This window comes from Thermobia domestica, chromosome 6, assembly GCF_964235325.1.
Source record: "Thermobia domestica chromosome 6, izTheDome1.hap1.1, whole genome shotgun sequence".
NCBI classification, from domain to species: Eukaryota; Metazoa; Arthropoda; class Insecta; order Zygentoma; family Lepismatidae; genus Thermobia; species Thermobia domestica.
The window spans coordinates 115163851-115308029 of record NC_137459.1 but is presented as its reverse complement, the minus strand read 5'-3'; the positions used below and the strand labels follow the sequence as shown (position 1 = coordinate 115308029).

At 37.4% G+C, this 144179-nt stretch overlaps 2 protein-coding genes across 3 annotated transcripts; one reads left to right on the top strand and one right to left on the bottom strand.

Annotated features, from left to right (window-relative positions):
* Positions 1-31752: 31752 nt before the first annotated feature.
* On the top strand, positions 31753-127583 carry LOC145688156 (uncharacterized). 2 transcript variants are annotated; one of them, XM_081761978.1, is made up of 11 exons: positions 31753-31878; positions 45923-47759; positions 63144-63283; positions 70141-70408; positions 75726-75881; positions 81808-81939; positions 88539-88658; positions 91003-91218; positions 99070-99215; positions 109212-109384; positions 121419-127583. In XM_081761978.1, exons 2-11 carry the CDS (start codon positions 45960-45962, stop codon positions 125129-125131), a joined length of 6864 nt encoding a protein of 2287 aa, XP_081618104.1. In that variant the 5' UTR covers positions 31753-31878; positions 45923-45959; the 3' UTR covers positions 125132-127583. The 2 variants fall into 2 exon arrangements, with proteins under 2 accessions (XP_081618104.1, XP_081618105.1); XM_081761979.1 differs by lacking the exon at positions 31753-31878 and adding an exon at positions 31935-32157.
* On the bottom strand, positions 42578-43036 carry LOC145687280 (protein GVQW3-like). The gene has a single exon (XM_081760753.1). It carries the CDS (start codon positions 43034-43036, stop codon positions 42578-42580), a length of 459 nt encoding a protein of 152 aa, XP_081616879.1.
* Positions 127584-144179: the final 16596 nt, after the last annotated feature.

The following is a 144179-nucleotide window of genomic DNA, read 5'->3' as shown; positions in this document are numbered from 1 at the left end:
ACGTAATAAATTAAACATTTACATACTTTTAAACAGGGATGTAATGGAGGGTATACGCGGATATACAGCGTATACACACCTCTAATTTTGGGAAACTATCGTATAACCATCTAAAATTTAGGAAGTGCGCGGGTATACGCTACATTCGATCCATGGTACACTCACTTCATTGCAGAAAACAACAACTGCTTTTCACGTATTGTATTTCAAAGCAAAAAATCTTGTCGTCAGGTGTTGCCACGAATGATGACTAAATTCTTTTAAAATGATTGCGTTTTCGGGATGTGGGAATCGAGTTTTCCGAGAACCCCTCCTATAATGGAAAACAGCACTCTGAACCTGCAATGTTTTTTCCTCAAGATGTCACATGCTATGTCAATACTTTCTGAAATCTGACCTCTAGTATTATAATAAAGTAAAACCAAGGTGTTTCCAAATGTTTTTATTGGACACTCTCTTGTTTCTAAAGATCAGTGGGAGATAAAGTTAAGCAGTGAATAGAGTGAGGAGTAGGGCCTATATTCCTGTGGTGACATTGAAATTGTTCTGTTTTGACATAGCGGTGACCACACTTTTCACCCCTTTTTGATCAAAATTCAAAGTTGACCAATTTTATACAATTTCAGCGAGGTAATACAGGATGGAACCAGTTGTTTTCTAAGCACGGAAGGAGATTCCGAAAAAATGTGATCTTTACTTCAGTTCAAGGGTTAAGAGGAAATTAATGTGCCAAGAAATCGTTGATCTCCAAAAATAACAAAAAAAAAAAAAAAAAAACGTGACATACGTCGATCTAGTTTGAAGCATTCACCATCGTTAACAATATCATCAACTACGACAGCGAACCTCGGATTAGTACTGCTCATTTGTAGCCGCAATTGTCATCAAAAAGGAAGGAGCGATTGATTTCGACACTCAGCAGCTAGTATTATTAGTAGTAGTTTTTCCGCAAACTACTGGGTAAAAAAGGAGGGGTAATATAAAAAAAAAATCTTTATTGTTTCGTTTTCGTTCAGAAAAAAAATATATTTGAAGAAAAATTATTAATAGAAGAGAGCAGAAAACAAAAGCCAGGAAAGATTTGTAGCGTATGAGCATATCACAGCAGTACAACCGTCACTTCGAAAATATTTGCTTAGTAGTGTAAGTTGATGAATTAAGAGTTGCTTCTTAATTTGTAAGATGTCAAAGAAGGTGTTAGAAGATTGGTTAAAAACGAAAAGAGACAATAGCTGTGTAAATTCCGTTGACGAAAATCTAAAAGCAAAGACATCGAGAATAGCGAAGAAAAATCCAAAGAACATGTTAATTTGGCAAAAGACTAAGTACTTTTATTTATTTATTTCACATTATAAAGGCTGTTATGGCATATCCAGCTTGATGACGAAGATATCAGGGGGATAACGTCCTTCGTTAAAGGCATTGGAAATGAGAATACTTGGGGCCTATAATTTAGGTACCATTCCGACATATTGTCTAGTGTGAATGAAGAAAAATTTATCTTAGGATAACTGATCTGCTAAGGTTTTTTCACACCTTCTTGACCTATTATTATTATTATTATTATTATTATTATTATTATTATTATTATTATTATTATTATTATTATTATTATTATTATTATTATTATTATTATTGGAATTTACATCTGTGTGAACGGCCCTAGGTTTAAATTTCGCAAGAAACAACTGTTCGAGTAATTCTAATTTTTTTTAAATAATCGGTAGCCATCCATCCTCACTGGTTTTTCCAAGCTTTTCTTTGACAGGTTAAGTGAATGCTGGAATAGTACATCAGCTTATAAGTCCAGGTAGTGTCTGACAGTGCACTCAAGCTTTAATAATTTAACGAGCAGTGATGAAACACCTTTCAATATCTGAGAAATTGTCTGATCACGGAAATTGATATCTACCTAGAGGTTAGGATGGGCACGAGTCGAGCTAAAACTCGACTCGACTCGAAACTCGAAGCGAATTCGAGTCGAGTCAAAGGTAATTTTCTCGGGTCGCGTTCCGAGCCGAGTCATCGTTTTGAGATCGAGTTTCGAGTCGAGTCGAGTTTGAAAAATAGCTCTCTCGTTTAGCTCGTTTTAACTTGTTTTGAAATCGTCTAATCCTGATTAGACTGGAAAGCGAAAGCTATGAGAAATGTATACAGTAATGTGGAATATTTTTACTGTTGCTCACGAGGTGAGACACTGCCCGCATCTCGCCTCGTTTCGATTAACAAGACGACAATGGATTTTTGTAACGAGATAGCCTCAAATGTCGTGAGTACTAACATAAGTATATACTGTAGTTCTCACCACCAAGACAGACCTGCACGGTGAAAGTTTTGAGCCAAAGAAGAAGCCCAACCCGTGTAAAGATGTTAACCGGCTTAGCTCGGTTCAACTGAGCGAACAGCTTGAGCCGGCTTGGTTGAGATGAGGCACCAACTCGGCTCAGGTGAGTCATCGTCTCGAGCCGGCTCGGTTGGAGTGAACCATCAGCTCGGTTTGTTTCGGCTCGTGTCGGTTTGGGGGGTGAACTGTTGGATCGGTTCGATAGTGAATGAGCTGTGAGCCGAGCCGCTCGAGCCGTTGAAAACCCTAAACCCGGACCAAGCAGTTTTGAACATGTATGGCCGGCGTCCTCTAACTTTTAATGATTTTTGGTTCGAGTCCGGATACTTGCTCCTCCGGAACTCAAGCCCAGAACCTCATAAACGATGTCCTTGCCTCCTAGACTTCACGACTACAGAGGTCAGCAGTCGACTGGTTTTTAGTATTTAGATACAAACCACCTATCTTTCATGTTTATACACGGTGGTATTGTTATAATAATAATAATAATAATGATCATTTGTAATAATTATATTGTCTATGTAGGATACTTGAAGAAAGTACTTGAAATTACACACAGTATTTGGCTCGACTCGACTCGAAACTCGAATCAAATGCGAGTCGAGTTGGATGAAAATTTTCGAGCCGAGTTTTCGAGTTTAGCTCAAAGATGTCTGTTTCGAGTCGAGTCGAGTTTCAATGAAAACTCGCTCGTGCCCATCCCTACCTAGAGGAGTAAGACTTGCGTATTTTCATATTTGCTTACTCGGTTTTAATAATAAAAAGGAACTAGCTTTAAAAATCAAATTTGAATTTGTAAAGTGAAAAAGCTCCCATTTTTTAGTTTACAATTTTTATTTCTTTTAGAAAAGACTTTTAGGAGGAGAACATTTTTTGTCTTTATCTACAATGTAGTTTTTCTTTTTTCCCAGGCTGTGTATTTATTTTATTTACTTAACAATGACCACATACCACACAGAGGCCATTTTATACTGAATATCTAATAACAATAACAATGGAAAGGATTTGGGAAGGCAAAAAAAAGAAATCTCTAAGTTTTACGTCCCACGTTTGTGCCGGCTAGGAGGAGACAGTGATTATGAGAAATGAATGAAAATTGTGGAATGAAGAAACTGGAATGAAACGGAGAACCTGGAAAAAACTACATACATGGTGTTTGTCTTTCTCAAAGTTCACTTAGCGCAAGGTGAGATCTAACCAAGAACCCCATGAACCAGAGGTGAACGTTCTACCACTTAGCCACCGCGGCCCCAGGATTTGGGAAGGTATCGGCCAGCCTGTTTAGTAGGTACTATCCCGGCATTTGCCTGAAGGACTAAGGGAAACCCTGGAAAACCCCAGTCAGGATGATCGACAGCGGGAATCGAACCAGCTACCTCCCGAATGCGAAGCCAAACTCTACCAGTTGAGCTACTTCGCTCCGTAAGATTGTTGTTTGTGATTTTTTTCTTTTTGAATTGCTGCTGACGGGAAACCTAAGCCTGGAATCGAAAGAAATTATTGAACTAAAGTTTTAGATGGGAATACCGATACTAACAGATTCTAACTTGGAACCAGGACTTAATTCAGCCATAAATTTTCGTCGATTTAGAAGTACAACTACTTCTACAGCCTGACCTGCTTAATGCAGAGAGCCAAATAAGGCCTTAAATTAATCTAAAACACAGAAGGTAATATTTTACTTACAAGGGAACCTTCCGAAAATGATAGTTGCAGTGAAAGACATGGCCTATGCCAATTGAAAGAGCTGTAACAAAGATGAGCGTTCCCAAAAAATTAGCTGCCCATAGCAATAGGTTCAAGAAATATAAGGGGTGGAAGTTCAGGAATCAGCAAGGTTGGACAAGGGAAAAAAGTGCAAATTCCGCAAAAAAAAAAAAAAAAAAAGGGGGGGGCACGGCAAAATACAATGCTGACAAGTGATGTATAGAAAGTGACTTGCCACAATAGGGAACAAATGAAGGCCACCAGTAGGGTTAACAGTGTTGCCAACTGCAATGAAAAGTACATGTTTTGCAAAGAGCACTATATGAAGTGAGTGCAATATTCAGTGTCATGTAGAACATAAGATATGACGTGTATAATCAGTGGTACAATCTAAGAAAAGAGAACAGAAAAAAAACAGAAGTACGAAAAATACGGAAAAGACGAAGTTGGCCATAATGCGCCACATTTGATCACGAGCTGTGCATATTAGAATGAACAAAACAAGAAAGCACCGACTCTGCAGGAAACCGACGTACCTGGAATCGAAAAGAAAAACGAGTTCCAAAGTTGGCAGCACTGGCCATGAACATCCAGACAAGTCTAATATAGTTAGGCCACTCGCTTCACAAAAAGAAAATTCCGGCAACAGGCATTACTCGGAATGCATCAATGCTAGAGTGATTGAGCCAATGTCAAGTCGGGGAACATGAAATGGTTGGGTTGAGCCAACAACCGATACTAGAAGTAAACATTATGTCATGGTTGGGTCGTATGTGGGAATATACAGGGTGTCCCACCAAACTTTGTGACCTGAAAGATTTGAGAAACGAACAAAAATGTGACGGATCCAGTTGTGCAAAAATGTACCAATTTCAGGGGGTGATAAAAGCCTGTGAGAAGCAAGTGCCCCCAGGATCCCCATCATAGGGCAACAGGATCCCCATTATAGGCCCCCAGGAGCCAACTTCAAACTTTCTAATGGCAACAGAGACCGACTGGTACCTCTCTCGATAGATCATGGAATGTGCAACAACACATATAGGAAACATTTGCTATATGAAGCATGTTTTTCAAAATGGCTGCCACAAATATATGTTGTGTCTTAACATGGTATCGAACATTGTGATCTCAAATTGCTGCGAAGCGAAAAGAGATGTTGCAAATCCAATTGCACAGGAATGTACTTATGTCGAGGGCCAAGAAAACTTTGTAAGAAGCAAGTCCCCCTTTGCCCCCATCATAAGGGGTCAATTGCAAATGGGAACAGGGGGCGGATGATATTTCTCTGGATAGATACAACACCGCCTATAAGAAACATTTGCTATATGAAGCACGGGTTTCAAAATGGCCGCCAAAATGCACGTTGTTCTTGTCACCGAGCAGATATTTTTGGCGGCCATTTTGAAATCCCATATAGTAAATATTTCTGATGTGCGTTGTTGCATATTCCATGATTTATCGAAAGAAATATAACTCGACCGATGGTGTTATTTTAAATTTTGAAGTTGGCCCCTGGGACCCTATGATGGGGGACCTTGGTTCACTTGCGTCTCACAGAAGTTTGTCGCCCGCTGACATGGGTACATTCTTGCACAACTGGATGTGTCACATTTTTTTCGCTTTAAAACTATTTCAGCTCGGTGGGACACTCTGGATATATCATATAGGCGGTGATAGTACTGCAGACAGCAACACACAGCAGATCAAGCGTTTGATTATGTTTGCTTTCTACAGGTGTTGATATGTGATAGAAAGACCACCAAAGGTTCCGACACCTCTAGAGTACTCTTTCGAGACATTCACAGGCGATCATTGTATCATGTGTGACGGATTGGCAGTATTCCGATGTGCTCACTGCAAATGTATCTTCAATTTGGACCATTGTCTCATCGAACAATTGCACGTACAATGTGGACGAGCATGTACAAATGATGCGAAGGCTAATGCCTGTTGCCGGAATTTTCTTTTTGTGAAGCGAGTGGCCTAACTGCATTAGACTTGTCTGGATGTTCATGGCCAGTGCTGCCAACTTTGGAACTCGTTTTTCTTTTCGATTCCAGGTACGTCGGTTTCTTGCATAGTTGGTGCTTTCTTGTTTTGTTCATTCTAATATGCACAGCTCGTGATCAAATGTGGCGCATTATGGCCAACTTCGTCTTTTCCGTATTTTTCGTACTTCTGTTTTTTTTCTGTTCTCTTTTCTTAGATTGTACAACTGATTATACACGTCATATCTTATGTTCTACATGACACTGAATATTGCACTCACTTCATATAGTGCTCTTTGCAAAACATGTACTTTTCATTGCAGTTGGCAACACTGTTAACCCTACTGGTGGCCTTCATTTGTTCCCTATTGTGGCAAGTCTCTTTCTATACATCACTTGTTAGCATTGTATTTTGCCGTGCCCCCCCTTTTTTTTTTGCGGAATTTGCACTTTTTTCCCTTGTCCAAACTTGCTGTTTCCCGAACTTCCACCCCTTATATTTATTGAACCTATTGCTATGGGCAGCTAATGTTTTGGGAATGCTCATCTCTGTTAGAGCTCTTTCAATTGGCACAGGCCACATCTTTCACTGCAACTATCATTTTCGGAAGGTTCCCTTGTTAGTTTCTGGTTGATATATTAAGTGGTTCGGTAACTATTATCCAAAATGCAACTCTCCATCAAATGTTTTCTTCTTGTTACCTCAGACACAAATCCAGGTTGTGCGGGGGCGCGGTGGCTCAGTGGTAGAGCGTTCACCTCTGGTGCTTGGGGTCCCGGGTTCGATCCCCAAGTGAACTTTGTGGTGGACAAACACCGTGCTCGTGGGTTTTCTCGGGGTTCTCCCGTTTCCTCCCACTTTCTTCATTCCACCATTTCACTCATCTCTCATAATCACCGTCTCCTTTAGCCTAACCGGCATAACCGTGGGACGTAAAACTTAAAGATTTCAAATCCAGGTTGTTATGCAACCGATACGCGCAGAAAGCCAGTGTGAGTTGCCTATAAACAAGGATAGTCCATAACTTTGAAGATATAACAATCTGATAACTATACGGACCGATTTTTCATTAGTATTAAATGAATTAATACTGATTGGTAGGGTAACCATAAAACTTTACAGAATAAGCATAACATAACATAAAAAGCGTTACAGAATATTTCACTCATGCTTTTTGCACCTTATTTCTAGTTGTGGCAGTTACTTATGTGTATGCAAGTTTGGTATCTTTAAGAACATTTTAAAGCATAATGTTCCAAAATAAAGCATAAAGCATAATGCTTTATTCCTTCATTTGAAAACTGTGTTCTCAATTACTTTCTGCAAAAGAAACGTTTGTTTAAAATGGTTTTGTAAAAAGAATGCTCCAAAGATAGAAACCACCAGTAGACACGATAACAAGCAAAGATAGATATCTACGGAAATCGATCGGAGCAGGATGCATACCATGTATATCCTTTCGACACCTTGCCGGATGTGCTTAATGGGATTGAGATTGGAGCTGTTCGGGGATCGTGCAAGTAGCTCCACATTTATGAAGTGCTTATCAAATCAGTCAGAGAAAATTTGGAAGCAATACGCTACAGAATAATTATCTTGCCCTATGGGTATAGGGCGCCTTCAGGATGCTGGAGGCGAACAAATGTGTGAACATGACTGCCAGCAGCAGGCCTCTTAGCATGACATTGAAAAGATATATAGACAGTTTGGTTTATGCAATAGAAAATTATGCTTTGAAGCACAGAAAAAATATAAATGTATCTTAAGAAAAGGCCACACTTCATCCCAATGGGCAACTGGAAACAAGTTTAAAAAAAAGAATTAATATAGAAAAAAGAAATAGTTAACTCTTATTTATATGATTACGATGGCAAATGCTAACATTTTTTTGCATGTCGTTATTAATACATATTTTTGAATAAAACGTTAATTCAATTAATGCACGCAAAAATGTAAATTATTTCTCTTTCATATCTTTCTAATGAAAAAAAAAGAATACATAACTTATTTCCCTGTAATGAAATATTTGAATCTAATTAAAACATTGAATTATTTGATCAACATGTTTCCTTCTGAAATAAATAATGTAGCCTAACAATATTTCATTCATTATAACTGTGAAAATTTTATATACACTTCTAAAAATTGTTATACAACAAAAATTTCAAGACATTTTCAGTTCATAAATAATTTCCGGAATTTTCACCATTTTCCTGCTTTCCACGACTCTTCCAAGGCGTTTCCACGACACACTTTTATTTCCAGGTTTTCCAGGACGCGTTGGAACCCTGCATATTATTATGTACAGCAATATTGGAAGTCATTGGGATATGTTGGTGAATATCAACACACCTCTATGCCTAGCCAATAATGTTGCATACACTGTTGAGAAAAATGCTAACACAGCTTGCGTTATAAGAAACTGGAACATGGTAAGGATCCTCAGCTAAGTTTCACTGGGGAAGAATAAGCACATACGAATCAAAGAGAAAATGAGTGGGCATGGGAGGATAGGGAAAATAATTTTTAAAAAAAATATAGTGAGGATTAGTTACTAGACCCTCAGAAAAAAATGCTAATTGTACATGGTACATGTTCATATACTAGTATCAAATATTTACCTAGGATTAATTATAAAATTATTTAAAAATTTGTATCTTTAGTTACAGATGTTGTAATTTACGTGATACTAGCCGGTACGAGTTACCTGCGCTCCGGTTTGGTATAAGCATCAGGGACTACACAAAAAAAGGGTATACAGTAAATTGGACTATAATACTTTGTAAAAAATGTTTTAAAAAATCTTAAATGGAACTTTGTCAAAAAGCATACATGAGACGTACTGTGTCAACAAATAACACATGTAACATAGTCCTCCAACAAAAGAGAGGACACAAATTAAGTGCTTGCTTTGAAAAAAGTTTAGATACGCTGGTGTTGCACGTTGTATAAAAGTATCGAACAATTGAAATAAACCTAAGTAAATTTGTTGTTTTCAATGAGTACATCTTGTGACCAGATTTTGTCAAAAGCTGAAGTAATTAATTTAATGTGTACGCTGGAACAAAAATAGCAAAGATTATGGCAAAACAAACTATATTAGAATTACATTATAATCAACTCTTCTTGTGTCTCAAAAATAGTTTTTGTTTACCTTTTCTAGTTGGCAGTGATAAGGAAACTACTGCTACGAGCGGAAAGGGCAAGAACAACCCTTGAAAATGACATACATTCTAATAATATTAACGATACCTTTATTTTCTTTGTATTATCTAGAGACATATGCTTCAGATAGTGAAGTTCACAGACAGAAATCTACGGGTTTTGTAATACTTGTTATTTCAGAAGCATAAAACAAAAAATGGAAGAATTACCTTCACGAGAATCGCAAATCCTTCCTGTGACTCGACAACAGACGGTTTGCATGAACGTTTTTCTCTTCCAGCAATTCTTCCTCGAGGTGGACACACAACCGGTAATAAAAAGATTTTCATCAGGTCAACAGTTCCTGTCAAAGAAATTATTAACAATAAACTACTGGTGTATAATTCCTAAATACAGTGCAATATCACACGAAATCATGTCATATTGTTATTAAAGAATGATGTATTTGAGTAAAATCTAAATGCTCTCTTTCAAAGAAAATTCAGACTGATCGCATAAGCGCAAGAAGTAGAATTAAATAGAATAAGTACCCGTGGCACTTTTTTTTTTTTTTTAAAAAAAAAGACTAAATTTCTAAAGTAGCTGTCGATAGAAATTACCAATACGCATGACACATTGCTTTCCACAGCAATTCTGAAGCTATTATTCTAGAAAGGAAATAGATTTTGTTTAAAGAAAATAAACGAAAATTTACTTTATAGTTTGTGGACAAAGTTTATTCGATTGTTGGTGAAACAATTAAAGTGGAAGTTTGCAGCGAGTTAATGAAAATAGCAGCCATTTAAATCTTACACTGTACTTTACAAGATTTAGCAAGCAATAAGGAAGCACAATAAAGAAATATAGTACCGCTCGAATATTTTCCTACAGACCCTAGTTACAACAGTTGGTAATAATTAACTGTATACATATTTCACGTGTCAAATATTAAAACGTAAGTGAAAAAGACATCAAATGGCATTACGTGGATTGCTCTACAGGTGCTTGTCAAAATGCAATTATAACACGTTTTCTTCCTCAATAACTACGAGTGGCAAATGTTTGGTTTCTGGGAGAGACTTTGCAGACATCCTGTGTAATAACGTATGACTTTGTTTGGACTGAAGTAACATCGACAATTACCTTTGTTTATTTTCTTGATTTAACAGCGTGGGCTATTTTGACAGCAACGACTTTAGCCTATGAGATGTCGGAGTGTACACATATTTAACGAAGGAAAAATTAAGAATCCGGCAGTGCATTCGCACTATTAAACTTGTGATTAAGAAAACTCAGGTAAAAGGCAAGTAGGTTACAAGTAGCTATTATAAGTCACAGAATTTGTGTTACACCGAGAAGCAACATACACAACCTTGATTTAGAATAAGAATATTAAAACTTATAATGTTTCAACCACGTAACATGTTCGCTAGTTGGTTCTAAGAGGAAAAGAAAAAAGTCGACTACTGTGATTACATATACAAAAAAAAAACTACATGTAAACCATATATTCTTCCATCCTCATCCAGAGGGTTCATCTTCACTTTGTATACACGACTCCAAAAGTGCATTACCATCTGAATTCTCCTTTTCCTGCACTGCCGTGTCGTGACAAAACGCTGTAACTTTGGCGAAGAAGTTTTGCGAAAATGAGCCTTAAAGTTTTCATCCGAAAATGTGATCTGCAATAGCAGGCAATAGCAGGCAGTGCAGTGCAATAGCAGGCAACCCAAAAAATTCGGCGGTTGGGTTGGTTGCAAATTCAAAAGGCGTTGGACTAAACCTCAATTTTGTCACAAATATATCAGTGTGGCAAACTGCAAATAAGAGAATAAAACAAATTGTTAAGAATGACAATTTTATTATTGTGACGGAGTTGGATAACATCAAAAGTTACAAAATGACTTACTTAAGCAGTTCAAACAAGATGAATGGTAAGAAAGAAATATAAGAGGAAAGCATTTCTCTCTTCACCCTCAACACCAAAAAAAAAAAAACAAACTCATAAAAAGAAAAAGTTATATAATATAAAGGTTTCATATAAAAGCCTAACAGCAAAAAAAATAAATAGCTAAACGAAACGAAAAAGAGACAAAAACAGAATAGGGGACACCACTGGCGTAGCAGACTTGCGGCCCTCCCATGCAACATAAAGAAATGGGACCCTAGTTGTAAACCCCATTTTTATAATAATAATCACAACAATAATAATAATAATAATAATAATAATAATAATAATAATAATTATTATTATTATTATTATTATTATTATTATTAGTATTATTATTATTATTAGAAAGACGTTTCCTTTTCAAAATCTCTGACTCTGCCTAAGAGCATGGATGCATATAGCGATCATGTGTGCATGTTTTGTCAATGAGCGGTCTCAAAGGCCAAAAGGGGTGGAAATCTCCGAGAGAGAGAAATAAATAACTTTCTTATGGTAAATTCTAGTTCAAAGTTCGAAGCACTTGCTTTTGCACGTGACTTTTTCTTTCTTTTTTCAGGGAACAGAAAAGTTCTGGCGCCTAAGAAATTATACCTTATAATATTACAAATTTGCAAGTGGATGTATTTACATTGCAATTTGTGGTAATAAAGATATTATGATTAGAAAACAATATTGTAAAAAGTAAGTTAAATTTCTTCATCCATCGCAAGTCTTAGGGGTCCCTTATACCTCGCCGCCTCACGAATATCGATATCGAAAATTTAGAATGATATATGCATTCCATATATTCGCGATATCGAATGTTGATATATGATAATATAGATATCGACGATAGCGATGTATCGACATATCACAGGCCCAAGTCCGACAAGTGATGCTTGAAATATACTGGAATCAACAATCAAATTCTAAATAAGTTCTCCATTTCCGTATTCAATGTTGAGGGGGAAGGGTGTGAACCCGAATAGAAATTTTAAGAAAAACAAATGTTAAAAAGTAGGTTTTCCGTCTCCCCTTGAATACAAAAATTTAACAGAAAACTATTACTGTAATTTACCTTTTACTTCTGTTTCTGATGGTTATCACAAATCAGCGAGAGCACACATACTTTACATAGTATACCAATATACTCTATAACTTTTCACAACCAAGCAAGCCGGAAGATGAATTTCCTGTGATATTAAAGTGGAATGTTCTACAAAATAGTCATAATTCATTGGCCATATTTCTATCAGTACTTTGGAACGGACTAAGAGCTACAAGACTAAGAGAACGAGAAATTAGAGATTTCATTCCTTTTTTCTCTCAGACTAAAAAGACTTCTGCATTTTCCTGAGGTTTTCATTTTCTTAATATAAGTCCCCTATCCTGGGCTAATTCTGGCTACCGCCGTTTCGAGGTGATCGGTAAACGAAAGAGTAAAGTTTGTCGACTCTCAACTCTCGACAGTTTGTGAGAAGATATTTCACAGTTCATGTTGTTATTTCTTCGGTAGAAAAACACTTCTAGTTGACTCTACTCACTGTGAATTACTGAATTTATAAACATTTACAATTATTGAAAAATGAATAATTATTTTTAAACATAAAAAGTCATTACAGTTCAGTAGAATGCAGTAGTAGATGGAAGTGAATGAAAATATTGTTTATTTGTTGAGATGTGCAAACTGAATGTGAATAATAAGTGTTTCCCATTCTCTTGTCCAGAGGCGGATCTACGTTGGACTTCTGGAGGCTTGGTGGTTGATAATACTCCTACTTAGAGCTAGTTTTAAGAGCTCCAAACTCTGGAATGGGTTTCATTTATATATAAAATAAGAAATGTTTCCTTTCTGGGGGCAATCGCCATTATCGCCCCCTGGATCCGCCACTGCTCTTATGTAGCAGACTTTGAAAACATTTACTTCGTGTATGCTTCTGACGATGCTGATTAGGGATGGCCACATCTGGATAATATTTTATTCTGATATCGGATAGAAACTAATCCGGATTTGTAATATCCGGTTGACGGATAACAAACCGGATGTCGGATAACGGATAATATGTGGGTGAAGGATGATATCCGGATAACGGGTGACAGATAAGATCCGGATAACATAATCCCGATAACGTAACGTTACATCCGGATAACGTAACGTTACATCCGGAATGTTTTCTAGAAACTTCCAATTTTCTTGTTCTTGATGTGGGGCGCGGTGGCTCAATGGAAGACCGCTTACCCTGGTGCGTGGGGTCCTTATTGTTTCGATCCCCGGCAAGTAATTTTGCGATGGACAAGATCGTATCCGTAGGTTCTCTCAGGGTACTCCCGCTTCTTGCCACTTTTCATTGCAACAATTCTCCTATTATCATTGACTTGTTGTAATCATTGGGCGCGGTGGCTCAGTGGTAGAGCCCTTCTTCTCCTGCCTGGGTCCTTATTTTTTCGAACCCCAGCCAAGTAAGTTGTGTGGTGGACGGGATCATATTCGTGGGTTTTCTCAAGGTACTCCAGCTTCTTCCCGCTTTTCATTCCACCAATCCCTCTACTATCACTGACTTACCTTATTCATTGGGCACCGTGGCTAAGTGGTAGAGCGCTTCCTCTCGTGAATGGGGTCCTTATTGTTCCGTTCCCCAGCCAAGTAAGTTGTGTGGTGGACAGGATCGTATCCGTGGGTTGTTTCAGGGTACTCCCGCTTGTTCCCACATTTCATTCCAACAATTCCACTATTATCATTGACTTGTTTAAACGTTGGGCGAGGCGGTTCAGTGGTAAAGCGTATCCTCTGGTTCGTGGGGTCCCTATTGTTTCCATCCCCACCCACCTAAATTTGTAGTGGACAAGATCGTATCCGTGGTTTCTCTCAGTGTACTCCCGCTTCTTTCCACTTTTCATTTCACCAATTCCTCTATTATTACTGACTTGCTTTAATCATTGGGCGCGGTGGCTCAGTGGTAAAGTGCTTACCTATGGTGCGTGGGGTCCTTATTGGGTCCTTACCCGGGAAAGTAAGTTTGTGGTGGACAAGATCGTATTCTTGGGTTCTGTCAGGGTACTTCCTCTTCGCCCATAACTTCATTCCACCAATTCTTCTATTATCATTTACTTGCTTCAATCATTCGGCGCAGTGGCTCAGTGGTAGGGCGCGTTTTCTGGTTGGCCAAGTAAGATTGTGGTGGACAAGATCGTATCCATGGGTTTTCTCAGGGTACTCCTCCTTCTTCCCACTTTTGATTCCAGCAACTCCTCTATTATCATTGATTTGATTTAATCATTGGGCGCGGTGGCTCAGTGGTAAAGCGCTTCCTCTGGTGGGCCAAGTAAGATTGTGGTGGACAAGATCGTATCCGTGGTTTTTGTCAGGGTACTCCCGCTTCCTCCCACATTTCATTCCAGCAATTCTTCTATTATAATTGACTTGCTTCAATCGTTGGGCGCAGTGGCTGAGCGGTAGACCACTTCCCCTGGTGAGCTAATTAGGTTTGTGTTGGACAAAATAGAATCCGTGGGTTTACTCAGGGTACTCCCGTTTCTATCCACTATTCATTCCACCAATTCCTCTATTATCATTGAGTTTGTTTAGTCTTGGGCGCGGTGGCTCAGTGGCAGAGCGCTATCTCTGTTTGTCCAAGTAAGATTGTGGGGGACAAGATCGTATCCGTGGGTTTTGTCAGGGTACTCCCGCTTCCTCGCACATTTCATTCCACCAATTCTTCTACTATCATTAACTAGCTTCAATCATTGGGCACAGTGGCTGGGTGGTAGAGCGCTTCCTCTGGTGGGCCAAGTAAGTTTGTGGTGGACAAGATCGAATCCGTGGGTTTGCTCACGATACTCCCGCTTCTTCGCACTTTTCATTCCACCAATACCTCTATTATCATTGACTTGCTTCAAACATTGGGTGCGGTGGCTCAGTGGCAAAGCGCTTAGTCTGTTGGGCAAAGTAAGATTGTGGTGGACAAGATCGTATCTGTGAGTTTTGTCAGGGTACTCCCGCTTCCTCCCACATTTCATTCTACCAATACCTATATTATCATTGATATACTTTAATCATTGGCGCTTTGGTTCAGTGATAGAGCGCTTCCTCTGGTGGGCTGAGTAAGATTTTGGTAGACAAGATCGTATCTGTCGGTTTGCTCACGATACTCCCGCTTCTTCCCACTTTTCATTCCATCAATTCTTCTATCATCATTCACTTGCTGTAATCATTGGGCGCGGTGTCTCAGTGGTAGAGCGCCTCGTCTTGTGCGTGGGGTCCTTATTGTTTCGATCCTCAGCCAAGTAAGTTGTGTGGTGGACAGGATTCTTTCCGTGGGTTTTCTCAGGGTACTCTCGCTTCCTCTCACATTTCATTCCACCAATCACTCTATTGTCACTAACTCACTCTAATCATTGGGCACGGTGGCTCAGTGGTAGAGCGTTTTCTCTTGTGCGTGGGGTCTATATTGTTTCGATCCCCGGCCAAGTACGTTTGTGGTGGACAAGATCGTCTCCGTGGGATTTCATGATGGTACACCCGCTTCTTCTCACTTTTTATTCCACCAATTTCTCTATTATAATTGACGCTTTAATCTTTGGGCGCCGTAGCTCAGTGGTAGAGCCTTTACTGTGGAGCATGGGGTCCTTATTTTTTCGATTCTCTGCCTAGTAAGTTTGTGGTGGGCAAGGTCGCATCCGTCGGTTTTCTCAGGGTACTCCCATTTCCTCTCACATTAAATTCAACCAATTCCATCCATCCATACAGATATAAATGTTGTTCTATCTTGCGCAACCAGGTATTGAGATTGAGCCAATTCGGAAACTCATTTCTGGCGCTTTGAGACCAGGAACTGCTTTCGGACATTACGCTGTCCTCAAACGACTAGGATCTTTCTAATGTTACCATCCGCGTCCAACAACTCCGTGTTTAAAAGCGGAATAGAGAGGACCCGCGTCTAAAACTTCGGGACCCAGTTTCTTGAGGTTCAAGGGTAGGGATTGATTTCTGATACCACAATTGTGCTCAACGGATCAAAATATTTCAAATGCCGCCAACGCCGTCCAACAACTTTACATTTAATAGATGAATAGAAAGGACCCGAGGCCATAACGTCAGGACCCCATTCCTTGAGCTTCGTGACCTGGGCCTGATATCTGATATTACTACTGCACTCAGGGGCAGTGGTAATGTCAGAAATCATTAACCTAACTATATGGGCGAGTGGGTGTCCTCTCCGCTGGTCTAGTGGCTAGCACATGACCCTTTGATACCCCAGAGTTTTTCAATGAATGCATTTTTTTACTAATTATACTAATTTTCCTTTTAAAATGGTGCAATCGATACGTTTGTTTATTTAATACGTAGTCAGTGTTGAACAAAGTTCTCAGTTTTATGTCTGGCAATAATATCCGCTATTTTGTGTTTCTAGACCCAGTCATATTACTTTTAATAAATGCCAAATTACGATTTTTATCAACAAAGAGAAGCTGTTCTACTAAATCTGGTAATTAATAATAATAATAATAATAATAATAATAATAATAATAAAGCATCTGAATAATAAATATATTTTTTCACCCTTCTTTAAATTTTTTGTGGGCTTATCTGAATCTGGATATGTTGTTTTATAGTGTATAATCCAAAAAGGCTTCAAACAACAAACTGGCAAAAATGTTTGTGTAAAAGACACAAACGTCTTATCAAGTTGTTCTACAAAGAACTAAACAACTGGCCTTGTTTCGGTTTGCCTTTAAACACAATGTTACGATTTACAAGGCAGAGACAAAAGTAGAGAGCAACGTGATATTTCACCTAAGGGCAGCTTCGTTGCTAAACTGAAGACTAGCACTCTGTCAATATATTGCATAGCTATCAATAAGTCACACTCACAGGTTCTTTCCAAACGTTTTGTATAACAGCTTAATCAAACTACGTAGTCGTAGGTAAGGGATGAGACTCTGAAAGACTGATAAGTGTTGGAGCTCAGAGCCGTAGCTAGAAATTTCGTTGCCCGGGGCGAAGTGGAATTCGGCTTTTCCCGACACTCACCTTACCGAGCTTTGACTTTTCCTTTCTGTGCTTTTATTTTTAACATATAAGAGAAACACCTTTTTGTTGTTATGCTACGCTGATTTTTTTTACCAAGCCGCTTGGACAGACCATTGCAACAGCAAAAGCGATCGTTATGTATTCTTTAACAAATAAGAGCCGCTCTCAACAGGCTTATTTTAGATATGCTGCTAAACTTGACAAAACTACCTTGTAAACAAATCCATTTGGAGAATAATTATGAAAAAAGCGTGGAGTCGATTCTCCTACGTCAGGGGGACCATGTTACACATGGAATTGGTGGACACGAGTGGAAAGTTTGGAAAGGTCCGGGTACCCTCAGTGCAGTAGTAATGTCAGAAATCTGGCCCAGGCCACGAAACTCAAGGAATGGTGTCCTGACGTTATGGGTTCGGGTCTCTTTTACTCACCTATTAAACATGAAGTTGTTTAACGGCGTTGGCGGCATTTGAAAAGTTTTCATCCGTTGTGATTTCAGAAATCGATCCCTAGCCTTGAACCTCAAGAAACTGGGTCCCGAAGTTTCACGCACGGGTCCTTTCTATTCCCCTTTTACACATAGGGTTGTTGGACGCGGATGGTAACATTGGAGAGATCCCAGTCGTTTGAGGACAGGGTTTGAGGACAGTTCCTGGAATCAAAGCGCCAGAAATGAGTTTCCGAATTGGCTCAATCTCAATACCTTGTTGCGAAAGATAGAACAACATTTATTGCTGTATGAATGGTTTTATCTCGCGTAATAAAATACTGAGATTGAACCACAGCAAAGGTCTACATCACAACAAAAATTCTTGGAAAAGAATCTGTTTTCTACCGCAATGCTCAAGGGACCAAGACCTCTCCAATGATTAAAGCGTCAATGATAATAGAGACATTAGTGGAATGAAAAGTGGGAAGAAGCGAGAGCACCATGAGAAAACCTACGGATACGATCTTGTCCACCACAAACTTACTTGACCGGGAATTGAAACAATAAGGACCCCAAGAACCAGAGGAAGCGTTCCACCATTGAGCCAACGATCCCAATGATTAAAGCAAGTAAATGGTAATAGAGGAATTGGTGGAATGAAAAGTGGAAAGAAGCGGGAGTACCATGACAAAACCCACGGATACGGTCTCGTCCACCACAAACTTCCTTGGCCCACCAGAGGAAGCGCTCTACCATTGAGCCACCGCTCCCAATGATTAAAGCAAATAGGTGATAATAGAGGAATTGGTGGAATGAAAAGTGGAAAGAAGCGGGAGTTCCCTGAGAAAACCCACGGATACGATCTTGTCCACCACAAACTTACTTGGCCCACCAGAGTAAGCGCTTTACCACTGAGTCACCGCGACCAATGATTAAAGTAAGTCAATGTTAATAGAGAAATTGGTGGAATGAAATGTGGGATGAAGCGAAAGTCCTCTGGAAAAACCCACGGATACGATCTTGTCCACCACAAACTTACCTTGCCCACAAGAGAAAGCGTTCTCACACTGAACCATTGCGCCCAATGATTAAAGTAAGCCAATGATAACAGAAGTATTGGTGGAATGAAATGTGGAAAGAAGCGGGAGTACCCTGAAAAAGACCCACGGATACTATCTTGTCTATTTCAAAATTATTTATTCCATCAGAAAAAGAGCTCTACCACTGAGCCACTGCGCCCAATGGTTAAACACACTCAATGATAAAAGGGGAATTGGTGGAATGAAATGTGGGAGGAAGGGGGTGTACTCTGAGAAAAACCCACGGATACGACCTTGTCCAACACTAACTTACTAGCCCGAGGATCGAAAAATTAAGGACCCCACGCACCAGATGAAGCGCTCTACCACTGAGCTACTGCGCAAAATGATTGAAGAAAGTCAATGATAAAAGAGGAATATCTGGAATGAAAAGTGGGAAGAAGCGGGAGTACACTGAGAAAACCCACGGATACGATCTTGTCCACCACAAACTCACTTGGCCCACCAGTGGAAGCGCTCTACCACTGAGCCACTGCACCCAATGATTAAAGAAAGTAAATGATAAAAGAGGAATTGGTGGAATGAAAAGTGGGAAGAAGCATGAGTACTGCGAGAAAACCCACGGATACGATCTTGTCCACCACAAGCTTACTTGCCCCACCAGAGGATGCGCTGTACCACTGAGCCACTGCGCCCAATGAATGAAGCAAATCAATAATAATAGAAGAACTGGTGGAATGAAATGTTTGAGGAAGCGGGAGTACCCTGACAAAACCCACGGCTGCGATCTTGTCCACCACAAACTTACTTGTCCCACCGGAGGAAGCGCTCTACCACTGAGCCACTGGGCCCAATGATTGAAGCAAATCAATGATAATACAAGAATTGGTGGAATGAATGTGGGAGAAAGCGGAAGTACCCCGACAAAACCCACGGATACGATCTTGTCCACCACAAATTTATCAGGCAGGGGATCGAAACAGTAAAGCCCGTCTCTCACGGATCTGAACTAAGGCCTCAACCCAGGCTACAACTTAACAGTGTTGCTTAACTCAAACTTCCATACAATTTCTTTTATCCTGAGATGATGTAGGGGTCTCAGACGATCCTTAAAACTAAGTAGGTTTTACCTGCAGAGCCCCTCGTTGTCGCTGTATTAAAAGAAACTAAAAACGTGTTACGCAAATCGTAAATATTATTGTTTTTCTATTTCATGATATGAGTTTATCTGAAGAGGCTGTAATAGCCATAGCAGCGATATCTGCTCTGTTGCTGACACAAAATCCGCCCTCCCTCCCCCCAAAAAACAAGAGAGAGAGTAAAGAGGAGCTAGTGGACCAGGGAGTGAATTCTTCGCCGCAATAATGCATAGGGAAGCACCGTATTTTCAATGGTGCATAATGAACTACTTACAAATCCTCGTTCCTACAAAGAAAGAAAACTACAGAATGGATTATTCAGTTCCATACCCAATTGAAATTAGTAACTTGAAAATTCAGCAGCAAGATACGAACATGAGGGAGTCTGTATCAGCTGAAAAATTGTCTGTAGATCCTTGGATCCACCAGATTGTAAAACTGAAAATCAAATGGCTTGTCCAAATATGTAAATGAGGGCAGTTATCAGGCGCGGAAAGCTAAAACAAAGAAGGAAGATCAATTTTCTAATATAGGTACTGAGTGCATCCTCTAGGCTCAGTACCCACAAAAAATGCCCACATAGCCCATAAAGTAAACTTATACCCACCGGGAACCCATCTCATGCACTACACCTGGAATGTTTGTATTGTGCCAGCATTGTAGAACTGTTCCCTAAAATTTCAGAAAAGCCACATAACACTGATGACAATTAACTCTCATTGTTTCTGTTTTTGGCGCTGGTTTACTTTTAGCGCATCACATCTGAATTTTATGTTTAGAAGTGTAGGATTACTAGTCTAAAATTATTACAAGTGCTTTACAACGTATAAAATAAATGAGTTGATATGAAAGATGCCTATATAGAAACTATTTTCCACCGGCGATGAATTTCTGCACAGTTTACAGAAGTTGTATTTTGGTTACAAGTGGAACGCTACTAGTATGTGTTAACTGCCGTAAGGCTGGGTGCTATATGAAGGCGGAGGAGGCAAACATAAATTAATCATTTGCATAGCAAGAGAGTGAGAGAATACAACAAATTAATAAAATAAACAATTCTGCTCCCTAAATATATGTCGGCTACGCCCTTGTACACTATATATGAATATTATCAAAATATTCTCTCTTGCTAATTTTCACCATCCTCCTCTTCTTCACTTCTGTACCTGTGGGTATTTATTTATTCTCCCCTACCCCTTTGAGGAGTCCCAACACACAATAACATTGTGAAATCTCAAATCATGCATCTGAAAACAAGACATCTAAGCCTATAAAACAGCAAAATTTGTCTACTCACCATCTCCCTTCCAGAAAACTTTAGTTAATTAGCAATTTCCATTTCATAAAAAGAAATACTTTATTGCCTATATATGTTGGCCACGTAACAAAAAAGAAGAAAAAATAACTGTTACAACATCGTGGGATCCCCACTCCAATAACTTTTGAATTTGGTTTTGTCACTTATTTCTCTTTTAAAAAATGTTCACAGTTTATTATACACCACGACTATGTGGTAGAGTTCCTACTAGTAGAAAGAAATCACATGAAGGAAGTCTTTCCACATGAAAAGTTCCAGTCATTTCCATCTATCCTAGAATTCCCTCTCTTCCCATGAGAGAATGGCACAGATGCATTTTGATATCTGATGGCTTTAATTTGCATTGTCCATCACTTCATTTGATTTTAACTGCAGTGCTGCAAGGTGAGTAAGCACGTACTAATAATTTTCTAAAACAACTATGTCCACAGTAGAATGTTATAATGAGAGTTCTTGAAACTGATGTTTCATGATGTTGGCGCAATCATGCTATCACTTATGGAAAGGACAAAGTATTCTACTACTCTCGTTGTTAGTCCATTTCCGTACAGTTCAAAGATGATTTTATTTTTAAAAAAATAACCATGTAATAAATAGTTCATACTATCACTGAACGTATTTTCAAATGAACGAACTTAAAAAAAACTGTTCACTATCTTTGCTGCCTATTTACATAATTATGGATAACTTGTAAGATGTCTGTATGCACTTACTATGCACTTCAGTTTGCATCGCAGAATTGAGTTATTTATTAAATAGTAAAACACTAGCTCTTACTAAAGATACTCTGAAAAGCAATATCAGTTGGTGACTTCACTAACACCATTCTTGAAGACGAAAAACTCACCACCAAAAAGCAAACGACCAATTCACTCACACCTTTCTGTCTTGAAGTTAAAGCCGAACTGACTTTGTCACCCTTCAAATTCTTTGTACAGAGTTATGTAAAAAAAAAAAAACTACCACCCACTTGCTCTGCAGGAATTCAGAGGACTTCGTCTCACCCCTAGTACTTCTTGTGTGGCCTCTTGACCTGTCCACTGTGGGAACCATAAAACAGCCTTCGAAACGGAGTGACTGCCAACTAACGAATTCTGTTCGCTTCAAGCAAGCAGACTATTCTCTGCTTTTGCTATTTCACTCAGATGTTTCACCCTCTAGAAACCGTTTTTTGAGATTTTTCTTTCTATTTTTATTTAAAAAATAAAGTATGAAATTCATTCTCCCGGAAGGTACCGATGAAACATTGAATAAAATTAATTTCGCGCGTTTCCAAGAATATGCATTATAATGCATACTGATAATATATAATTAAATAATAAAATTTATAAAAAATACAATATGAAATAGTTAATTTAAATATTAATATGCAAATGAACCCAAGTCAATCTTGCCGGTTACAAATTCCCCCCTGGTAATTTGAATTTTTGCTCTTGCTCTAATTCAAATTTCCAGCAGAGAAGATTGACCTTCTATTAATTCTTAACAAGATTACATAATACAAACAGTGAAAATATTAAATCAATTAAAGTACATGCTTCATTAACTTGATACCTATCTATATATAAAAATTGATAGAAGTACAAAATGTGTATAAGATACCATAATATATAATTTAAACTAAGCAACTGTAATAGATACAGTTTTATATTTTCTACCTGAATTGAAACGTTTACAGCTTCTTAAAAAAATATAACTACTAATAGCTATACAGACAAAAGATGTGAGAACGCTTTCATCTTTATATATTTCAGTGTTGATGTCCTAGTACTTTCTTCTTCATTTTTCTTTATCTCTCTTTTGAAGGAGTTGGAACATTGGAAACAGTGCTTTAAACACTCCTGACTGAGGCATTGGTAGCACTGGCAGTACCCAATAAAGGCTCCTAACTCTTTTGACTTTTTTAGGAATACTAACTTCCATTGCCTTTTCACTTTCTCTTCTTCTTTTCCAAAAACCCTTTCTGATGAAGTTCGTATCCTAAGGTGTTTACTTTTAGTTTAGTAAACTTACAGTTTTGTTTAGCCTTAAGGTTAGACAACCAACTGCGAATAATTTTAACCCTTGGTCAATGTGCTGAAATACTTCTTAAACGTTTGACTCTCTAATAGATATCATCAACAAGCATTGACAACCTTCACGCACTTCCGATTCCAATGTGGTGTCAAGTGCACGGATGCATGAGGCAAGAATTTTGTAACAAATGGATTATCCTATATGTCAGCCATCGACTTTTTTATTGCCTGATTATTATACTTGATAGGAAATGGGTACATTTTTGCATGAATCGTGCTTGAGTCATTGACAACTATCAAATGTTCATAATTTCTAATGTATCCTGGGTTGATATCTAAAATTGTTTTGTGCTTTATCAGTAAATTCCTTAATTTATCTCTCTCTATAGAAGATAGGTCGGTGTAGCTTTCAACAAATTCGTTGATTTCTTGGGTATTAACTTTGGCCCATTCAATTGGCGGGTATACTTGATTGGCCAGCTCCAATGGAGAGGGATATGCCCCGTCGTCCAATTAGTCCTTACCAGGGTTGCCGAACTACTTGCCGTTTTACTATCCTCGATGTAGGCTACAAATATGGGAGCGGCATGACGTCTTTCCTGCGACGTAACTTCATAATCAAACACCCCTGACACCCCATTATTTACCCATAGCTCTGAACAATCTTCATCCCATTCAATGTTTCGGAGGACTAGATCCCTATATTCTACCGTCACGTCTCTGAATGAAATCTCTACATCGTGAGGATGTTTTAAATGTAATACTCCCTTATCATAATTTAGAGTTGCACGACTTTCCGCAAAGAAATTTGAGCCAACCAACAATGCACGATTTAGACCATCCACTATTATACCAACTGTATAAAAAGCTTTCTCATTAAGAATAATTTGCAACATTGTTTGACCTAAAATACTGGCTGCTTTCTTACCAAAAGCTGAAGTAACTCAGATATTGTTAGCTCTCAAGAATGGAGGAGGTGGAGAATAATTTCTAACTTTATTCCAAAGCTCTGATGATATGGCGGAAATACTCGCACCAGAATCGAGAAGGGCGCAGACCGACTGCGCGTATAAAATTGCTTCTACTTCTGGAAGGGCAATAATATTATTTTGGGGAATAGGATCATTACTAGTATCCAAAAGCCTATCAAAAATCCCATTTGCCTCTGAAAACATTTCCTTATTTATCTTTACTTCCTTCCCATTTCTAAAAAGTAATTTTACCGAATTCAAATTTTCACTAAAATGAGGTTTAGAAATAATTTCCATACATTTGACACAATTTCCTGTCTTTTCACTTTCATTTAATGCTAATGTTTTCACGGCGGTCTCATTATCACACTCAGTAATTTCCATACTAAGATTATGCACACAATTAGGATATTTATTCGTCGACTCAGTCAAAAGTAACTCACAAGATTCCAAATTATCGTCATCCTTCGTGTGTGCGAGGCGACCTCATTGTGGTGGGTAACGACCACCCCTTCCACTAGGTTCCTGCACACGATCTTGAGACGAATACTGTGGGCTATTACCATCGTAGGCCTCTAACAACTGAACTTGTTCCTCCCCCCTGAAGTCAGTCCTGTTGTTGTCGTTATAATTTCTTGCACCTCTCCGCTGTCCTCGTGTACCTCGAGAAGGTGCTTCATTCCGTGAATAGCTTCCTCTCCCACGTGACCTAGCTTGGTTTTCTGGCTGGTTGGCCTGACGTGGAGGGCTAGTCCGGTGGCTACGCTCACTTCCTCTCTCATATGGATTGTTATGGTTCCTATTACGCTTGTTAAATTTCCGTGGGCTTCTTAGCTTATGGTCAGGGGAGCTTTCAGAGTGTTCACACTCTACTTGCATCATGTTTACTCCCTTCCTCATGATTCCATAAGAATCTTTATCTCTCATGGTGTACTCCAGTTCAGAAACGACAGTTTTCGGTCTCGCTGAGACAATTGACCTAAAAAGACAGTTTTGGAAATGTCTGGGTAGGACTTTTAGCAGGGTCGATTCGTCCATCGGGGAATTCAAAATACTGTTGCGATGTAGTAACTCTAATAAGTACTGTGAAGGCATTTTGTTGCTCTTATAGTCATAGTGAGCTATTAGAATGTTTGCTCTCAAGTTAGCCAGACGTTCTTGGCTTAGATAAGTGTCACGGAAGTGACTCACAAAGCTCTCATATGAAGTTATTTTGTTGGAGGTCACTCGAAACTACTGAAGGGCACTGTTTCTCAAACATATTTCCACGAGGTTAAGCCTCAATTCCTCGGCTACCCCTGTCATCTCAAAATATATTTCCAAGACTATAAGAAAGTTGTGAGTCACTACCTCACTTTCATTTCCCGAATAGGTAGGCAAGGAAAGGTCTCTGTGTATGAACCGCATAGCCGCTGCAAGTTGCATCGTATTCTCGTGTCCAGTCGCACAACCGGACGATGTGGAGGGTTGCTGACTAACAGTAGGAGTCACTGTCTCACGATTATCTCTTGCGTTTGCTTGAGAAAGAACCTGCGAGTCGCACCCTGCAGACGGAGATGGCCCAGATGATCTTTCGTTACGCTGTGAGTCAGTGGAAATATTGGCCAATTTCTCAGCAACTATTTCAGCTGTCTCACGCTGAAGTGTTCCCTTCCACTGCGCCCAACTATTCTGGATCTTTTCGCAAGTGCGTTCCATCATCTCAGTGCACTCTGAACGTACCTCTTCAAGATGCGTTTCCTGCATAGTTTCTTCCCTAGCTCGCGTTATCTCTCTCAGATTCACCTTGACTCGTTCGACCTCATTCGTGATCCTTTCGACCGAAGTTCCTAACGTATTCACCCGACTACCAACATTCTGTAGCCCCTCTGACAACTGTTGTACTTCAGTGTTAATTTCCGAACATTGACTCTCTACATTGTTTTCTAGCTGCTCAAACCTCTGGCCTGTCTCACGGATCCGACGAGTCAACTCTTTTACTGTTCTTGCCATATTGTCTCCTACTGTCTCCCTCACACGGGCCATTTCCTCCACTAACATTCTACTATTTTCCTCTCTCAACTCACCTATCTGATGTGAAACATCCTGTCTCACCTGATACATGCTTCTATCTACATTCTCATTCGACTCCTTTCTCGCCTGTTCTAATCAGGAGCGCTCTTTCAGATTTTGCTTGGGGGGGACAAGACCTCTTGATATAAGTAAAATTTCGCGTTTTTCACTGATTTACTATATTCTATTGATAAAATCTATATTCATCTCAAACTCAGGGGGGGCAAATGCCCCTCCCTGCCCCCCTAAATGACGCCCCTGGTTCTAATCTCTGTTCTAATTTCAAAGTCTGTCTGGTGAGTTGTTCCCTAGTCTCTTTTATACCCTGTTCTAGTCTTTCGTTATTCGCTTGCATTTTGTTTTCTAACCTCAAGCTTGTCTCACAAGCTTCCTGTCTCGCCTGATCTAACTTTGCCTCCAAATTTTGGTTGCCCTGTCCTAATTTCTCTATCTTTTGAAAAAGAAGATCCACCCACGCTGGTCTACTATCTTCACCCTGACATTCTTTTCCTGCAATAAGATTTCCCTCAGCCTTACCGGTGCCCACCTCCAGTGGCGTGTTCCTTCCGCCTGGAGGGTTATCACTTTCAGCGCTCCGAACATCCGCGAGTGTGACATCTTTTTCTTCGTCACCTTCTAAGAGGTTTTCGCTTCGTTATGCCAGCCCTTTTAATGATAAATCATTTCGAATTTTCTTGTCTGTGATCGTGTTCTCACCATACGACAATCCTAACAAACGAACAAATTCATCTTAAAATTTCTATATAAGAAAAATATCTAACCCAAAACTCTAAATTTCACAAAATTAAATTTTTTCAAAAACATAGATTAACATATATTTCCATGCTCTATTCTTGGAAACTTACTGGGGAATACATACTCATACCGTGACAACTACAAGTGAAAATTTTGTGTTATTGTGTGCTGGTGTGGGCTCCTTATTGCATATAAGGCTAATGCAACAGTAGCCTGCCACGCTAGATGCTATGCCAAAGAATTTGCATTGTCCATCACTTCATTTGATTTTAACTGCAGTGCTGCAAGGTGAGTAAGCACGTACTAATAATTTTCTAAAACAACTATGTCCACAGTAGAATGTTATAATGAGAGTTCTTGAAACTGATGTTTCATGATGTTGGCGCAATCATGCTATCACTTATGGAAAGGACAAAGTATTCTACTACTCTCGTTGTTAGTCCATTTCCGTACAGTTCATAGATGATTTTATTTTTTAAAAAAATAACCATGTAATAAATAGTTCATACTATCACTGAACGTATTTTCAAATGAACGAACTTAAAAAAAAAACTGTTCACTATCTTTGCTGCCTATTTACATAATTATGGATAACTTGTAAGATGTCTGTATGCACTTACTATGCACTTCAGTTTGCATCGCAGAATTGAGTTATTTATTAAACAGTAAAACACTAGCTCTTACTAAAGATACTCTGAAAAGCAATATCAGTTGGTGACTTCACTAACACCATTCTTGAAGACGAAAAACTCACCACCAAAAAGCAAACGACCAATTCACTCACACCTTTCTGTCTTGAAGTTAAAGCCGAACTGACTTTGTCACCCTTCAAATTCTTTGTACAGAGTTATGCAAAAAAAAAAAAAAAACTAAAAAAAACTACCACCCACTTGCTCTGCAGGAATTCAGAGGACTTCGTCTCACCCCTAGTACTTCTTGTGTGGCCTCTTGACCTGTCCACTGTGGGAACCATAAAACAGCCTTCGAAACGGAGTGACTGCCAACTAACGAATTCTGTTCGCTTCAAGCAAGCAGACTATTCTCTGCTTTTGCTATTTCACTCAGATGTTTCACCCTCTAGAAACCGTTTTTTGAGATTTTTCTTTCTATTTTTATTTAAAAAAATAAAGTATGAAATTCATTCTCTCGGAATGTACCGATGAAACATTGAATACAATTAATTTCGCGCGTTTCCAAGAATATGCATGTATAATGCATACTGATAATATATAAATAAATATTAAAATTTTTAAAAAAATACAATATGAAATAGTTAATTTAAATATTAATATGCAAATGAACCCAAGTCAATCTTGCCGTTTACATATGAAACCATGATGAATGCTATTGAAACTCGTATCACTGTCAAAACCCACTCGTTTTCACTACCCTCGCTGATGCGGTTACCCACCTTCGCTGATGCGCATGTTCCCTTCAGACTCACCACCTCGCTAACTCTCGGACCCTACAGCTTCGCTGTGCTATGACTCAGTTAGATAGCATTCGTGCTCTTTAGTGGCGACCTAGCGCAGGTCGTTTTGTGCTTTTTGGGCTGTAGTTTTTATGCATGCATCCGGACGCTGTATTTATACGCAAATCGTAAAAGAATTATTATTTTTCAACAATTGCTTATGGTACCCCTTGAATTTTAACTATGCCATGTGGATATTTTCATGCCGCCCAGCACAAATCATTTAGAAAGCAATAAGAAGGTAATTAGTGAAAGAATTCTAATGTTTGAACAATTATTTCGAGTGGTGCGCCAAAAGTAAACGTGCACGCTTTTTTTTAACATGTTACATTTTTTGGTATACAAATTGCACAATTATCACCTATTTTTATTCTTTTAAAAGATGTAACTACATTTGTTCACAGTTGTAGTGTTCGGGCGGATAACTTCACTGCATACCTCCTCTAAGGTCTTTATTCTTGCATTTTTTAAATAATATAAATCATGCTACAAAAAATCATATTTTTCGTATGACTATTAATACTATTTGTGCTTCTCTTGTCCAGGCAGCTACAGCGAGAAATAAAGTTGAATGTCGTCAGGCGCTATCTTTTCTGGTTGGTAGTTGTATGCAAGTCCAGATGAAAATAGAAACTGCTTCTAATTCTTACAAGTCAGGATCCAAATAAGGACAGCAGAAAATTTCAACCTGAACTAGGGGCAAGTTACTTCTCACACGATCGTTAAGTAAGGTCGTGAATTTTAGATCGTGCATCGCAACCTTACTTCAGTCCCGTCTGAGACAGGCTTAAGCAAAAAAAATTATGAATTCATTATATATATCATTTGCGTTGTTTAATGAAAGTACACCTTCCCATGTTTCGTGACTAAGTAAATAACTGAAATGATTGATATTTTGATTACTGAATACCTTGTAACTTTGAAAGTTCTTACACTATATTTCTTAAACTTTTGAATTACAGAGAAGCGTTTATCACATATTTCAGCAATCTGAGCTTCATGATCAGAAAATCCGGTACTAATCACTTGCCCCCTTGAGCTCAAGTGGTCAGAGTTTAGAATTATCTGATCTAGTGCTGATATACTGGTTGGAGTTATCCTAGTAGGTTTATCAACTTCACTACCCGGTGTCCTATATATACAGATTATTACACTTTTTTCCACTGCGAGCTCCAAAATACAACATTCAAAATTTTTTTCATCGTTTATATGTTTAAACTTAGTGCATTCTTGAAATTCTAAATTATGTTTTACAAAAATGCTTGAATTTGTTTTCTTTTCTCGACAGAAACTACTTGCTAGCTTGAAATTTGGTAAATTTATAGTTGCTATATTGTTTTGTGCACACCAATGTTCGGTTATACAAATAATACCTACGGGCCTTATGCAGAGTCGTTTTGAAGTCAGATTAACAGCATACTACGGGGTTGACTAAAGGATGGCTATCAAACTTATATTCAGAGTCTCTTATTAGGACGTAGTATATAACGAAGTTAATCACATGGGACTAATTAATGTAGAGCAGAGGCTAATCTCTTATCCACGGTTTAACGTGCGACACAACATTTCGTATTTCATGTTTTTTTTTTTTTTTTATTTGTACAGACTACGCATGCGCACATCTACATTCCGTAGTTGCCACATTGATTTTTCTCACCCGGTGTATTGGAATTATATAAGTTAAACATACCCAAATCACCTTTTTAGTTGTACTCAAAGCAGAGTCTGAATACCAAAAAGTGTACCATCCTTAGTAAAGAGTTAGGATGCTACTAAGTAGACTGTGACTAAACATCGATTAACGATTAACGGGGATACTTCTAAATGGTACACCTTAGCCGTAAATCTCCATATGGCTGTACCATTAGAAGTGTCCCCCGCTGTACATTTTGATGAAAGATACGTAAGCCTACTCGCTGTGTTAAATTTACCCTTGAACTAAAAAAGAAGTGCCCTCATCCACATTCTTCTTACTTTGAGTTACTTCCCAAGGTATTGGCAACGCTGCTTGAGACCTACATTTATTACTCATATCACTGTTAATTACATCACAAATTTCATTACTTAACAATTCTGTTCCCCTTTTATTTAAATGCAAACCATGCCTTGCGAACATTTCTCTACCAAATTTACTTACATCTACCATTTCGACATTTCTGAAGTGTTTACACAAATATTGCAGCTTCACGTTAGTGACCTTAGTAGCTTGATTTACACATGATTCTTCCATAAGGTCATGCTGAGAGTATTCATTACAGTAACTTGTCCTTAACCTTGGACCCGGGTTTTAATACATTTATCCTGGTTTTAAGTCAACCGTATTACCGAACGAGCTAGGGCATCCCCAAGTTAATCTTATAGTATCGGTATATTTTACTTTATCACAGCACAGCCCTTTATGATAATGTTCATAAAAGATTTTAGCTAAAAGGAAATCTTACAAAAGTATGCAGATCCGTTTTGACATATGATTAGCGTCATACTAAGGTTTCACTACTGCTGGAAACATACTTTAGTCGAACTCTTTAGTATACCACTAATCACTCGTAAAAACTTCTCTGCATAAGGCTCTACCCGCCGTATTCAGAGTCGTTTTAGTGTATGATTAGTGTCGTACTAAAGGTTTAACTACTCCAGGAAAAATATGTTAGTCGAACTCTATAGTATGACACTAATCACACGTCATACGACTCTACATAAGGCCCTATAGGTTTTCAAGAGAGTCTCAATGGGCCTTATGCAGAGTAGTTCTGATTCGTGATTAGTGAAATAGTAACGTATGTTTCATGCAGTAGTCAAGCTTTTAGTATGACGTTAATCATACGTCAAAACGACTCTGAATAAGGCGAATGCAGTGTAGTTCTGCCGTGTGATTAGTGCCATACTAAAGATTGCGACTAACATATGTTTCCTGCAGTAGTTAGGATTTTAGCATGACGCTAATCATACGTCAAAACGACTCTGCATAAGGCACATAATATATTCCGCCCTTCATATGCACGTACATAAATATTGGAAAGTCGGCACCGTTGCTCCCAGTGTAGATATTTTGGAGGTCAATAGGAAATAACATTTGCGAAAGAATTATAATTTCCAACAAGTATTTCGAATAGTGTGCCTATACTTGACCTGCATATTCCGTTTTGTTCATCATAAGCATAGCAGTTAAATTGATTTTTACATGTTTGGCGATACGTTGTGCTGTGTAATTTTGCCCTAAGGCTGTCACGGAATAAGTAAATCCTGCATTCTGTATTTGTAATTTTTCGTTTTTATTTTATATAATAATGTTATATAAAATAAATACTAAAAATAAATTATATTTTATAAAATAATATATATTTGACTCGGAACTGTTTGAATCGACAAAACATGGCGGACCAAGTAACTTGGTAGTATTATGTTGTGAGCAACGATTTGATTGGTTTGTTGATATTTCAATCCCTTCTGCTGTGACCGTTAAAAGGCACGCGAAGTAATGGAGTCGTAGTGTGCAGTGTTATGTTAAAAGTCGTATAATGAAAGTTTGAAGCTTTATGAGGTATTGTTAGAAAATGAAGTGTTTGTTGTTACGATTTTAAACATTGACAGTTGTGGTTTGTGATGTAATATTTTATGTATGATACTAAAGTGTATATTTATTACTTGTTTCGTAGAGTGATGTGTTGCAGACTGTCCATGTGGTTAATAAGAAAAGAAACCGGAATAGGGAATACTTTCGAGTGGTGCATTTTTTTTATAGTACAGTTGCGCATATTTACATGTGATTTAAAAGTAACCATTAAGTTAATTTGTTCTAGTTTCTTGACAACATTTTGCAGTGAGTACTTGGCACGAATTTTTAAAGAAGACAGGATTGAAGTGATTTTGTTTTAACGTGATGTGAAATTGGCATAAAGTAAACGCCTATCCATATAAATATGTTGCTAATAGGATTAGCTCTTATCGACTTCCAGTGGTATTTGCTTTTAAGAGAATTTTCATGGAATGTGCTATACAAAAAACGTTATTAATATTACAGGGTATTCCTGTCTCTTATCAGGCACAAATCTTCCTAGGGAAACTCCAACCGAAAACGCATAATTTGTGTAATTTTTGAATCACGGAAGCGGTAGAGGTACAATTCTGTAACTGATTATTTAATTTTGTGTGAGTACCGTACGATAGGAGACGAATGAGATTAAGTAGTGTAAGCTGTCATTCAGGAAAACACGTCAAAACAATCAATTTATTGTGAACCCATAAATTATAAGCACAATATTAGGAATGTTATGTTTGATATGTGGTAATTCAAATGCTAAATAGTGCGTTACATATGTTGACATCTCCTCCTTTCAACGGGGTTCCATTGAGGGCGGCCGTTTGTGAAGATTCAAAGTGGACAAGAGTTTTGTTTTAGGTCGAGCAATATTGGTTACTGCATAATTCTCTTGCTGCCATTAGTTGGTTAGGATAAATTCTGCTTTTTGGAGGCCTGACATTTTTTTTTTTCTAAAAATTGATACTTTTTGGCTAAATATCGCCTAATTTTGGTTAGTTTGTTAGCTTCAGTTAGGTTAGATGTTTCACGGGAAGTATAACTTTGTACTTATATTCACGGTTAGTATAAATCGGCAACGGAACCTTTTTTATTTCTTTTTACCTAGTTTTGGCTTCCCCTCCCGGCAACAGTTTGTGTTCCTTCATGACACATACTGCATTTCTATTCTGTTCACTTCACAGTTTACTCACACATTAGTTACCCTTCCGTAACAACCTCTCGTTTCCGTGCAGTTTTACTATACGGATCCATAGTATAAGTGGTAGTAGTAATAGGAACGGGTTAGAAGTCCCGCAGGGGTTTGTTGGGTTCCGTTCTCGACAGAAAGTTGGCAAATTAAAGACTTCCTCAAATTTTTACGTACATTTTAAAATCTGTGGATCCGTACATTAAAACTGCTTCCTCGTTTCTCCTGTAAACCTTATTTTTCACCTAGTTTTGTCCCCCAGAATACATAATTAATCCAGTTGGTTGATTTGGAGTTTGATATTCCTTGTAACACCGAAGTTATACAAGACGTGCATTTACAGCTTACTTAGGGATCCAATCATGTCTTCCGCATCAAGGGCGTATATGCTTTTCTCGTACTGCTATTACTACAGACAAAAGGTTAAAGATCACATGCTGATAATTCCTAAATTTTACAGATAGATTTAGACATTTGAATATTAAGTGATTGTATGTTGGGAATATTAGCTTCAATAAATTAGATCGTATTCGTGCACGTTTACTATAGGTTTGCATAGAGGTATTTTCTATAGTATAGTGTAACTGGAGGAATATAAATTCAGCTTTTTAAGAAATTCCTTTCCTAATGCCACCACTATAACAGTATTTACTGGTTGTGTTTACATGAGAAGAGTAGTTATTGTCGGCAAGGTTCTAGAACACAAGTCCCCCTTCCCGTTTAGCCGTGATAAAGACAGAAAACAACGTGCCCTGCGGGGCTCTAACCCGCCTTCACTCGCTGACGCTCGCTCGGCAATACTGTATGAATTAAATATTAAAACTTTGGTACAGATAGGATCTAACCTAGCTACTAATCTATATAGGCGAGTAGCACATAGAGATAGGACACGAAAGATGCACTGACAGGTTTACGTAACTTTAACTCAGCTTCCGTACCTGCAGTTCAGTGTTCTAGTGTATGTACTGTGTATAGTTGTAATATTTTACATTGTACAAGTTCTGCTTTTAACAGACTTAAATCTGATTTAAACTACTCGCTGAGCAAAATAATACGTTTATTGAAGAAAGAAAAAAAAAAAACAATGTTTAGCAGAAGGGGTCCAGCTCCTTTCTCTAAACAAAATGTTATAATTTTGGTAATTTCTGTTCACATTCGGTTAGTTTAGGGTAGGGTTGGTTAGTTTAGTTTGTGTTATATTAGTGTAGGACTCTTGCATAATTTTCCAAAAAAATGATAGAATTTCGCTTATTTCTATTAATATTACGTTAGTTTAGGTTAGTTCAGGTTAGCTTAAGTTAGTTTATGGTAGGTTAGGGTAGATTTGATTACGTTATGTTACGTCTAAGTACTTGCATCACTCATTTCTCCTGTAAATTTTGTGTTTTTTCCGTGCTTCTGGACCCCTTGTACTAAACATACCCCCCCAAAAGAAAAAATCATACACATATATATTTACAATAAACTTATTGTTCAGCGAGTGGTTTAAATCAGATTTATATATATAGTTATTTTATGGAGATTGCATGTTGTAATGACGTTTACATCATGTTACGTTGTTTGTAGCATATTACTTCAAGTTCTAAAATTCTTTAGACGTAAAACTTTAGATTTGTTTTGGTTATGAAGTAAACCAAGTCCGGAAATGAAAGTATTAATGCAGGAATGTTACAGAAGTCAAGAGGTCAATTCCAACTGGTAGTTTACGTGAGTGCATAAGATTATTTCTTATAGAATGAGTTAACATAATTAAATATTAATATTGTACTTTCCCGAAAAACGTCGTAACTAGGCTGCGCATCTGAACGATGCCAGTAGAGCTTTAAAATGTTGATTCTCCTATCAAAACTGTTCAGTAATTTAATACCATGGTACTTTCTGAGGTAAGACTAACATTAATGTTTAATTATGCGTCAATTCACTTTTATATGCAATAATCGTAATCGCTTACCTAAGCTAAAAGTTGCAATTAACCTTATTTTCTTTTGTGACATCAATGGATTAATACTTAAATTTCGAGATCTGATTTACTTTACAACCACACAAAAATGAAAATTTATAATATAAAATCCATTATTTCACAACTAAAAGTAATGAGCTAGAAACAATTAAACATCATGTAAACGTCATTAGACTTACTATATGCAATCTCCATAAAATAACTATACACAGTATAAGTTTATACACTAGAAGACTGAATTCGTGTTCGGATAATTTATTCTTGTCACACTATTAATTAGTATTCTGATGTTTGAATCTAACAAACTCACTCACGCCATGGCCTATGGAACCCGGAAGTTGAATGCCACGCTCACAGAAGCTCTCCATTGACTTCTGTCCTTAGCCAACTGGACCCAATTTCTGCCTTGTACTCTTATTTCTGCGAGATCTATGTTGACATTGTCCTCCCATCTGCGCCTAGGTCTTCGTAATGGTCGTTTCTCGATTGGGTTTCCAGTTAAAACTTTAAATGCGTTCTTACTTTCTGTCATTCCGGCTACACGACCTTCTCACCTGAGCCTCCTAGACTTAATGACTCTAACAATGTTTAATAAACGATATAAATTACGCAGTTTCTCGTTATGAAGTTTCCGCCATTCCCGTTCCTCTTAGGTCTGAATATTCGTCTCAGGATTTTATTCAGATATTTTCAGTCTACGTTCTTCTTTCAGAGTAAGCGACCATGTTTCACCACCATACACCCCAATAGGCACGATTACCGTTTTATATATTTTAAATGTCAACTTTCCCGACAGAATTCACGACGACGAAAGATTTTGAACTGAATAACAACACCAATTCCCTGCTTTCAGTCAATATTTAATTTCCTTTTGGATATTGTTTTGGTCTATTAACATTGATACTAGATACTTAGAAGTATCTACTCCGTTGAAAGTATTATTTGATATTTTGACGCATCCATAATTTATAGTGTTCCCGATGGCAGAACATTCTTTGTCTTTCTGCGATGGGCTTTTATAAGTCAAAAATTTTGTGCAGAAGAAACACTTGTGATTGTTAAAAAATACGCGTTACGCGACGTTAAAAAAAAAAAAGGTTCAAACTATATTTATGCGAGTCGTCCGTGCATTTAAGACATCTACACATAGGCATTTTTTTATACTCTTCTGTTGGCATTTTTTTTTTTTTTTTTTTTTTTTTCCTCTGGCAAATTTTCTGTGATCACATCGCAGATCGCGGCATGTTCTGCTGTGGGGGTAGTGTTTTGATCCTGGCAAATTTCCATGTATTTAGTTTTCTCAGCATTTACTTCTAAACCCATGTCCCTGCAAGCGTTTAATAAGATCTCTGCATTTATCTCTATTGTTCTCCTATCATATTTACGTAATAAGCATACGCCTTAACCTGGTGAATACCAGTCAGCTCTAGACGTGGTTGCTATCTCTGATTTTCCTTATAGCGTATTCCAGAACGAAGTTAAATAATAATGGCGACAACGCATCTCCTTGTTTCAGGCCATTTTCGACGTGAAAGCTCGTGGACACAAATTTTCCTACCCGGACTTTACTTTGGAATTCATTTAAACATATCTTAATTAGTCTAATTAGCTTTCTCGGTATTCCAAGTTCTGTAAGAACGTTGTATAATGTATCCCTCCTAACCGAGTCGTACGCTTTTCTAAAATCAATAAATAGTTGATGTACCGGGGTATTTAATCCCCATTTCTTTTCGAGTATTTGTCGAATGGTTAATATCTGGCCGATAGTTATCGATTTCGTCTAAATCCGTACTGATAATCTCCAACAATTTCATCTATGTATGGGGTTAATCTTGCAAATAAAACGTTTGAAAGGATTTTATGGGATGTTGACAGAAGAGAAATGCCTCGATAATTATTACAATTAGTTCTGTCGCTTATCTTGTGAATTGGAACAATGATTGATTTTTTCCACTCTTGAGGCAATTCTTCTTTGTTTCAGATAAGAAGAATGAATTTGTGTATTTTGTTCTACAACTTTTCCCCTCCAGCTTAAATTAACTCACCCGGAATTTTGTCTACACCCGGAGATTTGTGTTCCTTTAATTTACTTATAGCGATTTCTGTTTCGATTCAGTTAGGCTCTGGAATTTGCAGTTCTGTTGTGTGCATTTCCTTTTCTCCAAGAACATTAGTTATTGGCTGCTTGTTAAATAAATCTTTCTCTTTATTCAAGATGCTGTCTGTATCAGTGAGGATTGTTTCGTGGTTTAGTATATAAGCGCGAGATTGATAAGACTTTCTTGAATTCGTTGAAGCCTTTATGTATACCCTGAATGTTTTTGTTTTTATTGATATCTTCAAGTTCATTAATTTTAGCTTTTAAAAATTCACGTTTCTTTGTTGTAAAAGTTTTGGGAGTTTGCCCTCTTTTTTAGTTATCTCGTTCGGATTTTGTACTCAACGCAGTTTTGCTTCTTTTCTCTTCTCTGCTGGTTTAGTGCATTTCTGGTCGAACCATGGTTTGTTCCTATGTATTTAAGATTCTAATGCTATCCCTAATTTCAACCCAAGTATCCTCAACACTAGTGCACTCCGAACCTTCTAAAACTGATTATTTGTTCGACAATTTAACCTGGTATCACCGAGAATCTATTCGACACTTCAATTTGGTATTACCCTCTCAAGTGACTCTTTTCTAATTTCTTTAAATTAAACCTCTCCGCTTTCAGATGTTGATTATTTTATTTTTTTATTTTTATTCAACAATAGTCTCGCTCTTTTATCGCTGCTACTAGGTAGTAATCAGTGTCTGTCAGCTCCTCTGAACGACCGAATATCAGTTACACTAGACTGTCTTCTTCTATCTACTAAAATGTGATCAATTTGATTATGTGTATTTCCGTCTGATGAAGTCCAAGTATAGTTATAAACATCGCGATGTAGGAATTATCTCTCTTACTCTTCGCGATAAGGTTTTTGGATATGGCATAGTTCACGAGCCTAACGCCGTAGTCATTACTTTCCTTATGTAGACTTTCATTCCCTATCATTGGTTTGAAAATATCATCTCGCCCTACCTCGCATTGAAATCCACTAATAGAGTTTTCATATAGTATCGCAGGACTTGATCTAATACCCGTTCTACTTCTTCGTAAAAACTGTCTTTTATATCATCATCCTTATTTTCTGTTGGGGTATGTACATTTAACAATAGTATCATACCACCGACCCTTAAGAATAATAAAATAATGTGTATCATTAACAAATTCAACCCGTTTAATTTCTGGTATTATTCGTTTGCGAAAAAAAAAAAAAAAACTGTTCCTAGTTAGTGAATTCTATTTCTTTCCCTTAAAAGAACGCAAAATTTCCGGACTTCACTTCTCCCTTTCCTTCCCATCTAACTTCCTGAACCTCCACTTGATACATCCTATATTCCTCTAGCTCACTCGTACGGATTTTAGTGCACCTGTGAAGACTTCATATTCCATATTCCAAATCTTTTTGTCCCTTTTACTTTGCTGGGGTTGTCTCAAGTTATGAGTCCTGGTCCGATCTTCTGTAAATGTTTCTGAACTTATTTCGCTGCTGGATGAGGTTTTTAGCCTCATGCCAAACTTCCAAGTTGGAGGACCACCCCTTGTCATCTGTTCGCAATTGTTCATCCAATATATTCGCAGCTAACCTCTATATCTCGATCCACATCCAGAGGACGCGCCATACTGTGAAGAGAGGAAACCTTTGTTTAAATCTATAGAGTTAATTACAAGAATAAGTGTCCTGCAATATTCTAGTACACAGCATGCCTATATTTATTACAATACAATGAAAGCACATTATCATTCAAAGGGACTGTCAGCATCCATCTTCCTATCACGTCTTGTCTTTAGGGGCAAACAAGTCAGTCACTTCTGTTTCATCCTCCTAGTGGTTGGTGAAAAATCGGATTTCAAGAAACGCACCATAGACTGAAACAGATAGTAATCCAGAGGGAGAAGGTCAGGACTATGCCGAGAGAGACAATTAGGTTTCTGCATTTTTTGTTGCGTTTTTCGAGCCGAGTGTGGTTTTGCGTTATCCTGTTGCATCAAGGCGCGATTTCGGTTCACCAATGGACGATATGTTTGCATATATCCAATCCCAACTGTTCGGAATAAAGGTCCATATTGGTGGTACGACCGTTAGGAACGAACTCGAAGTGGGTTACCCCATCATAGTTCCACCCCCACAGAGCTTGATTGTATGCTCGAAACAGCCGTTTGACCACCAGTTCTGGAAGTTGGCCTTTCCCAACTACTGTTTTTGCACATTTGGATTTAAAAAAAAAAGTAAAAAAAAAAAAAAAAAACTTTCGACACATTGAAAATCTATTTCAGTGACCGCATATCACGAGGATTTTACAGTAGGTGTCGGCACACGTGCACTCTCCTCTGCCCCTGAGCTGGGGTCAACTCATGTGTCACAATGCGACAACTCCTGACAGTTTTCTCGAGTTCAGTACTACAGTGAGTTGGTTTAATTGTCGTGTGCTGGTGAATGGATTTTCGTCAGTGGCGTGTTGTATGACCTCAGAATCTGTTACTCTGGGGCGGCCGGACTTAGGCTAATCTTAGACACTTTTACAACCTCCACGAAACCAACGGGTGGCTGTGTTGTGGTTCACTACTACTCCTTTCGAAAGACAAATGTTTTGGGTTGGTGTTGCAAAGTTATTTCCGAGTTCGAAACCATATAGTAGTTCGAGTTCGGGTCCGAGTTCATGTATCAAACCTTGAGGAATCATCGTCAATATTAAATTGCTTGCTTGCCATACTATTTCTTGGGCCAGTTTGACCCTATACTTACGATCGATCACGGCATATACACGCATGTGCTCTTTGGGTTGTGAAATATTCCAAGCCTTTTGACTTAGTCTCGTGTCAGGATATGATCTTTAATCCTTTGTTTTAATAATAGTACAAGAGAAGCTCTATCCTGGCTATATTGGTAGCGTAGCCGCCTTTGATGTGGGATGTCTTATGATCGGATCCCTAGGCAATTTGTTGGTCCATGTCTTGTATAACCATGATGCTGAACGAGACGCCGAATTCCAAATTATCCAACAAATTGTAGTAAGAGAAACAATTATAAGACAATCTTGATAGCTCAATCTGAACAGAACAAGACACCACCTTATATCACCACCACACACACACACACACATAGTGAAACGATCTGTTATAGAAATTTATATCTACCGCTTCGTTGATTCAGAAAACACATACATGTGTCTTCGCTCGGAAGGAAACATAGAGGCAGTTTTTTTCTTTTTGTTTTTTTCGTATCGTGTTCATTAGCATATAAATTACTACAAATTTTCTGTTTGTTTACAAATTGTTGTGAATGCTGCTGTTTTTATTTACGTCTTAGCAGATTGACTGCCACGGGGGTAAATTGGTTTCCTTAGCTTGGGGCCACGCCGCGAAATTTTAAAATTACCATTATTTCTGTGATTTTTGTTTACTTCTATATTGTAAACACATAATATAAAAAAATCCATGGACTACGATCACTTTGCAACTTTCTGAGGCCAAACGAATATTTGAATCCATATATCATGTACGAGGTGAGGTATTGATAAAGACCTCAAGGTCTGAAGCAGTTGTAGTGAAACCTGAAAACAGGTCTCGTAGCCTACCCAAGATATGTATATGAGACCAGATTTCGTGTCTCATGGCAGTGAGTAACTTGACAATTCTAAGCAGGCGAGAGACTGAACTAATTTTGGGTCGGTTTTCTTCGGCTGGGAAAAGAGGTGCAATGAGTGTTTTCCCAGCGTTGCACTACATTACCAATACCAGTATTTACCAGTGTTTGCAAAAACCGTGATTTCATTGAAAAAAAAAAAAAAAAAAACTTTTTTATTTTGGTTTAAACCAGGTTTTTTTCTTGGTTTTGCTCTATGTATTTATATCACACATGGACAGAAATAAGTTTATTTCGCCTTGGTGTTATTATGCAACAACCTGGTTATACTGGAATTAGTCACATAAGCTTAAAGCGGAATCCAAACCGCTTCTCGGCTTACATCCGGGAGAAATTGTCCTCCATTTGAACTCGAAACCGGAACTAATTGGCCACAAATGCGATACGTCTGCCAGCTCACTCACGAAGGATTCCTGATAAAAATACGTTGTACTGATCTTTACATACTTGTTAATATAGTTGTCAAGAGCAATTTCAAGACAAAAAGAAACAATTGCACACGTGAAACCATTATACAGATTCAAAGTACTGCAGAGTACAGAAGAACTAATTTAGTCCAAGTTAGTTCACTTAGATTTTTATTAGTCCAAGTTAAAGAAATACGACGACTTAATTTGCATATCAGTAAGAAAAGTGAATAAAGATACGAATTATTTGACTCCACTTTGGTTTTGACTCATTTGCACATAAACAGATACCAAAGATACTTCTGATTTCAATAAATGCGTCTCGTGGGGTTTATACCCCCTCCCAAAAAAGTATGGCATTTCGATGTACTTATCAATAGTAAAAATTATTAAAACGAAACAATATTTAGAATTTTCTTTGATTGTAATTGCATAACAGTAATAACAAACTATAAAAACTCTCAAAAGAAACATTCATAAACTTATTTTTTTGTTTAAAAAAACGTTGCTTTTGTAGAACAACCAATTTGAGTGATGAATGGGAAATTTACGTCTGAATATAATATGAATCATATACGGGATTGAAACGTGATAACCCACAAGTGTGTGTGTGTGTGTGTACAAGATTTTACGAACACTTACACTTTTACTGACATTTTTCGTTTTTTGGTTTAAACCACCTAGGTTTAAACCAGCCAACCCTGGTATTTACCAACAACGGTCGAAGGATTTCCTTGGTTTGCTTCATTAAAAGATATATATACACTTGGGGCATTCAGAAATTATTGGCACTACAATTAATTTGTTTTCACAGGAACCATTTATTGAACAAACGATTACAGTTTATTTTAGAGGTATTCCCCGGTAATGTCTATGCACCTTTGCCACGGTTCTGGAAGCTTCCTTATTTGTGCAGCAAACCATTCTTTGGGGGTATCTCTCTGCCACTGGCGGACAAATGTGTGAAGTTCATCATTTGTGTTGAACTTTTTACCTCTCATGCGCTCTTTCATTGTATCGAATAAAGCATAGTCGCTAGGAGCCAGATCCGGCGAATATGGAGGACGCGGCAATACACTAAACCCTAGTTCATGCACTGTGGCAGTTGTCTGGCGATTGTCATATTAGAGAAGAACGCCACGGCTCCATTTTCCTCGTCGGCGTTGTTGGATGCATCGGTGGAGTCTATGCAGTGAACTGCAGTAGCTCTCTCTGTCGATGGACGTATTGGGAGGGAGCCATTCCACCAGCAGTATCCCTTCCTGATCCCAGAAAACGGTCGCCATTTGTTTCCGCACGAATAATCCCATCTGTGCCTTCTTTGGACGAGGGTTTTCAGTATGCCTCCATTCCAAGGACTGGCGTTTCTTTTCTGGAGTCTCGTAGAGGAACCAAGTTTCGTCGACGGTGACCAGACGCTCAAAGAACTGTCAGATTTTCACTGTACTGTTGCATCAGCTGCTGGCAAATCTTCACACGCTTTTGTTTCTGTTCAACGGTGAGGTCATGAGGCACCCATTGTGCACACACTTTGTGCAGCTTCAAATCCTCATGATTAATAGTGTAGAGGGAACCCCGTGATAGACTTGTTTCTTTCTCTAGTTCATCAAACGTAATTCTCCTGTGCTCCATTATCAAATCGTTCATTCGCGCGGCATTGCTTGGTCTGCGTGCAGTTGCAGGACGCCCAGTGCTTTTGTATTTTGCAGCACTGTCTTTGCCTTCTTTGAATTTGGATACCCAACGAAACACAGATCTGCGACTTGGTGCTGTGTCCCCACATACGGCTAATAGTCTGTTGTGGATGTCTGGAGTATTCACTCCTTCCGTCCAGAGAAACCAGACTGTCCACTGTTGCCCATGTGTGTCTGCTTCCATGCTGTCTTTTCGCTGTTCACCAGCGTCCTGGCAAGTTGGAACTGCTGCTGCTACAATGTGCCACGTACGGAAAGAAACAAAACTATTTAGTGGGGTTTGATAGTACTATAGTCTATCTTAATGCATACATCAGCAAACATTTCCAACTGCTTCTTGGCACCAGTTATAGGGGGGAGTGCCAATCATTATTGAACGAACTAAATATATATAGCATTGCACGTGGAAATATTTCGAGCTCCGTCGGGACTATTTGCCAATTCCGGTTTTGATTCCTGATGGGAGCTTATGTTTTGGATCCCGCATTAAGTTGAAATTCCGTGTATTTATGTAGCCTTAGAGCTCAAAATCAACGTTATACTACTAGCAGTGTGAAATACTTGATATAGTTAGTACTAAAATTGTATATATATATATAGGAATATAAGACATTTGCAGCTTGTTTCTTCTGTGTTTCGCCCGTATGTAATTGGACATTAACTTTTTTCAATATGTAAGAGCTGAATATAATTTTATGCAGTGCAGCTTTTCATTATTTTGTACCTTTTAATTAGGTTTTTGGTAAAACTGTGGAGATGATAGGTGGGAAAAAGTAATAAAAAGAAAATATCAATGTTACAGTATACTAATGAGTATAAACTCACCATTGTTTGTGTTGTGTTTATAACCAATGTTTCTGGTGACTTGTTCTCTTTCACCACTTTCAGAATATTTCGGAAAGATGGGTTTTCAATTATATCATCATTACTAACATATGACAATATCAGCAGTTATTGACACTGTGTAAAGTACAAAAATCTAATAATTTACAATGTTGAATCCAGTAATTGACAGCCTTTTGTAATTTAAAAAAAAAATAAAATAAATAAATAAATAAAATAAAAAAGTGCCACAAAGCATGGACATAATATCTTGCAAACTATTAACAAAGAATTCTTACAATAATAAAATTTTAAAGAATCTCTTTGCCACAAAATATGATCTACAACAAGAAATCAGAACTCAAACTGTTATATTTTGAGTGCAGACTGCAAATTTGGTTTACATTTTTGGTAGTTATACTTAATACTGTTCAGTACTCGTGCTGGATTGCTGCCATTGAGCTTCAGGTGCCCAAAGAAGATAAATGTATTATCAACAGTGTCTGTATCATCTTTTACTGGCCAAGTAAATGTGTTTTTATACGTTTCCCTTAAGGACTTGACAACTGATTGGTGTTCATCGATTACAATAATGCGATCTACATAGAATTTCTCTTCATAACAAACACCATAATACTGTTCTCTTTCTAAACTTTTAGTAGGTGTTGGTCCACTTTTTAATGTCTCATTTTCTTCCTCTTCACTATGTGGTGAATCAATATGAGGACAAGAATAACAAGTAGCATTGTAGGTAATGCTGAAACTATCAGAATCGTGAATTTTATTTTATTATTATTTTGCTTGTTAATCACATTACTTTGTGTTGGAATGCAGGATATTTGTCTTTGCTTGACTTCTTTTTCTCCCTTTGTAGTTTGTGTTGCAGCTTTTCTCTTTTTTTTTTTCTCCTCCTCTCCCTCTAGTTTCCTATAGTACTATCTGCGTTCATCAGTCGTTACCACAGTTGGCACTTTCATTCCATGTTTCCTGCCCAATTTCATTTCTTTTGCCTCGTCTCTGGCCAAAATAAAGCTCTTTCGAAAGGACAGCCAACACTTGAATCAGTGGTTTCACCTGGAGGCAAAGATTTTGTACTGGATGGAACAATGTTTTCTTGATGAGTGAATAAAGATTCCATAGTATGAACTTATGTCATTGTAACAACTTGATTCCCACGTATAGAGCTAACATTAGAATCCTGGACAACAAATTTTGTCTCTACACTTTCTGCCCCCTAAGGCCTTCTGAACTCAGTATTTTGCTTTGTAGTTGGCATTTTTTAAAAATTATTATTATTTATTTATTTATTTTGTTTAATTCTATTTAATTCAGCAGAGCAATGTGGTTCAATTTACATTTTACTAGATGGAAATTGTTTATTGGTTTCTTCTCGCGGGTATGTAATGTTTGCGTTTTTAACTTTCCTCCACACATTGTACAATTCTTGAGCATTTTCAGCACCATCCCACTCACTGCCATCATTGCTTTTGTCTTGAAATTGAGTCAATAATTCTGGAGAGATAAAAGACTCCAGATTAAACTTCTAATGAAATGCAGTACGCACCTCTAGATGTGGTTTTCTAGAGCTTATACTAGTGTTTCACATGCTGGATCTAGTGATTGACAAATGCTATATCAGTTACTGGTATACTTGCACATTTTAACGTAAAATGTTTTTATGTGCATTATTAATGCTTGTACTTCCTTCTAAAAGTATGTCATGTAACGAACTTTACACTTGTTGATAAAATCAGTAATTGGCATGGTGTGTCAATTATTGGAAAATTGGCTTTTTTGTTCCAGTGATTGACATATCCCCTTAAACAAGGACAAATAATTATTTTCCACTAAATATTTAGTTAATAATGTGACAAATACTGTCGAGTATTAATCTATTAATTAACAGTGATGTAACTTCGAAGATGGTTACAAAAAATAATGGATTCAATTGATAGTTACCTTATTAGGAGCAGAATTCATAGTACACAGACACTTACTTGCAGCACCATGTGACTCAACAGAAATAAACAAGTAGGACCATCTATTGGCCAGAACATAAATTACCAAGGCATAGAAAAGTCTGGTGGCTACCAACAGATGACAATAAAGGAACTTCGAGTTCTTCATAATCTTATTACAGACATTATTTTCAAAAGGTGTCAATTACTGGGGGTGTTACCCTAGTATATAATACGATTTGTATTTAATTTTTATTGTACCATTGATTTTTTTTTTCTTTCTTATTTAGGTGTTGATTTTCGCTACATGCTTGGAGCGAAAACAATATGGCTGACCTAGAAGCTGAGCAAAAGAATGTTATTAATGAAAATGATTCCACATCTAGTAATGATGAGAAAAAGGAGTCAGTAGAAACGGAAAGTCCGCCGATGACCATTGAATTATCAAGCTCCATTAACGAACTTTCATGCAATGGCTCAGAGGATCAATTGGTGATTTCTGACCTGGAAAAAGTGCATAATGATGCGAATAGTGAGATAGAGTCGAGATTTAGTAGTGATGGAAAAAAGGGATCAGTAGAAACTGAGAGTCCGCCTATAGACCTTGATTCCTCAAACTGCGTAGACGAAGAACTTTCACAAAATCACTCAGATAATCAATTAGTGCAAACTGAGAGTCCGCCTATAGATCTTGATTCCTCAAACTGCGTAGACGAAGAACTTTCACAAAATCACTCAGATAATCAATTAGTGCAAACTGAGAGTCCGCCTATGGACCTTGATTCCTCAAACTGCGTAGACGAAGAACTTTCACAAAATCACTCAGATAATCAATTAGTGCAAACTGAGAGTCCGCCTATGGACCTTGATTCCTCAAACTGCGTAGACGAAGAACTTTCACAAAATCACTCAGATAATCAATTAGTGCAAACTGAGAGTCCGCCTATAGATCTTGATTCCTCAAACTGCGTAGACGAAGAACTTTCACAAAATCACTCAGATAATCAATTAGTGCAAACTGAGAGTCCGCCTATGGACCTTGATTCCTCAAACTGCGTAGACGAAGAACTTTCACAAAATCACTCAGATAATCAATTAGTGCAAACTGAGAGTCCGCCTATAGACCTTGATTCCTCAAATTGCGTAGACGAAGAACTTTCACAAAATCACTCAGATAATCAGTTAGTGCAAACTGAGAGTCCGCCTATAGATCTTGATTCCTCAAACTGCGTAGACGAAGAACTTTCACAAAATCACTCAGATAATCAATTAGTGCAAACTGAGAGTCCGCCTATGGACCTTGATTCCTCAAACTGCGTAGACGAAGAACTTTCACAAAATCACTCAGATAATCAATTAGTGCAAACTGAGAGTCCGCCTATAGACCTTGATTCCTCAAACTGCGTAGACGAAGAACTTTCACAAAATCACTCAGATAATCAATTAGTGCAAAAGTGTAAGTCTGACCTGGAAAAAGTGCATAATGATGCGAATAGTGAGATGGAGTCGAGATTTAGTAGTGATGGAAAAAAGGGATCAGTAGAAACTGAGAGTCCGCCTATAGACCTTGATTCCTCAAACTGCGTAGACGAAGAACTTTCACAAAATCACTCAGATAATCAATTAGTGCAAACTGAGAGTCCGCCTATGGACCTTGATTCCTCAAACTGCGTAGACGAAGAACTTTCACAAAATCACTCAGAGGATCAATTAGTGCAAATGTGTAAATCTGACGTGGAAAAAGTTCACGATGGGAAAAGTGAGATTGAGCCCAGATTTAATAGTGATGTGCCAAAGGGATCAGTAGAAACTGACAGTCTCCCTATAGCATGTGAAGCCTCAAACTGCGCAAATGAAGAACTTCCACAGAATCGCTCAGAGGATCAATTAGTGCAAAAGTGTAAGTCTGACCTAGAAAAAGTGCATGATGATGAGAATAGTGAGATTGAGTGCACAGTACATACTGACGTGCAAAAGGGATCAGTTGATGAATCGTTCAGCGTAGACTCGGAAATTTTAAATAGTAGTTTAGAGACTGAAGCAGAAGACGATATGACCTTGCAGGCTGCTTATTGTTGGGAACAAGAAGTCCTCTATGGTAGCGCAGAGATACCGAGTATGTGGGAGGTAAGTGAGAATAGACTGTAGAATCTTTTTGGTATATAAGATAGAGTAATGTTTAATTCAGCGCGACTTATTTTAATACGATGGCGAGCTCTCTCGTTGCTGAGAGGTTAGCATACGCGCCTTTGGCGTGGGAAGCCCGGGTTCGATTCCCGACAGGACTTCATGTGTTTCATGTTATGTCGTATGTCCACGTCTAAAATAACCTCACTGATGAAAGGGACGCTAAACTGGAAAAAAAAAAAATCAAATGTTACTTGGCGTAATCCACGTTCCAGATGGGAGCTTCTTGCAGTGATATACTATCGTGTTCGAAAATTTCTGAATCTTTGCACTCCTTACTTGTGCCCCTTATCGAAAAATTATAAGGTTTAAAATCTTGTTAATGTGAAATGTTTGCACAAGAACTTTGTAACTGCATATGTGAGGTAGAACTAATTGTAGATTTGTTTTCACTATTGGAGAACACTTGTATTTTATTGTTGTGGTTATAAACTTGCAAGATTATTTACTTCAACTTACCACTCACTTGAAATTCCTATTAAGCTATAGCCACATACCGGTAGTTTTCTTAAATTTAAAACCATTAATTTCTCTTAACTTTTTGATCTGCATTAGCATCAATAGCTGCAGGAAACTGGAATTCGAATAATATGGCGAGGTACGAGCTATACAAATTCGCAAATGGGGTGAAATACGTTTCTCTATAAAAAAGATAACTTTTTACCTATAACAGCTAGGGGTTTGAAATTTTGTATATAGATACCTTAGGTCAATACCGAAATCCAGTAACCGAACCAGCCACCTAGGACCACTCTCGAGGTCAAAAGGTCAAATTATTGAAAAATTTTCTAGAATCTATAGAAAGAGCCTTATATGTTAAAGTGACCTTAAAAAGGATATGTGTAAACAGATGACGCATATTTACCTGCACAAAATAGAAACACCCATGGGTCACACTGAAGAGTAGTAAAATTATTTTCGCTATTTGTACTTGAAAAGTTTTTATTTACTGCCAAATATTAATAACAGTTTACAGTAACATAAAGACAACGGATGATTTTCAAGTTAACAAATATTATATACAGGGTGGCCCAAAAGTAGGTTTACTCCCCTGCACTGATGAAGTATAACATTCTAGTTTATGGGTTTATTTGCTTCGGCTCTTCCGAGCTTAAGATATAAGTAAAAACACATTAAGAACAAATAATAATAATAATAAAAAAAAAATAAGTCTACCTGATGGATAACAAGAAGAAATGATATAAAATGCATTGAGCTGATCGTACGGTATTGCATATCTACTTTTGGGCCACCCTGTACAATTACTAAGGAACACAAAAGCATTACGCTAACAGTTGTATCCTACCATTGCAAATTTGTATCATTATTTGGAGACGAAACCAGATGTATCAGTATTGTACTCCAAGAGCCCGGCTCTGGATGCGTACAAGTTACCAATGACCACTTTGAGCTATCATCAAAGAAACTGATTACGGTAATTGAGCAACCTTCGTTATATCTACACCTATTTATGTAATTCTTCGATGACTTTAGTATCAGGAGTTCCAATGATCCATAACAGACCGTGAATGTGAGGACTTCCTCTAAATTGCCACTCGAAGCGGAGCCAACAATCCTTGACTTTGTGATAAGGGATCAATACGGTTTCTAAAAATGCTTCGAATCGCTTGACAAAATACCATTTTACATCTGCTGGCTTATCACACAAAGTTTCATCCGTTGTTGATCTGTTTTTACGTTTCAAGATGAACAAGTGATCCATTGGTGATCTGCTGATGAGATGTTATGAAGACGGTATGACATCCCAACTGATTTCCCATATATGTTAACTCCTGGCTACATGAGCTCCAAAAGCTTTGGTTCCATCCATTTTTGCACTGTAGTGCATTACGTTCGTGATAAGGGATCGGTTCAGGATGAAGGAGGGGTGTTCAGACGATCCCTCAGAATTTCGATAGATACGTCCTTGATGTCGCCTTTCCTAACAAAAAGGTTGCCTTGTGTGATTGCCTTATGTCATTAACTTGTATTGAGAGCGTGAAATCTGATTCGCGTATCTCTTCTAAATCTCACGTCAGTAAAGAAAAGTATTTTTTAAAAGTGGGAAGGTGTAATTTTACATGGTGGGTTAGTGAGTATTGTGAAATCAGGAACACCGTAAGGGAATAAATGCGGGTATGCCATTTGGAAGTAACCAGGATATCTAAGTTCCCTAATCGGGCTCTCTTCAGTTGCAGGCCAGAGCTCCTTCGTGGCTAACCGGTTAGCGTACGCGCCTGTGGCGTGGGAGACCCGGGTTCGGTTCCCGGCGGGAGCTCATGTGACTCGGATTCCACATTAATCAGTAGGTCCACGTCTCATATAGCCTCGCTGCTGAACGGGATGTTAAACTCAAAAATCAATCAGTTGCAGGCCAGTCAAGTATTTTACTGTAAATTTCGACGATTCAATATTCTAGCATGTTCTATGACTACATTTACTTTTTTGCCTTATTGTTTTGTATTTCTACTTTATTTCAGATTTTTTTTTAAATAAGTATGGCTTACTTATATATGTATATTCATTTTATTTAAATATATTGAACCTCTAACCTATATATATAATATATATATTAAGAAAAAGAATTTTGCGCTCTAAAAGCCACATTTAAAAATTCAAATCCAATGTGACATTCCACCACAGGATAACGCGATTCATTCCTATTGGTCACTAAGTAGATTGTATGATACTTTTAGACCAACCAGCAGGAATTTTTCTGATTGGTCTAAATCTAAGATTGCGTAGCTGATTACAAGTTTCAGTGCACTTTTTTTTTTTTTTCAATGATAAGGACGTGATTAGTTTTTTTAACTTTTATGACCGTGTAACAAAGCATTCAAACCAACCAAAACGTTTTCCAGGCTATGGCAGAACGGTAATTTGATGATCAGATAACCATTTCATGCTTTTTTTTTTTCAGTATGAGAGGGTGCCATCCTGCTGAAAGATGCATTTTCGAAGATCACCACCAAGCAAATCTCGGATCGGTGGCAGAAGGTTGTCTTTCAGCACATTATCCTGATACTATGCTGCCTTCTTATTACAGTCAGACGCCCGACCCCATATGTAGTCATGGAAATCCACACAACACTCACAGTGTGCTTCGTTGTGACTATAATACATTGTGGTAAAGATCTTCGTCAGGTCGCCTACGAACAAACTTTACACCATTACTTCCAAAGATGCTGATTCTTGTCTCGTCACTCCAAATAACCTTACTCCACTGTTCATCAGTCCATTCTGTGTGTGCTAAAATCCATTCAATACGTTTTTGTCTTTGTTTTTTGTTGATACATGGCTTTTTCCTTAGGGTCCTCACTCTCAATCCATTTTCACACAACTTTCTTCAGACGTTTTGGTCTGATATTTTCAAACTTGATGATTTAATAATATTATTGATATATTTTGCAGATGCTGATATCTTGCAACGACAAGTGACAGATCCTGGGCACATCATATTCAGAAACTTTTCGATTTCTGCCAGTTCTTTTAGCCGAATTTGTTGATCCTGTGTCATGATAACGCTACACACTTTCATCATACCTGATTTCGTGGCACCATCACCTAAACTATTGGCCATTTCTTGATAAGTATAACCTTTTTCACGAAGATTAACAGCTTTGCTGGTGACCAATGCATACGTTTTGGTTTGTTTGAATGCTTTGTTACACGGTCGTAAAAGTTAAAAACACTAATCACGTCCTTATCATTGAGAAAAACAAATGTGCACTGAAACTTGTAGTCAGCTACACAATACTTTCGGAAAAACTGCTACTGAGTGGTCTAAAAATATCAAACGATCTATTTAGTGACCAATAGGAACGAATTGCGTCATCCTGTGGTGCAATGTCACATAGGATTTAAATTTTTAAATGTGGCTTTTAGAGCGTACGAGGGTCACTACGAAAGTTTTGAGATACGTATTGTTGTGGTACAGTATTTGAATTCCAACTATTGCGTTCGGTAGTGGTATCCAGAGCGAAGAAGCGAAGCAAGTTTCAACTCGCCTCGCTTATCGGCGTGGCCGTATCGCCTTCACTTGTTTGTTGATGTGAGCAGTATTCGGCTGTCTAGAATGGAGCTCGAAAGGGAACATTTTCTGGCAATGATCCTTTACGATTTCAAAAGTGGTTTGAACGAGACATAAAGTCTTGACCGTTTGCAGAGGGCATTTGGGGACCTTGCTCCTTCCCGTGCTACAATTTTTCGGTGGTTTGGTGAATTGAGAAGTGGCCGGACATCGCTTAAAGATGAAGAGAAAGCTGGACGTCCGGCCACAACTGTGTTAGATGAAAACATTGCTGCTGTGGAACAAATGGTTCGAGAAAATCCTCGAACAACTTTCAAGGACATTGAATCTACAGTGAACATTGGATCGCCAGCAGTAACAAAAGTTCTTCATGATCATCTTCGGCTCAGAAAGGTTTCATCTCGTTGGGTGCCTCACACTTTGACTGAACAGCAGAAGCGCATGCGTGCAGAATGGTGTGAAGAAATACTTGCAAGATTTGATGGAGGCAATTCTCGACGCGTCTCTGACATTGTTACTGGTGATGAGACTTGGATCTATCAATTTGACCCTGAAAATAAACGCCAATCTACAGTTTGGATCTTTCCAGACGAAAATCCACCCACGAAAGTGAAGCGACCCAGAAGTGTGGGGAAGAAGATGGTCGCAACTTTCTTCTCCAAATCTGGCCATGTTGCAACTGTTCCACTTGAAGAACAAAGGACTGTTACTGCTCAGTGGTACACCACTGTTTGTCTAACAAACGTGTTCCAGAAGCTTCGGGAACGGCGTCCAAGAACTGGATTGCGTGGGATCCAGCTTCATCATGACAACGCGTCCACACACACGGCCAACATCACAATTCAGTTTTTAGAATCTACGGAGGTCAAACTTATGACTCATCCGCCGTATAGCCCTGACCTGGCCCCGTGTGATTTTTTTCTGTTCCCCAGGATCAAAGATCGCATGCGTGGTAAGAGATTTTGCAGCCCTGAAGAAGCTGTAGTGGCTTACGAGAATGAACTTTCAACACTTGAAGAAAAAGACTGGCAACACTGCTTCCAAAAGTGGTTTTCGAGGATGCAAAAGTGTGTACAGTGTAATGGTGAATACTTTGAGAAAATATAAGTGTTAAATTGATTTTAAGTGTGTAAGTAATTTCACATATATTTAAATAAAATGAATATATTTCTAACTGTAAGTATTCATTTTAAAAACACATCTGAAGTAAAGTAGAAATACAAAACAAGAAGGTAAAAAAATGAATAGTCATAGAACATGCTAGAATATTTAAAATAATGCATTTGTAAGAGAAAATGTATGATTTTGGGAAAATTTTCACAATTATGGCCACTAGTGTAGAAGACATCCTTCCATCTTCCTAATCTGTTCTTTCCTTAATTGTTTTTTTCTTCTCCCGAGAAGCATCAATGTCAATATTCGTCGAATTTGTTTCTTTAATCATTTGTCCTTCAGATGCCATAATTTTGTTCATCTGCTGCTTTGCTTGAGTAATATTCATCATCGTCCTCAACTTCACATTCACTCACTTCTATCACTCTGATATCCTTCGTTATGTCTTTAGTGTTCCAGGTGTATTCTAAATTGGTTATACTAATCTTCACATCTTTGTAGTAAGGATTGTTCGCAATCAAAAATTCTGAGAATCGAAGATAAATTGTCTGATCGATTACAGAGGCAGAGGTGATAAAGGCAAATGATCTTCAACCGACAATGGAAAGCAGTTTTCTGTTTTTTCCCTCTTTTCTCTCGAAGACTCAGTTGAGAAACATATTCAAGAGAGAACTCAGGAAGTGAGAATGAGGAAAATTTAATTGATGTTACTTTCATATTTGAACATGTAATTTTTAAAAAAAAAAAAAAAACACACTTATACCTCCTGCTATGGTTTTAATGGGGTTTGAATATATCGTAGGGGCCTCGCCATCCTCGTTCCACGAGCGCCTAGTTCGAATATTCTCTCGGTTAACGGCATCGTCCATATCAATTCAGGTAGCGAGTTACCTTGATACTCTCAAATGTTACTGAATTTAGCAGATGTTAAAATTCATAATGAAGGAAGAAAATTATTATTATTATTATTATTATTAGTAGTAGTAGTATTGGTATTGGTATTGAAATAAAAAGAAATTCTGACCCGAAATACAGGCTACCAGACATGACGCCTCGAGTGTGCTTTACATCAATATATATATATATATATATATATATATATATAATAATCATAAATACCAATCAAAAATGTTTACTTCTTTTACTGGTGATCAGCACCATACAGTACGGTACTATATTCCCTAAAAAGGAGAATTTCCATTTCTGGCTTTCAGACAAACCCAAAACTTCTGAAAATTTTACAGAAGTTATATCTCTAAATGTACTACATATCCTGAAAAGGAGAACACGCCACTTTGATTCTAGAGTTTTTCATAATTGTTTTGAAGAAAGAAAGAAAAAAAAAACTCGGTCCATTGTGCTCAATGTAATGGAATAAAAGCAATACATAAAACGAAGTTGGAACTGGTGAAATGTTTGTATTCGTTTGCATTTTCTTTACATAGAACCTTGTATGCCATGAAAGGTCTTCTGGGATTACGTACAACCATCCAGATTGTTCCAAAATGTAACAACAATCTGCAACCATACAAATAGTTTTGTCTTTGGTCTAGCATATAAAAGGGATGGCATATGAATTCACAGTTCAGTTGTCAGCAGGCAACAAAGAGAGCAATTCACCAACTTTGTGGTTCAACTGTACCTATAAGTTTTTGTGAGAATCCTGTTGACTGACTGAGGTGTAGGGTATTTTGTGGAAAGGTCTGAGTCCGAAATTTCTTCTGACAGGCCACAGAGAGTGAAGTTTGCTATTTCCATATCCATACAAGAGTAATATAAACCTTCCTTCATGTTGGGAATAAGACTGCCGTTTTAGAATCAAGATGTTTCCAGTGATAATGTACTTTCTGTGCATTAAATGCATTGACAAAATATCGAAAACGACACTAACTAAACAAGAAGTAGGATTTTGTATCTGTAGAAGAAGAATTACATTACCTGAATCAGTCTGCTATAGATGTTGTGTTATTAATGTTAAGAAACCATGGTGGGTGAAGTCAAGTCGTAAGCTGTATACATCAAGAAAGCACAGTGGAATTACTGCAGCTTGGGTAAGTACACCAGATTAAAACTGGCCCAAATCTTCAAAGTAGAAATTACACCTTAGAAAAAAATCAACCAAAAGAAGCCTTGAGTACCTTACCGCGATTTTATATCAAACATCAATTCAGCAGTTGAATCATGTGAATCCTTCAATGGAAAGGTTCAAGTTTTAACAATATTCAGAATCTCTTTTAAATGTACAAATTTTGCACCACATTCCATTACTGCAACATACATTGTGGATAAAAAAAGAAATGTGAGATCTGCAAAAGGAGCATTTGGAAAACTGGATGCCTCTTATGGTCATCCTGTGAAGAAGCACATGTTCAAAATTGTAGTCATTTTTATCTAAAAGACATATGAGACTGATTTTGCCAGAGCGCCGACAAAAAGGACATTATCAATATAACAGTTTCCGGAGAAAAAGAAGGGTGAAGGTGATAAGACACATGACCCGCAGTATTAAAGAAATTTTCGCCATATATAAGAAAGAACATTCAGTATTCCACATTAGAAGATCAAATTTTTATGCACTATAAGCTAAGTGGATGGTTCCACGCCCATCTAGATATGTCGGTCTGTGTGTGTATTGTGCCAATTTTGAACTTAGCGTGGTAACTCTAAAGAACTTACTTGAAGAGGTGACATATAACATCTTCTTGGACGCACGAAGTCGTGAATAGTCTGTAATGTACAACGAGGGACTTGTTTGTTTCACCAGGAATGTAGTAACTCCTTGAAAAGAAAGGACTTCCCTTACAGACACTTCATCCGGAAGACACAATAAATGACTCTTCTGAGGTTACATATGCAACATGGGAGGAAAATAAACTCATTAAGAAAACTGTTGCCTTTGCTACAGTCATTGACGAATTTGTGAAATGGACAGTGAAAGCCACAAAACAACTTCTGAGGAAATTGCAACAACAACTACACATTGCAGAAGTGGAGGGGCGTGTAGAGGCTGAACAACTATGTTTAGTACTTCACTGTGATTTTGCTGAGAACTGGCCTATGATTCTGCCACAAGAAGTACAAGGGTATCACTGGATTAATGATTGATAGGGGCAGGAGTTTTTCGGGATTTGAAATTAAAAATTTCGTATTTTGTCGCATTTTAAGATATAAAATTTCTCATTTTGCCGCTAAGTGAATTGTGTTGTAAATTCGAATATACAAACTCTAATATAGGTAGGTCCAATATAAATAATAAACAATAATACTACTTAGGACAATGAAGTTATTCTTTATGCAGTTGGGGGGCGCGGTGGCTCAGTGGTAGAGCGTTCACCTCCGGTGTTTGGGGTCCCTGGTTCGATCCCAGCTCGCGCCGTGTGGACTTTGTGGTGGACAAACACCGTGTGCGTGGGTTTTCTCGGGTTTCTCCCGTTTCCTCCCACTTTCTTCATTCCACCATCTCACTCATTATCACCGTCTCCTTTAGCCTAACCGGCATAACCGTGGGACGTAAAACTTAAAAGATTTAATTTCATTTTTCTTTATGCAGTTACTAACTACAAATTACTTTTCTGTCACAGTTTTATTATATATATATATATATATATATATATATACTGTATATATACTGTATATACAGGTATGTACTTCATCAACCACGCATAAAATGCAGGGTGGTCAACTTTTTCTACTCAGTCTTTTCTAGTTTTGCCTTCTGCGCATTTGCAAAACCTTCCAACGTAATTTGTCGCTTCGCACTGCTTGGTCCACATTCCATTCTGTCTCTATTACGTTTTTGTCCTGCCGACTTTATATGTTTTGTACACTATCTTTTTCCATTCAATGCGTGAATTACAAAATCTACACATTAACGTTTTGATATCACTTAGGTACAGTTACCCACGTAAGTACCTGGACCCCAAGTAACGGAGTTATAACAGTCAGGGGTCCAGGTACTTATGTGGGTGACTATACAAGCCTTCACTGGCAAATTTATTTGCGCAACCTTGTACCGTACCCTTTTATTCGCCATTTTTAAAATTATAAACTCTTCTAGCGTATGTATTACACACACACACACACCAAAAAAAAAAAAAAAAAAAAAAAAAGATGTGAGTATTTCTGCTGTTTTATCACAACGCTGAATGTTCCACATATTACAACTACCAACTACGAACAGAAATTCATACTTTGAAACAGAAGTTAGTACTAATCAGCGTTACCAGTTGCAAAAGGAAAACGTTGCTTGGAAAATTGTACTTTTTATTCCTGTATTTTAACAACTGAAATTAACGTTTTAAAACATTCGCAATTTGTCACGTTTTGCGGCATATTTCGCTCAAAATGTCAGTTATCGCATTTTGCCGCGACTTCAAAATACCTATTTCCTTACTCAATCTGACGTAGTTTGTTGAAAAACATACTCTTGGCTTTGTCGGAAAACTTTTGCGATTTCGCAACTTGCGAAAAACTCCTGCCCCTAATGATTTTTATTATTATTATTATTATTACTATTATTATTATTATTATTATTATTATTATTATTATTATTATTATAATACAGGGGTCACGTATTTTCAAAATAAGACCATAAGTGTGGTGGACAAGCACTGTGTGCGTGGGTTTTCTTGGGGTTCTCCCGTTTCCTGCCACTTTCTTCATTCCACCATTTCATTCATTACTCATCATCACCGTCTCCTTTAGCCTAACCGGCATAACCGTGGGACGTAAAACTCAAAAATTTCATTTTCACTTCAAGACCATAAGTGCCGTAGTTACAAGTGATGACAGAAAATTTTGGAATTGACATTTTTGAAACAAAGGTTATTTTTGATATTTTTTTTTAAAAAAAAAAATCATAGTTACAGCATGATAACTTGGACACACATTTCCGAACGGAGATATAATTTTAGTCAGTCAATTATTATCTTTCAAAGAAAACAAAAGATAACAAATATCGAATCATTCCAGAGATAGAGACTTCTAATGTTTTCTTCAAATTCGCACCTGAGAACGACACCAGAGGCACCATCTTTGGCGGCTTGTGTATCAGACAAGGAATTTTTTGGACAAAATCTCTTTTTATTGTCCTGAATTTTAACATCTGTTAAATTTAATAACATCTGACACTATCAATGTAGGATTTTCTTCTTTGTCTACCTGAATTGATCTGGACTATGCCGTCATGTTCATCAGAATAATAATGTAACTTAGATTTTTTTTTTTTTTTTTGTTTTAAGTACGAAAGACCACGGAAACTCTCGCTTCTTTGATCAGCTTACTCTTCTTAGACATTATTGCATTACAAAAGCCAAATTCATCTAAATTAAAACTCTTTAAAAGAAAATCAACGAAGATCTTGTAACTATATGAATGCTATAAGTACTACTATATCTTTGGTACATGAAAAAAAAAAAAAAAAAAAAAAAAGGGCTTAAATCACTTTTAATCCGTTTTCAGTTTGAGCTGTCTTATTGATCAGAAAAGAAAAAAAAAACAGTCTTTCGTTTGGTATTATGGGCTTATATCTGAGTGCAGTGACCACCGTTTGAATTAGCCATATTTCATAGCATTTGGTCGGAATTAAGGTCTTATGTTGACATATTTTGAAGTTTGTTTTGGCTGTTCTGAAAAAGTAATTTTTTGACCTAAGCCCTTGACTATGCATGAAAGATATATCAACTACTCTGTAAATATGACACTAGTCTAGATTCTAACTTTACTACCATGTATTTCTATTATTATTATTATTATTAATTACAAACTATTAAAGATGTTTATTGCCATAGCTCTTAATTATAATGTATATTATAATTTAACAGTAAGTTTGGACAGAGTTTTTGTTCGGGGCTCGATATAGCCAAGAAGCGGTCCTGATATGTGTTGTAGACTGTGATACATGAACTGTCATTTGTGCATAGGTCGAAAAATCTTAACGGATTAAAATTTAGAATTAAAGCTCAGAAAAAAAAAAGATTTAATTAAATATTAATATAAGAAAAAGTTAACGGCTAAAATTAATTTCAGAATTAATTTATTAAAATTAAAATTGGCAATTTTTAATACTATGTAATACGAATTGGTTTAAACTGTGCAAGTTAATGTAAAATTTAATGGATAAAATTATGAATATTGGAAATTAATCGATTATTATAAATAATCAGGATTTCCATACAAAATTGTTAATAAAAAAATAAAATTTCAAAATTAAGAGACTATTTTATTAATACTATAAATATAAAGAATTATCCCTGCTGTCTAGAGCTAGCGCACACCTTTGATGCACGGGGTCAGAGTTTTGATTTCTGATAACAGAGAATTGAAATTTGAACGCATTACGCTGGTTCGAATTTCATCTTTGCGACAGGTCCACATCTCGGTGTTGAAAATCATGGATGCTAAACTTAAAAGGAACAACAACAGATATTGATATAATATATTAAAAGATAGTAACAGTGATATGTGTATGTAATGTCAGCTTGATATAAAAAGTGCACTTAACCTTCAGTAATGCTGATTTCGTTCTTACAAAGTTCGCAAGAGGTTTCGTGATGATGCAGTCCAGTGTAATGATATCCAACATAGATAATTAGTATTAATAAAAAATAATTTTAAAAAAGTAAATTAGGAAAAAAATATTAAACACAGAAAATTAATGTACGTTACTTTCAATTGTAGTTTTTCAGCTTCCATTAAATACTTATTTCTTGTAAAACGAATTTTTATCATTTAAGAAGTGCATATTTTAAGGTAGCTCAGTATATAGAAACGAGCGCAATTCGTCTTTTATTTACGATAGGAAGTTCGTAAAATAATTTCCGTTTTAAGTTTTCTCCGCGGCAGCGCTACGATCGCAGTTCCACTCATGCGTACTAGTTACTTTGATTCAAGCAGAACGATATGCATTCTTTACAACAAAGTAATATATAATATGTATTCCTAGGATGTATACTAGAAAGTAGTTAGTTTTCTGGAAAGATCCTGTCCTTACTGAAAAATACTTGAACAAAAATTAATATTTTTAAATATTTATGTAGGTTAAATTCCCGATATTTTTAAATATCTATGTAGGTTAAATTCCCGCTTCTGTTTAATTAATCTAATTCTAAACAGCAACTTAGGATGGTGTATGTACTTACGTGCATATTTAAATTGCAGCCATAAGTAACTAATTTCGTTTATTGAATTTCTTTACAGCAAATATCGGCTTACAAACAAGAATAGTCTTTTCTTTAATACTTTTGTAGCAGAAATTGAGAAAATTCTGTGTCAAACCTCTTGAGATAGTAAACAATATTATATAATTCGATGTGTGAAACCAGGTGCATATGCAACATAGGAGGAAACTTTTGTTTGATAAGCATAGCCATTTTTCGGAAAAATAGTTTTTTTTTTTTTTTTTTTTTTTTTTTAAATTGAAATTTTCAGAAAGACTAACTCGCCGTATATTTTTTACATCACATTACTCATGTCAAAGAATCCTGTAAGTAACCACATGGCCGAAGATCTAAAATAATTTAAAAATTGCTATCTTTTTCGATTTGAAATCTTTTCAAACATCGTTTTTACATAGATGCTTTCACTCCACACACGTGAAACAGTTGTGGACTTTTTTACTAATGAACATGACATTAATGGAAAAGAAGAAATATTTTCAAACGGAAATTTTTGATAATTGATTTTAGTATTAGGTCGTAAGCTTCAGCTCAAGTACGTTCTCCGTCTCCTTTAGCCTAACCGGCATAACAGTGGGACGTAAAACTGAAAAATTTAATTTCATTTACATTTCAAGTACGTTCTGTTTCATCCAAGTTGAATAAATTTTAAGAAGTTTATAGGGGAAAATTTTTCGAATGCATAATGGCTAAACTTGTAACATGGGATGAATTTTCTTCCTTGTTCTTGATGGATTGCAACTCCACGTAAGAGGATTACTTGGGAAGGTTCGTGGGAGGCACATACAAAATTTCATTAAAATCAGATTTATGAAAGTTATCTTCGGAAGAGATACATGGATAGAAATGCCGGTTGAGTCGAATGGTTGCATTCGCCAAGCTCACTTCAGGTATGAATTTGTGTGCGCCAATTTTATTTGTTTCCTTATGTCACTTTCCAAATATCAGACAGACATCCATTTAATGACATTGAGCCTATTTTACTGTGAATTTTGTATTTGCTAGTCTGACAGATCGGTATGGAAGTACAAACATAAATGTATGTTCGGAAACATAAGACAAAGTGTTTTCATATATGAGATTACATTCATATGCAAATGAAATTCGTAAGTTTTCTTTTAAAAGGGTCTTTCAAATATTCTTTGTTTTATCTCGTTAAAATTCTTAGATACTTTTCTCGTTTTTTGTTTTTTGTAATAACGCAATAGCACTATATATGATAATTTTGGAAAGTAGGCAGTTTAATACTTATAAACTAATAGTAAATAACTAATAGTTGTTTTGAAGATCTTCTCCAGTAGCCACATAGAGTTCATATTTTTTTACTTGTATTTTACCCGTATTTTCGTTAGTATGTACAGTTGCGCCCTGTCCTAGGAGAGCTCATTCCTCCAAAGGCTTGGGCGCAACCTCTTCGAACTTACCATTTTTCTACCTCATATTTACAATTCTTACCCCAAACGTACCGTTTTCCACTAAATTATCACTTTTCTCCAATTTAATTGTACCATTTTAAACGAAAAAATATCCCCCGAATATTCTGATGAGCACAACATGTGCCGTAAAACCCGCCTGTGGGAATCCCTATTGTCTTCTCCAAATGATCCCCATATCTCAGATACAAAAATGGGAATGACGCATTTACTACATCAGAAACGGTGCCCACAGATTTCTGGACTAAGAAAAACTACTAATTTACTTAAAAACATTTTGGAAACACTACATTGTTTATTTTCTAGATTTCTAATATTCTTTACTATCTGTATTATTTATGAAGCATATTAACCAACTATGCTTTGAGGAGAGACTTGCAGTTGGAAATTAATCACATTTTTGTGAGTACTCTTGCCAGGTATTCAACTGTGTCTACTGAACCAAAAAAAGAAAGCATGCTTTCAACCGTACTACTCAGTAGTTTGTTTTTCAAGGTTAAAAGAAATCATTAGAAATACTAAATTTATGTCATACTTGTCTCTTCAGAAACTGTCAACTTACGGAGAGTACACCGCAGTAACAAAGCTTTTGCTTGTAAGTTTGAATTACTTCTCTTCATCTGACTATCTGATAAAGCAAGAGTTCCGCTGGTATAAGAATTATTCAAATTTAGAATGAGAAGTATACAGCAACAAGAATAGAAAATACGTATTGAGAGTATAGTAGACACCTTGAATGTCAGTATATTCTGTACGTCTTTTCCTTTTCGTATCGTTTTATCTTTATACCAAGTTGCAATGATTTCTGTATTGTACTTGACTAAAAGCACACTTTACATTACCGACCACTGTTCTGTTCTTTAGTAATAATTTGTAAAAAAAATGAAATGACATCTTTGAGTTTTACGTCCCACGATTATGGTAATAATTTGTGATCGTAAACAAGGTTTTAAAACGTGACCGCTTCACTGCAAAGAAACAGACAAAAGTTAAAGAGTAATCTTCAAACTACACCGTCAACAATAACTGGATACAACCATAACAACTAACCGGTTTACCCTTTTTTGAACATTAAGGGGGGGGGGGGCGAGTTGACAGACTTCGAGGTAAATTGAGGTCAACGTATTCACTTTAGAAAAAATTAAATTACTGCTGTAAAAACTCATGAAATATTTAAAGTTCACCGCAAAAAATACTTTAGAATATCCACTTCATATATATTTTTAGAGAAAGATTAACGATTATTTTTTAATTGTTGACGATTTTTTTAACGATTGATATTAACTGAAATATTTAATTGATAAAATTTACTAAAAATAACTAATTAATTTAATCGTTAATTTTGTTAATGGGTTAATTACAAGTCTGCATTTATAAATAGTCTCTCTGGTAATGTGTGTTACTTTCTATATGCACACCATATTTGTATGATGAGAAATGTCAAATATTGTTAATTATAGCAATATAGTATCTTTTTTGTTTTTTATTTTGTTCTGTTTAAAGATGTTTTCTGATCAGATATTTTTATATATGTGTATAAGGCATAAACCAATGCTATAGTTTGATATTTCAGCTTGCACAAATTGGCCAGTTTCTTCACATCGCAAAAGGGGTTTTGAATCTCGAAGATATTCCTCAGTTCATTATCGAACGAATGCTACTTATACCTGAGGAATCTGTAACACTTTCGAAAGTGATGACGTCCTTACTATGGTAAGCTATATTTTATAGTTCTTTAACTTTATCACAAGTCACTTTGGACTCTTCGCTGTTGGATCCGTGGTCGTGTGGGTTATATGATAAAACAGGGTGTGTTCATTAGTTCTTCCAGGATAATTCATTTTCCCTGACTTCGTGCTTTAGCTTACAGAATATAGTGGTAGGGTGTTAAGCTTTGATTTAATCTTTTTCTTACATTTCGTGGTCAATACTAGTTCAGTCAGTATTTAGTATCTACCCATAAATTTTGTATAAGAGAATTAGATTACAGACTTGTTGCGTAATGTATTTGGAGCGAGATATTATCATTCATATATAGGATAAGAATATATGTGGTTGTTACTTTGAATGTTTGTTTCACGGCAACTTCCGCAAAAATTTCGTTTCATGAAATGTGGCTTCTGCTCTGTTGAACATAAGAGTTGTCCCTATTGTTTGAAGTTGATATCAGTGAAGAATAACGATCTCAATTCACTTGTGAGTTCTACTACATCCTGTCGAAACATGCTTTCGCGAACAGCTTGTGTTAAAGATCGTAACAGTAATTGCCGATATATAAAGTATAAATAAATAAAATAATTTCCTCCAATAAGGGAGTATGATCAATTTTTCCCATATCTTCTATCGCTCAAAAAACATATCAGGGGTATAGAAGAGCAAAACCTGCTAAATCAATTTTCCAATTTTGTAGGAGACGAAACAAAAGTGACTCCCTTATGTTTTAGAATTGTTGAACATTTTTGTTTAGTGGTCACTACTTAATGCAGATGAGTAAAATCTACCACTAAAGAAAAGCAATTGTTCAGCAATTCTGAAATATAAGGGAGTCACTTTTGTTTCGTCTCCTGACAAAATTGAAAAATTGATTTAGCAGGTTTTGCTTCTATACCCCTGATATACTCTCGAAGCATTCAGAGGAAAATAGATGTTTATTATTATTATTTACTCGTCCAACCCCAACTTCCGGCCTGGTTGGCTAGTTCTAGAGGCCTTCCGCATCACATCTTCTGATCTCTGTGCTATGGAGCCCAACGCCCCCAGTTCCGGCCTGCTCTCACCTTATTTCCTTTTGATCCTTTAAAAGGTCTGTTCTTGAGGTGCATATCATAATATAAAAGTCATTTTTCTCCTTCGTAAGTTCAATAAATCCGGTCAAACAGTAATATTCGTTGTTAATCGCCTAAACTATCTGAATAATGTAAGAGCCTTACTATTGTAACAATTATATTCGTAGCTGAGTACTCTATAATTACCTGAATAATGTACCATAATGGCATTTCACATTTTCACATGATACATGTCTAATCCATATGAACTACCCTACACCGTAATGATCTTTAACACGTGGTGTAGGTTGTGTAATATTTTGGCCAAACTTCATATATATATATATATATATATATATATATATATATATATATATATATATATATATATATATATATATATATAGGCTAACGTACAATGTGCCAGCGTGAATACGCCATAACATTCGAACGATGAGTCAGAGGCACCGTTGGATATATATTGGTTGCTACTTTTTGAGAACAATCTTGTAAATGGCCGCTACATCATGAAAGTTCTAGAGGCAACTCGGAAGTCATATTTAACCCGGCCACATTTATTCCGGAATGTACAAGCTATCGAGAGACGACTGATGCTGCTGCTTCTCTGACCTTCACGGCCACGTGACATATCGGCCATCTACCGTGTGTATGGTATGACTGTTGGCATTTTATTCGTTACGGTCCTCCAGCGGATAGTATCGATGTCGTATGTGAACTATGGGTGGCCAGAACCGTTTTTTTCGGGTCCAGGTCTGGAACCGGCTTTTCGGATCCACGCCTGGAACCGGTTCTGAAAACCGGGTCTCCAAGAACCAGTTCCGCCAGAACCGTAACTTTGTTGCCATCCCTAAACCCGAGTTGTTGGCAGGCTGTGAACAGAGTGCTAGATGAAATGGTGGAAGCGAGAGGCAGGCGCCCAGGCGGCGGCCGCTTGTCTCATTTGGCTAAACAAATTGGGTAATTGGAAACTCATTGGCTAAACAGGCAAACTCATTTGGCTAAACACCCACTGGTAGACCATTTTTTTTTCTGGGGGGGGGGACACAAGCGGGTCTGGGCGGGGAGAGCACAAGCGCGTGGTCTTATTTGCAGTGATTTGAAGGTGAAATTTGTGCCTCTTTTACGGGTCTTTGGGGGCTTTCGGATCCGGGTCTAGAATCGGTTCCTCCGGAACCGGAACTTTGTGGCCATCCCTAGTGTGAACTGACATGCAGAGTGATACATTATCCCAGCGTTTTCCAACCTTTTTTTAACTTGCGGCACACTACAGGTGTAACTTGAATTCTCGCGGCACACTCATGTACATATTATTATTTGTAAATATAAAATACCTTGGTAATCTATTCCTGTGATTGCTGATCTCCTCACAGAGAAGAAAGCTTGATGACTGGTTTTCGGTAAACTATTATGCTTATTTTTCATTCTAATTTAAAAATAGAAAACAATTGCAATGAAATATAAGACTCAGGTTTTTAAAAATACACTTTATTTTTCGAAAACTGTATCCAACCTTTCACTAAGAAGGAAGATCACTAAATAACGAACGAACAAACAAATCTCTTTTACTTTTAAAACACATTTGTATGCATGTTTGCTTTGTCGAAAAGATTGAATGATATTACGGAACAGTCTGCAACAATAAAGAAGCAATAATGGTCATAACAATGATAACAAATACTTTTTTTCAAAATTAAAAATGCACAGAAAAGTAACCGAGTATGAAAATTAAAATTGTGGATTCATAGTAGAGGTTCATAGTAATGTGAAATACAAATATACATTTTCCCCTATGTTTTGCAATTTGATTGCCATGAATTAATAATTTTATTTCGATTTCCTCGCGGCACACCAGCGGACAATTGGCGGCACACCGGTTGGGAAACGCTGCATTATCCCTTAGGAGCAGATCCAACTCGTATTTGATTTAATGCTATTGCGCATAGACTAATTCCAGCACATGGAGGCTTCAGGCCTTACTAAACCATTAAGATTAGAGCTGTTGTACAGTTTCGTAACGAATTTCATTCCATTCAAACGCATTCAAAAAGGTGTTGCAATTTTCACAAGTAGTAGTGTAGAAAGTTATGAATGAATTTCTTTCGGAACCTTACATCTGCAGTGATTATATTTTTTAATAAATGAGTGGCCATAAACTGGAGAGGCACATACACACGCAATAATAATAATAATAATAATAATAATAATAATAATAATAATAATAATTCGAATGCATTAGTAATGATCGTAACTAGAAAAAGGAATTTCCCTCCCTCTAGAGTACGTAGACTCCAAAAAATACGTAGCCACCCACTTGATGCCAATTTGTGAAACTATTTAGAATTTTTGTGTGACTCGCAAATAGATGTTGGAAAATCCATAATGAACTCTCAAAGCTATTCGCTAATGTCAACTCATCTGTAGTGTGTAAGACGTTGTGTGCAAATGTGACTCTTAGGTGAGCATGGTGGGTAGTTAAAACCATAGTAAGGCTTATTGCAGATGTAAGATTCCGAAAGAAATCCATTCATAATTTTTTACACTAGTGAAAATTGCAACACCTTTTTCAACACGTTTGAATGGAATGAAATTCGTTACGTAACTGTACAACAGCTCCAATCTTAATGGATTAATAAGGCCCGAAGCCTCCATGTGGTGCAATTAGTCTATGCGTAATAGCATTAAATCAAATACGAGTTGGATGTGCTCCTAAGGAATAATGTATCACTCTGCATGTCAGTTTACACTAGGGATGGCCACAAAGTTCCAGTTCCGGAGGAACCGGTTCCAGTCCTGGATCCAAAAACACTGTTCCAGAACCGGATCTTAGGAACCGGTTCCAGACCTAGAAAGTTAGGGAAATTAAAATGAGTCAAGGGAATGCTTCAAAATATGCTGGTTCTCATAATCCATGCAATACACACGTGAATACGCCGTGATCGACCGTAAGTACAAGGTCAAACTGGCCTAAGAGATAGTGTGACAAGCGAACTATTCAACACGCAGATCGCCACTCCGTCAGTATCTTCAGTCAGTTTTGGTGATAGTGCAATGAGTGCTCATCATCTTCTCTGATATGTGAACTGATATTGTGAGAGTTCGAACTCGAACATAACTCTGCGGTAGCAACCCATGCGAAAGGGGTGGTGCAGTGAATTACAGCATAGCACAATTGGTTTCAGGAATTTCATGCAGGTTGTAAAATTGTCGAAGATCATCCAAGGTCCGGACGCTGCAGGGTAACAAATTCCGATGTCATACAAGACTCCATTAAGGAAAATGCATCCACCAGTACATCCAAGTCAGCATGTCTCAGTCCACTGTACTGCGTCACCTTTTACGAACTCAGGAAAGCCATCAAGAGCTGCCACATTGTGCTACAGGAGTTGCTCAGGTCAGGCCTAGAGGAAAGTGAATGTGTGCCGACAACTCCTGTAAAATCCACATCAAATGCATTTCCTGAAACGGATTGTCACATGCGACGGACAATAGATGTTCTTATTGAAATCTGTATGGGCAGAAACAGTGGTTGAGCAAGCTCCAACTTCCAGAACCAGTAGTCAAACAGGGTAGTTTCGAACATAAACTTATGCTCTATGTATGGTGGAAGTACGAGGTAGTAATTCACTTTTAGTTCGTTACGTTCGTTCCTAACGGTTGTACCAACAGTGCCGACCTTTATTCCACTTAGTTGGAGCGGTTGTGTGCTGCACTATGCCAAAAATATCCGGCGTTGTTGAACCGAAGGCGCGGTCTGCCACATCAAATTAACGCAAAACCCACACCCGACATATAGTCTTGATCTAGCCCTTTCGGATTACTACCTGGTTCGGTCCATGGTGCACTTCTTGAAATCACGCTGCTTCACTATCCAGTAGTAGGTGGAAATAACAGTAACTGAATTCTTTACCCGTAAGGGCAAGTCGTGTTATCGAGAAACTGCCAGGAAGGTAGCTGCGGACAGTCCAATACAAGAAGCTATACTTTCAATATGAACTTGCTTTTTATTATAGTGTAATAAATACAAGTATATTGTGTACCAGAATGTTGTAAGGCTTACAACTTATCGTTGTATAATGCTAGTAAATAAATCTTATCCAACATTGTGTCAGTAGCACATTGAAATACTGTGCAGCGGGAGTGTTTTCTTAAAAATAAAATAAAATTAAAATTACTTGTAGAAAATTTACATGAGCATACTCTAGTTGCTGAGAACAGTGGAAAATGCAATCAGATTTCACGAAAGTATTTACAACGTTCATTTATTCAAGCAATATTAACAAATACAAGGTTCTTACAAATCTGGAAATCAGGGAAATGCTAGAAAATCAAAGAAAACGAAGTGATATGAAAATGTCAGACCAAATGGTACTTAACTTCGAAGTTAGGGAAAATTCAGAATTTTGCTTAGGAAATTATTTTTTCTCTGTTTTGCCTATTTGTTAATGATTTGCCGATAATTCAAACATAGGAGCCTAATGAACCAAATGGAGCAACTTTGGAGCAATTGCCATTTAGAAATATCATTTCACGTCTCTTTTACATTTTAGTGTTTTATACCATATAACTTTTTTTTTTTTTTTTTTTTTTTAATAGCAAAATTGTAAGAAAATTATCATTGTTACTATTAAGGAGTTTGATGCAATAAGTACGTAAGTCTGAAATATGCAGTTGGAGAAAAACTATGTTGACAATTTAAGTAGTGTTTTTTCTTACATAAATCAAGTAATATGCAGCATTTTATTCCGATATTGAATTAACATGTTACCAGGAGGCTAAATAAGCATGGCAAAAGCCACAAATGCGTTTGATGCAAAAAGGGCGTAAACTCGCTTACGCCCTTATTACATGAAACTCCTCAATTGTAAAACCATTAGCAAACTTTGTTATTACTGTTAGAAGCTTTCATATAGTGCTATTTACATTATATGTCATTTCTCTAAATACTTTATTATATCATAGTTTTAATTACATACATATGCAAAAATATATCATTCTTTCAACATCGTATTTTTATGGAATTTGGAGAAAAGTGAAATATCTCAAGATTGGGTCTTTTGTTTCACGCCGTGGGGAAGGGGGGTACATGCTCCTTGCCTTTTGTAGTAACGTCACTGGTCACATCTGTCGTTATGTACTGCACATAACATGATTCGCCGTTTGTCTGTCTGTTTGTTCCCTTATAGTGTGTAAGTTTGTCGAGATCAGTGCACACAGACACCGGATCCCTGTCCTTCCCTTGTGAAAATCCTTACTCCACGTCCCTACCACTCTGCTTTTGTCAATCAGGCATTACTTCCTCCAAATTGTTTGGATATGCTTGCAGTTGCACCTGTTTGTACGGAAACCAATGTCATATGTCATGTCATTTTCCAACATTTGCGATAGCTCATAACTCGGTTACGACGCCGTATTTCACTATGAGTAACATGGACTTTTTCCTTTGTTTTCATGCGTAGAATTATCTTCATACCGTTGTAGCACATATTATGTTTTATATATATCACGAGAGGGAGAGAATTACACAGGATGAACATATTTAAAAACGAAAACACAAAAAATGTGCTTACATGTTTCTTTACAATACACACTGAAGGCACTGAATACATACTTACCTTTCAAACCACAACTATAGATAGATTAATATTAGTTCTTAAAGAAATTGGTTTTTATTAAAGTTATGTTTTCCTCTCGTATATTTCTGTTGCAAGATATGAAAACTTAGTAAGATTCTTTAGATGTTGTTTACCGCAGCTTGTACAGTATTTATTTTCTTTCTTTATTTAGCAGCCCACATCATCTTCGTGAGAAGTTACATGAACTGCCACCGATGCCGTATAAAGTTTGGAGCCACAGATTAGCCTTTCGCATTAATCGATGGTTGAGATCATACGAGAAGTATGAATTTAATGCTGCCAAAACATTCCAGAAACTTGGAATTGAAGAGAAGTTTTGGAAGGTGGTGAAGGAGAACAGACTAAGAACTTGTACATTTATACAGTTGACTTTCCGTGAACGAGTTTGGGTTGTAAAGGCACTGTGCGATAATTTGTTGGTAAGTATGTCTTCAATGTTACTATGTCTTGTTTTGCACCAATTGGTAATTGTTCAAGAAGTCAGCGAATTTTCTCTGATGACCCTTGTGTTCCACAACTACAGTTTCGATTGGTATGGTGCATTCTTGTTGATAAAGGCCTGCTACCACCCTCTAATTGTTGAGGTGTCTAAACTCCTGTCCATTAGTTCTTACAGGAGACAAAGACGTAATCTCATTAAATTATTATTGAAGATGTACACTTCTGATTACTGAAACATAGATAGCCTGTCCGAATTCAAATAAATAAATCTAATACATAAGAGGGAAAGTGATCTTGTTTGTTATCGAATCACGAGCAAACTGTGAAACTATTTGAAGTGAATTTTTAGATATAGTTATAAATTATCTCGAATTTTTGGAAATTATTTTCATGACATTACTTCGATTAAAATTCATATGCTAAGAGGGGTGCGAGGTGTCTTAATTTACGGAAAATTGAGTATCTCCAGGGCTATCAGCTTTCCTATTTTCCTATTTTTCCCCTATATTTTGAAAATTTGTGCATATCTATCCTTTATATGTCCTATATTTAATATTGTCTTATATTTCCTATATTTTTCAGTGATCGAATTATTAAAAATACAAACCAAGGTTAATTCCAGTGATGATTTAAATTTCTACATATTAGAAAAATGAGGAATGTCTTAGCTTTCTCTCTGAGTGACTAGTCACTAATCCTCACTATTATTTTTTAATTTGTTTTTTCCTATCTTCCCATGTCCACTCTTGTTTTTCTTTGTTTCTTATGTGCTTATTCTTCCCCAATGAAGCTTAGCTGAGGAACTTTGCCAGGCTCCAGTTTCTTATAACGCAAGCTGTGTTAGCATTTTCTTTCAGCAGTGTGTGCAGCAGTATTCGTCAGGCATGGAGGTGTGTTTGGTATTTACCAACATATCCCAACGCCTTCTAATATTGCTGTACATAATATGCAGAGTTCCCACACACGCCCTGGAAAACCTAAAAATAAAAGTGTGTCGTGGAAACGCCCTGGAAAAGTCATGAAAAGCAGAAACATGGTGAAAATCCTGAAAATGGCCTGGAAATTTTGTATGAATTGGAAATGTCCTGAATTTTATGTTGTATAACAGTTGTTAGGAGTGTATATATAATTTGTAGAGCTATGATGAATGAAATGCTGTTACATTATTTATTTCAGAAGGAAATACGTTGATCAAATAATTCAATGTTTAAATAGATTCAAATATTTCATTACAGAGAAATAAGTTATCAGTCTTCCTTCTTCATTAGAAAGATACGAAGTAATGAAAAATAATGTCAGAATAAAGTTCATCTGTAAATAAAAGAACTAGAAAGATAGTAGGAAGGTGGAGAAATAGTTAATATTTTTGTGTGCATTAATTGAACTTACGTATTCAAAATTATGTATGAATAACGACATGTAAAAAGTGTTAAAATGTCATAGTAATCCTACAAATAAGAGTTAACTATTTCTTTCTCTTCTGAGGTAGTGCGAATATGTTCTAAATTCTAACAATATTAGAGCTGCATTTTTTTTTTTTTTTTTTTTAGGTGATTTACTAGTTTCAATGCCTTGTGTAAATTCTATTGTTTTTACAAAAGTCATAAAAACAAAAGAAAAAGTAACGTGAAAAATATAATTCAGAATGTATGGTATCCTTAAAGAAATAATACTTCCAGTTGTATTACTAATCTGTGTTTATGCATTGTAGTTAAAATCGTTGGTGCCCCGGAAAATCTGCAATGAATACTGGAAAACTCTTGAAAAGTTGGCGGGTGAAGGGTGGCCCTTTCTTACAATATATTTATATTTTTTTCTGTGCTTCAGAGCATAATATTTTATTGTAGAAACCAAACTGTCCTACATTTTTTCATTGTTCTGTCGGGAGACCTGTATCTCACGAACTTGTCAAGTTAGGGAGATGAAACCCGATATATAAACTTCTCATTAAAAATAAGGGGACACGTTTCCCACCGTTTTTGAAAATATACGTTTTAAGGGGGAAGGGGAACATTTTCTATATAAATAAAAATGAAATGTCACAATGTTTGACGGACAACTCTTCCTAGACGGCTGCACCGAATTTGATGATTTTAGTACATTAGTGGACCATTTCCTAACTTAGATTTTTGTCACATTATCTTCATGGATGTGGATGGGAGAAGATGATATATAAAAATAATCGAAAACTACCAATATTGGTGTTTAATCCGTAGTTTTTGGGGTCTCTGAGATGAAGAGTAACAGGCCTGATATACGGAAATAAATTAGAGATAAAGAGGGCCCCTTAGCAAGAAAGCTCGCCCCCTTGAGTGATGCACCAACCTATATCTACGTGCACCTCCCACATGCAGTTAGAAATCTAAAGCAGCATGTCGAATGTTGTGTCGCGTCGCGGTTCTTATCCTTAGACATTTACCGGACTGTGTGTGTTAGAGAAAGAAAGAAGAGTAAAATAGAAGATAGGAAAGCGCGTGAAGAATTTTTCGCCTCACCATTGGCTTGGGTAGTAGGAGGAAAAAACCTAACAGGCCTGATTCCGTTTAAGTCTACATTTATCCCCATCGGCAAGGAGGTGAGAAAGATGTAAAAATAATTAAAAAAAAAAAATGACCGATATTAGTGTCTGATCCGTAGTTTTTGGGGTCTGAAATGAATGGTGATACTTCCGATGTCCGTTAGGTCCAAATTTATCACCCATCAGCACAGAAGTAAGGAACGAGGGTCTAAAGTGTGTAACATATAAAAATAATCGGAAACTACTAATATTAGTGTCCAGTTCATATCTTTCAGAATTGCTGAGGTGAATAGTGACACTTCCCGATTCCGTTTAAGTCCAAGTTCAGGCCACATTTGTATAGGGTGACGTGTTATATATATTATACTTTCATTAAAGTATGCATCCTGAAAGGGAAGGGAGGAGAGTTTTCACGCAGAGCGGACATTTCAGCTAGTAAATAATAAATGAGCCTAACTTCTTTCCGATTTTCACAGAGCTGCACATAGGGAGATGCGTATTTCTTTTCATAGATAGTAACATACATAGTAAATAAGACGGGTAGACTATTTTCGTGCTGCCAAATATATAATTAGCCTGGAAGAATAGTAGTCGTAAGAAATGACGAAAAAGAAATAGAAGTCCAGAATTGGCATACTGGATGGTAGATTATCTAAGAAATTATCTCATCCTTGCTGTCAAAATGACGTCATTTGAGTGGATGCTAAATTTCTAGAGAAAGAAAGAAATTGCTTGATGCTAGGTCCAGTGAATATGATGGTGGGGAAATATCCTAACCGCACTGCCTTCGCAATGATTGCTACATTGTTTGCTAACAGCAGCAACCTTTTGCTGAACACTCCTCGACATTTGATCTTCAGTTCTTCTCGTAACCGAACTAGAAGATGAGAATATTGATTGGTGATAGTTTGACCCTATGGGAGGTGGTCTGCCATTGATGATCCCTCGGGTTTGATTCCCGGCGTGATCTCATGTGTTTCGAATTCCACTTAAGCTGGAGGTCCATGTCTCATATAGTCTTGCTGCTGAAAAGAAAGCTAAACTGAAAATCAAATCAAATGATGATGCCTTCATAGTACAAGAAGACAGCATAATTTTAGTGGCAAGCTTTTTCACCTTTGTCTTTTTAGAAGGAGATGGGCATTTCCTTTGCTTCTGGGTCATTAAAATATACACAAATTTCACCATTGTGAACACTCAGCCGGAAAAGTGTCGCTCTTCGTTACTGTCACAATGGCCCAACATTTCTCTTGATGCTTGCTCTTGCATCCTCTTCTGAAAAAGGGTGAGCAGTCGTTACACCTACAGTTCTGACTCTTTCTGAAGATGAAGTTGGTTATGAACTGTAATGTAACACAGTTTTGTGCCTTCCGAATTAATCCGAAGGAAAAAAAATCTATATTAAAAAAGAAAAGAAAACATTTATTCCTGTATACGAATGAGAAACGACTCAACACAAATTTTAGTTATTTTAATATGGCGCCAGCATCGCTAACTGATGTCCATGAAAATTATGACAACATAGCGTAAGGCAGTGCTAGATGTTACCCATTGTTCATGTGTTCTGCTTGGTGGTTCCTTAAAACGTCCGATGCTGTCACAGAATATCACTTTAAATGCCTGGTCTCAGGTGCGATCGTTTCCGTTTTCTATGTTCTTGCAGCGAGCGTGACAGGAGAAAATAGGGTGGAGCCTAAGGCTGTTAAAATTCGAATATTGTGAAAACTAATATTCGATAATTTTAATATTCGAATATTCGTTTTCAGTGGATCCAGCCTGTATGCTCTACGTTGATCGCGGGCTGAATGGGGAAAAGGAACGAACTCTGAGAGAAGAGATTTTTTTTTCCTGCTTCTCGAGGTACAAATACTGATGTTTGTTTCAAGGGCAAAAGAGCTCCATAATAGGTTTTCGACGAATTGATGATTGCTCTGCGACTCTCATGTAACAAATTATCATGAAGGAAAAAACAAAATACATTCTTAATGTATTTTACAACTTAGTAATTTATTAGCATCTGACGTATGTTTATTTTCTAAGCATTTAAGGAATAAATAAATATTCTTGAACTACATTTTGAATTGAATACCTTTGAAATATTACTGTGAAAGCATGCATGCTAAGCCACAGACAAATATGTAAGTACCAACAGGCAAAACTTTTCAGCCGGTCCTCGTACATGTTCTTGCTACTGCAAACTTCCAAATTTTCATCTGTCTCTCTTCTTTTGTTCTTTAGTCAGTTGAATCTATCACTTTCTGTATTTACATCTTTTATATAAATTGTTAAGAGTTGTATGACCCTGCCCTTTAACTGATTTTTATCTTGCATTTTTTTTTTTTTTTTCATTTAATAAATGCTATGCATTGGTTACATTTTTGTTAGTAATTTTGTTACTTATTCCTCGTACATAGGGGATTATTGCCATGTGATTTACCATCTCTTGTTATTAGTTATTCTTCCAAATGTTACTTTATTGTTCTGTGTACATATAAATATTATTGGTATTACGCAATCAGTGTGTTGAAATATAATGATGATTTATCAGATACTTTACAGCAATCAGAAGTAAGTTCGTTTAGTTACAAAAGTAAGATTAATTTTAAATTCGTAAAGTAACTGGTTCATACTTACTGAATTTTGAATCTTTTAACTTATTGCTTAATATTATTCATTTAAAATGTATTTCTTGACTACAGTAACTGTGTACACAATGCTATTATATTATGTCCAGTTAGTGTCTTTATTCATTTTGTTTATGAAATATTTGCTTTCAGATGAAAGAGGAATTTGCTAGGCATTTTATGAATTCTTCTTCAAAGATATTACGTGAAGTTCGATTAGGCACAGATAGAATTGGAAATACATATATTCATTTCGCTCATATGTCGAAGGAATTGCGGGTATATAGATATCAAAATCCAGAAGAAACGGTAAGTACACTGTCTGTTATCTCTTTTTATAAATTCTCTTCTCGTATAACATTGTTTATTGTTATAATGCAAGGAATAAATCTTACCGTAGAAACGAAGGTTCTAAAAATATTTGATACTAAATTATTTCGTTTGTCACTGAGCATAGAAATAATAGAAGAATAACAGAGTATTTGGGATTTTATTTCCAATACATTGACATTTGTTAAATCCTAAAGTCTTGAGTTACGTGGAAACATTACGGTCAATATAACTTAACGGTGTTGGGTAACTACACCATCTTTATTTTTAGTGCATTGGTTTATATAGGGAATTAGTTTTCCTTAAGATAAACTGGAATTCCAACAAATCCATGTTTAGTAGGCGAGTAGAACTGACACCAACCTAAAACTTCGAGACCCCGCTTCTTGGGCCTCGAGGCCCGGCCCGATTTCTAACAACACCACTGTGCTCAAGGCATCCGGACCTTTTCCACGCCACCATCCACGTCCAACAACTCCATGGTTAATAGGCAAATAGAAGGAACCCGAGCCCAAAGCTTTGTAATTCCATTTTTGGGGCCTTGCGTCCCGGGTCTCATTTCTGACATCACCGATGTGCTAAGGGGGCCTGGACATTTACACCACCCGCGTCCAAGAATCCTATTTTTAATGAGCGAACAGAAGGAACCCGAGCCCAAAACTTCAGGACTCCATTTCTGGGGCCTCGGGGTCAGGGCCCGATTTCTGACATCACTGTGCTCAGGAGAGCTGGACCTTTCCAACGCCAATACACGCGTCCACTTACTCCATGCCTAACATGGTTCCCCTACCGTAGGAGAATCGGCTCCATGCTCTTTCATTTCGAACTGTTCAATTGTTCCCCATTAACAGGCAACATCACTTTCAATGGGAGGAAATAAATTAAAAAGATAAGAATTGTTCGTCTTCGTACACATTGGACAATGTGCAAGTAAACGCTCCCAATTCATGGACAGTTGTTTGTACATGCGTTGTTCACATTCCTTCTTTAGCAGTATGGGGTGACTCTTGTGGTGATTGATGACTCCCCTCCAGCACTATCCCTTCACATTCGTTGTCCGTAGTAATGATTTTCTCCTACTGAGTAGTATTTCCGTTGATATAGCATTAATTTCATTTATAGGACTTTGTCACTAAATAAATACAGTGTACTTTGTTGAAAGTTTCATGGAATTCTTGCTCCAACACGTTTGTGCTTGCGTCAGACCCTCCATTAGGGCTACTTTCATAAGAGTGGGGAAGTAATTCTCAACAACAAACGCTTTCTCTTAAGTGATCGCCTTTCACCATATCCATTCCCTGCAAGAACCAGTGCTGAAGTTTCTCGTTATTACCTGCGTCATTTCATGTGAAAGGGACCAATTCCAAGGGTGGTCCCAGCTCGACCATTTCCAAAGCTAATGAAATTTGTTTGGAAGGTTCTATATTGTCTGTGATAATTATGTGTCAAATTTCACTTTAATATCTTCTTTGGTTGGATTGATATGGCCTTTAAAGAGAGGCCACTCACCTTCGCTAGGTGCGAGGGCCCAAAGGGATTAAGTTTACCTAGCTTTTTTTGAACGTTGTAGTAAACATAAAGACCTTGTCTTTTGCGCAATTGAACAACTTTTGACGCTGATTCGGAATATGTTTTTGGCACTTCTATTTCAGTACTCTGCGCAACAAATTGATCCAAAAAAAAATAAGTGTAATGATATTTTTCACAACAAAGGTTGAATGCATTTATGTTGAGATTCGTATTATGTGAAGTCCTGTGGTTGGCTTTCATCTACAAAAGAGAAGAAACCCATTACAGTTCTTTTATAATCTTATCTGTCGATGGAAGGTTTTAGAAAAACAAGTGTAAAGTAATTTATTTTTCTCCCTTTTCACTGGCGAAAAGAAAACAAACAAGTTCTTCGCCTTCACAGGGACACATTATCACCCTTGAATCCAAGCACCCCCTCGTCTCCTTCCCTTCCCTCTCTGAATTGGTGATTCACCAGGCCAAAAAGGTCATAGTTGATTAGGTAAAAAATAAACCTGTGACTCATTTATTACACGCAGATCAAAGCAAAAAAACACATAAGGACTTTCAGTTAGTTAGCACTCGTTTTATGATACAGCGATGTTTATCTTTTATTTTTAGTGTTACCAAGCTGTGAAATAAGTAATCGCAGTGTTGCCAGCCATTTGTTTTATGTATGTTTTTTCCTAACGATATGTGATTTTTCACTACTTTTGGCAACACTGCTTTCCTCAGAGACCTCATGAGTCTCGATGTTACGGAATATGAAAGCATGGTCTCTGACGAATCCAACAAGGCATCAATTGTTACCCTACTACAATATCTTGAGTTACACATAAGCATTCATTGCAACATAATTTATGTGTAAAAATAACCCTATAATATCACGCTTTCACGTATTATTATTATTTTTTTTATGAGTACTTGCTCGCTAGAATTTTGCGATACTTGCAGGATATATTGTCAATAGTACAGCGCACATTTTCCAATATTTTTCTCCAGCATGAAAGCAGTGTTGCCAGCCAATTGTTTTTTTTTCGTAAAAATAGGTGAATTTTCCCTACTGTTGGCAACACTGCTTTTCTGAGGGACCTCATATGAGTTCCAGTGTTACGAAATATGAAAGCGTGGTCTTTGACAAATCCAACGAGGTATAAATCATCACACTGCTACCATTATGGACCAAGTTACGCTTCTTTAAGCAAAATTACCCAATTTTCACCAAAAATCCCTATCAATTCTAAGGGTTAAGGGCTGTAGCTGTATCCTCTTCAATCTTATTTTTCTTGCTACCGCTGGAAAGAGAGTATGCTTCAAATTTTAGAAGCTATATAGTTTAATATTAGAATCCTTTGGCTTAATAAATAAAAAAGACCTCTCAAAAGATCTGAAAAGCTACATCGGCAAAATATTGTTAGAACACTTTGAAATATTGTATAACATTATAGAATGTTCTATATTATAGATTGCACTGGAACATTCTATAATCTAAAAAATTATAGAATGGGCTAGAACATTCTACAATATTCTAACACATTCCATAATGTTCCAGGACATTATATAATGTTCTAGAAGAATGCATTCCTCGTATTATTTATTTTCGGTGGTTTAAGACTATAATAAAAGAAAAAAAATAAATTCTAGAAATTTTTTAGAAAGTTTGAAATAGGTTAAAATGTGCTAGTGTGTTTGCAAAGCAAGTTGAAAACACGACTAAATGGTATGATTCCACAATGGTTGCACTACTACCTTCATTCGTTAAGCTCTTGTACTGATCTAATGATAATTTGCTTGTTTGTAATAAGGTTATAGATAGCATACATGTTCTATTATACGAGGGTGATTCAATAAGTTTTGCCTACAACTTTTTTTTATGTCCAAGGATTTCATTGGGAGAATAGTCATACCATATTGCATCTGTGTGATCTGTGTTGGTGGAAAGAACTTCAAAATATTAACACATGTGCGATTAGTGACTGCCTTCGCCATGATACCTTTCTGTTACGTTTGGTTGAATATCTGAAAACAAAGACAGGAATAGTCAAGAACATTTATTATTTAGTGATGGATTGGCTCCTCAATATAAGAATTCCCAGCTCGCGTCAAGGAGCTTTGTGGTGGACAAACATCGTGTGCGTGGGTTTTCTTGGTGTTCTCCCGTTTCCTCCCACTTTCTTCATTCCACCATTTCATTCATTTCTCATCATTGCTGTCTCCTTTAGTCTAGCTGGCAAAACGTGGGACGTATATTGAAGATTTAATTTTCAATATAAGAATTCATTACCTTATGTCTGTATGAAGAAGACTTTAACATCATTGCTGAATGAAATTATTTTGGAACAAGCCGTGGAAAATCTGTTGTTACGGCATTGGAGGAACAGCAAAAAGCTAGCAGCTGGTGCTGGTTTACAGAGGTCTTTAAATGGTCAAATATTGACTCCACATGATTAGTTCAAATTCTGCGTGACAGTTTTTTAATGTGACACAGAACAACATTACACACATTCATGCTGATCAAGAAAGAAGACTTACTAGGGGCCATAAAATTGCTGGAAGAAGAGAAAACCACAAATCAAAACCAATTAGTTGCAATAAGATCAGAATAATCAGAGTATCCAATGATGCTACAACATTCATTGTTAATGCACTTAAGGGTCTTCACTATAGCGAAATTAAACTACCGCTAATTTCTGAGTTTTTTTGTAATATCTTCAAAACAAACAAAAATATTCGAAAAGCAGAAACATAGTGAACTAGACAATACGATATTGCATGTGATACCTTTACCACAATTCACCTATCCGCTTTTGGTACCCCGCTATTTACAGAACCCGCAAAAAATGCTAAATCTTTCTACAGTTGCAAATCGAAAGCAGATAGATTAGTTCTGATAACAGTATCACATGCAAAATCGTATTATCTAGTTTACTACGTTTCTGCTTTTTGAGTATTTTTATTTGTTTTGATGATATTTCAGAAAAACTCTAAAATTAGCGGTAGTTTAATTTCGCTGTAGTGAAGACCCTTAAAACAAATGACAAAATTCCAGCCATTTCAATTACTAATTTACAACCTGGGTAATATGTTGCCTGTATGACAACGTTTGATGGGTGAGAAATGTATGTGAAATTTCATATAAACAACAAGATGCCCTTATCAAGTTCATGCACCCTCATGATCGTGCTCGCTCCTTCCATTGGCAAACTGTTCAAGTCACCTGTTGGATATCAGAAAAACATATATTTATGACCGTAGGCGCACCATCATCATCTTCAAGAAGACAATACATTTATCCAGAATCTATTCAAGACACTATGCTACCCTATTTTGCCAAAAGCGGAACTGATTGTTGAATATATTGCACATTTCTCAAATTTACTATGTTTCTATTCAATTTAATGTTACACTGTAAATTAATATGCATATTTGTCGTTACGCATGTTCAGTATTTTACAAATCATTTTCGATTACCTTGCCTCACAGTATGCTCAATGAACACATAAACCTCACTTACACAACTTTTTACCAAGGTCACAAGTACTATTCTTAGATTTTTTAGTAATTAAGGCACAGGGTTCTAAAATTAAACTATATAGCTTCTAAAGGTTGAAGCAAGCTCTTTCCAGCCGTGGCAAGAAAAATAAAATTGGAGAGGGTACAGTTGAAAACTTGCCCCTTAATGGTGACTCAAAATTTGTATCTACGAATTTTCAAGTGCATTTTTTGTATCTAACTGGACAGTGGCAATTGAATTCACTCCACACATCGACATCATAGGTGGGAGTCATGTGTCCAAGTTTTGATGCATTCATGACATAGTTATAGTGGGTTAAATGTGGATTGCCTGAGTTGCGCAAATACGTTATTGCCAACGTTCAAAAGTGGTATGTGTGTACTTCTGTATGCTGAGGTATGCTTAAATGGCTAATTAGTAACATATTATGAATCAGTGCCAAAAGTTGTCCAAGTATGCAAAAGATCAGGTCTTTGTTTACTGCAGCTTTCAAAAACACTGGACAAACTTTAGTTACTTTTGCATTTTTACAGGTGGAGCGAAGGTGAGTGGCTTCTCTTTAGAGGTCATATCAATCTGAAATTTGGCACATAGCCATGAAAGACAATATAGAAGCTCCCCACCAAATTTCATTAATTGTAGAAATTTCGAGCTGAGACCTCTGGGCCGCTTGACGTAAAATGACCCACCACCTACGTTATGTAATGTTGCCATCTTTCGGTATATTTTATTTCCAGCTATATTGTAGTAGTATTCAGTAGTTTGATTTAAGGTATTATTTCGATCTAAAGAATAAATAGGATAAACATGGTGGTGTTGTTTATTGGTGTATTATTGAGGCTCTCAACATTTTTACAACTTACGATTTTTTTTATACTTCAGAAGACCCATATGAAGTTGTCCGTATCCAAAAGCAGTTTGAGACAGAGGGAAATTAAAAAAACTGGATTAACTACAAGATCGTCCTTGAGAAATCCTAGTTCATCATCGGATTCTGCACCAAATGTAGAATGGGTAAGTACAGAAGTGTGGGTTCTATGCTGAGAATCATATTTCAACAAAAAAAAAAAAAAAAAAAAAAAAAAAAACTTAAATGTATGTTTCGTACTAGAAAATGATGGAAACGCTATCGCACGTCACTGTACGGAATATAAGTGTTTTGATTTTACGCATCATCAGATAGGGAGGGGAAGAAGTATGTAGAGAAGAAAAGTGAGTATCCAGTGGGATGCCATATTAGAATACAGTTAGTTGATATATTGCTAAATATAAAGGCGGAAAGATTTCAGTGAAGGAAGATAAAAACAATGAGATGGGTTGTAGAGTAAGGGTATAAAATAAAGAAATGATAAACGAAAGAACGAATTTGTATGTGTGTGTAATTGCGTAAAATAATAGAAGAAGAATTAAAACAAATGAAAACTATGTAGGGAAGATAATTGTTGAAGGTAAAGTTAGAAGAAAAAGAGGAAAGAAAAGTACCGGTATTTGAAAAAAAAGAAAATGTAGTGAGGTGTAATATTATAGTTAGGCCAAAGGAGCGGTTCGCAGTTGGAATTGTAATGTTTTGCCATATCTTCCTCAGAAACGTGAAACGGGAGGAATTTTGAGGATACGCAGAAATTATGCTCGAATATGCTATTGTGATGTATTGTGTTATTTGACGGGTAGGTGGAGTATTTTGAGCGTCGCAGGAGTACCGGTGATAGTTGATACGCGCATATATCAAGAGAGTTAAGGTTAAAATAAGAGGTGGCTGGGCAGTACGTGTATGGAAAGATGTAAATGAGGTCGCAAAAAGGACAGCTATCAGGATCATCGAAAGCGTGTGCTATCCTAGTGATGAAATGAAGTGAAATGAAATCTTCCAATTTAACGTCCTATGATTATGCCCGTTAAACTAGGGGAGACTAATGATTAAGGCAAATGAGTGATGATGGAGTAATGGTGGATTCAGAATCTGCGAGGAAACGGAAGTACACCGAGAAAACCCGTGGACACGATGTTGTCCACAAACGTAGTTGACCGAGGATCGAACTTGTATCCCCCATTTATCTTAATGTCATGTTAGATCAAACTAGTGTTGAATGTTGCCAAATGTTAAATGTGAGTTTCTGACATTTTGTTGAGTCAAGGTATGAAGTGTCAAGGAACTAGTTTGATTCTGTAATTGGGAATACGCTTCAACCGTATCCGTAAGCAAGTCGGTCATAAAAAAAAAAAAAAAAAAAAAAAAAAACTCCATTCCTGTTGTAAACTCATGAGTCTCGCTTTCCTACTTCATCCGAAATCGAATGAGCTCCCCTGACTTTTTGTCGACTGGCCTGGAATCTATACTGTATGAATAATGCGGCTTGCGAAGAGGGAAGGTATATTGAAAGATATTTTACCGAGGTTACACAGCATAGTGGGATTACGAGTTATTGTGATTGTGATAAAATTTAAGTTGGTAACACAAAAAGAATGTATGTGTTACATTGGAAAAGCACATTATAGACTCAAGGTGATAGTCAAACGTCTGGCCTACAAAAATATCTTAAAGGAAGATCATGATTGGCATAAAAGATGCTAAGGGGTTACAGAAAGCCGATAGTAATTTAGAAAGACATTGTTAAGGAGTATAATATTAGAATAAAACAATCACAGTTGAGTTAGGTGTGTGAGTTTTAAATCAAAGAAGGGCTAATTTAATAAATAAGGTTTTTGGAGTAAAGGGGAAAGAGCAAGAGATTTTCAGGTAACATGGTTGTTGAATTAGTCACTCGGAAAAGGGAAATAGATTTGATGAAATAGTATTCGTAATGAATCAGAAAATAAGATGAAGAATAATCATAATGAAGTTACAACATAGTGAGCTACAGAGTCACAACATTAACACTAGCTCCAAAATTAGGGAATACAGTTATCATCATATGTAATACATATGCCAGTGACAGTGCATGATGAAGTAGATCAGGTATATGATGCAATTGGGAACGTCATAAAACATAAAACTTGAAAATCTAATCCAAATAGAAGATTGGAATATGGTCCTAGGGTCAAGTTAAAAAACAAAAATGATGATAATAAATAAATAAATAAATAAATAAAAATGGAGAAATGCCAACGAGGAAGGGGCAATAAAAGAGGAAGAAGACTTGTAACTCTGCACCAAAAACAAGCAAGTGGTAGCAAACACATTATTCAAGAAACAGGTGTAGGATTTATACATGGAAATGCCAGAAAATCAAGAAAGATACCAACTAGAATTATTATATATATATTCGTTAACTTGTTATTTGTGTAAGTTTAGCGTTCGTTTTTAGCACGAGGTTATGTGAAACGTGGACCTTCAGTTTAAAGTGAAACCCGAACCAACACTCCTACCGGGAATCAAATCGGGACCCCATGCACCAAAGACACACGCTCTAGTCACTAGACGAGGAGGGAGGGCTGGCTGTAAATCCGTTAAGGAAAGGTTCAGAAACCAAACTAAGAACTGTGGAAGCAGATATGGGCAGTGACTACAAAGTTGGGCATAATGAAAAGTGAAATGAAATTCAAAGAACTAGCGAAAAAAGAGGAAACATAAAGAACTTGATAGGCTGTAGAACAAAGAAATTCAAGGAAGGCTTACAAAAACTTTATTTAGGAAGTAAGAAAATTTCCAATGGTGGTCCGTAGCCTTGTTCTTTCCTTAATCAAACATACGTATGTAAAATTCCAATTTGTTAATCTTTCCAGTACTTTTACCGCGATTAATCCATCCGATTAATTTTGTTCCTTTACCTGAATCAAATTATTTTCAACCTGGCAACACGATCAGGTGCCTGCAAATCAAGATTATGCCAACCTGGACTCTTCACAGCCGTTGTTCTATATTTTAACTTTTCGTGTTACTCCTTCTCTTCCCTTCTCTATTTGGTTAAGGGTTTATCGAAACTGCTCTGCTATATGTATTTGAACTGCTGTTTATATCTAAGTGTAATGCTTTCACTAATAAACTCTGCTTAATTAGGAGAAGCCGATTAGTAGGGCCAAAATACATGACCGAACATGGTACAATGAAGTGGAATGTACTGTAATTCGTTCACCATATAAATAAAATAAAGCTTTGTCACTTTGTTTTTGTATGATTATTGACTTGTCCAGTACATTTCGGCCTTTTTTTGTGCTGTGGCCGTTCACAGGGTAAAATGTAGTACTTACAGGAAACTGCGAATCTTGTAAATCAGTTTTCCTCTTCTTTTCCTTGTGTGGCTAATTTATATTTCAAAATATATATGGAAAACAGTCCCTTAAATTCCCATTACCATTCCTGCGTATAGTAGTTTGAAGTGTGAGCTATATTTAGTTTACGATCCCGGGCTTGAGGCCAGGTGAGGACACTCGATCGAAAATGTGTAATTTTTTTTTTTTTTCAGGCCAGCCATCCTGATTGAGTTTTTCCTCATTCACACCAGCAAATACCGGAATGGTACATAACATACAGGTTCCAGGCCACTTCTTCCTTTTCCAATCCTTTCTTCCTTCCCTTTCCTCGGATAGTGTAATCGCCAAGGAACTTCATCCCTCATACGTGCCGGGCTAACATGGCCATAGATGCCGAAATCTCAGAAATCTAATTTCTAATCCTATATTTAGTTTAACCTGTTTTTAGAATTTGAATATCCGTAGAGGCTGAGAAACTTCTCATAGTAAACAGATAACGGAATGAAGCTAGTCCTAGTGCTTTAAAGGTACGTTTTCAGTAGTGATGATCCAGACCAAACTCGAAAAATAATAGATACTATTAAAATCACTCGTTAAATGCAATGTTCAGCAACTTACGTGCTTACTATAAAAATGAACTTCATAAGCAAAAATAGAACCAGCGAAGCTACAATCTAATATTTAAAAAATATTATTTATATGTTTGCCTGGTATTACAAATCCACACTGTTCGCTTGACATACTTCTAGATAACTGTATCGAAGAAACTGAAGTCTGGAAGAGATTGGTACGCTATTAGAATTTTCTAATGCGTATGCTAAGTGGGGAGGAAGAGGCTTCAAAGGGGAAGAAGTTATTTAAAATGTACGCCAAAAAGAAAGAAGAAAAAAAGTATCTCACAAACTCCTCATTTTAGGAAGATGAAACTCGATACGTAAACTCACTTTTAAAAAGTGGACATATGACTTAAAATCTGGAAAAAAATACTGTGGGAGTAAGACACTCCTGGAGGAACGGAAAGGAATGATATGTAATAATAATAATAATAATAAATATTAATATTAGTGTCAATTTTTGGGGGTCGCTAAGATGAATAGTGACACACCCGATGATTAAGTCCAGCCCCTGCTGGCATGTGGGTGAGAACTGGCGGGAAATAAAACGTCCAAAGTGACCGAAATTAGTGTCGAATCCACGGTTTACGAGATAGCAAGCTAAGCTGCTTGGTGACAACCTTGATGACAATTTAAATCCCAGTTTAATCAAGAGTCTGCACGTCAGCTGTTCCGGAAATTGATAGGGGCAATATCGAAGTCGCTATTGAGGCTGTTCTACTCAGTTCTTTATTTTCGAATTGTGCATAGACATTCTCCCCGTGTGAAGTCGGTCATTTGTGCTAGTGTTTAATACACACAACACACAGAACTATGAAGATGGTCGTAAAATATTATGTTCCAATTAATCGCCACATGCTTTCCCAAATAGGCATACAAAATAACTACTTACGAATAATAGTAAAAATATTATCACATAACATTACAAAATGTTCTATAATACATTTCGCTAATCTCTTCATCAGATAGGGAATAGAAAGAAAAGAATTAATAAATAAAATCCTGATAAGTAGTGAAGCATCCAGTTGGGTGTCCATTTTCAATGCAGTTACGTGATAGTGCTACAAAGTTCAAAGTAAAGAGTGTTTCAGGTGGGGCAGATAAAACTAATGGGATGGTTTGATCGGTAAGAATACTGAGGAAGGAGAGAGAGACTACGAAAAAATGAAAATATAAGCTGTATTATCATTAAACTATAAGCAATATAAAATGGCAGTATTTTAAAAAAATGTAGTTTTCTTCCTTATTTTTTATTGTCACAAATTAGAAGAAAGAACTGGGTGAGCAACAAACATACACAGCGTGTTTCTAAACAACACCAACAACGTTTGGGAGGCAATTCTTGACACCAAGATAAAACTATATATTTAAAAAAAATGTGTAGCTAACCTGAGTGTAAAAAATGCTTGCGTTCAGCGCTATGAGCAGCCAAAAATTTGTTGGAACATTGAAAAACAATAACTTAAGAACGAAATGTTGGATCAAGGGCGAGTAAAAGGGGATAGTCATTATTTTTAGTTGTAGATTCCATTAGTGCACAATTAGCTATGGCACAAGGAAGACATCAGATAATTCCTAGGATGATTTATGAAAAGGTGAATAAGGAAAATAAACACCAAATACAATATTTCAGCAAGTAAGTCATAATACGTTGTTTAAGTTAGAACACTTAAGAATTTGAAAGGAGGAGAAATACAATGCTAGATTTATCTAATTTCTGTGAATAGAACAAATTCTAGGAGGAAGAACTAAAATGAAACTAAGTCCTTTACGCCCCATGCTTGATCTCTTTTAGTCTTATAGAGACGGATGGTTAATGTAAGCTAATTATTATGAAAGAATTCCTAGAATGAGAGTCAAAGAAAACGAGAAAACAAGACAGTCTTGTTTATCATACATTTTCATTACCTGAGATTAAACCAGGAACCCCTCGCAGCAGGAGTAAGCGCTCTATCACTGAACTACCGTGACCCCATTTCAAAGGTAGCGTGTCTGAAGTTGTTAAATAAGATAAAGGAGAATAAGGAAATAAATAGGAAGGTTCTTGAAGGTCATGTTACACTGCCGAAATTGTTCCACAAGAGTTATTAATATATATTTGGTGCTTTTGTCACAAAGCTGTAATGAACAAGAATACAACGTATACTGCAGGCTAAAAGGAGTGCAGCGACGTATTAATTCCTTCCTTCCATTATTTTGATACATAGTTTATTTTCATATTACGTGCTATTTACTGTATATTTGTTAATACTTACAGATAACTTCGAATGACGAAGTCAGTAACCAAAATCTCTCTCTTTTTTTTCTTCTTTCTTTCTCTTTCTTTCTTTCTTTCTTGTAATCTTAAACAGTTACAATTCTTTAAACTATCGATCACTAAACGGTATTCACTCATAGTGATCCTAATGTAAACAAAGTACAATTGTATCCCTCTACCATTCCCGTGACGAGATTTCATACTAAAATTTTTCGTTAATTTACTCATCATAATGATGTAGAAGTTTTTTTCGTTTCCATTTTGGATCTTGATATTTAGCAATAAATGAAAATCTTATTTATTGGTTTATTATGGATTCTAAAATTGCATCTATTTTCTTTGGATGCATCCCTTCTATGTTGTATTTCAGTTGCTGTAACAAATCAACTACCAACTAACTACGTGGATTTGTTTCAACTGGGATCACTCTGATAGTGAACACGGTTAAGGTTTGCGTTGTGGTGCAACTAGAAAGTAGGATGAATTTAAAAACTAGAAATACTTGCTACCCTTAAATCACGTAACTATAAAAAAAGGAATTTTTCTTTCAGTGTGTAAGAACTTTGAGATCTCGGAAGAGAAGCAGAACTCACGTAGATAGTCCATTACCTTTAAAGATAACAAGATCATCTATAAGGAGATATGGAGTTCGCAGTAGTAATACCAGTGAGGTAAGTTACAGAAGTTCTAGTACTAGTGCGTAACGGAAAAAGTGCAAGCAATCTTTCATATCTCCGACATGATTTAAAAACAGGAGTAAAATATATATAAAATATATTTAAATATATCTACCTGAGATGCGTAACTTTATCTTCCTTATATCTCAAAAATAAATAAATAAAAGCTTTTATGCATTTCTACCCATTTGTTGAGCCCAATTAAAGCGGAATTTGTAGGAGGTCTTTAATTTGAGTTGTAAAGACGTGAAATATCAAATCGCATGTCCCGAAATTAGCGGTATTACTTGAGATTTCCGAAACAGATCAAAAGTGGACTATTCAGACAAAAAAAATTATTTTTGTTCTAAAATTAATAGTGATAACTTTTTCATTCATTTTAAGAATGTCCGCGAGAAAATAAACCTACCTTCTAATCATTTTACAAAAATTCGAAAGGTAAAAATTTATTTTGTCTTTAAAATGAGATTTGAAATGCAATGAATAACAATTTCGTACATAAGGTCCATTCTTCTACCTTTTTAAAGCTGAGAAAAAATAGGTTTTGTGAAAATATTAAATATTATCAAAACTATATTCTGAGTGCTCTATTAAATAGCGAAATTTTCAACCTCCAGAACAGATCGAAAGTAAATTATTTAGAACCGAAGTCGATAATGTATGGTAATCTTTTATTCAGATTCGGAATATATATACAGGAAAATACCTATTTCAGATTTTTTTTCCAGAAAGGGGTTTCCTTTGGTTATAAATGATGTCGAAAGTGTAACGAGAACAGCTTTTCATAAAGATATTGTTTTCAGTGCCATTTTGTAGGCAAAGAGTACATTGTGGAAAGAGCGTTTGAAATAAATTCTCTTTTTTACTTGTGTACATTTTGAATCTGCATCAAACTATCTTCGGTTTGCTTTGGAAGTTCAGTATTCCACCAGTCAATTTGGCGCATGCGATTTAATATTTCAAAGTTTTCATCTCAAGACACTGTGTGCAATAATAAGCAGAATTACAGACTGCCTCACCCTCTTCACCTCCGTCGGTGAAGTCTGATACAGTAACAAAATCGCTAATTGAAGAAATGTAAGTTTTGTTTTTTTAAGGTATTCTACGTTCTTAAGTAAAGTCATAATGATTTTATATATTTTATTATGTTCATTTGAAATAAGAATACTGTACATACTTTCAGTTATTTAGAAATGTTATTTAGATTTTAAACCTAATAGTCTCTTGGAATTATCCAACTAACGAAATATGAATTGCCTTGTTTTGCACAAGATTTAGTGTAGGTTTTCCCCCACCTTCTCTTTCTCTCGCTCTCTCTTTCTTTTCTATTATATGTAAATGACGCGAATGAAATGAACCGTTTATATTTGTATAGGAATATTTAGAAAAGAAATTAAAATTAATCTCAAGAAACAAAAGGTCTTCTAAAAAATCACTTTATATATATCAACAACTCATCACTGTGACTATCTGAAACAAATCCTCACATTCGGCACTTTCTGATTAAACAAAGGGAAATTTCAGCTGGAATAGAATTTTCGAAAACACTGTAATGTGCAACATATGTTCTCTTATTTTCATGAATAAATAATATGCCGAGTTTCATCTCTCTAACGCAAGGGATTCCTAAGGTACATTATTCATGCGGGAAAGTTTGAACTCCCTTTACCCCCCTTAGAATGTATATTTCGGAAAATCCTTCATTATCCATTACTTTCGTAACAAAAATTAGTATACTCTCTAAATTTCACGTTAGTATTTACAGTAGTATGGCCTGGGCTATGATGGGTCACCCACTCCTCTTTTATATAATAGTATATATAATGGAAAGAGCTTTGAATACAATCTTGAACACCGTAGCATTAATACATAAACAATATTAAGTCAATACGGGTCGATATAAAAATGACAGCGAATGCGCACACTGGTATGCGAGGGAACTTAAAACGCTTGGAATTCGTTTTCAAACAATGCTGTATTGTTGATATGGTAAGGGTCCAAGGGAACAGCCTGCTCAATTGACAGCGTTGTGTTCATTTAACTTAGCACCTTACCAGTGTGGAGCTAAACTGCTGGTGCAACGGAGTTGACCTATGGCCCTGAACATTTAATCAGACCTCGTATATATATATATATATATATATATATATATATATATATATATATATATATATATATATATATATATATATATATATATATATATATATATATATATATATATCTTATGTTATACTAACAAGTATGTGCCTGTATGTTTTTAAGAATTGAAAATGAGAATTTGTTTTTAATATATTATTTCAAAATATAGATTCACGCTTTTTTCTTTTCTTTTCAGGTGGATCCAGAAATGACAAAGGGATATGACTCAACGAGTAGTGAAGGGACCTCCACTGAAGAAGCACGGCACACGGAACCACATGCTCCGGTAGATAAAGAGTTCGAACTCGTTGCGGATAGAGTTTCGGATCTTCGAAATCTGGTAGCTATGTTTTCTGAAGAGGAAAAAGTACTAAGTTTTCCGCCATCTTTGCAGAAAAAAAAGACACGTATGGTAAGATTTTGTATGTAACAGTAATTTAACCGTCCTTGAGGGCATTGAACCCATTCCTTTGAATCGAGACACGATCATTGTTTGTTCTATATATATTTCACAAACACTTGAGTTAATACGTTATCTCTTATAATGTATGTTTTTCTTAATTTTGAAAATTCAGTAAGTGTTGCTTACACTTTTTTTTTTTAATTTCTTTAATTTATGTTTCAATGGAAAATTAATGGGAATAGGTGTGTCACTAAAAATACTGACAATTCGTAAATTGGTTTCACATTAAATTGAAGGATTAAGTGTTTTTGTTACGTGCACCACGTGAGCAGAAAGTCAGTTCTCTTGTACTGGCCACTAATCTCTAATGTGAAGGATTCCCGGTTCGATCCCAGGACGGATAATAAAAGAGTTGCATTTACGTTTAGTAAAGCATTATAGCAAACACTGAGAAAGTCGATGATTTATAACTATATTGTGTTCATAGATAAAAATAGGTTTTATACTGCGAGTTCAATAACTGTTGTATATTATTTGTTATGATAGAAGTCGCTGGAAGAATATGATGGTTCAGCTTTATATTGGCCCGCCTCAGAAATGAAGATGCATGCAGTTATCGTCTCCTTGGCTGCAGGACACGCCGATTCCAAAATCGCTGCTTTCCTGAACGTCGCCCGGTCATTCGTCTTCAAAGTTCGGATAAAACTGGCGACTGCCAGTGGTGATGTGGAAAAATTTCCCACAGGAAACGACATTGTCAGCGCTCGGACAGGACCAGTACGCCCGAATTCATCGCTTCCGTCGAAGCTGTTGTTGTAGTGGACCCAGGGAAGTCTATGAGGGCACTTGGAAGAGAGAAGCAGGTTGACGAGGCCACCATTTGACGTGTGGTGTATGAAGACCTCCGTTACAAGTCGTGCGTGATGCGGAGAGGGCAGTTCATGCCCGCGAGAACCAGGAAAAATAGAGTGACCCGCGCCAGGCGCCTTTTGAACAAGCTGAAGCATCTCGACAGCAGCCAGAAATGATCGGTGTCTGTGTAAAACATCCGAAGAGTTTCCTACCGTCATGCACACCAAGTTCCCCGCCTTCGTGATGGTTCTGGGGGTCGTGACCAATGAGGGTGACGTGATGCCTCCACATTTCTTTAGTCAAGGTGCCAGAGTCAACGCCGTTGCTTACACCGATGTGTTGAAGATGGTTATGCAGCCCTGGATTACTGCTATAGCACGTGGCACGCCATATGTTTTTCAGCAGGACTGCGCTCCCGTCAATACGGCCTATTCAACCCAAGAATGGTTGGCCACAAATTTTAACGACCACGTCACTTCAAACATGTGCCTCCCCCTTCCAGCTCCACTGATATCAATCCTTTGGACTTTTACGTCTGAGAGGGTCTCTAATAAGCATCCACACAACACGGTTGCGGCTCTCAGGATTGTGGATGCCATGACAAACATTCCCGGGACCCGCCTCAATCATGCCTGCCGACGGTTTAAACACCGTTTAGAGGCTGTTATTGCGGAAGATGTCGGTTTCATAGAATGATATCCTGTATTGGATCTGTCTTCACGTGTACATGATGTTCAGTGGCCATTAAATTCTCTATCTTCCGTCTCTGCTCCTTTTTCCGCGGAAGTTATTTTGTTCTCAAATAGCTGCCGCACCCTGTATTAAAGGATAAGTCCACTGACTGATTAACTGATTTTATCATCAGTAGGTCTTCGAAACTACTTCCACATTGAACCGTGAAATTTTGTGTAATGTTCTCCTTGCACCCTAGGATTTAGACTTTTTATATATTTATACATATTTGTGGACATTGCCGTCACCTACGATCCTTAACTCCGTCACGTATGAGGGATGACGACCCTCCACAAGTATACTATCTGGGAAGAGGGGAAAGAAGAAAAGAGTTGATTTTGAGTTTAACGTCCCGTTCAGCAGCGAGGCTATATGAGACGTGGACCTACTGATTAACGTGGAATCCGAACCACATGAGCTCCCGCCGGGAATCGAACCCGGGTCTCCCACGCCAAAGGCGCGTACGCTAACCGCGAAAGAAGAAAAGAATAGAGAAAGTAGGAACCGACCTTGAGATCTGTGTATCAGGTACCTTCCTGGCATTTGTCATGTATGAATGGGGGAAACCCATGAAAAACCTCACTTAGGATGGTGCCCCTGAAAAAGCTGTGACATCGTTTCGTCCGAGTATCAAACCGCGCATCGAATCTTGTACCGCTCGCACCAAAGGCAAGAGTGTTAGTAACCACGCAACACGGGCCACTCGGCTGTAAATAAGACAGGTTTTTGCGATGGGAGGGTTGGGAATGATTTTTTTTATCTTTCGCCAAATCTACTAAGCTGTCAGGTGTAGAACCTTGAATCTTTGTATACATATTATCTTTGTATCCTAGGCTCTAGATAGGGGATTTCGCAAGTACGAACTCCAAGAGGGTAATTAAAAGTTTTTTTTTTCCTTTTCCTTTTTCACATCATCACCGAAGCTGCTGAGTGCAGAATCATGAAATTGTTTGTGTTATTCACTTGATTTAATATCAAAGACGATGAGGAATGAAATGCAGGGAGAGGAAGAGAGAGAGAGAAAAAAAAAATATTGTCCACGGTAACATGCGGGTACATATGTTAGTTATGAAATAGTTGAAGTTTAGTTGGTGTTATGGATTTGTATACAAAGTTGAGATCTCAGTGCACTTTCCGTGAAAGCTCTAAGTTGATGTTTTTAAATGCTAGTGCTAACCGGATTATGAAAGGTGCCGCAACTTTAAAAGTATGAGAACCTCTACGATTAAGGTTGCTTTACATCTATCTATCCTATATAACGCAACCTTGTGAAAACATTAACTTCCGTAACTGGGATTGGGTTTCAAAATACCGCGGTCCAGTTAGGCGATGGGTGTCGTGGGTGCAAGGGGAGCTAATCTCCTCTCCCATATAGGTGTGGCAATGATTATGGAGCTAGAAAGACGGAACAGACGTCACTCGCAGGCGTTTGCACAACTGAACGCAAAGGAAAGCGGGCCTGATTGCTAAACCATGCATAGTTTTTGAGATCTAGCATGAAAAAGATCCAAACATTTAAATTTTTTCTGGGCTGCGACTATCCACACGCACGTGCTTTCTTTGTGTTTTTTACTATGCCCTTACTTTTTTTCCCATGTAATATCAGTCTTGATTTTGTTTTGGAATAGTTTATTCACATACAGAATTACTTTGTACCCTAAGCAGCAAGTTTTAGCACTTTGCAATCCTGAGATATTACGCCGCAAAAATGGCATCAGAATCACAAACTTCAACTTTCGGACCCCCCAAAATCTACGGTGTCAGTAGTATCATAGCTGTGGATATTTCTGTAGACTCTTTACATGCAATAGTAATCAGCACAAAACGTATGAACCTCCCACTCTATGCCATTCGAACATACAGCCTCTTTAAAAGTGTAATTTTCTGTACGTTTTCCGGTGATTTCATCTATTGGTTTGCAACCCTGAATATTTATTTAGAAGCAAGAATATATATTCTCCGTGTACCTCAGTCTCTCCTCTAAACATTTGTTTTCGTTTGGTGTTTGTCTGATTCGTACGTCCTGAGCAACTGTAGTTTTCGTACACGCTTGCAAATGCAAAAAATGATACTCCACCGACAACAAAGATGGTCGTCATTCAGGAGCACTTGTACATACGACAATGTGAATAGTGTTATTGACCTTCTCATACACAAGGCTCATCACACTCAAAATTTTATAATTTTTGGAGATGGTCGAGCAACCACTTTCATAATTTTTGGACCACTGCAGATGAATTGACCCTACAATTTTTAAAGTTAACCAAACTGTATTGATATTTAAGGGCATAGTTTGAAATTTTATAATGAAATTTAGGATCCTTCAGATTCAGTAAGAGACATAAGTCTGCATGTATTTTTATTTTTTTTTTTTTATTGTATTTTATTTATTATCTTCTTATTTATTTATTTTATCTTGTTGAAATCATCCAGTTTAACTAAATTGCTATTTTATTGTCACTGTTGTTATTCGATTCAAGTTTTATGTTTTGCCAATTAAACTTCCTTGGCTTTTACCTAAAGTTCATTATTATCTTTTCATTATTTTATGTGTCAGTTAAATCCCAACCTAATTTAAGCAAATAGAGAATCGCCTAGTAAACTTTCTACTTCATAATTAGAGAGACTGCCGAACTGACTTTCATTTTTTTAATAATAACTCGGGCAGCAGATTCACTATTGTAGTCTTTTTTTTTTTTTTTCCTTCAGTATTTCGGTGATCAATTAATTTGTTGATGAAATACATCTATTACAGCTTTTAGTCCGGGGGAGAAGATGCAATTTTTAGCCGTACCATGATTTTTTATATATAAGGTTTTTCAAGTGATATCTCATGATTTTGAGGTGCTGATTTCGAATCCGATGAGTGCCACTCTTAATTTCGATTTTCAGATTCCCTACAATAATCCTTTCTATTTTGTATACTTCTTGTTTCCCATGTTTGGATATATTTGAGTGACTTCTAAAGCCTCTCATAAGTTGCTTTTTTTTTTTTTAAGTAAAACTTAGGGATTATTTTTGAGATCTTAAGGCTCAAAAGTGCAGAGCGTTCTGGCAACAATGTTAGGAGGTGTTGTCCCATCCTAGCCTGCACCCACATTACCAAAATCCTGGCGCCGCCTGTGGTGAAGAGGGGTGGTGTTCCCTTACTTTCCATGTCTTAAATTACTGGATTATCTCATCATAGTTTCATTTTTTCTCACATCCTATTGACAGTAGAATTCCAATTCATGCATATGTTGTAAATAACCATACTAGTAACCAATTAACGGAATTTGATAATCTCACAAAAGTCAGGGTTGCCAACTATCAATAAAATTTACAAAAGTAAATTTTATACAGAATATTTTATTTTACAAAATTTTAACGTAGAAAATGTTAAGAACAAGAGAAGTATCATATGAAGGGTAAGGGGAAAAAACAAGTAATGTTCCTGTATGTGCTTTTTCGGGTGCTTTGTCCTATCTGTTGGTGACTCTTGGTACTATTTGACTGTATATGCCATGCATACGTAGGTGTAAAAATGTCCATGTAAAAAGGGGCAAAAGATGTAACTAACCCTATTCTTCTTACGCGGTTTTCAATATTAAATCGCAGTTTTCTCGAAAATGCAGTTTTGTGACATTCCTTCTTTTTTCCCCTTACCCTTCATATATATTCCAAATATACAATCCTTAAACTCTCATATGAGCTATGAATAAAAGCCAGATAATCACTAGAATTGAAATGGGGAAGTGCAAATTTTGACTTCTAAGTATGGCTTAGTACAAAAATAACTTATTCGGAACAATTCAAATATATATATTTCTTCTAAACCATTTCAGTTTCTCTTTATCATTTCTGAATAGCCTTAAACGTGTTCGTCGTGTAAAAATTCTACTTCTCTCTTAAACGCCATAGTTGCTAACTAACACGGAATTATGTTTTATCGTACTTTGTGTCGAACTTTTAATGATAAAAACGTAAAAGTAAACGAGATCTCCCGAAAGTATATGCAATATTTTTACTTTTCATATAATTTCAGACGAACAAGAGAGAGAAGAATTAGCAGAAATTTGCTTTCATCGGCGTACGTTTTTTTTTCCTCATGCAGTAATATTACAATAGTAACTTGGAGTCCACTGCTTTCCATGTGCGTTGATTCTGATAGTTTTATGCTATTTTTTTAAATCCAAATAACACACGTTAATGCTTTCAACAGCATGTGGAGATACTATTGGAAAAACATAGTTGGTTATGTTTTCGTTTGTTGTACTGCATGAAAAATTAACATTAGATAGTAAGAAAAATATTACTCAATTTTACGAAAGAAACAGTTCTTATAACGCTGTCGCAATTGTAGCTTTCCCGAATAACCAGTTTTCCTATGACTATAGCATATTGGAAGTGACATGAAAAGTAAATAAAAATATTGCTTATACTTTGCGTAGACTCGTTTACTTTTACGTTTTTTATAACTAAAAGTTCGACTCAAAATACGATAAAACATAATTCCGTAATAATTGGCAACTATGACCTTCAAGAGAGAAAGTAGATTTTTTACACGACAAACACGTTTAAGACTATTCACAAATGATTAAGTGACAAACTGGAAATCGTTTACGATATATATATATATATATATATATATATATATTTGAGTTGTTCCGAATGCGTTACTTTTGTACTTACTTTTGTATTTAGAAGTTAAAATTTGTACTTCCCCATTTCAGTTCTAGTGATTGTCTGGCTTTTATTCATAGCTCATATGAGAGTTTAAGGATAGTATATTTGGAATATATATGATACTTCTCTTGTTCTTAACATTTTTTACGTTGAAATTTTGTAAAATAAAATATTCTGTATAAAAATTATTTTTTTTGTAAATTTTAATGATAGTTGGCAACCCTGACATTTGTGAGATTATCAAATTCCGTTAATTGGTTACTAGTATGGTTATTTATGACATATGCATGAATTGGCATTCTACTGTCAATAGGATATGAGAAAAATGAAACTATGATGAGATAATCCAGTAATTTAAGACATGGAAAATAGAAGAACACCACCCCTCTTTACTCCCTATTTGCGAAGTTTCCCCAAGGTTTACAGAGTGGCACTCATCGGATTCGAAATCAGCACCCCAAAATCATACAAGATCAGTTAAAAAACCTTATATATATATAAATCATGGTTCATCAGCTTCTCCCCCGGACTGCTTGCAGCCTGTGTATACTCATTGGAAAATTTCAATTATGTGTATATGTAGTTTTAATTAATTGCGTATTTATAACTCTGAAACCTTGGAGACACCGACGAGAGATAGGGTTGCACCAACCGAATTTAATTGTTTTATTAATTGCTTATCGTTACTATCAATAAACACTGGGCTTGGAACTTGAGGTTCGAACCCCGTGGATCTAATCTCAGATCCTCATAACCTAGCATGAGTAATACAGATAATAATAATAGGACACCACCTTGTCTGACGGAGACATTTTATGCCAATTTTAATTTGCATATTAAAATCATCACGAATCATTTGCGGTTTCGATTTGACTCACCCACCTTTGATAATTTTGCGCGATTTATGAGTCAAACGAAGCCGCCAAACGACAATGTTATAATGCACCAATCTAGCAACGCAATATATTCTCTTTTACAGTAACATTAAAGTTGTATAGTTATATTTCAGTGGAAAGCCAATTGCTACTGATTTAACAAGATTGAAATTGTCTCCAGCCAGGGTACCGTGATTTTTTCTTTTCTTTTTTCTTTTTTCGTTAAAACTGTAACGTCCTCATGTGTCCTTATTATCTTTCGGAGTTTTTATGGTTGTCAGTATACAGTATAAATATTGTTACCATGAGTCAGGTTTGGCTGTTATTGCCCATAAACATGAGAAATTAATAATAACAGAGAGATTCAAGGGAAAAAAATACTGACATTGAGAATTGTGTAATAACTTCGTATTAGTTCTCTGTCAAGAATTAGGCCTTTTAACTATAGCAGGGTACCGTATAGGAGGAATATAAATTGATGTGTGCATTTTAATACCTGGGCAATGTAGCAGTTATTACTTGTTTCTTGTGAGCATTATATCCCAAACTCTATCCCTTCTCTGCTGCTGATTTCCAGTTTTTTATTTGTTCTTAAATGACAGGAAAAGGAGAGACGAAAGCAGGTGATCCTTCTTGTTTTGCTAATTTAGTGTCCACATTTAGCTCTGCTAGACAAATAGCTAATCATACATTTGCTTTAATGTATATGGTATATTTCTCTCTCTTTCCTGTTTAGTCCACTTTGACAAAGGACGAAGTAATTCTTGGACAGAATCTTCGCATTCTACTGAATAACTTTGCTCACAAGGAAGCACTATTAATAGAGAGATCACAGAAGTATTTATTGCAGATGTATAGACATTGGGATGAATACAAAAACAGGTATGTAACATGCGAGTAAGCGTTTGCTCAACTATTTAGAGTTATGGATGGAGATCACAATTCTGTTTATATATATATATATATGGTGTTAGCCATTTATCTTGAAACTATTTGATAACTTTTATACCGTTGGGTAAAAGTCGATGACGTTTTATAACATGCTGATATCGATAGGGAGGCATATTTCACAATATCAACCCATTAGGAGTGTTACCAACCCAACAAAAAGTCGCATTTACTTTAAGTGGCACTACGTCAGGTTATTACGTATTTCAAATCTACGTGTTAAACGTAAACTTAAAATGCCACATTTACTATTGTTTCAAACTAACTAGGGATGATTCCATACCGGGACCAAGTACCTGGACAATACCTATATATCGTCTGAAAGCTCTTGCCTTGAGAAGTACGAAACCGTTTTCAAATCACGGGCAAACCCACAATATGGTTGGAAACACTGACAACCTAGAATGGTTGGGAGACCGTCCCACTCAACGTCTCTTTGCTATAGTATCGTGTGTTATTTGTGCCAAGCTTGGTCTATAAACATCTTGTACTTGTTTTACACCTCATTTTTTCAATTGGTTGGTAACACTGACAAACTGGGGTCCTTGAAATAGGAATACGTTCACAGTATATTTTACCTAGTGAAGAGTGATGTTTATGCAAAGTTACATGGATGTACGTCCAGTGGTAGAGAAACCATCTGCCACATTGTATTTACAATTCGTTGGCAACACTGACCAAATGAGTACGTCTGGGTGCAAAGCGGTATTAGCAAACTCTTGCCAGAGTCACGTTCTAGCAATGAGTTAAAGGGGAACATGATGGACTCAGGTACTTATGCGTGATACATCGTAACATCTATTTTTACTTCTGTCGAATATGCCATACATAGGGTCGAAACACCAACAAATTGGCCCCTTATAGGGTCAGGTTCTGGGTTTGCCCATGATTTGAAAATGATTTCGTACTTCCAGACGATATATAGGTTTTATCAAGGTACTTGGACCCGGTATGGTATCATCCCTAGTAAGGATCCGTAAACATGAAAATTTTGGAGGTCTCTAACAGTAGTGACGCAAGTGAGACGGACGTGTCAATGCACATCGGAAGTACTTTAGTGTATGACGTATTTCTAACAAGTAGGAACAAAGTTACAAGGGATTGAATATTTGACTTTCTTCAAAATATTCTAATTCTAAAAAGTGCTTACATAAGTATCACATCCAAACGGTTTACAAAATGGTTTACGATAGACGTAACAATCACAATTTTTTACAGCAATTTGATACCTCAACCCGTTCCAAAGATATAATGAACATTGGTAAAGTTTACAACATCGCTTAAAATTATGTAATTTCAAGAGCTTGTGATTGCAGTTACCAAAAACTGTTGCTGTATTGTTTAGAAACAGAGGAAAGCAACATAATAATAATAATAATAATAATAATAATAATAATAATAATAATAAAAAAATACCACTACGTCATTTTAAGCAGTATAGTAATTTATACCTTCTATATCTCCGAAAAAGGTTGTTATATCGAATTGCTGTAAGGGGCATTATGTTATCTACGTTTAGTAAAAACCATCTGTGTGACTGGATGTGATACTTATCTAAGCACTTTTTCGAAATAAAATATTTTGAAGAAAGTCAAATTTCAGTCCCTTGTAACTTCGTTCCTACTTGTTAGAAATATATTATATCATGGTGACAGTATTCAACTAAGGTATTTTCGATGTACATTGACACGTCCCTCTCACTTGAGTTATTTCTGTTGTGGAGGCCTCCAAAATTTGTATGTTTATGGATCCATCATGTAGCGTCCTTACTTTGTAACACTGAACAATAAGTGTGGCATTCTAAATTTTCGTTTGACATGTAGATTGAAAATAAATGACTTCACGTAGTGCCATGCTTTTTAAATGCAACTTTGTTGTGCTGATAACACTCAATTGGTATTGCGGAGTATGTCAGAAAAAAAATGTCTCCCTGTCGATATTTGCATGTTATAAAATTTAATCGTTTTTTTTTTTTTTTTTTTTTTTTTTTTTTTTTTTTTTTTTTATCAAATAGTTTAAAAGTTACCAGCTCGTTTCAAAATAAGTGTTGCACTCTGTGTGTATATATAAAATGCAGCGTGTCCACAAAAATATTACGTCGCTTAGGATAATCGTATTTACATGCAATTGGTCAGATTTGAAAGAAAAACTAAAATATTTATTTTACTATACCTCATAGACATTGAATGTGGGTCCCACGCGTAGTGATCCAGATATCAAGACAATATTCCCATTCACGCCACACACGCTCCAACATATCTGATGAAATGGAGTGGATGGCAGTACTGATACGAACTTGCACTTGAGGAAATGGGAGTACATAGAAACAATCTTTACGTAACTCCATAAAAAGAAGTCACAGACCGTCAAGTCGGGCGATTTCTGCGGCCACGTCTAGAAGACATTATCATTATTTCCGGCACGTCCAATCCATCTTCCTGGAACACAACGAAAGGAAATAAATTTACGTTAGCACATTACAGCATAACAGTACAGAAACATAAAAGCTTCCCAAGTGACCTCCAGCAGAAACAACAACTGCCTGCTAAATATCCAACAACGAACCCATATCGACTAATCACAAAGTAAACATGAGTGAATTTATTTTTTGTGTGTTTGATCCCGTCCTTTATTGACATTGTTGTCCATTATTGACATGCACAAAAATATTTGAGATTTTCTTTCAAATGTGACCAATTTCATTTAAATACCATTATCCAAAGCGACGTAATACGACTTTAAAGTATGATAGTGTTCTTATGGGCACACTGTATTTTTGTTGAAACTAAGGAATTCCGTAGCGAAAATATAAAATGATTTGCTCACCAAAATATAGTGAAAACGTAATTACACACACTAAGTAATAATAATAATAATAATAATAATAATAATAATAATAATAATAATAATAATAATAATAATAATAATAATGGGTTAAACTCCAAAGTTGGGCGTCCGTTTCCAGCATATTTTTTTTAATTTACAGGAAAGATATGGTTAATTTAATCGTTTGTGTGCTTGATAATACGAGGGCTATCCAGAAAGTAGATTACGTTTTGGAATAAAAAATCAACAAAGTATAGGAAACAAATTTTATTATATACAGATGAAAGCCACACACAAATACTACTTTTCGACATAGTCACCATTCAAATTAAGGCATTTATCGTAGCGATGTACGAGCTTGGAAATTCCTTCGTCGAAAAATTCGGCCGCCTGCGACTTCAACCACTTCGTTACCTCTTCTTGCAGCTGTTCGTCGTCATCAAAACGCTGCATAGCCAGCCACTTCTTCATTGCTGGGAATAGGTGGAAGTCGCTCGGTGCCAGGTCGGGACTGTACGGCGGATGAGGAAACAACTCCCACTGAAAAGATTCAAGAACTTCACGCGTGACATTTGCCGTGTGGGGCCGGGCGTTGTCGTGAATCAACAAGATCTTAGAGCTCAACATTCCTCTGCGCTTGTTTTGAATTGCTCTTCTGAGGTTTTGCAGAGTTTGGCAATACCTTTGAGCGTTTATTCTAGTGCCTCTTTCCAGGAAGTCCACCAAAATCACACCTTTTCTGTCCCAAAAAACAGTCGCCATCATCTTCCTTGCCGACATTGTTTGCATGCATTTCTTGGGTTTTTGGGGAGAACCTGTGTGCCCCCACTGCATTGATTGCAATTTCGTTTCACAGTTCACGTGTTTCACCCATGTTTCGTCACCAGTAACGATGCGATCGAGTAAAGAGTCACCATCCTTATTGTAGGCGTCCAAAAAGTGCAACGCTGCAGCCATTCGCTGATTTTTGTGGTTCTCTGTCAAGATTTTTGGAATCCATCTTGCACAAAACTTGTGGTAACCAAGCTTTTCGCTGATGATTTCGTGCAACAAACTTCGCAAAATTTGTGGAAAACTCAAAGAAAGTTCCGTTATTTTGAACTTTCGATTTTCACGGACTTTAACATCGACTTTTTCGACAAGTTCGGCAGTCACTTTGCTGGGTCTCCCACTTCGATCTTCGTCGTGAACATTGGTTCGGCCATTTTCAAATCTTATGACCCACTGTCGCACTCCACCTTCAGTGATAATGTTGTCCCCATACACTTCACACAGCTGCCGATAGATTTCTATCGGTTTACAGTTTTTTGCTGTCAGAAACCTTATTACTGCACGCACCTCGCAGCTCGCGGAATTTTCAATTAACGCAGACATTTCAAACCGTCACAGTATCTTAACGGAGCACAGCACGAACCTCTCACTAGCACGGCTAGATGCCGACTGAGCTGCGCAACGCTCTGACCCCAAGATGGCCGCGCTAGCCCCGCCCCTAGCGGACACAGACGAAAACGTAATCTACTTTCTGGATAGCCCTCGTATATAAGAGTTTCGAAAAATCTGTTTATTTGTTATATATAAGTGGTTATAAACATGGAACTATATGGCGAGCGGAGGGAACTACTTGGCGTAAAGTAACCGAACAGTTGCATTGTAGGAAGGAAACGAGCATTTATGTTATCAACATGGCGAATGTATAATACAAGGGCAATGAACTAACAGATTTAACATTTGTGAAGCAGTACGTTGATAACGAGCAAAATCTTTTAAAAGTTTGTGAAGAGCACGGATTAATGAACCTAATAACAAATTGCAGAAAGTGTGGAAAGGAGATAACAGCGAAAAAACGTGGCGAAAGCGGACGCCCAACTTCGGAATAAATGCCATAATAATAATAAAAAATATAAAATTGAAGATTGATATATCTCTATTTTTTTTTTTTTTTTTTTTCATCATTTATGTTGTCTTCATTTCTGATAATCTGATAACCGAGAAAACGTTATTCGTTTAAGACATGTAGTTATGCAACACTGTGAAGTGCAATGTGAGAATCCTAATATGACAAAAATTACGAAAGTGATGTTTTTAATATAATTTGTCCCATCCACAATACAAGTGAAATACTCACAATAGTAAAAAAAAAAAAAAATCGTCCTTCATTAGATTTTTTTTCTTTCCAAGGCTGGCCTTTAACTGTTACTTTTAAATAGTATTTGTTATGTTTTCGTTGTGTCCAATGATTTAGAAATTCGATCCGGCATAAGTCGGGAAGCCAGAGCCTGCAAAACATATTTCACTGAGATCAAGATCTACCACCATTTCAGTTTGATCCCAATCGGATGAGTTCGGTGCGTGGGTTTTTGTTTTGGAATTCATGACGCAAAATTTGACCGTCCGTAACTCGGGAACTAAAGACTATAGAATACTCGATAACATTTCCCACGCTTATGTAGCAGGTCAGAGTCTAAAACCGTGATGAATTCGATCCCGATCGGATGATTTACGTACATATGGAAAACTTGGTCGTGCCTATATGATTAGCGTACTTATTTTTGACGAGGGAGGCCGGATTCGATTCCTGTTGGGAGCTCATATGGTTCGGGGCATGTCCCACATAGTTTCACTACAGAAAGGGATGCAATACTTAAATCCAATCTAAAAAGAACAAACACACACACACACACACACACATATATATATATATATATATATATATATATATATATATATATAGAGAGAGAGAGAGAGAGAGAGAGAGAGAGAGAGAGAGATACAGGTTATATATGGACTTATGTTTTCGAAATTATGATACAAAATTTGACGCCTCATAATTCCGGAGCCCTAGGCCTGCACAACATATTTCACACGTATAGGTGAAGTTCTACCCATACCAAGTCTGATCTCATTCGGATTAGTTCGGTGTACGGGTTTTTTCCTTTTGAAAATATAGCGCAAAATTCGACTGCCAATAACTCGAGAACCATGAGCCTGCACAACATTTCATACGCTTATATAACAGGTCAAGGTGTTTCTTTAAAGCCTCCGCATTCCCGTGTCGTAGCTAATTACTTTTGGAAAGGACAGTAGCAGCTTTGCCGCTTTCTTTCTTATCTCTCTTTTACTTTTATTTCATTTTATCTCCTTTATTCGGCTATCCATGAAATGAGGCAACGTGTGAATGAGGTTGAAATGAGGCAACGTGTATACCATGGCATCTTAATACCTTAAACCATACTTTTTTTATATACCTTGTATTGTTTTTTATTATTATTATTTTATTACAGAAAGATATTTTATTATTTTATTTATTATTATTTTATTAAGAAGAAAACCCTGTAAAAGAATACAGACGATTAATACATGAGATAAATTATTGTTCTTTCTTATTAGTCATTCATTAAAATTTTCTGTTGGTTGGGTTCTTCAAAGCTGCTGCTTCTACCACCACTTGGGGAAAAAATAAAGGTAACCAAGAAAGTTCTGTCGCTTTTTCATCCACACCTTCGAGCATCGATGTCACCTAAGACGTAACTGGAAGATCAAAAATAGTCTCCATCAGCATCGACGACCTTCTGCCAACGTTCTGGAGGACCATGGATTCCATCGCGGTTGAACTTGGTGGACCGTGAAGCGAAGAACGTATCAAGTGCATTTTGCACCTCTACTAGGGATTTGAACTGGCATCCTCTAAGGTGATTGTCCAAAGAATGGATCAGGTGATAATCGGGCGGTGCAGTATCCGGGGAATATGGCGGATGCAATAATGTTTCCCATCCAAGACCTAGAATGGTGTCTCGGATCATCCTAGTCACGTGGGGCTTAGCGTTGTTCTGTAACAGTAGGACCCTTTTGCGATTCAGAAGTGCTGGGTCCAAAGTTTTGGGTTTTGCTTGAACACGGCTCAACTGCTAACAGTACACAGTTGCATTGATGCTCTGACCAGCTGGTAGCAGTTCCCGATGCACGGTGCCGCGAGCAGTCCACCAAACAGACAGGAGGGCCTTCTTCTGGTGCAGTGCTGGTTTCGGCTGTTTTGGATCCGGTTTATGGGATGCTAACCAATGATGGAGCTTCGTACAGGATCCACTTCTCATCACATGTCAACACTGTCCAGAAATGGCTCCTTCCCCAGGCAAGAGAGCAAAGAAACAGGTATCTGCTTGGGTTGCGTTCTGGCCCGGAGCCAAATCATGTGGGACCCATCGACCCAACTTGTAGTGCTTCCCAAGTTGATGGAGGTGCTGTCGAATGGTTTCTACACTCACACTGAATTGTAGTCTAGTTCCTCACATGTCTGGCCACTGTTTGCCTCAATTGCTGCTTGAAGATTTTCATTTTGTACATGTATTGGCCTTCCGGCACGTGCTGCTTATTCGAGTGTTTCGTCACCGTCCTTAAACTTGCTAAACCACCGCTACACTGTCCGCGTAGTCAAGACACCCTCACCAAAAGCCTGGTATATCTTCCGCCTCGCTGCAGTGACGTTTGACCCTAGTTTAAACTCGTACAGCATACACGCCCTTATGACGCTCTGTGGAGGTCCCATGTTCACTCTGTCCTTACCCAAGTTCACGGTGTAACTGAACTGCCACAACCAGGTAGAATGTTGGATATACCCACACCAACAACTGATCTTCGCCTTATCTCCATTCACATTCAACTCACGGTGTGAGGCCAACTGAACACAGACCTCCAGAAAAAGCGACGGAACTTCCTTGATTACCTTTATAAAAAGGAAAAGCTAATACTTAAAAAAAAAAGGACGATGGACGATAAACTTAGTGCAGACTGGTGTATTTAATATTTTTGAATTGCTTTCTTATTTCTTGTAGGTGCACTAAATGATCACAATTAACACACTTAATACGAAACACAGAGTGAAATTTCTATTCCGAATTATGCCAGGAAGTTTTCCTTGTTTATTAACAGAATTGTTGTCTTGTTCTTTTCTTCTATTCCACAAGTTTTATGCTGTTTTTTATTGATTGCTCGAATCATTGTAATATTGTTTTTTCCTGTCTAAATGGTCTCCCATGTATCATTTTTAATCTCGTCCGTAATATTTGTCTTTACTTGTTATGAAGTGCACACATGTCAATCTTACATGTTCGAGTGTCTGAACCATTCTGCAGATACATTTTCTTCTGTTTTCAATCTGTGTAAGTGTTACTTGAAGGGACCATGGCCAGAGAGAATTTCCATTATCCCCTTGTCTAGGCTTGGCAGCTGTGTCCTTATTTGTACCGTTGGTACATATATTCTTTCAATTTCTGTCCTTTAGTTGGGTGTTCTTATTCCTCTTGTCATTTTCTTTCAATAATATTATCTAGGTCTTTCTCGTTGTTAGGAATTTGTTCCAGCATTTCTAAAATTTTGGTAAGTTTTTTGTTCCACATTATAAAAGCCTGTCTTAGTACTTGGAGGTGTATTGGCTCTTCTTGAGCCATTGTCTGCAAAGACTCAGTTGATATTGTTTTAATTACATCCACGTCATTATATTGTTTATAAGGACTCGTCTTTGTGCTCGATGTATTGTTTGTCTTGGTTTTATGTTCATAAAAAAGTCTGAGGCACTAGATGTTGACACAGAAGCTAAGTACTGGCATGATGACGGTTTTGTTATAAATTCGCAATGTCTTCTTAGACATTTGATAGTCCCTTCTTGTAGTTGAGTATCTTTAGTATGGGATCTCTTTGAACTTTCTGCTCAAATATTTTTTTCTTTTTTTTCTGAAAGAGTTAAATTATTTGTTGAGCACTATTTTTGTAGCTTATGTTAAGTTTCTTTTCCTTTCCATTTTTCGTCCTGACGATGCTGACAACACTATTGCTGTGCCATCAGCATATCTCGCCACTCCCTCTGTGTCTTTTGTGTCTTCCAGTTGGTCGAAACATTTCAAGCATGGGTCTATTACAATATCCCACATTGTGGGTCTACATATGGATCTTTGTTGGCATCCTTATGTACTTACATTTGTATTTAGTTCTTTGTAAATCATGTTTCTGTTGGTACAATAATCAATCATTAATTCATACAAGAAATTTGATACTCCAGATGCTTTATGCTGTTTGAATAATGATGGCCACTATAGGTTGTTCAAGGCTCACTTATCTACGTATATTTCCACGTGGTATTTTTCTGCTTTTTCGTTTTCAATAAGCTGTAATAGCCTCCTTATTGCTGTCTCTGTACTTCTTCTCTTCCGAAAACCATACTTGAACCTATATTTTTCCACTTATCTATATCTGTTTAATCTTTCTGTAATTGAAGATTTTTCCAATTGTATTTAGGAAGCATTTTGGCCTATATTCTTTACGGTTATCGTCCATATGACGGAAAATTTGACCTCCCATTACAAAGAAACCATAAGCCTGCTTGATATAATATTCCACACACGTTTATAGTAGACGAAGTTCTACCACCATGCCAAGTGTGATCCCGATCGGATGAGTTTGGCATATGAGTGTTTTGTTTTCGAAAGTGACACAGAATTTAACTGCCCATAGCTCGGGAACCGTAAGCCTGCAAAACCTAGTTCATACTCTTATATATCAGGTCAAGGTCTACCACCATACTGACCTTGATCCCGATCGCATTAGTTTGGCTGAACTCGTATGAGATATAATGTCCTTTATTTTTCAGGGAAAAATCACATGGACAAAAATTCTAATTTAAATTTTCTATAACTCAAAATGAGTGCCGAAGCATAAAATAATAATTAGGAAGTAATAAAGTTTCTACTTATAAATTTGGTATCTAGTGTCAATTGACAACTTGTATTCTCTGAATAAGAAATGATAAGTTGTTTGGCTTCCTTCCATTATTACATGCATTAATGATCCTTCGAAATGTAGTTGTACTACTTAATACAGAGCTTAAAAAGTAATTTGCATATTGATTTTTTCAATATTGTATTTTGTTCCTATATGCATTAAAATAATGTGTGTGTTTTAGTGAACCCGTGGTGCATAGCGTGAATATACAACATAACTTTCTTTTTATTGTTGCTTGAGATAACATGTTCGTCAGAATAATGGATGTACCAAACTTGTTTTTTATTATTATTATTTTAGTGATGTCAATATTGCAATTACTACTTTCAACAGGCATCCGCTAGAAAAAGATCCAGCCGTGGATGTATGGACGAGAAAAAATGTTAAAGGATACGCTTATGTCCCACTGCAATCAACGATCGATTCAAGCACGTCTTTGGCTAGTGCATCTGAGGATAGCAGTTTAGTGCCAACTGATGATCAGGCAACAGAAACAGAAGAAACGGGTTTGTTGTTTCATTTTTTTCTTTTTAATTAGTAAAATAAATAAATAAATGTAATCTTAGCAATTGTGCTCTTCGTCTAGCCGAAGAGTAAACAGACATTTTTGGTACACATGGTCCCGATTTTGACTTCCAGTAGTTTGATTTATGGTCTGCAGGTTAACATCACTTTTCGGCACCAGAGCTACCTGAGATGGGACCAGCTACTTAAAGTAGAATCCGAGTCACGGATTTCTATTCCACGCTTTGTGCTCCCACCGGGAATTGAACTCAAAACCATATCCACAGAAAGCAGCATTCTAGTTAGTTGCCTACGAGAAGAACTGATGCTCGGTGGGAGCACAATTTTTGGTGAGGGCTGATGAACATCGTAGAACAATTTTAAAAACTGTTTGAAGTAAAGCCATAAATAATGGTGTTTGAAGTCTATATGCTAAACATGGACCATCCAGCTGAATATTGGTCTGGTTAACCAAAGCCCTTCATGGGGTTACGGAGATTATAATTTATTTATTGTATCAGGAATTACACTGAAACATGGCGACGATCCTGGGAGGGGCGTAGAGGCATGCTCCAAACCTGAAATTTGCTTTCACCGACGTATTTGTATTAAGATGACCCCTGATGTTTTGTTAGATTATATCTGGCAAATTTGAATGCCCTACGACCACCCCCCAAGTTAAACTGAAATCGGTGCCACTTCCATGAAGGTTTATCAATTTGCTACATGACTTAAAAACGTTGCCCTTTTTGGAAATAGTTTAATTAGGTGGAAAGATTCGTAATGGTAGAGCAGATTTGCTTCAGTTCCACAGACCTGGAAAGTCAATTGATTTTACTTCTGTCCATAAAAGTTAAATTCACTGAACGATAAATATTAATAAAAATGCAAGAATGGAAAGTAAAAATGTCATTCCCACTCCTCCCTTTTGAAAGTTAATTCTTGTTCTGGAATTTAAATCTTTCACGGAGATGAGCCCCTCCTTGCTGGTCCACTGGCTAATGGACGTGTGTCTGGTTCACGAGATCCCGCGATCGATCCAGGTGAGAGAGCATAGATCGTATCATTATTACTAAAACATGTTTTTAGCGGTACTTTACTCCCTCAAGTTGTCTCTCAGCTCTTTAAAATAAATAAATGAATGCCTGTTGGAATAAAGGAGTTTCGTAGCAGCCATGGAAAAAAAAAAAAAAGACAGAAATAAGGTATACATCATTACACAAAACAGTCTATTAAAAAATTTAAAAAAAAAATCGTACGATAAACGCTTTATCAGACAGAAGGGAAGAAGTAGGCGAAAATAAATATAGGAAAGAGCACTAGATGAGAAGTCTGCGAAGCGGCGCCATGATGGTATCAGGAATCCGCAATAGTTTAGTTGTGGAAGATAAAACTTGTGGGACAGTTCGCTGATAAAGTTGCAGGGAACAAAATAATTAATGAAAAGAGAAAGGGAGTGTGTGTGTGTGTGTGTGTGTACAATAATAATAATAATAATAATAATAATAAAGAAAACTTAAAAAATAAAACTAGTGGAAAATAATTATTGATAAAAAATAATATAAAATATTAACCTAAAAGTAGTAGGAATAACAACAGGTATATGAGCTTTGGACAGTTTTGCACGGTGTGAGGACTTAAGATCAGGATGCGGTTTGCAAATAAGATGATTATCGAAGAGCCTTCCCATCTCTTTCTAAAAGACGTAGAGGAGCCTTGTACGATTATCTATATAATCCTCATTCAAAAGGTGTAGTCGAATGTGCTGTTGTGATGGGCTATATTTTCAGGGATAGTTAGCTAAGGAGCATGGACGCTGCCCTGGAGGGCTTTGAAAAGTTAGTTTGGGACCCCCAGAATCTGGATGCCTTTACTTGGATAGCTGACAACGAAGCATACAATATATGATCGGCCCTGCCGCCAAAGAATAAACATTATGTAAAAGTTTGCGCCGCTGTTACGGAGTATGAGCTTTGCAGGAATGTCTGTAACTGTAGAGTTCAGGTTTCTCAGTGTAGAAACTAGACAGCGGGTACATTTTGGATGTACATTTTGGACGAATCGCAACCATCAGAATGGAATGGTGGGAAGTACGTTATCTTAGTGATAGTGTGTTGGATGGTCAGACTTCAAAGTCTAGAAAAAGATTTACATCTGTGTTTTTGTTGTGTCTTTTGCTGTAGATGTGGAGTCCTTCAGAAGATCCATTCCCGCAATGAGAGTATGAAGATTGGGAATTTCTGACACATTTAATAAGTTTCAGTACAAACAAAAAAACAAAAAAAAAAAAAAAAAAAAAAAAAAACAGTTTCAAGAAAACAAAATTCATAAGTTTGTATTGGAAATGAAGAAAATAGTATTGAGTGAAAACATTCAGAATGAAGCATTTAACATAGTGAGGTTTTTGTTTTTGATAGTTTATTATTATTATTATTATTATTATTATTGAATTGTTTGCGGATGAGGTTGAGAGAGGGGCTTTCCTTTATTGAAGAGTACTGACAAGATAATTTGATACAGTTGTTCATGGGCGATGTGGTGGAACAGATATGTTTCCCAAATATCGAGAATATTGTTTTCTAAATACACACTGACATACTTCTTTCTTTCTCTGCCAGTCCGTGGTATCAGTACAGAGATGGTGACAGTGTGAAAGTACCTCGTGCCTCGGTAGATGCAAAGATCATAAGGAATTGTCATTCGAAGCTAATGGACGTAGGTTCTGTAGCAGATATTAGGAGATGGTCACCACTCAACATCCAGGACGGAGTGTGCAAATGGTTCAGGAAATGTTCATTTGAAATCCTCAGAATTCACGAAGACAGGTATCTCGCGAAAGTGGTTTAACTCGACACACAATTCGAACTGTTCGGAAGGAAGAATTGAATTTCCGTCCATGGAAAGCACATTACTGCTAGGAATTATCACCGGAAGACTGTGATCATCGGTTGGAGTATGGGGGATGATGCTTTCTTAGCATGAAGATTGGTCCGATCTTTTCGGTAATATTCTGTAGTTAGATAAAGCCGTGTTTCATATTGGGATTTGTTAACCAGCAAATTGTTGTTATTGGGCAGGAGAGGATGTGACGGTGGTTGTTGGGAAAAGCCAGCATTGCCCAAAGGTCACAGTGTGATGCGGCATCACATCCAGGAAAGTTGTAGGGCCATATGTCATTCAGGACACAGCGAATGCAAAGTGGTACCTTGTTATGCTTGAATATTATGTTCTTGGTATTGTATCCACGTAAGACAGTTACAACGACCTAATCTTCATGCAAGATTTGGCCTTGCCTCATTTTACACGTCCTATTCGTGCGTGGCTCGACACGCAGTTTCCACGATGCTGATTGAGACGTGTCCCCCCTTAAATGACCAATAAAGAGTCCTGGTCTAACGCCCTGCAACTTCTTCCTCTGGAAGTGGGTGAAAGAGGAAGCTTATCGCACAAACCCATAAACTCTTGATGAATTGGAAGAGCCAGTTCGCTAAGTTCTTGCAAATGTATCGCTGGAGTATCTGCAAAATCTGTCGCAAACATCCGAAGCCATTTGCGAAAACTAGTAAATAATAGTGGTGCTTCTGTGAAATTTTAGAAATATATAACAATTCTATCATTGTAAAGAACAAAATGCTTTTTATTTCATGAAAATTGATTAAGTATTAAAAAGTAATCAACAATTTTTCAATAGAGAGTTACTTCCCGCCCACCCTGTAGTTGGAACAAATGGATCCCGGAATTGTAATAGAAAATTAAATAATTATCAGAAAATAAGAAAATGTAATCGCACACGCTGAATAGCTCTATAAGATGTGAAACTTCTAGATTGTAACATAGCACTCACCTGAACTCTTCACAAATTTTTCGCTGTTCTTTAGTTTTCTTTGTTGTTTTCTCAACTTCTTCCCTATCTGATAATGCACTTTAGCGAAAGCCCTTAATGTTTGTTAGTGTCCGTGATAGTAGTCTTCTCACCTTTCAGTTGCATATATATATATATCATGGATACAGAAGAATGTTCAGTGTTACTTCATATCCCGTTTAATTAGAAAAATTTGACTTCAATCCAAGATTAGAGCAAATACCGGCAGTATCCTCAAAATAAAGTACTGTACAGTGGTGAACTCGGAATAGCTGACACCTCCTTCGTTCTGGAGAAAGATGTGTGTCCTGGGACTTCTGACTTACCCGAGGTTATATATAGGAGAAGGTCGTTGCTTCGTACCAGCTCTTTAACAAGGATCGCATTGCACATAATGACTTGAAAGCAAAATTAATACTTTGGCAAAAAAATATACAGAAATTCTGGAACGTTGTGGAGTAACTGGCAACTTCTTTTACACAACCGCGCAGTGAATACATATAGCTTGTTCCTCAAATTCTTGAAGTTTCTTCTAAACACCTGAGTAAGCACCGTTCATCATATCCGTGTCCTCTGCATTTTTTTCACAGACAATCCCAATTTCTCCAAATGACTTAACACTAGAGTTGCAAGTCCGGATGCAGTTGGATTTCTTACATGTAAAAATCCTAAGAACACTTCAGCAATGTTGCAACTCTTGCAAAGAGTCACAATGTGTGGATAAGCTTATTTTTAAACCCCTCGAAAGTAAGAGGCATCTCGTGCGTCGTTGTCAGTCCTGGTAGTTCATTAACTTCGTTCAAGTAATTTAACTATTGTGAAAATATCATTCCTTTTCAAGTGTTTTAAAAATTAATATTTAGAAACAAGGTATAGGAGTACCCTTAGAAGTCCTTGGGCCTCTTAGGTTCGTTTTTTTTTTTCTTTTTTTTTTCTTTCTTTCTTTTCTAAAATATTCCCTTTGTCCTAAAAGTTACTGAAAACATGTGAGTTTAATACAAGGGTTGTTTACAAATGTTTTAGACTTATAACGCACACTGTATCGTCGATGCTCCGGGCTCCCAGGTTAAGCTTCAGCGTAACCATAAACTCTTGCTGAAGAGCTATGCGTCATTGCCACTTCTCCAGTAGCATTTGTAGGACTTCACGGTAACACACTCTTGCGGTATCACGTGCCTGGTCAGACAGCTGTCTGCAGAGCGTCGTCTAGAAGTCTGAAACGACGTGTAAACTTCATTTAGTTCATGAGGGTGTAGGTCTGGGGTCTGGAGAGTACGGAGGATGTATCAACACAGTGAATTCCAGTGACCTCAATTTCTTCTGAATTCGTTGGCTGGTATGCAGATGAGCATTGTCACGAAGCAACATGACGTTTTTGGCCCGCTTTGCCTTGCAATAGTGCTGTATGCGGTGACGCAACTTTCGTAGAGAAGCAAAATACACATAACTATGGAGGATTTCGTTTAGCCTGAGCCAGTACACCTCGGGAATGATATTTTCGTCCCAGATGTCCATTGCCACTTATTTTCCGTAGGATCAAATGGATCGGAACTTCTTTAGTACAGGACTGCTCTTGTGCTTCTGTTGCAATGCTCGCGTCAGTATGGTCGGTGGACAGCTGACAGCTGCTCTTCATTTTTTCAATTGCTTCGTTCCCTCGTTCAAATCTACTTACTCTGTTCAACACTATTGCACATGATAAGGCACTGTCATCACATACTGCGAACAATCTGCTGCAGTCTTTGCGGGCCTATTGCCTTCCCTCCACAAGAAGCAAGCAGTCCGCCTCTGCTTGTGATAATCACTCTCCATGATCTGCCATTGACAGCAAACAGGTTGCGTGTCAGATGGTGCGCTATTTACACTATTCCTGACTGACATCTACCGGCCTCCCGCACCGTTATTCACTTTCCTTAGAGATCATCTCTTTCAGACAGTTATGTTGTCGCCAGCTTGCCACTTTTAGGATTCGAATACCAGACCCATTGTAAATCATTTGTGAATTACCCTCGTACATAAAATATTTCGTTCACCTGTAGTTAAGTTTAGGAACGTTATTTTTGTTAAAATATTAAATATAGGGTGATTCAGAAAGGAGATACGTATTTTGAAGCAGGCGTTTGAAAAAAAAAAATAGAAGCAGTACAACTCTAAATTCTAATTACGAATGTCTAAATTTTATCTACAGATGTACAATATGTCTTCCTCCATTGGTATGAACACCACAGCGATACAGAAATTCTTACCCTCTCTAACAAATATGTTTATTGTCACGGATGCCACAGCAGTAGTGATATATTTATCAGCTCTTCCACTTCTTTTGATAATTTCGTTACGTAAGCGGTGTCCTTTATACACCGCCACAAGAAGTCAGAGAGGGACAATACGGTGACAGTACAGGCCACCTGAAAAGTGCCAGGTAGTTAGCTTCTTGACGATCAGCCCAACGGTTCGGAAGATTTTAAATAAGAAATTGTCGTCAAAGAAATGGGGCTGAGGGTTAAAGTGAATGTGCACAAAACATTGGTTTTCGACTAATCTCTTTCCTTTCAACGTAAGCACGTGAATTTTGTAGCTTCCAAAATCGCATATTATAGTTATTTATCTTGCCATTAATGTTCAAAGTTCTTTCGTTGCTGAAGACAGTCTGTACTGTGAAACTGTAGTCTTCTTCAATAGCATCCAGTATTTGACCAACAGATTCCACTCTTTTTGCTTTGGGGATCGCGGTGGCTCAGTGGTAGAGCGTTCACCTCTGGTGCTTGGGGTCCCGGGTTCGATCCCAGCCCCCGCCAAGTGAACTTTGTGGTGGACAAACACCGTGTGCGTGGGTTTTCTCGGGGTTCTCCCGTTTCCTCCCACTTTCTTCATTCCACCATTTCACTCATCTCTCATAATCACCGTCTCCTTTAGCCTAACCGGCATAACCGTGGGACGTAAAACTCAAAGATTTCGTTTCATTTTTTCTTTTTGCTTTGTCATTAACCTTAAGAACATGTACTAACTGTGACATGTACAGCTTCATAAGCAACTGACGTATCAACACTTGCCAACTATTGTTTGAGGCAGTTGTAACTGCCTACCTGCACGACGAATTGATTTTGATGGGTTGCGTTGGAATGTAACTTAGATTCTCACGACATTTTCTTCAGATACACGGAGCCTACGTTTACATAAACAATCCGTGTCTATGAAGTGTTTATACCATCTGCAAGTGTTCCATTCATTAGAAAGATGAATTTAGTACTTCACACAGAATACTGCATTTACAAAAGCTCTCCATTAATTTCTGTCCTTAGTCAACTGGACTCAGTTCCTACTTTGTATACCTATTTCTGCGAGATTTCATCGTAATATTGTCCTCTCATCTAAGCCTAGATCTTCCGATAGGGTTTCTAGTTAAACTTTTCTTCCATTCTGGCTACATGACCTGCCCACCTGAGCATCCTAGACTTGATGATCCTAATAATGTTTGGTAGATGGTATAAATTATGCCGTTTCTCCTTATGAAGTTTCCGCCATTCACCCATTTCGGAATATTCACGTCATGGTGTACTATGATAACTATGTAACTGCTCTATTAAATAGCGAATTATGAATTTTTCAGTGTTCGTAACAGACCGGAAGTCAAATTTTAAAAATGGAATATATATTAGTTTTGGGTTCAGATGCGTAATGTACAGAAGAAAACAAACTATTAGTATTATTACTTCATTTTTGTTCCCAAAAGTGCTCTCTTTGCACTTGATGTCACGAAAACATTTTCATGTAAAGCACTAAGTTTCATTATCATTTTAGTGAAAACACGGGAAAAATGTTCGAAACCAAAGTTATTTTCTTAGGTACTTTATAAATCGAAAGCAAGAACTACCATATTCAACTTAAAAGATATTTGACTTCTGGCCTGTTACAAAGATTGAGAATTTCACCACTTCATAATGTATTTATCATAGTAGTTAATACCTTGACAAATTCACATTTCTCAATTTGAGTTGAGCGAATGGTTAGTTGTGTATTAAGCTAGTTTTTTTAACTATGTTTTTAATGAGATTTTTAGGGCAAAGGAAATTGTTTAGAAAAAAATGTGTGAAACAAAAGTTTCTTAATTTCTTGCACACTTCGAGTCTTATTTAAAAAAAAAAAAAAAAAAAAAAAAACTTAGAGAAACCAAAAATGGATCAAAAGATTGCGATCTTGGACAATAATTAGTTTTTCGATCAAGGGCCACAAAATTTTTGAACAGCCCCTCAATCGAGTTTTCATATTTTCTACGGAATAAGCACATCATACTGAGTTAAGTGATAGTTTGGATTTGGCTACAATGTATGTACTTCTCTAGATATAAGCGTACAAGAATATTTTTGATTGACATATATTGGATCATTTGGTCCAGTTATCACTTTCCATTTAAGGAGTTTGATGTTTTATCTAGATAAACCACTTTAATTGTTTTGTAAGCTCCAAATACCACCATCAAGTTTGACACATGTGATTTCTTATGCCATTTTTGTTTCAAGACTAATGTGAAATACGATCCGAAATAGTCTTGGTGCGACTTAACGACTAACGACCTTAGACTACATGTATACACACATTGAATTACTTAACAGAAAAGATGTTAGAAAATGATGTTCTTTGTCTAGTCTATGTCTATGTGATATGTTACACAGTTTTTTATTTATTTATTTATTTTAATCAGTAATTCATTTTCTATTCGCACCTCGGGATTCTTTTATTAAAAATATGCATAATAATTTACTCATTCTTACTATAATACAGCATGGTCCAGAAGTGGGCGTACCCCTAATTGGTGTTTCCTAACGGTTTTAGGTTTTACCCACATTTGTTTGGTAACATTGCTTGGCAACATTGCTATCCATGTTCATTTGTTTTCTGCTGTTTTTTGCCTGATAACAGTTATTTGCAGTGAAGTTGGAGTAATCGAATATATGTGATCAAAGTCCATATAGCATTGAACAAAGATTAGTTGTTGCGGTTTGGCTTCACAAAAGTCGTTACACAGGTGACACCATGGAAAGTGTTAGAGCGAAATTTACAGACCGCTTTGGTATTAATCCACCAAGAAGAGCAACAGTGTTGGGGTGGGAAAAACGTGCATTTGCTACGGGCAGTGTGAAAGACTTTCTCCGAGGCGATCGACCGATGAAACGGAGGGAAACGTGCCGTGAAGTGGAAGCATCAATGCAGCAGTCACCTTCAAAATCAACACGTAAAAGGTCTTCGGAACTTGGTATTCCTCGGACCACCATGATGAGACAAATGAATAAAAGATCTAAAATTGAAGGTTTACCGTCCAATGCATGCGAATGAACTGAGTGACGCCGACATGGATGCGCGGAAAGAGGCATGCAGAACCCTCCTTTAGGCGTTCCCTTCCAAACGATCCTGTGGTGCAGTTCTCTTCACAAACGAGTGTGTCATCTACCGGAGTATGCATTCTTGAAACGTTGTAATGTGGTGTAAGGAAAACTCCCCGGTTTTACAGAGAGATGGAGAGAAACCCACCACACGTGATGGTGTGAGCTGGAATGAGTGCAACACACATTTTTGGCCCTTACTTCTTTGAAGACAATGTTAATGGATATTCTTACATGGAGATGTTTAATTAGTGGTTGGTGTCTCAACTGGAAGAAAATGGTATCAAAGACACTGTTGTGAAACAGCAGGATGAAGCACCAGCGCAATTTGCGATTGACGTGCGCAATTACCTGAATCAGACATTTCCTGGCCGCTGAATTGGAAGAGGTTGTGCATCTCACCAGCTCCCTTTGCCTGGCCTCCAAGAAGTCCCGATCTGCCGACACCAGACAATGGTCTCTGGGGTTTCATGAAGCAACAAGTAAGATACACTCGATATCACACAACGCAGGAATTACGAGCAGCTGTGGAACATGCCTTCACCTTTGTGACTCCGGAGTATCTCCGCAAAACATCTGCAAGAACTTGGCGCAGAATTCAGTTGTGTTACGACATGGAGGTGATCATACCGATGTTTATGACTCTTAAGATTCTTGAGACTTCAAGTTAACTGTGTACAGACATTCTACCATAACTAACGTTACTGTTGAAACTAAAGGGGGATTACGCCCACTTCCGGACCACCCTGTATTTCCTAAATCCTACGCAGAAGAAGAATGTTCAAATGTGCTTTTAAAGCATGGTTGTGTGTCGAGTTTTCTAATTGTAAAAGAGGCACAATTTCTCAGTGATAAGAGTTCTCACCTCGAGGCAAGTGATCCCTGGTTCGATTTCACATGATGTTAGTTTATGGGGGACAGCATCGTGGCGTGTGTTCTGCCGTTTTCCTTCACTCTCTTTATTTTTATTTTTTTAGTATTTTTTTTTTTTAAATCACATATATCGACTTTGATTTTAGCTTAGGGCACAATAGGAAGATGTCAAAGGTTTCATTATTTTTAATGGTCGAACTATGATAATCAGAGCATGGAACGAAGGGAAATAGAAGAAAGGCTAAAGAAAGAGGTTCTAATAACAGTATAATTTTTGCAAGATTTTTCTCTTGATAACTGTTAAAAGCTGCTGCTCCTACCCTAATTAAGTTAGATTCATGGTTTGTACGTAATTTCCTCCAGAATGAATCAGGCTTTCATGTGATACCATGCACATAGCTTACACTTCCAAAATTCAGGAGAAATTGCTGTATTTATCGGAGAATTTTTAAGAAAATTAAAATCTGATAACCTATTTGGGCACCCTTAGCAGGACCCAGGATCCAGATACCTACACAGGCGAACTTCAAAAAATAACTTCAATTACATACATTATCTTGTTTCGAGATGTTTTTCGAATTATTAAAATACGGGTAATATATATGATTTTTTAAAAAATCGAACCAACAGGGTGAAATTAGTCTGAAACTTTTTAGAGGCTCCTGCTTGTATAGTAATTATCTTAAATTGATGGTTTTAATGTAACTGTATTTAGAATGAATCAGAGTTTCGAATGATACTATACACATGTCTCACGATCCATAAATTCGGTAAATTCCCCCCCCCCAAAAAAAAAAAAAAAACAGTTTAGTAACCTGAGCGCCTTTGGTGGGCCCACAAAATCAGGTGCCTATATCAAATGTACGTTAAAAAAAAGTCCTAAACAATATTTTTGCCAAATTTCATTGACATGCAGTTAGTAGTAGGTACGAAGTGCATTTTCGTAAATATATTACGGCATTTCAAATTATAATAATCCGTTTAACTTAGGCGCTCCTATTGGGATCCCAGGTTCATATACCTGCTCAGAAAGTACCCCGTAAAATACTCCATCTCCTCGGTTCCACTACTACAGATCTGCTAAATTCTATTGAAATACAGATAGTAGGTATAAAGATATAAAAATGAATTCAATCCATATATCGCTATTTAAAATAATAATAATAATAATAATAAATAACTTAATAACCTCTTGCTCCTACCCTAATCAACTTGAGTTCAGGTTTCATACAGCATTATCTTGAGAATCAAGCAAGCTTTCGAAGGATAGGCATGTGTTATGATCCGCAAATTCGAGAAAGCGTCCCAACATTTTTCTGAATCGGGTATTTATTAAAAAAATATAATAATAAAAAAAAAAAAAAAAAAAAAATGAGTCTGTCTGTCGGAGCTTTAGTCAGGTAGAATGCACGAAAGTTATCCCGATGAATTGTACATGTTCTAGGTTATATATTTACCAAAATTCGTTGACGTACGAGTAGTAGGTGTGAAGATCTAGAAGATTGTCGAACCAAAAATATCCACTGATAGAAAATAATATTTTATTATATTATTATTTAGTTAACGTCCTATAATTATGCTCTGGAGCTAAGAGAGACGGTGATGAAGGTAATGAACTAAATGGTGGATTGAAGAAAGTGGGAAGAAACAAAGAGCCACGAGAAAACCAACACACCCGCTGTGTGTCCTCTACAAAACCCATTTGACGAGATCTGGGATTGAACCAGGGATTCTTTGTGAGAGAACGAGAGAGAGAGAGAGAGAATATTTTTTTCTTATGTATATAATAGCCCATAACCTTAAATTTAAAAATAATTGCATAACTCGTAATGACACCTTTCTGGGACAATATGTATCATTGGTTTTAAAAGGGTTACTTTTGTTCATGACCTTCATTGAAGGATTTTTATTTATTTATTTCAGGGAATGTACAGCATCGTATGTACCATTCACGTCAAGCAAAGATGAAGAAACGCAAACTTTTTGATGAAGCTGAATACATGGATGCTGAGTGGGATGATTGGGAGGAATGTCCTAGTCAAGAAGTTACTGCACCTTCAAAGTTGAATGATGCTACAACTTCATCCGAAGAGACTAGAAAGCACAAGGAGACGACCAAAGATCCTGCTTCCATCAGTGAATCAGAGAAGGCTGAAAATATTTCCAGTGCGCATGTTCGTAGTGAAAGTTTAGAAATTGAAGCTGTGGAAAGTAACAGTAAAGAAGAAAGTGTATGTGACAACAATAATACTCAGTTAAAAATAAAGATGCCAGATGCCGCTGTTAATGAGACAAGTGTCAACGCCCAAAACGAACCTCTGGAAGCAGTTGTGTTACCAAAATCTTCGAATGATCAAAAGCGTTCAGTTGTTGAAGTTACCGGCAAATCGCGTGTTTCGGAAGAGTGTAATGAGCATATTTCACCCAGTGTTTTTACTCATGAACAGTGTAAGTTGTCCTCACAATTGAGTACGGTTCGTCGTCAGTTGATTCCTTCCAAGATCCGTCAGCCAGAAAAGATTTCGAAATCTGGAGTCGGTCAAGAGACACTTACTTCAGTAAATCATACAAATAAATCAAGTGTGAATAGTGACAAAACTGTGACAGACCAAGTTCCATGTCCGGTAACTACACCAATTCGTACCTCAGTAAGCAAAAGTGAAACATCGAAGACCGATGAGGATGTAATTGTAGTTGAAGAAATTTCACGTCCAGCTGCTTCAGTTGGTGTTTGTTCTGTTAAAAGGTTACCAGGTGATAGACTTTCGAAAACAGGAAATGAACATCACGTGGTCGGACACACTTCAGTAAGCGTAACAGCACCAACGAAGATGGTTGAAGGTGTAAGTCCAATAGGGCAGATTTCGCAGCAATTGACTTTAGGAACATCCTCCTCTGGACGGTTTCCGAGCAATATAACATATAGACTTGTAGGTGAACAGAATTTTGGGAATCGTACTCCATTAATCCCAGAGAAAACATCAGTTCGAGCAAATCAGTCTCCACGTCTGGTAAGTCAGTGTTCCGTCAAAAGATTACCTGGCGACATTCTTTCAAAACCTGGAAGTGATCAGTTACTGATTAGACGACCTTCGACGATTCCATCAAGTCCCACAAGATCTTTACCAATGAGTAAAAACATAATTGGAATGGAAGTTCCATGTCAGTCAAGTAGCAGAGTTCCTAAATCCATATATAATATGGAAATTCTAACCCGTACTGATGTAAGGGTTGTAAGGGGAAATGTTAGAGGCCGAATTTGTTCGCTCTCTTCTGTTAAGCGTTCTTCCTACAAATATAATAAACCACAAAGCGATCCGCGAAAGACAGATGGCCGTACTTTACTAAGTGGAGGGAGTATTTTACAGACAGGCAGTGAGAAAGGTACAGAGGAGTCAAATCCTACTGAGGAAGTTTTAAAGTTCACTTATGAGCAACAGAGAAGAACTGAATGCACATCTACTTTAGCATCTGAAGATAACAGAATGGAAAGAAATATGCAGCCTGAGTTGTCGCTGAATCCAGAAGGAACAGAATCAGAACGTTCTCAGATGAGTACATCTCGCATAACGTTAAAAGATTTTCCTAGGGAACTTGATGTTTCTCTTACTTCTGCAGTTCATCAGACAATAAGTCCTGCTACATCGAAGGCAGCTGTAGGCACAGTTGTAAGGAACAGTAGTCCACAGCAAACAAGTTCAGTGTCTATTCAAAAAGTTTCAGGCGATAGGCTTCCGAAATTGGGAAGTGATCTCCAGATTATTGTGCATCCTTCAGGAAGTAAAGTTCAAGCGAGAAGTGGTGATGGTCAAGGTGTACACACAGAAATATCATCCTCCAGGAATGGTTGGAGTTCACCTAGTAGAGTTAGTAAAGATGTATCAGAAGGTGCAGGTACAGACAGTATTAGACAACATGTGGGACAAATAGGGGAGTTCGGGATCTTGACCCGTACTGATGTAAATCCTAGAAGCCAGATTAGTTCGTCTTGTACTTTCAAGCGACCTAGTGACAAGTGTAATAAACCACAAAGTGATTCGCGAAAACGAGACGACCGTACTTTACTAAGTGGAGTAAACATTTTACAGACAAATAGTGAAGTAGGTTCACGAGAGTCAAATTCTGCTGAGGAAAGTTTAAAATTGACTTCCGAAAATTTAAGGAAACTTCATGAGCAACAGAGAAGAACAGAATGCACATCTTCTGCAATATTTGAAAGAAATAGATTGGAAAGAAATATGCAACCAGAAAGATCAGAACCGGAACGTTCTCAAATGAGTGCATCTCGCACAACCTTAAAAGATCTTCCCCAAAAACTTGATGTTTCTCTTACTTCGGCAGATCATCAGACAATAAGTCCTGCTACATCGAAGGCAGCTGTAGGCACAGTTGTAAGGAACAGTAGTCCACAGATGTCGAGTTCATCATTTCAAAAAATCGTAGGTAATAGGCTTGCAGGTCAGGTGAGAATTGGTAGTTGTCAAAGTGTATTTAGTGATAGGAACTTACAAAAATCATCTTCTAGGAATGAATCGGAGTCATTTAGAAGACCTACTATTGACGTAGTAGAAGGCACAGGAATAGACTCTTTGAGAAAGCACACGGAAGAAAGGGTGAAGATTGGACTCGAGGTCAACCCAGTTCAAAGAAGAAGTATTACTACTGCTTCAAGTGATGATGATATAGTCGAGATAGGCCGGGTAACACGTATGGAAAATCAGCTAACGTCTGTTCAGAATGTTGTAAGGTCTAGTCAGATACATCCGACACAATCACCAAATAGAAACGAACTTTCACAAATGGCAAGTGTGACTCCTGTGAATACTCCAAACAGACCGGGAAATGTTTGCAGAAATATTTCTAATAATGTACAAGTACAAACCGGATCCCCATCTAGGGCTTACACAGTGTCATCTAGAAAAAATCTGTTTAAACCCCATACGGCAACGACGTCAGTATCTTGTATTACACCACCGAGAATACCAAGAGGTTTGTCAGTACAGAGTGGAAGACCGATGGTGCCAAATATAAGAATTAGTGAAACTCAGAGACATAATCAAGTCCCAAATCAGCCTAGAGTTCCCGATATCACGCCTATGTTTCGGAACACCAATGTGGCAGACTTTTATTCTAGTCCTCCGAAAAGCCGTGAGCAAACAGATGATGAATGTGTGTGTGTGTTTCGCAAACTGAACTCTGATTCGACCCTGGAGTTCGGGATAGTGAAAAAGGATAATATGCGAGTGATCATTGTCCGTAGTGTGAAGAAAGGTCTGAAGGAATTCCTTGTTCGTCGTGGTGTGCATTACTTAAATGTAGATCTGGACAGTGAATCCGTAAGTACAAAGATATTCCAGTTAGCGGAAGATAGTGTAGCTTCCAGGAAAGAACTAGGATTTCAAGCCTTGAGCCGTATGGACGTCCTGAGGCAGGCATCTGTTCCCATAAAGCGAGCTCTTGTTGTTAAGGCTGCAGCGATAGCCGTTAGATATCTTGAAAGAGCAGCACCACTTGAGGGATACTTATGTGTACTCGTTCCAAATGTTGATAGAAGCGGCAATATCAATTTTGTGAAATTTGTTAGTGAAGAAGCACAGAGTTTGTTGTCATTATTAAATATTAAATTTCTTAAGTAAAAAGGGTAGTGAGAGCATGTAAGTTAAAAAATACATGCATGTTTTGTTAGTGTCATGCACATTTTTATGTATGTTTCAGTAACGTTTTTTATTCTCTAGATTTGAGTTCGTATTCACAAATGTTTTATCGTATTATAATGTTACATTTGTTTTATTTTAGTATTGTAATTATGTTATTTTAATTTTTTGCAGTTAAGTGTATACTTAACTAATAATTACAAATAAATAATGCAAGTTTTATATATAAACTATAAGAGTCATAAAAAACTCTGCCAAAGATAATGGAGAGTGTCATGTGATGCCATGTTTGGTAGGATTACCATATTCCGAGACTTCCAAATGAAGACACACTTCATTCTGGCTAACTTGTTATAAAAATTAACGTTCAGCACAAGAATAATAAGTTCATATTGTATTTTCAAATTTTTGAACATAAAAAATATATTAAAATATACGAAAAATGATTAACCTTTACGAGACCGACATTCAAAAAGGCCCATACGGGGTTGCCACTTATTTAATCCTCTACTGTATGAACACTGATATTAATTATTTTTGAGTGCCGAATTTCCCCCTCAAATTTGAGCTCAAAATCAAAAAAAAATAAAAAAAAATAAAAAATCAATTTTTTTCAGTATAATTTCCTTTAATTTTTTTAGGCCAATTTGAACAGCGCACAATCAGTGTTGCCAACTAGAGAATTTATTTTCTAATTTTTCGGTCAAAATTTTCGAAATTTGTTTATAAATCCGTACCTATACGTACGAACAAAAGTTATCTTAAGCCAGTCAAACATGAGTTCTTACTGAACAAAAGCAATTCAATTTAGGTGTAATACTTGATTTTCTTTACTTTTTTTTTACCATAATCTTTTTTTTTTCGTTACAAACTGTTTTTTTTAGTTATCGACATGAAACTGATTTATAAACGCAAACCATCTTAAAATAAGCTTTGTTACGTCACTAAAGTTTATTTTAAGATGGTTTGCGTTTATATAGTAGCAGTGTTTCCAGCCACAGAACATTTTAATACCCAATTTTAGGGGAAAAATTCGGGAAAAGTCCCATTTTTCCCTCTATAATTTACATCTGATTGGCTACATTCAAACAAACGTACCAACAACTGAAAGCCTCATCCCTGGCCCACACAACGTACCGGAGAAAATTTCAATTGTATAATTACAATAAGTATAGTTGAGGTTTACAATAGACCTTGTTAAGCGGAAAGCAGGGTTGGCTGGTTTAAGATGTTGACTGTTAACGAACTCGGTAGGGATAATGGCTCTAGTTATCTATTGGAAGAAAAAGGATTCGAAAATTCGCTTTCGTACAATAGTTATCGTATTGAGTAACGGTGACCGAATTAACACTACAATTGTATATAAGACCTACTAGTGTAACCGTACTAAAAACAAGTGACTTTCAGAGTTTCTTCACTCTGCTGATAAAAATGAAACTGTGTGCTATTTCAGTAAAACTGTATGTCAAAATTCGTAATGTACACTAACGAATATATTAGAACAAAATTATTCATCATATATCCTATAGCACTGATCAGCAATTGAATTCCAAGAAGTTTATTACGATGACGCTGGTGTGCTTTGTTATTCCGCATCATAATTCTTGAACGAAAGCGATTTTTTAAAATTTCTTTTCTGCAGTAAATAGGTAGAGCGACTCTCTCTCCCGAGTTCGTTAACGGAGCCAATCTGTTAACATCTTCACAGGTGACGGTGACCTGAACGGTGGGTATCCATATCTGAATTTCTACTATTGATATAGGCTATAATTGTAGAATGCTGGAAGTTACACATTGTGCCACTCAGAATGCAGCAAAACATCTTCCAGCAATTGACATCTACCGCATGAAATGGAACTTCTAGACGCCTTTTTGTTTCTTTCTTTTTTTAACTATCTTTAGCAGAGTTTATTGTGACAGCTTTACAGCCTCGTAGCATTCGTTTAACTTTCTTTACACTTCATGCTTTTTCAGTTTAGAGTTGTATTTATTATGAAGATGTTCACGTAAATGTTGTAAAAATTTTATACACAGAAAGAAGTATTAGACTGTGATATTTAAGTATTTACTATAATATATATGACGGGTTTCGGGTAGTAAGGCCAAAGTCTCCAAAGTCTTGCTTCCTGAAAATAACTAGTGCATTCTGAACGATCGAAATAACCGTAAATTTATTTTGAATTTTTATTTTTTTAAAAGGAAGGCGAACAATACGCGTAAACACGAAAACTGGCTGGCATAGATCAGTTTCGTATTACTACACAGATCGTTAGTAGTAGCCTTTTGATGAGTTCGAGCTTACTACCCGGAACGCCCCATATATACATTCGAAGTACCTGAGACTGATTTTTTTTGTTTTGTTTGGTGTTTTTTTGTATGAGTAAAAGCTTACTAAAACATGTTGAAGTAGGCAAGAATAAATTTTTTTTAACAATTTTCTTCTTTATTTATTGTATTCTACTGAAACTACACTACCTCAAATTTTGTGTACGAAGAATTCAAATGTGTTCGTTGTAGGGTTTTTAACGGTAATTGAACTGAAAATGTTTTGTATTCCATTTCTGAAACCTAAAATTAATTCGATGTACTTTGGAAAGAGAACCGAAATGCACTGTAGCATCATCATTTGCAAACGTTACAAGCTGCAAACTATGTTGAATATCTGTAAAACTCAAGGAAACCACCTAGAACGGTTTTGTTACAAAACTTATTTCTCTTTTGTCTGTCCCTGGGTCCGCGGTGGCTCAGTGGTAGAGCGTTCACCTCTGGTGCTAGTCTAGGCTTTGTCCATAAGAGCTGTAGAAAAGTCGGGGATGACAGCAGATCTTTACAGAACCTGTCAGAGGGTGATCAATTAATGAAAAAAATTGAAGGTAACACTTCCGCAACCGGGGCCTTCATTGTGAAATTCAATATTCAAAATGGCGCCCGCCCGCAAGTACCAAATTATATTTGAACTAAAATATCTTTTCATAGAATAAAGTTAGAAACTTCGTTTTTGTACCAAATTAAAGATAATTGATAGTAGAAGCAAGAAAACTAAGTATATTGTTTACATGTTGCCGCCATATTTAAAAATAACGGTTATTTGGGCCAAAAATTAGTTTTTCTCGTTTTTCTTTTTTCATTTCATGACAAATAACTATGAAGTTATTAAAAATATGAAAACGCAGCCCAAACTAATTAAAGGAACATAATCTTAGCTTTCTATCGTTACCAATATCTTTAGTAGATTTTAAAAAATGACGGAGCTATTTAAATTTAAGTGGCGCAGGGTGTAGCGTTTTTCGGACTGTTTAATAAATTACCGGAAAAACACTCACTACGCACAAAACTTTCAAAGCTATTACTTTTCAACAAATTAAAATAGTCCATTCATTTTATCGATAAATTAAAGGTTGCTGTGTCGTAGGAAGTGAAATAATATTGTTATTGCATTTATCAAATATTATTGTTAACATGTTTGTTCATATAATATGTAGCTAATGTTGCAGACTCTAATGTGGACAGTGGAATAATAAAAATCCATAGTTGGCACCAATATCCTAGACAATGACTATAGAAAACCAGTTTGGCATCTCCCTATCCCGAGACAACTCTTCCTCTGCATCCGTATTAGACGTAAATGCCTGCATCATTTGCTAGAATCGTGACAAATCATCAGGTAAAACAATGTCGTCTTTCCGAGGGAGAGAAGATGTTATAGCTGCGCCTGAAATTCGCAAGGATGGGGTTCTGAAAAGACTTAAGGATCTTCAGCGAGGTGCAGAATTTGTGCATCATTGTAATGACGCATTCTATATGTTATATTCAAACAAGAATGTATTGTTACGGAAGGAAAATAAAAAAGAACGTAATGAACCTGAGGAGCTGGATCAGCGTTCAATAAAATCTCAATCTGAGCCAATGGCAAAGAAAATGAAAGTAGATATTCCAGTTTGACAATCACCATCTTCAAACAAGAAAGCAAGAAATGTTTTATGTGTAGTATGTAGGAAAGAGAAACACAACGGAATTAAACGAAAGTACAGAATATGTTAATCAAATCGTGCAACTACATTTTTATCCGCAACCATGTTCTTTAAAGATGACGGATTTACGAGAACTTTTGACTTAGGGGATGAATTACCTGTTTTCGGTGCAGATCTCTATTATCATAAGGCCTGCCTTGTGCACTATCTTCTGAAGTTCAATAAATATTCTCAGAAATTAGATAGCACAACTACCGAGTCTAAGAAAACTAATAAAAGTGGAGTGCTTAATAAAGTGCCGCCAATTATCGACAAACTATTGGATGAGGGTGTAGATTGACATCGTCGGAAATTCGAGACTATTAACGGAAACAATGAACTGTCCTTTAATAACAACGAAGTTAAACTTTGGGGGAAAAGTAAGGTTTTCGAAGCCTTTGAAAAGAAATAAACCGATTCTAGGTTTCAGCTCATTATTTAGTGCCGAAGAAGTAGCTGACAAACTGAAATCGATTAACCTTACGAGTGCAGCGAAAGAAGTACGAACGACTCTCCTTCATACATATTTCGTTATTGAAGGAGAATTTGGGGACAGTCAGCAACTACATAAGTCCTGGCCAACAACTAGAATTCCTCAACCTCTTTTGGATTTCCTAGCAGAGGTGCTACAAGTGGTCAAGCTGAACATCATATCTGCGACGCAAGCGAAGATCTACATATCACTGACGAAGACCCCCATGCATTTGATAGTGGCACATTCAATTCATGAGAAATGCAAAATTAGACAACTGATCTCAACTATTAATAAATTAGGTGTGTCAATTGGCTATAAAGATATCATGCAAGCACGAAGCAACATTACACAATATACACTAAAACCTGTTCCTCCACCTTGTCTTTTTCAAGCCACTTTCAGGGTGATAGTTTCACGGTAGGAGCTATGGACAATTTCGACCGTGAAGAGGCTACTCTGTCAGGAATCCGTGATACCCGGACAATTTCGACCGTGAAGAGGCTACTCTGTCAGGAATCCGTGATACCCACGATGCAGTCATGGTGTTTTTCCGGGAAATGCTAACAAAAGTCCCATCGAAACCAAAATTGTCGAAGTCGGTATTAGCAAGACCTCCAGTCATCTTCGATACTTGCTTCCCTCTCAGCAATTGAAGAAATAAGAAAGGAAGGTACAACCTATATCGGTTCAAAACACGCTGACAATTTCTTCCGAACAGTATGATTTGGACATCGATAATCTGCGTCAGAAGGAGTTTACTCCAGACAATGGATGCTGCATACGAGCTAGAAACTAAAGAATCCACTTTAACGCGGGGTACTGTGAATGCGATAATAACGGATTCAGATGTTTCTAAGAAACAAGTTGGCTTTCTTCCAGTACTGCGTATCCAGTAACGGAATATAATAGTGTATACACAGCAATGAAAAAACTTCCAGAGCCTACTTATACATTTAAACCAATCTTCAATGCCTGTAGTATGTGACGAAGGGGTGTATCACATTGCTGCCGAAATTCAACTTAGGAGCAATGAATTTTCAAACATTGTCCTCATGCTAAGATCATTCCACATGACCTTCTTGTCTACACAGGAAAGTACATTTCTGGTAGTGGTTTGGAGTCTCTTTTCATAGAAAATTTTTGGGTCCAAAGTAACCGAGAGTATTTTAAAGGGAACTATCTACGTTAGGGCAGTGAGAGATATGTTTATGATTGCAGATGTGTTTATGCTAAAGGGAAGGCTTTCCTGGAAGAGGGTGAATATTATACGTCTGTCATCCAGCAGTTCGTTGACACTATGACTATTATGAAAGAAAGACAATTTTAACGTGCTCTTATCAATTCATGGAGTTGGTCATTAATTCAGATGAAATACCGAAGCTTTGCAGAACTTTTCAGAGAAACTCAGCTCAATCTCAGAGCAGTGCCGTTGCCTTGAACAGCTTTTACATCTTTTATTCTGCTGAAAAGCCTTATAAGAGCTGACCGAGAAGGATACTGGCATCTGCATCTGTATATTGTACAGCAGTTGCTTCCGATATTCATGACATGCAATCGAATCAATTTCCTGTGGTGTGCACCCCTCTATCTTGAAAAAAAATTAGAAATTTGGAGACTCAACACCCGGAAATAAATGCTCAGTTCATGAATGGTCACTTCGTAGTCGGAAGAACTAACAATGTATTTAGCGCAATTGGTGCTAATATGATACTTGAACAGATTATAAATAGATCTACGAAATCATCGGAAGAAATTATGAGTCAGACGCGCAGAAAGAATTATATTACGGAGTGGGAACTGTCGTATCACGAAGTTCTTTCGACATGCCAAATCTTCAGTCAGATTCTTGGTATATCACAAACAGACCATGAGTTCCTTAGTAATGTACTTGATGAAGTTCGTAACTCTGTTAACAGAATGGTAGAATTTTATGGAGCGCAGGGAAATCCCGTACAAAGTTCACAGTCCTGTGAAGTTGCACCATTTCATGTCGCATGAAGTTGTACCAGATTCTAATGCAGAAAAAATCCTGAATTGCCTGATAAGTAGCCATGAAGCTTATGTTACAACGGTACGTTGTATATTTTTATATTTTTTGGGCAATAAGTATTTTTTATATGTACTAACCCAGGTTATGAAGAAGAAGTTAGTTAAAAATAATATAATTGTCAAGTATACAAAAAGATATTCATATGTCATAAAATAATGAGGTTGTTAATACGTGGTTGGCAAGACAACTATATATAAACAAGATATAATAATAAAATGGAAGGATTATTGTAGATGAGTTTGTCATTTTAAAAGGCTCAATAGTAAAATAATTATTATATAAAGAACCAGTGGAGGATATTTATCGTTTTAATGTGGCATTCCGAAACGAGCGATTTTTGAACTAAACAACTCCGTTGTCGAAGACCATTCACAGACGAAAACTTCCACTGTTTCGTCAAGCAAATAAAGTAGTCTACTTGTCTACTTTGCAAAAGTTGTTGGAACCGTCTGAGTACGTTTTCGAAGAACATTCATCAATGAATACAGCAATTATTGCTGATGTTATGAACCAACTTCGTAAAACTTGTGTGAAAGGTTTACAAACATTTGCTGATCTGTTTGATGTATTCTTCAGGAGCTGCAGCAATGTTTAAACACGCATTCGCAGGGATTTTATGTGACTAATCACCTCGGTCAAAAATGTGAGAAGACAGCAAAGGGTAACCGCCTCACCTATACTACTAACTAATCTGTCATGTACACATTCATACCGGTGCAAAAGGAGAGATTTTGGGCTTTCTCGGAAAACAAAATTGAAATTCAAGATGTCCTAAAAGACTACCTCTGCACAAAAGCAAAGTTTATCGTCTTTGAAATTTATCTGAGTGAATTACAGTTTGAAAATGGTGCAACTCCTGCCATATCTGTCACTGCCTCTTCAATTGTTCCAAAAATTACATGAGTGTTTTATGATGGGTGTCAGCAATTTTACATTATGCTCTGAAAAAAATGTAAATATTCTCTAAAGCACAGCTAAAGTCATATATTCATAAAAAAATTGAAACTGTAGAAAACCTTAGTTAAATATTACTAGCTCTCACAAGCACACATGATATTACCATCAAATTAAAGTAAATTTTCATGACATCGAAGTCTGTAAAATAAAAAAAAAATATAATAAGTTCATTAGCTGAATATTATATGAACAAACATGTTAATAATAATATTTGACAAATGCAATAACATTATTATTTCACTTCCTACGACACAGCAACCTATTACCTTTAATTTATCGATAAAATGAATGGACTATTTTAATTTGTTGAAAAGTAATAGCTTTGAAAGTTTTGCGCGTAGTGAGTGTTTTTCGGTAATTTATTAAACAGTCCAAAAAACGCTACACCCTACGCCACTTAAATTTAAATAGCTCCGTCATTTTTTAAGATCTACTAAAGATATTGGTAACGATAGAAATCTAAGATTATGCTACTTTAATTAGTTTGGGCTGCGTTTTCATATTTTTAATAACTTCATAGTTATTTGTCATGAAATGAAAAAAGAGAAACGAGAAAAACTAATTTTTGGCCCAAATAACCGTTATTTTTAAATATGGCGGCAACATGTAAACAATATACTTAGTTTTCTTGCTTCTACTATCAATTATCTTTAATTTGGTACAAAAACGAAGTTTCTAACTTTATTCTATGAAAAGATATTTTAGTTCAAATATAATTTGGTACGTGCGGGCGGGCGCCATTTTGAATATTGAATTTCACAATGAAGGCCCCGGTTGCGGAAGTGTTACCTTCGATTTTTTCATTAATTGATCGCCCTTTGACAGGTTCTGAAGAGATCTGCTCTCATCCCCGACTTTTCTACAGCTCTTATAGACAGAGCCTGGATTATGCTTAGAGTCCCGGGTTCGATCCCAGCCCCTCCAAGTGAACTTTGTGGTGGACAAACACCGTGTGCGTGGGTTTTCTCAGGGTTCTCCCGTTTCCTCCCACTTTCTTCATTCCACCATTTGATTCATTATTCATAATCACCGTCTCCTTTAGCCTAACCGGCATAACCGTGGGACGTAAAACTCAAAGATTTCATTTCATTTCTTTTGTCTGTTATTTTGCTTTAGGTTCCGTGCGTGGAACAGGTTTAGAGAATCTGTCCCGTAACCTATTTACTCCTGTTGGTTCTGTTACCATTAGCAACCCTAATTTGTACAAAATGGATACCGTAACTATTTGAGCTTGAAAGTCCGTAAGCGATAGAGCTCTCAAAGGCCCATTAACTGCCAAAATATTCTCAGTTAATTTGTATGTAATCAGTATATTTACTTCATCGCTTTACTGCTAGTTTCTAGACCAGAGTTCGTTATCTCGGAATTAGGAAGAAACAATCATACCAGAATTAGAAAATTATTTTGCCTGATACTTCTAAGCCGTTCGTGAGCTGTAGTAAAGGAAGCTAAGTTTTTCGTCGAATTTAACAAATACATGGATGGGATAAAAAGTAATAGCATCACTGTAATTCGTTCCTGGCTTTATGCACAGATGAACACCTGTTATATTTCTTCAATGTAATTTCTCCCATCTCTTCTTCTGCTGCCACACGTGTGAAAAGCATCTTACACCATCAGTGCTTCCATCTTTGTCGATGTCCCGACGTAGGAGCTCCATCACGGTATTAGCCGTGTGTCACCGTGCATTGTCATGAAGAATGGTGAGATTCTCGTGTCAGAACGTGCAGTTGCTTTCCTCAGGAGTGCAGGATGAAGGTATTATCGAAAGATTATTGCAGTAGGTTACAACTCATGACCCGTCAGCCCTTGAGGTACGGCATGGTGCAAGATGACCCTATGGGTATCGTAACTCATAATGGACATCAATTTCACACCAACACTGTGTGCAGGACACGTTCTTTGGGTGAGGGAAAACAAGACGTTTCCATTCGTTATATTACCGTTCCACTGTGGTTCATACGACTGAATCCAGGTTTCGTCCATAGTGACAATCCTTCCAAGGAAATCTTCACTCTCCCTTTGGTTCCGGTTCAGCAATTCCTATGCAAGTGCATAGTAATACCATTGTTGCACCTCGGTGATCTCATGCAATAACAAACGTGCTGCAATTTTGCGTAAACAACGCAAATATTGTGAAGTAACTGAGTATTGGATATAAAGAAACATGAACTTTTGAAAATTCATTGAAAGAAAACTTTGATTAGAACTGTACATTTTCAGACATCTGTTGTAAACACATTTTTGTTAATAAACTCGACTAGCTTCCTTCTTTCCTTTCCGCTTACCTTCAAGCATAGCCTGATACTTTCCGATTCATTGGACTCTTAGGTCATCATTCTTGAGCTGGACAAAACTACGAGGAACACAACAAGGGGTATTCGTCACAAAGTTGAGGAAGGTGCAGGATCATCTGAGACAAGTAGATCCCACCATTGGAGGAGGACCGACTTCATGTTTAAAGAATACCATTCTGCCGGTTCATCGCCGCAGATACTTTTGTCAGTTACGATTTGTGGAATGGAAATGTAAAAGGATATCCTAAAGACGCATTATTCTAAAGACGCATCCCGGAAAGAGTTCGACGCCCCTAGCAGTCCAGCAGGAATTGAGTTCCAGTTGTTGGCTGTTACCAGAACATTCAGGTTCCTTCACGGCATACCCTTCATCGTTCCAGATGACCAGGACGACGCCAGTCTCGATGGATCTATCAGGCTAGTGCTCATCCTTTATCTCTCAATCATAACCTATTTCTCTCTCTCTCACACACCTTTTCCTTACTAGTCATCTTCAAAATTGAAACATTTGAATTTCATTTAAATTCAATCATAATTTCGTTGTTAAGTACCGTGTTGTGCATCAGTTCCATCCCCTATTGATACATTATTCTATGAGTATCTTTAGAGATTATTCCGAGCTACAACTAATGGCACAGCACCGGCACAATATCGTGGATACGATCTTGTCCACTTCAAACTTGCTTGGCCCACCAGACGAAGCGCTCTATCACCTAGCTACTGCGCCCAATGATTGAACAAAGTCAATGATAATAGAAGAATTCGTGGAATGAAATGTGAGATGAAGCGGGAGTATTCTGACAAAACCCACGGATACGATCTTGTCCACCACAAACTTACTAGCCCGGGGATCGAAACAGTAGGGACACCACGAACCAGTTGAAGCGTTCTACCACAGTGCCACTGTGCTCAACGATTGAAGCGAGTCAATGATAGTAGAGGACTTGGAAGAGTGAAAAGTGGAAAAAAGCCGGATTTCCCTTAGAAAAACCACGGATAAGATCTTGTCCACCACAAACTTACTTGGCACACCAGAGGAAGCGCTCTGCCACTGAGCCCCCGCGCGCAATGATTAATCCAATTCAATGATAATAGAAGAATTGCTGGAATGAAATGTCGGAGGAAGCGGGAGTACTCTGACAAAACCCACGGATACGATCTTGTCCACCAAAAAGTTATTCGCCCACCAGAGGAAGCGCTGTGCCACTGCACCCAATAATTGAAGCAAATTAATGATAATAGAATGAAATGTGGGAGGAAGCGGGATTAGCGTGACAAAACCCGCGCATAAGAACTTGTACATCACAAACTTACTTCACCCACGAGAGGAAATGCTTTACCACTGAGCCACTGCTCTCAATGATTGAAGCAAGTCAATGATAATAGAAGAATTGGTGGAGTGAAATGTGGGAGGAAGTTAGGAGTACCCTGACGAAACCTAAGGATACGATCTTGTCCACCACAAAGTTACTAGGCCCACCAGGGAAACACTGTACCACTCAGACACTACGCCTAATTATTGAAGCAAGTCAATGATAATAGGAGAATTTGTGGAATGAAATGTGGGAGGACGCGGGAGTTCCCTGAAAAAACCTACGGATACGATCTTGTACACGACAAACCCCGCGGAAAGCATCTTGTCGATCACAAATTCATCAGGCAGCGGATCGATACAGAAAGGACCCCACGCTCCACAAGAAGCGCTCTACCAGTGACACACTTCGCCCAATGATTAAAATAATTAAGTGATAATAGAACAATTGGTGGAATGAAATGTGGGAGAAAGACGGTGTACGCTGAGAAAACCCACGGATACGATCTCGTACACGAAAAACTAACATGACCCACGAGAAGAAACGCTCTACCACTGAGCCTCTGCGCCCAATGATTGAAGAGAGTCGATGATAATAGAAGAATTGGTGGAATGAAGTGTGTGAGGGAGCGGGAGTTCCCTGTCAAAACCCAAGGATATGATCTTGGCCGCACAAACATACTTGGCCAACCCGAGGAGTCACTGTACCACTGAGCCACTTCGCACAATGATTGAAGCAAGTCAATGATAATAGAATAATTGGTTTAATGAAATGTGGGAGGAAGTGGGTGTACCCTGGAAAAACCTACGGAAGCGATCTTTTCCACCACAAACTTACTTCGCCCACCAGAGGAAGCGCTCTACAACTGAGCCCCTGCGCGCAATGATTAATCAAATTCAATGATAATAGAAGAATTGGTGGAATGAAATGTCGGAAGAAGCGGGAGTACTCTGACAAAACCCACGGATACGATCTTGTCCACAAAAAATTTATTCGCCCACCAGAGGAAGCGCTGTACCACTGAGCCACTGCGCCAAATGATTGAAGCAAGTCAATGGTAATAGATGAATTGGTGGAATGAAATGTGGGGGAAGCGGGAGTACCCTGAAAAAAACGTACGGATACAATCTCGTCCACCACAAACTTACTTGGCCCATCAGAGGAAGCGCTCTACCACTGAGCCCACGCGGGATATGATTAAACCAATTCAATGATAATAGAGAATTGGTGGATTGAAATGTGGGAGGAAGCGGGAGTACCCTGACAAAGCCCACGGATACGATCTTGTCCACCAAAAACTTACTTGGGCCACAAAAGGAAGCCCTGTACCACTGAGCCACTGCGCCCAATCATTGAAGCAAGTCAATGATGTTACAGGAGTTGTTGGAATGAAATGTAGGAGGAACCTGGAGTACCCTGACAAAATCGACAGATACGATGTTGTCCACAACAAACTTACTTGGCGCCCTAAAGGAAACGCTTTTCCACTGAGCCACAGCACCCAATGATTGAAGTAATTCATTGTTAATAAAGAAATTGGTGGAATCATCTTAGTGATGAAGCGGGAGTACCTTGAAAAAACCCACGGATACGATCTTGTCCACCACAAAATTACTAGCCCAGGGATCGAAACAGTAGGGACACAAGGCACCAGATGAAGCATTCTACCACTGTACCACCGTGCTCAATGACAGAAGCAAGTCAATGATAATAGAGGACTTGTGGGAGTGAAAAGTGTGAAAAAGCCGCATGTCCCTCACAAAACCCACGGATAGAATCATGTCCACCACAAACTTACTTGGCCCACCAGAGGAAGCGCTCTGCCACTGAGACACCGCGGCCAATGATTTACCCTTATCCGGCAACCGGGGCCTCCCAGGCCCAGTAGCTTCATTTTTCTAAAATTTCTCAATAACCATACATATTTCGAAGACATAAAGTACTGAATTCTTCTATCTTTCGTCGAAGTTAAAATCATGAACATATCGAGTTGGTAAAGCTTTTTTTAAATTTGAAAATCTTTTCCTGACGTAACCGGGCAACTAGGGCCTAGGAGGCCCCGTATAACTTTAATGAAATTCCTGTCAAATACTAGATCAAATTGTCACATAATTATATATTGAACACGTGACTATTGTAAGCTTTAGTCGGAACAGTATGCGGCAATAGAAATTGAATTTGAGTGTTCTGCACTTAAAATATATACTGGGACTGACAAGCCCCGGTTGCCCGTTTACGTTACAAAAATGTCTGGACCGGATATGCTGGTCTGCTTGGTCGGCTTACAAAAGCGTGACACGAAGTTTCACTACTTGACAAAAATATATACCGGTATATTCTAGACTAGTCTGAACAGTAAGTGACAATAGGCATTGAGTTTGTGTATTCTGCACTTAAAATATATACTGGGCCTCATAGGCACCGGTTGCCCGTTTACGTTACAAAAATGTCTTGCCTGGATATGGGTTAAACCAATTCAATGATAATACAAGAATTGGTAGAATGAAATGTGGGAGGATGCGAAAGTACTCTGACAAAACCCACGGATACGATCTTGTACAACACAAACTTACTTGACCCACGAGAGGAGACGCTCTACCACTGAGTCATTGCGCCCAATGATTGAAGAAAATCAATGATAATATAAAAATTGGTGCAATGAAGTATGATTGGAAGCGGGAGTACCGTGTCAAAACCCACGGATACGGTCTTGCCCACCACAAAGTTACTTGGTCCTCAAGTGGAAGCACTGTACCACTGAGACAGTGCGCCAAATGTTTGAAGCAAGTCAATGATAATAGAAGAATTGGTAGAATGAAATGCGGGAGGAAGTGGGAGTACCCTGACAAAACCTACGGATACGCTCTTGTCCACTACAAACTTACTTGGCCCACCAGAGGAAGCACTGTACCACTGAGACAGTGCGCCAAATGATTGAAGGAAATCAATGATAATAGAAGAATTGGTGGAATGAAATGTGGGAGGAAGCGGGAGTAGCCTGAGAAACCACAAGGATACTATTTTGTATTCCACAAGCTTACTGGGCCCACCAGAAAAAGCGCTCTACCACTGAGCCCCCGTAGGCAATCATTGGGCAAATTCAATGATAATAGAAGAATTGGTGGAATGAAATGTGGGAGGAAGCGGGAGTAGCCTGAGAAACCACACGGATACTATTTTGTATTTCACAAGCTTACTGGGCCCACCAGAAAAAGCGCTCTACCACTGAGCCCCCGTAGGCAATCATTGGGAAAATTCAATGATAATAGAAGAATTGGTGGAATGAAATGTGGGGAAAGCGGGAGTACTCTGAAAAAGCATACGAATACGATCTTGTCCACCACAAACTTGCGTGGCCCATCAGAGGAAGCGCTTTACCACTGAGCCTCCGCCGGCAATGATTAAACACATTTAATGATAATAGAAGAATTGGTGGAATGAAATGTGGGAGAAAACGAAAGTCCCCTGACAAAGCCCACGGATACGATCTTGTCCACCACAAACTTAGTTCGCCCACAAGAGGAAACGCTCTACCACTGAGTCACGGCACCCAATGAGTGAAATAACTCAATGATAATAAAGAAATTGGTGGAATCATCTGTGGGATGAAGCGGGAGTACCCTAAAAAACCCACGGATACGATCTTGTCCAGCACAAAATTATTAGCCCGTGAAGCGAAACTGTAGGGATACAGAAATTGAATTTTGAGTGTTGTGCATATAAAATATATACTGGGACTGACAGGCCCCGGTTGCCCGTTTACGTTAGAAAAATATCTGGACCGGATTTGCTATTTTGCTTGGTCGGCTTACAAAAGCGTGACACGAAGTTTCACTACTTGACAAAAATATATACCGGTATATTCTAGACTAGTCTGAACAGTAAGTGACAATAGGCATTGAGTTTGTGTATTCTGCACTTAAAATATATACTGGGCCTCATAGGCACCGGTTGCCCGTTTACGTTACAAAAATGTCTTGCCTGGATATGGGTTAAACCAATTCAATGATAATACAAGAATTGGTAGAATGAAATGTGGGAGGATGCGAAAGTACTCTGACAATACCCACGGATACGATCTTGTACAACACAAACTTACTTGACCCACGAGAGGAGACGCTCTACCACTGAGTCATTGCGCCCAATGATTGAAGAAAATCAATGATAATAGAAAAATTGGTGCAATGAAGTATGATTGGAAGCGGGAGTACCGTGTCAAAACCCACGGATACGGTCTTGTCCACCACAAAGTTACTTGGTCCACAAGAGGAAGAACTGTACCACTGAGACACTGCGCCAAATGGTTGAAGCAAGTCAATGATAATAGAAGAATTGGTAGAATGTAATGCGGGAGGAAGCGTTTCACCCTGTCTAAACCCAAGGATACGATCTTAGACACCACAAACTTACTTGACCCACGAAAGGAAACGCTCTACCACTGACGCACTTGGCCCAATGATTAATGACATTCAATGATAATACAAGAATTTGTGGAATGAAGTAAGCGAGTAAGCGATAGTACCCTGTCAAAACCCACGAATACGATCTTGTCCACCAAAACTTACTTTTCATACCAGAGAAAGCACTGTACTACTGGGCCACCGCGACCAATATTTAAAGTAGTTCAATGATAAAGAAATTGGTGCAATGATATGTGGTATGAAGAGGGAGTACCCTGAAAAAAAAACACGGATACGACGTTGTCAACCACAAACTTACTTTCCCCAAAAGTGGAAGCTCTCTACCACTGAACCATTACGGCTAATGATTAAAGTATGGCAATTGGGGGAATGAAATGTGGAATGATGTGGAGCACGCTGAGAAAACCCATGGATACTATCTTCTCCACTTCAAACTTACTTGGTCCACCATAGGAAGGGATCTACCACTGAGCCATTGCGCCCCATGATTAAAGTCAATGATAATAGAGGAATTGGTGGAATGAAAAATGGGAAGAAGCGGGATTACCCTGAGAAAACCCATTGATATGATCTTGTCCACAAAAAACTTACTTCGCCAACTAGAGGGAGCGCTCTACCACTTAGCCACTGCGCCCAATGATTGAACCAAGTCAATGACAATAGAAGAATTGGTGGAATGAATTGTGCGATGAAGCGGGATTACCCTGTCAATACCCACGGATACGATCGTGTGCACCACATATTTACTTGACCCGCGAGAGAAAACGCTCTACCACTGAGCCACTGCGCCCAATGATTGAAGCAAGACAATGATAATAGAAGAATGGGTGGAATGAAATGTGGGGAAAGCGGGAGTACTCTGAAAATCATACGAATACGATCTTGTCCACCACAAACTTGCTTGGCCCATCAGAAAAAGCGCTTTACCACTGAGCCTCCGCCGGCAATGATTAAACAAATTCAATGATAATAGAAGAATTGGTGGAATGAAATGTAGGAGGGAACTGGAGTACTCTCACAAAACCTACGGATACGATCTTGTCCACCACAAACTTAGTTCGTCCACAAGAGGAAACGCTCTACCACTGAGCCACGGCACCCAATGATTGAAATAACTCAATGATAATAAAGAAATTAGTGGAATCATCTGTGGGGTGAAGCGGGAGTACCCTAAAAACCCACGGATACGATCTTGTCCACCACAAAATTATTAGCCCGTGGAGCAAAACAGTAGGGATACCATGCACCAGATGAAAAGTTCTACCACTGTGCCAACGTGTCAATGATTGAAGCAAGTCAATGATAATAGAAAACTTGGCGGAGTGAAAAGTGGAAAAAAGCCGGATTTCCCCCAGAACACCCAAGGATAAAATCTTGTCCACCACAAAGTTACTTGGTGCACCAGAGGAAACGCGGTTCTTCCCAGCCACTGCGCCGAATGATTAAAGCAAATCAATGATAATAGAAGATATGGTGGAATGAAATGTAGGAGGGAGCTGGAGTACTCTCACAAAAACTACGGATACGATCTTGTCCACCAAATCTTATTTGGCCCAAAAGAGAAAGCGCTCTACCACTGAGCCCCCGTGCCCAATGATTCTATAGAGTCAATGATAATAGAAGAATTGGTGGAATGAAATGTGGGAAGGATCGGGAGTACCCTGACAAAACCGATGGATACGATCTTGCTCACTACAAAGTTACTTGACCCACCAGAGGAAGCGCTCTACCACTGAGCCACTGCGCTCAATTATTGAACAAGTCAATGATAATGGTAGTATTGGTGGAATAAAATGTGAGAGGACGAAGGGTACCCTGAGAAAATCCATGGATACGATCTTGTGCACCACAAATTTACTTAGCCCACCAGAGGAAACCCGGTAAAACTGAGCCACTGCGCCCTATGATTGAAGGAAGTCAATGATAATATAAGATATGGTGGAATGAAATGTGGGAGAAACCGGGAGTACCCTGACAAACCCCACAGAAATTATCTTGGCCACCAAAAATTTATCAGGCACTGTATCAATACAGTAAGAACCCACCGCACATGTAGAACCGTTCTACCACTGGCCCGCAGAGCCCAATGATTGAAGCTAGTCAGTAAAAATAGAGGAATTGGTGGAATGAAAAGTGTGAAGAAGCGGAAGAAGCCTGACAAAACACCACTCATACGATAATGTACACGAGAAACTTACTTCATTCACAAGAGGAAAAGCTCGACCACTGAGCCACTGCGCACAACGATTGAAGAGGGTCAATGATAATTGAACATTTGGTTGAATGAAATGTGCGACGAAGCGTGAGTACGCTTGCAAAGCCCACGGATACGATCTTGTACACGACATACTTGACCGACGAGAGGAAACGCTCTACCACTCAGCCACTGCGTCCAATGATTGAAGATAGTCAATTGTAATAGAATAAGTCGTGTAATGAAATGTGGGAGGAAGCGGGAGTACTCTGAAAAAAACCACGGATACGACGTTGTCGACCACAAACATATTTTGCCCAAAACTGGAAGCTGTCTACCACTAAACCATTACGGCCAATGATTAAAGTATGTCAATTGGTGGAATGAAATGTGGAATGATGTGGAGCACGCTGACAAAACCCATGGATACGATCTTGTCCACTTCAAACTTACTTGGTCCACCATAGGAAGCGATCTACCACCGAGCCATTGCGCTCTATGATTAAAGTAACTCAATGATAGTAGAGGAATTGGTGGAATGAAAAGTGGGAAGAAGCGGGACTACCCTGAGAAAACCCATTGATTCGATCTTGTCCACAAAAAACTTACTTGGCTAACTAGAGAGAGCGCTCTACCACTTAGCCACTGCTCCCAATGATTGAAGATAGTCAATAATAATACAATAATTTGTTTAATGAAGTGTGCGAGTAAGCGGTAGTACCCTGTCAAAACCACCGATACGACAGTTCGACCTCAAACTTATTTTGCCCAAAAGTGGAAGCGGTCTACCACTGAACCATTACGGCCAATGATTAAAGTAAGTCAATTGATGGAATGAAATGTGGAATGATGTAGAGCACGCTGACAAAACACATGGATCTGATCTTGTCCACTTCAAACTTACTTGGTCCACCATAGGAAGCGATCTACCATTTAGCCACTGCGCCCAATGATTGAACCAAGTCAATGACAATAGAAGAATTGGTGGAATGAATTGTGCGATGAAGCGGGAGTACCCTGTCAAAACCCACGGATACGATCGTGTGCACCACAAATTTACTTCACCCGCGAGAGGAAACGCTCTACCACTGAGCCACTGCGCCCAATGATTGAAGAGAGTGAATCGTAATTGAAGAATTGGTTAAATGAAATGTGCGAGTAAGCGAAAGTACCATGTCAAAACCCACGTATACGATCCTGTCCACCACAAAGTTACTCGGCCCACTAGAAGAAGTACTGTACCACTGAGACACTGCGCCAAATGATTGTAGCAAGTCAATGGTAAAAGGAGAATTCGTAGAATAAAATGCGGG

Coding starts and splice junctions, on each gene's coding strand:
- LOC145687280 (XM_081760753.1), bottom strand. CDS start 43,036: ATGGAAGCAGACACACATGGGCAACAGTGGACAGTCTGGTTTCTCTGG.
- LOC145688156 (XM_081761978.1), top strand. CDS start 45,960: ATGGCTGACCTAGAAGCTGAGCAAAAGAATGTTATTAATGAAAATGAT. Junction 81,940..88,538: donor CTGCACCAAATGTAGAATGG/GTAAGTACAGAA, acceptor TTTTTCTTTCAG/TGTGTAAGAACTTTGAGATC. Junction 109,385..121,418: donor AACAGAAACAGAAGAAACGG/GTTTGTTGTTTC, acceptor TATTTATTTCAG/GGAATGTACAGCATCGTATG.